Source organism: Phaethon aethereus (assembly GCF_964289735.1).
Source record: "Phaethon aethereus genome assembly, contig: HAP1_SCAFFOLD_169, whole genome shotgun sequence".
Classification (NCBI taxonomy): Eukaryota; Metazoa; Chordata; class Aves; order Phaethontiformes; family Phaethontidae; genus Phaethon; species Phaethon aethereus.
In genome coordinates this window covers 28,786-167,840 of record NW_028114203.1, presented here as the reverse complement: position 1 = coordinate 167,840, position 139,055 = coordinate 28,786, and positions in this window count along the sequence as shown.

The following is a 139,055-nucleotide window of genomic DNA, read 5'->3' as shown; positions in this document are numbered from 1 at the left end:
AGGTAAAACACGCTGCTTTGGTATTTGGTTGTTTTTTTCTTCCCTCAATTGTCTCAGGTGCAACGTGAGCTTTTTACGAAGTGCCAGTACCTCAGGGTCTACAGCTACGTGACACAGCTCCTTGCTGCGTCTTTGGGATTCAGACACCAGCAGCCAGTGCTGGGCTTGCCAGCTGACATGAACAGAAAAGTGAGACTTTGCCTCTTTCTGTAGGGAGCGGGTCAAAGAGCTCAAAAAATTGCTATGAGCCTTGTGACTCTGCTGGGGTGTTGCTCAGCCTTGCACAAACTGAGCTGCCACAAGTGCAGAAGGAGAGCTGCCAACGCTGGAGTGGTATGTTCCTCCTGACAGACACGCTCTCCCACGGGCAGCTGCGGGCTTCCTGCCCAGTGCCATCTCTGCACACCTCAGAAATATTGCCCATACTCGGAGCAGTGTTCAGAGCTTTGAAAGATGGGCAGCAGAGTCTGCTACACACCTGGGCTCCTCGTTCTTCTTGCCTGCCTGGATGTCCTCAGTTGCCCATCCCGCAGAACTCTGCTCCCAGCTTGCTCCTCTCGCTGTCCAGTAGCCCGTTGCTCCCCTCTTCACAGGTTGCTCTTCTCGAGCCTGGCAAACTTTCCATTCAATGTATTGTTACACAGGTAAAGCCATGATAAACGTGAACCAATTCTGCTCTTAAGCAAACCTAGCTCGTTTTACCTTCTCTCCCCAGAGGAGCTCTCCAGGTGTTCACTTTCTGGAGGGACTGGAGGCACCTGCAATGGAAATGTGCAAGTTAACAAGTGGCAAGGACCTTCCTGCCCAATTGTCCCTCTGCTGGGGACAGCGCCTCTGCGCAGGAGCCAGCACCACAGGCATCCCCCGGCCAGGCTGGCTTACCTGGAGGGGCTGGGGCAGCGTGCCGTCCTGGCTGCGGAGAGCTGCCACGGGCCGGCCGAAGAGACCCGCCCTGCCGGCACAGCCCGACTGCCCGGGCGCCTCCGCAGCGGCCAAGGTCCCTCGCCGCGCAAAGGGCCAGGGCAGCCCCCTCGTCCTGCTGCAGGTCCCGCCTGCTGCCAGGGAAAACAGAGCAGAGAGCCATGGAGGGCAAGCGTCAGGTGAATGCTGCCCGAGCCTCCGTGCGTTGTGCCCCCGCCAACAGCGAGGGAGAGGCGTGGCTGGGGAACGAGGCGCCCCGGGGGCTCAGCTCTCTGCGGCCGTGCCCTGCGGGAAGGGCAGCAGCAGCCCCCGAGCAGCGCGGGTGCCGCCTGCCAGCGCAGGAGAGAGGGGCAGTCCTGCCCCCGTCTCCTCCAAACTCACCGGCCGAGTGGCCACGTCCACCTTGGCTGCCGGAGGGGACGGGAGGTGGCCGCTGCTGGGCACCAGCCTGCAAGAAATGCGCTGCGCTCAGCGAGCAGCCCCGCAGCACGAAGGGCCCCTGGCGAGCTGCATTGGCCGCGGGCCATGAGTGAGATGTGGGGACGGCTGAGATGGCAGCCCGGGGGCTCCTCACCTCTGCCAGGCCCTCGACCAGCCTCTGCAGGCTGCTGGCGTTGAGTGTTTTTGCCTGGGCAAGGGGAGAAGAGCAGCAGGTGAGAAGCCATGGGGCTGGTGCGGGGTTGGAGCAGCCCCTGGGGCAGAGCGGGGCCAGGAGGGACACTCACGGCATTGCGGCCGCGCAGCTCCTTCAGCAGGAGCTTGATGGAGGGCAGCTGGGTGACGCGGGGTCCCTCCACGCCTTCTGCTGGCCTGTGCACAGGGCAGGGGCAGAGAAAGAGCTGTGTGAGACCCAAGCTGCCTCTTCCCTCGCCTGCCAGCCCGGGGAGCCCTTCCAAGCTGCCCCGAAGCAGCTGGGCACCGCCCGGCCGTCGAGCGGAGAGCAGCGGCAGGGGGGAGGACGGGGCTGGGCGAAGCAGCTCCGCCAGCTCTGCCCGCTCCAGAGACGCCCGCGGCCGTGGGGGCAGCTGTCCCCAGCTCAGGAGCAGTATTTCCGCATCGTACGGCTACGGCTAGAGCATCCCCCCATGCTGTGAGCACAGGCCCCCCAAGCTGCGCTGCCAGGCAGGGCTTACCCACGGAGCGCGCTGAGCCAGAGCTCCTTCAGTGAGCGGGAGCTGCAGGAAAGAGAGGAGAAAGAGCCTGAGCGCCCGCTGCTCCCCAGCCCGCGGGCAGAGGCGGGCGCCGGCACAGCCCTGCCCCGTGGGGACGGCTGCAGAGGCAGGAGGAAGCCGCGTGGGGCCGGACAGAAGCGCTGCCCGGCCCTGCCGGGGGACGTGGCACCAAGACTCACCAGAAGGTGATGACGCAGAAGCCATAGGGCCAGGCGAGGACAAGGGACTTGGTGGCCTTGTCTTCCTCCTCCTGGGCGGCATCCCCGGCTGCCCCCTTGTCGCCGCTCAGCACCCACAGCCGGCGCAGGGCCAGGCAGAGCTGCGGGCGCGGGGCGCTGCCACGTCTGCAGAGGGGAGCGGCAGGGAGTGACCTGGAGGTGGCCGAGCCCGGCGGCTGCCCTCTGGCCTCCGCCTGCCCCGCGCACGGCCACAGGTGCACCTAGCAGCAGGGTGCCGGGGCCTGGGGCTGCTCCTTGGGCGTCCCTGCCCCGGTGCCGGGGCCAGGCCTTAGGAGGAAAGGCAGCCGGGGTCTGCGCCTCTTACTTGGCCTTGGCGATGATCAAGGTGTCGCTGAAGAGGAGGAGGTGCCTCTTCCCCGTCCCGCGGCCCTGGGTCACCCGCACACGCTGGTGGAGCAGCGGCTCGGCTGATGCCGGGCCGGGCGCGCACTGCTGCTCGGGGCCAGGGTAGACCCTGCAGAGCAGGTGGCAAGGGGCGTGAGAAAGGCGGCTGCTGCGGGGCCCGGCTGCGCCGGCGTGTCCCCGAGCCGCGGGGGGAGCCCACCTGGAGCCGTAGCAGCAGTTCAGCTGGCCCATCGTGCCGGGGCCAGGGGAGTCCTCGCGCCGGACACGCTGCTGGGGCTCCGGAGAGCTCCCAGCCGGCTGGAGCGAGGCTGCTGAGGGGGTCCCGGTGCCAGGCAGTGCCGCTGGGTGAGAGCTGGTCTCTCCCTGGAGCTGCCGGGTGCTGGCAGAGCCGTGCCTGCAGGCACTGTGGCCGTTGCCGGGCCAGCGCCGCGACATCACAGCTGCCATTCCGAGCCCAGCGGCCGCCCTGGGGGGCGGGGCTGGGGGAGGGGCCCTGGGGGGCTCTCCCCAGTCTGCCCCTGTCTCTCTCGGCCTGGGGAGCCCGGGCCTGGGCACAGCACTGCGGGCATGGCCTCAGCAGCGCTGCGCAGTGGGCAAGGCTCCCCTCCCTCCAGCTGCTGGCAAGGCTTTGCCCAGCGCAGCCCAGGGCACTGCCGCCCACCGCCTTTGGCCAAGGGCACGGTGCTGGCTGCTGCTCAGCTTGGTGTCCAGCAGGACCCATGGGCCTTTTCTGCCACGCCGCTTTCCAGCAGCTTTGCTGAGCTGCTCTTGCTCACGAGTACGTGCGCATGTGTGCCGGGACGCTTGGTGCGCGTACCGATGCCGCCCGCAGTCCGTCCCACCCTCTTCCCGCAGGTCCCCCCGTGCCACTGTCGTGCGGTTGAGACGGGCACGTTGCCTCCAGCCAAAGCAGCGGTCCCAGCGGAAAGGCGCTCTCTTGTGCTGGGACTGGGAGGAAGAGGATGCACCTGGCCACAGAGCCCAGGGGCAGAGCTTCCTTAACTCCAACTTGTTAAAGGCAACCTTCTTCTTCTTCTTCTTCTTCTTCTTCTTCTTCTTCTTCTTCTTCTTCTTCTTCTTCTTCTTCTTCTTCTTCTTCTTCTTCACATCATGTCCCGCTGGAAGGTGGCCTTGGTACTCTCCTGGAACACTGGAGAGGAGTTTGGCTTTGCCAAGTGCAATAGAAGCAGCAGCAGCCTAGCTGCCTTCTCGAGTGAGCAGCTGTCTGCAGAAGCCCAGCATCTCCCGGGCGGCGAGGGGGGAAGTGGCATGAAGCAGAGCAGAGCAGCCTGGTGCAGCCCAGGGGCTTGCAGGCACGCCCTGCCCACTTCCCGCCCTTCCTGCCATGCCTTGGATGGTTGGCAGAGAGAAGAAAGCCATCCTTGCACCTGCTGGAGCCAGGCCTGTTGTCTCTTTGGCTCCAAGTCTATAAAGCAGACTAAGGAGAAGCTAATAACCAAAACACAAGCTCTTGTTTAATGTTTGGCGGAAGGGAAGGAAGAGAGGGGCGGAAGAAAGGAAGGAAGGAAGGAAGGAAGGAAGGAAGGAAGGAAGGAAGGACGGAATGGAGTGCAATACTTTCCTTAGACCTCCTCTTTCTCTTAGCATACTTCAAAAGGCTTTTTTTGTTGTCTGACAGAACACTGGCCAGTTTCAACTCTAGCTGAGCTTTGGCCTTCCATCATTTCTCCCTACATATCACAGAATCACAGAATCACAGAATCACTAGGTTGGAAAGGACCTTTAAGATCATCAAGTCCAACCATTAATCCAGAACCACCATGTCCCCTAAACCATGTCCTGAAGTGCCACATCCAAACGTTTTTTGAACACTTCCAGGGATGGCGACTCCACCACCTCCCTGGGCAGCCTGTTCCAATGCCTGACCACCCTCTCAGTGAAGAAATTTTTCCTAATATCCAATCTAAACCTCCCCTGGCGCAACTTGAGGCCATTTCCTCTTGTCCTATCACTAGTTACTTGGGAGAAGAGACCAACACCCTCATCGCCACAACCCCCTTTCAGGTAGTTGTAGAGAGCGATAAGGTCTCCCCTCAGCCTCCTCTTCTCCAGACTAAACAACCCCAGTTCCCTCAGCCGCTCCTCATAAGACTTGTGCTCCAGACCCCTCACCAGCTTCGTTGCTCTTCTCTGGACACGCTCCAGCACCTCAACATCCTTCTTGTAGTGAGGGGCCCAAAACTGAACACAGTATTCAAGGTGCAGCCTCACCAGTGCCGAGTACAGGGGCACAATCACTTCCCTACTCCTGCTGGCCACACTATTCCTGATACAGGCCAGGACGCTGTTGGCCTTCTTGGCCACCTGGGCACACTGCCGGCTCATATTCAGCCGGCTGTCAACCAGCACCCCCAGGTCCCTTTCCGCCGGGCTGCTCTCCAGCCACTCCTCCCCAAGCCTGTAGCATTGCATGGGGTTGTTGTGGCCAAAGTGCAGGACCCGGCACTTGGCCTTATTAAACCTCATACAGTTGGCCTCTGCCCATCGATCCAGCCTGTCCAGATCCCTCTGCAGAGCCCTCCTACCCTCCAGCAGATCAACACTCCCACTCAGCTTGGTGTCATCTGCAAACTTACTGAGGGAGCACTCAATTCCCTCATCCAGATCATCTATAAAGATATTGAACAAGACTGGTCCCAGAACCGAGCCCTGGGGAACACCACTCGTGACCGGCCGCCAGCCGGATTTAACGCCATTCACCACAACTCTCTGGGCTCGGCCATCCAGCCAGTTCCTCACCCAGCGAAGAGTAAACCCGTCTAAGCCTCGAGCCGCCAGTTTCTCCAGGAGAATGCTGTGGGAGACGCTGTCAAAGGCTTTACTAAAGTCCAGGTAGACAACGTCCACAGCCTTTCCCTCATCCACTAGGCGGGTCACCTGGTCATAGAAGGAGATCAGGTTGGTCAAGCAGGACCTGCCTTTCATGAACCCATGCTGGCTGGGCCTGATCCTTTGGCTGTTCTGCAGATGCCCTGTGAGCACTCTCAAAACCAACCGCTCCATAATCTTCCCTGGAACAGAGGTCAGGCTGACAGGCCTGTAGTTCCCAGGATCCTCCTTCCGGCCTTTCTTGTAGACGGGTGTCACATTGGCAAGCCTCCAGTCTTCTGGGACCTCCCCTGTTAACCAGGACTGCTGATAAACGATGGAGAGTGGCTTGGCAAGCTCCTCCGCCAGCTCTCTCAGTACTCTCGGGTGGATCCCATCAGGCCCCATAGACTTGTGGGTGTCCAGGTGGCTTAGCATGTCCTTGACTGCTTCCTCCTGGATTATGAGGAGTACATTGTGCTCTCCATCCCCGTCTTCCAGCTCAGGGGGCTGAATATCCTGTGGATACCTGGAGTGGCTATTAAAGACTGAGGCGAAGAAGGCATTAAGTACCTCAGCCTTGTCCTCGTCCTTGGAGACAATGTTCCCCGCCATATCCAGTAGGGGATGGAGATTCTCCTTGCCTCTCTTTTTGTTGTTAATATATTTGTAAAAACATTTTTTATTATCCTTTACGACTGTGGCCAGACTGAGCTCTAGCTGGGCTTTTGCCTTTCTAATTTTGTCCCTGCTTGACCTAACGAGATCTTTGTACTCTTCATGAGTTGCCTTCCCCTTCTTCCAGAGGTGATAAACTCTCCTCTTTTCCCTGAGTCCCAGCAAAATCTCCCTGTTCAGCCAGGCCGGTCGCCTTCCCCGCCAGCTCTTCTTACAGCACATGGGGACCGCCTGCTCCTGCGCCTTTAAGATTTCCTTCTTGAAGACTGCCCAGCCTTCCTGGACCCCTTTGTCCTTCAGGACTGTCTCCCAAGGGACTCTCTCAGCCAGTGACCTGAACAGGCCAAAGTCTGCCCTCCGGAAGTCCATGATAGCAGTTTTGCTGAGTCGTCTCCTTACTTCACTCACAACTGAGAATTCTATCATGTCATGGTCGCTAAGCCCAAGACGGCCTCCGACCACCACATCTCTCACCAGTCCTTCTCTGTTTGTAAACAGCAGGTCCAGCAAGGCACCTCCCCTGGTGGGCTCACTCACCAGCTGCATCAGGAAGTTATCCTCCACACACTCCAGGAACCTCCTAGACTGTTTCCTCTCTGCCGTGTTATACTTCCAGCAGATGTCCGGTAGGTTGAAGTCCCCCACAAGAACAAGGGCCAGCGAATGCGAGACCTCCGCCAGTCGCTTATAGAATGTCTCATCCGTCTCTTCATCCTGGTTGGGTGGCCTGTAACAGACTCCCAGCAGGATGTCTGCCTCATTGGCCTTCCCCCTCATCCTTACCCACAAGCACTCTACTTGGTCTTCACAATCTTCGATTTCTATGCAATCAAAACACTCCCTAACATACAGAGCCACCCCACCGCCTCTCCTTCCCATTCTATCCCTTCAGAAGAGCTTATAGCCATCCATTGCAGCACTCCAGTCATGAGAAGCATCCCACCATGTTTCTGTGATGGCAACTACGTCATAGCTGTCGCGCTGCACAATGGCTTCCAGCTCCTCCTGTTTGGTGCCCATGCTGCGTGCATTGGTGTAGATGCACCTGAGCCGGGCTATAGATTTCAACTCTGGCACGTTGAACCTACCCCTAGGTTCAACTCTAGTGAGCCCGGTTTTAGCCCCTCCCCCCTCCAATTCTAGTTTAAAGCCCTCTCAATGAGGCCTGCCAGCTCATGAGCAAGAATCCTTTTTCCCCTCGGCGTCAGTTGCACTCCATCATTTGCGAGGAGACCTGGTGCCGTGTAAACCGCCCCGTGGTCAAAAAACCCAAAATTCTGACGACGGCACCAGCCCCTGTTTGTGAAGCACAAACATATATGTGAAGCACAGCTCCGTAGTCTTCCTGTGAAGGCTGGCCTTGCTTCTAGGGATCATTGATACAATTTCTTTTTCCGCCTGAGTTCCAACAGGAGTTCCCTCTTCAGCCAAGTGGGTGTTCTACCCCACTTGCTTGACTTTCAACACAAAGGCATGGCCTGCTCCTGGGCTTTTAAAAGGTGGCTCTTTAGAACGGACCAGCTCTCACGGGCCCCGCCGTCCTCCAAAGCAGATGCCCACCTTACACACGGTGCAGCTCCTCCCCCTAGCCTGCCCTGCCTGTCCTTCCTGAAGAGCCTGTTCAGTCCGCCTGAACAATGATGCTTTCTTACCATTCGGCACCCGTGACAGTAAAGCTTGTGTACATAAGTTCCGGATTCACAAGAGAACAGGGTCACTTGAAGTGTGATATCAAACTGGTTTTGGCATCTAAGGAAGCGACTGCTTCAGAAATTATGTTTTTCTTCAGGGCAAGTGAGGACCAGCAAGACAATTCCTGCCTAGCATCTTCCTTGGAGGAGAGATAGTGCAACGTGTCATTTTAATTTTTGGAGTGCGAGAGTGAGAAAAAGCAGAGTGCCTGTTTGCAAGACTAGGAAAGAGCAGAGCCCCAGTCTTGCTGTTCATCTCCAATGACTGCCAGGGCAAGTGAGGACCAGCAAGACAATTCCTGCCTAGCACCTTCCTTGGAGGAGAGAGCGTGCAACGTTTCATTTTAGCATTTTGGCGCTCACGAGGGAGACAAACTGCATTGGCTGTTTGCAAAGCTAGGAAAGAGCAGAGCCCCAGTCTTGCTGTTTATCTGCAATGACTGCCAGGGCAAGTGAGGACCAGCAAGACAATTCCTGCCTAACACCTTCCTTGGAGGAGAGAGCGTGCAACGTTTCATTTTAGCATTTTGGCGCTCACGGGGGAGACAAACTGCATTGGCTGTTTGCAAGGCTAGGAAAGAGCAGAGCCCCAGTCTTGCTGTTTATCTGCAATGACTGCCAGGGCAAGTGAGGACCAGCAAGACAATTCCTGCCTAGCACCTTCCTTGGAGGAGAGAGCGTGCAAAGTTTCATTTTAGCATTTTGGCGCTCACGAGGGAGACAAACTGCATTGGCTGTTTGCAAGGCTAGGAAAGAGCAGAGCCCCAGTCTTGCTGTTTATCTGCAATGACTGCCAGGGCAAGTGAGGACCAGCAAGACAATTCCTGCCTAACACCTTCCTTGGAGGAGAGAGAGTGCAACGTTTCATTTTGATTTTTGGAGCGCAAGAGTGAGAAAAAGCAGAGTGCCTGTTTGCAAGGCTAGGAAAGAGCAGAGCCCCAGTCTTGCTGTTCATCTGCAATGACTGCCAGGGCAAGTGAGGACCAGCAAGACAATTCCTGCCTAGCACCTTCCTTGGAGGTGAGAGCGTGCAATGTTCATTTTAGCATTTTGGCGCTCACGAGGGAGACAAACTGCATTGGCTGTTTGCAAGGCTAGGAAAAAGCAGAGCCCCAGTCTTGCTGTTTATCTGCAATGACTGCCAGGGCAAGTGAGGACCAGCAAGACAATTCCTGCCTAGCACCTTCCTTGGAGGAGAGAGAGTGCAACGTTTCATTTTAGCTTTTTGGCGCTCACGAGGGAGACAAACTGCATTGGCTGTTTGAAAGGCTAGGAAAGAGTAGAGCCCCAGTCTTGCTGTTTATCTGCAATGACTGCCAGGGCAAGTGAGGACCAGCAAGACAATTCCTGCCTAGCACCTTCCTTGGAGGAGAGAGCGTGCAACGTTTCATTTTAGCATTTTGGCGCTCACGAGCGAGACAAACTGCATTGGCTGTTTGCAAGGCTAGGAAAGAGCAGAGCCCCAGTCTTGCTGTTCATCTGTATTGACTGCCAGGGCAAGTGAGGACCTGCAAGAGAATTCCTGCCTAACACTTTCCTTGGAGGAGAGAGAGTGCAACGTTTCATTTTGATTTTTGGAGCGCGAGAGTGAGAAAAAGCAGAGTGCCTGTTTGAAAGACTAGGAAAGAGCAGAGCCCCAGTCTTGCTGTTTATCTGCAATGACTGCCAGGGCAAGTGAGGACCAGCAAGACAATTCCTGCCTAGCACCTTCCTTGGAGGAGAGAGCGTGCAAAGTTTCATTTTAGCATTTTGGCGCTCACGAGGGAGACAAACTGCATTGGCTGTTTGCAAGGCTAGGAAAGAGCAGAGCCCCAGTCTTGCTGTTTATCTGCAATGACTGCCAGGGCAAGTGAGGACCAGCAAGACAATTCCTGCCTAGCACCTTCCTTGGAGGAGAGAGTGTGCAATGTTTAATTTTAGCTTTTTGTCGCTCACGAGAGAGACAAACTGCATTGGCTGTTTGAAAGGCTAGGAAAGAGCAGAGCCCGAGTCTTGCTGTTTATCTGCAATGACTGCCAGGGCAAGTGAGGACCAGCAAGACAATTCCTGCCTAGCATCTTCCTTGGAGGAGAGAGAGTGCAACGTTTCATTTTAGCTTTTTGGCGCTCACGAGGGAGACAAACTGCATTGGCTGTTTGAAAGGCTAGGAAAGAGCAGAGCCCCAGTCTTGCTGTTTATCTGCAATGACTGCCAGGGCAAGTGAGGACCAGCAAGACAATTCCTGCCTAGCACCTTCCTTGGAGGAGAGAGCGTGCAACGTTTCATTTTAGCATTTTGGCGCTCACGTGGGAGACAAACTGCATTGCCTGTTTGCAAGGCTAGGAAAGAGCAGAGCCCCAGTCTTGCTGTTCGTCTGTAATGACTGCCAGGGCAAGTGAGGACCAGCAAGACAATTCCTGCCTAACACTTTCCTTGGAGGAGAGAGCGTGCAAAGTTTCATTTTGATTTTTGGAGCGCAAGAGTGAGAAAAAGCAGAGTGCCTGTTTGCAAGGCTAGGAAAGAGCAGAGCCCCAGTCTTGCTGTTCATCTGCAATGACTGCCAGGGCAAGTGAGGACCAGCAAGACAATTCCTGCCTAGCACCTTCCTTGGAGGAGAGAGCGTGCAAAGTTTCATTTTAGCATTTTGGCGCTCACGAGGGAGACAAACTGCATTGGCTGTTTGCAAGGCTAGGAAAGAGCAGAGCCCCAGTCTTGCTGTTTATCTGCAATGACTGCCAGGGCAAGTGAGGACCAGCAAGACAATTCCTGCCTAACACCTTCCTTGGAGGAGAGAGAGTGCAACGTTTCATTTTGATTTTTGGAGCGCAAGAGTGAGAAAAAGCAGAGTGCCTGTTTGCAAGGCTAGGAAAGAGCAGAGCCCCAGTCTTGCTGTTCATCTGCAATGACTGCCAGGGCAAGTGAGGAGCAGCAAGACAATTCCTGCCTAGCGCCTTCCTTGGAGGAGAGAGCGTGCAACGTTTCATTTTAGCATTTTGGTGCTCACGAGGGAGACAAACTGCATTGGCTGTTTGCAAGGCTAGGAAAGAGCAGAGCCCCAGTCTTGCTGTTTATCTGCAATGACTGCCAGGGCAAGTGAGGACCAGCAAGACAATTTCTGCCTAACACCTTCCTTGGAGGAGAGAGAGTGCAACGTTTCATTTTGATTTTTGGAGTGCGAGAGTGAGAAAAAGCAGAGTGCCTGTTTGCAAGGCTAGGAAAGAGCAGAGCCCCAGTCTTGCTGTTCATCTGCAATGACTGCCAGGGCAAGTGAGGACCAGCAAGACAATTCCTGCCTAGCACCTTCCTTGGAGGAGAGAGCGTGCAACGTTTCATTTTAGCATTTTGGCGCTCACGGGGGAGACAAACTGCATTGGCTGTTTGCAAGGCTAGGAAAGAGCAGAGCCCCAGTCTTGCTGTTTATCTGCAATGACTGCCACGGCAAGTGAGGAGCAGCAAGACAATTCCTGCCTAGCACCTTCCTTGGAGGAGAGAGCGTGCAAAGTTTCATTTTAGCATTTTGGTGCTCACGAGGGAGACAAACTGCATTGGCTGTTTGCAAGGCTAGGAAAGAGCAGAGCCCCAGTCTTGCTGTTTATCTGCAATGACTGCCAGGGCAAGTGAGGACCAGCAAGACAATTTCTGCCTAACACCTTCCTTGGAGGAGAGAGAGTGCAACGTTTCATTTTGATTTTTGGAGTGCGACAGTGAGAAAAAGCAGAGTGCCTGTTTGCAAGGCTAGGAAAGAGCAGAGCCCCAGTCTTGCTGTTTATCTGCAATGACTGCCAGGGCAAGTGAGGACCAGCAAGACAATTCCTGCCTAGCACCTTCCTTGGAGGAGAGAGCGTGCAAAGTTTCATTTTAGCATTTTGGCGCTCACGAGGGAGACAAACTGCATTGGCTGTTTGCAAGGCTAGGAAAGAGCAGAGCCCCAGTCTTGCTGTTCATCTGCAATGACTGCCAGGGCAAGTGAGGACCAGCAAGACAATTCCTGCCTAACACCTTCCTTGGAGGAGAGAGAGTGCAACGTTTCATTTTAGCATTTTGGCGCTCACGAGGGAGACAAACTGCATTGGCTGTTTGCAAGGCTAGGAAAGAGCAGAGCCCCAGTCTTGCTCTTTATCTGCAATGACTGCCAGGGCAAGTGAGGACCAGCAAGACAATTCCTGCCTAACACCTTCCTTGGAGGAGAGACAGTGCAACGTTTCATTTTAGCATTTTGGCGCTCACGAGGGAGACAAACTGCATTGGCTGTTTGCAAGGCTAGGAAAGAGCAGAGCCCCAGTCTTGCTGTTTATCTGCAATGACTGCCAGGGCAAGTGAGGACCAGCAAGACAATTTCTGCCTAACACCTTCCTTGGAGGAGAGAGAGTGCAACGTTTCATTTTGATTTTTGGAGCGCGAGAGTGAGAAAAAGCAGAGTGCCTGTTTGCAAGGCTAGGAAAGAGCAGAGCCCCAGTCTTGCTGTTTATCTGCAATGACTGCCAGGGCAAGTGAGGACCAGCAAGACAATTCCTGCCTAGCACCTTCCTTGGAGGAGAGAGCGTGCAAAGTTTCATTTTAGCAGTTTGGCGCTCACGAGGGAGACAAACTGCATTGGATGTTTGCAAGGCTAGGAAAGAGCAGAGCCCCAGTCTTGCTGTTTATCTGCAATGACTGCCAGGGCAAGTGAGGACCAGCAAGACAATTCCTGCCTAACACCTTCCTTGGAGGAGAGAGAGTGCAACGTTTCATTTTGATTTTTGGAGCGCAAGAGTGAGAAAAAGCAGAGTGCCTGTTTGCAAGGCTAGGAAAGAGCAGAGCCCCAGTCTTGCTGTTCATCTGCAATGACTGCCAGGGCAAGTGAGGACCAGCAAGACAATTCCTGCCTAGCACCTTCCTTCGAGGAGAGAGCGTGCAACGTTTCATTTTAGCATTTTGGCGCCCACGGGGGAGACAAACTGCATTGGCTGTTTGCAAGGCTAGGAAAGAGCAGAGCCCCAGTCTTGCTGTTCATCTGCAATGACTGCCAGGGCAAGTGAGGACCAGCAAGACAATTCCTGCCTAGCACCTTCCTTGGAGGAGAGAGCGTGCAATGTTCATTTTAGCATTTTGGCGCTCAGGAGGGAGACAAACTGCATTGGCTGTTTGCAAGGCTAGGAAAAAGCAGAGCCCCAGTCTTGCTGTTTATCTGCAATGACTGCCAGGGCAAGTGAGGACCAGCAAGACAATTCCTGCCTAGCACCTTCCTTGGAGGAGAGAGAGTGCAACGTTTCATTTTAGCTTTTTGGCGCTCACGAGGGAGACAAACTGCATTGGCTGTTTGAAAGGCTAGGAAAGAGTAGAGCCCCAGTCTTGCTGTTTATCTGCAATGACTGCCAGGGCAAGTGAGGACCAGCAAGACAATTCCTGCCTAGCACCTTCCTTGGAGGAGAGAGCGTGCAAAGTTTCATTTTAGCATTTTGGCGCTCACGAGGGAGACAAACTGCATTGGCTGTTTGCAAGGCTAGGAAAGAGCAGAGCCCCAGTCTTGCTGTTCATCTGCAATGACTGCCAGGGCAAGTGAGGACCAGCAAGAGAATTCCTGCCTAACACTTTCCTTGGAGGAGAGAGTGTGCAACGTTTAATTTTGATTTTTGGAGCGCGAGAGTGAGAAAAAGCAGAGTGCCTGTTTGAAAGACTAGGAAAGAGCAGAGCCCCAGTCTTGCTGTTCATCTGCAATGACTGCCAGGGCAAGTGAGGACCAGCAAGACAATTCCTGCCTAGCACCTTCCTTGGAGGAGAGAGCGTGCAAAGTTTCATTTTGATTTTTGGAGCGCAAGAGTGAGAAAAAGCAGAGTGCCTGTTTGCAAGGCTAGGAAAGAGCAGAGCCCGAGTCTTGCTGTTCATCTGCAATGACTGCCAGGGCAAGTGAGGACCAGCAAGACAATTCCTGCCTAGCACCTTCCTTGGAGGAGAGAGCGTGCAACGTTTCATTTTAGCATTTTGGCGCTCACGGGGGAGACAAACTGCATTGGCTGTTTGCAAGGCTAGGAAAGAGCAGAGCCCCAGTCTTGCTGTTTATCTGCAATGACTGCCACGGCAAGTGAGGAGCAGCAAGACAATTCCTGCCTAGCACCTTCCTTGGAGGAGAGAGCGTGTAAAGTTTCATTTTAGCATTTTGGTGCTCACGAGGGAGACAAACTGCATTGGCTGTTTCCAAGGCTAGGAAAGAGCAGAGCCCCAGTCTTGCTGTTTATCTGCAATGACTGCCAGGGCAAGTGAGGACCAGCAAGACAATTTCTGCCTAACACCTTCCTTGGAGGAGAGAGAGTGCAACGTTTCATTTTGATTTTTGGAGTGCGAGAGTGAGAAAAAGCAGAGTGCCTGTTTGCAAGGCTAGGAAAGAGCAGAGCCCCAGTCTTGCTGTTTATCTGCAATGACTGCCAGGGCAAGTGAGGACCAGCAAGACAATTCCTGCCTAGCACCTTCCTTGGAGGAGAGAGCGTGCAAAGTTTCATTTTAGCATTTTGGCGCTCACGAGGGAGACAAACTGCTTTGGCTGTTTGAAAGGCTAGGAAAGAGCAGAGCCCCAGTCTTGCTGTTTATCTGCAATGACTGCCAGGGCAAGTGAGGACCAGCAAGACAATTCCTGCCTAACACCTTCCTTGGAGGAGGGAGAGTGCAACGTTTCATTTTGATTTTTGGAGCGCAAGAGTGAGAAAAAGCAGAGTGCCTGTTTGCAAGGCTAGGAAAGAGCAGAGCCCCAGTCTTGCTGTTCATCTGCAATGACTGCCAGGGCAAGTGAGGACCAGCAAGACAATTCCTGCCTAGCACCTTCCTTGGAGGAGAGAGCGTGCAAAGTTTCATTTTAGCGTTTTGGCGCTCACGAGGGAGACAAACTGCATTGGCTGTTTGCAAGGCTAGGAAAGAGCAGAGCCCCAGTCTTGCTGTTTATCTGCAATGACTGCCAGGGCAAGTGAGGACCAGCAAGACAATTTCTGCCTAACACCTTCCTTGGAGGAGAGAGAGTGCAACGTTTCATTTTGATTTTTGGAGCGCAAGAGTGAGAAAAAGCAGAGTGCCTGTTTGCAAGGCTAGGAAAGAGCAGAGCCCCAGTCTTCCTGTTCATCGGCAATGACTGCCAGGGCAAGTGAGGACCAGCAAGACAATTCCTGCCTAGCACCTTCCTTCGAGGAGAGAGCGTGCAACGTTTCATTTTAGCATTTTGGCGCCCACGGGGGAGACAAACTGCATTGGCTGTTTGCAAGGCTAGGAAAGAGCAGAGCCCCAGTCTTGCTGTTTATCTGCAATGACTGCCAGGGCAAGTGAGGACCAGCAAGACAATTCCTGCCTAGCACCTTCCTTGGAGGAGAGAGTGTGCAATGTTTAATTTTAGCTTTTTGTCGCTCACGAGAGAGACAAACTGCATTGGCTGTTTGAAAGGCTAGGAAAGAGCAGAGCCCCAGTCTTGCTGTTTATCTGCAATGACTGCCAGGGCAAGTGAGGACCAGCAAGACAATTCCTGCCTAACACTTTCCTTGGAGGAGAGAGAGTGCAACGTTTCATTTTGATTTTTGGAGCGCAAGAGTGAGAAAAAGCAGAGTGCCTGTTTGCAAGGCTAGGAAAGAGCAGAGCCCCAGTCTTGCTGTTCATCTGCAAAGACTGCCAGGGCAAGTGAGGACCAGCAAGACAATTCCTGCCTAGCACCTTCCTTCGAGGAGAGAGCGTGCAACGTTTCATTTTAGCATTTTGGCGCCCACGGGGGAGACAAACTGCATTGGCTGTTTGCAAGGCTAGGAAAGAGCAGAGCCCCAGTCTTGCTGTTTATCTGCAATGACTGCCAGGGCAAGTGAGGACCAGCAAGACAATTCCTGCCTAGCACCTTCCTTGGAGGAGAGAGTGTGCAATGTTTAATTTTAGCTTTTTGTCGCTCACGAGAGAGACAAACTGCATTGGCTGTTTGCAAGGCTAGGAAAGAGCAGAGCCCCAGTCTTGCTGTTTATCTGCAATGACTGCCAGGGCAAGTGAGGACCAGCAAGACAATTCCTGCCTAGCATCTTCCTTGGAGGAGAGAGAGTGCAACGTTTCATTTTAGCTTTTTGGCTCTCACGAGGGAGACAAACTGCATTGGCTGTTTGAAAGGCTAGGAAATAGCAGAGCCCCAGTCTTGCTGTTTATCTGCAATGACTGCCAGGGCAAGTGAGGACCAGCAAGACAATTCCTGCCTAGCACCTTCCTTGGAGGAGAGAGCGTGCAACGTTTCATTTTAGCATTTTGGCGCTCACGTGGGAGACAAACTGCATTGGCTGTTTGCAAGGCTAGGAAAGAGCAGAGCCCCAGTCTTGCTGTTCGTCTGTAATGAGTGCCAGGGCAAGTGAGGACCAGCAAGACAATTCCTGCCTAAACACCTTCCTTGGAGGAGAGAGAGTGCAACGTTTCATTTTGATTTTTGGAGCGCAAGAGTGAGAAAAAGCAGAGTGCCTGTTTGCAAGACTAGGAAATAGCAGAGCCCCAGTCTTGCTGTTCATCTGCAATGACTGCCAGGGCAAGTGAGGACCAGCAAGACAATTCCTGCCTAGCACCTTCCTTGGAGGAGAGAGCGTGCAAAGTTTCATTTTAGCGTTTTGGTGCTCACGAGGGAGACAAACTGCATTGGCTGTTTTCAAGGCTAGGAAAGAGCAGAGCCCCAGTCTTGCTGTTTATCTGCAATGACTGCCAGGGCAAGTGAGGACCAGCAAGACAATTCCTGCCTAGCACCTTCCTTGGAGGAGAGAGCGTGCAAAGTTTCATTTTGATTTTTGGAGCGCAAGAGTGAGAAAAAGCAGAGTGCCTGCTTGCAAGGCTAGGAAAGAGCAGAGCCCCAGTCTTGCTGTTCATCTGCAATGACTGCCAGGGTAAGTGAGGACCAGGAAGACAATTCCTGGCTAACACTTTCCTTGGAGGAGAGAGAGTGCAACGTTTCATTTTGATTTTTAGAGCGCGAGAGTGAGAAAAAGCAGAGTGCCTGTTTGCAAGACTAGGAAAGAGCAGAGCCCCAGTCTTCCTGTTCATCGGCAATGACTGCCAGGGCAAGTGAGGACCAGCAAGACAATTCCTGCCTAGCACCTTCCTTGGAGGAGAGAGCGTGCAACGTTTCATTTTAGCGTTTTGGCGCTCACGAGGGAGACAAACTGCATTGGCTGTTTGCAAGGCTAGGAAAGAGCAGAGCCCCAGTCTTGCTGTTTATCTGCAATGACTGCCACGGCAAGTGAGGACCAGCAAGACAATTGCTGCCTAGCACCTTCCTTGGAGGAGAGAGCGTGCAAAGTTTCATTTTAGCATTTTGGCGCTCACGAGGGAGACAAACTGCATTGGCTGTTTGCAAGGCTAGGAAAGAGCAGAGCCCCAGTCTTGCTGTTCGTCTGTATTGACTGCCAGGGCAAGTGAGGACAAGCAAGAGAATTCCTGCCTAACACTTTCCTTGGAGGAGAGAGAGTGCAACGTTTAATTTTGATTTTTGGAGCGCGAGAGTGAGAAAAAGCAGAGTGCCTGTTTGAAAGACTAGGAAAGAGCAGAGCCCGAGTCTTGCTGTTCATCTGCAATGACTGCCAGGGCAAGTGAGGACCAGCAAGACAATTCCTGCCTAGCACCTTCCTTGGAGGAGAGAGCGTGCAAAGTTTCATTTTGATTTTTGGAGCGCGAGAGTGAGAAAAAGCAGAGTGCCTGTTTGCAAGGCTAGGAAAGAGCAGAGCCCCAGTCTTGCTGTTCATCTGCAAAGACTGCCAGGGCAAGTGAGGACCAGCAAGACAATTCCTGCCTAGCACCTTCCTTCGAGGAGAGAGCGTGCAACGTTTCATTTTAGCATTTTGGCGCCCACGGGGGAGACAAACTGCATTGGCTGTTTGCAAGGCTAGGAAAGAGCAGAGCCCCAGTCTTGCTGTTTATCTGCAATGACTGCCAGGGCAAGTGAGGACCAGCAAGACAATTCCTGCCTAGCACCTTCCTTGGAGGAGAGAGTGTGCAATGTTTAATTTTAGCTTTTTGTCGCTCACGAGAGAGACAAACTGCATTGGCTGTTTGCAAGGCTAGGAAAGAGCAGAGCCCCAGTCTTGCTGTTTATCTGCAATGACTGCCAGGGCAAGTGAGGACCAGCAAGACAATTCCTGCCTAGCATCTTCCTTGGAGGAGAGAGAGTGCAACGTTTCATTTTAGCTTTTTGGCTCTCACGAGGGAGACAAACTGCATTGGCTGTTTGAAAGGCTAGGAAATAGCAGAGCCCCAGTCTTGCTGTTTATCTGCAATGACTGCCAGGGCAAGTGAGGACCAGCAAGACAATTCCTGCCTAGCACCTTCCTTGGAGGAGAGAGCGTGCAACGTTTCATTTTAGCATTTTGGCGCTCACGTGGGAGACAAACTGCATTGGCTGTTTGCAAGGCTAGGAAAGAGCAGAGCCCCAGTCTTGCTGTTCGTCTGTAATGAGTGCCAGGGCAAGTGAGGACCAGCAAGACAATTCCTGCCTAAACACCTTCCTTGGAGGAGAGAGAGTGCAACGTTTCATTTTGATTTTTGGAGCGCAAGAGTGAGAAAAAGCAGAGTGCCTGTTTGCAAGACTAGGAAAGAGCAGAGCCCCAGTCTTGCTGTTCATCTGCAATGACTGCCAGGGCAAGTGAGGACCAGCAAGACAATTCCTGCCTAGCACCTTCCTTGGAGGAGAGAGCGTGCAAAGTTTCATTTTAGCGTTTTGGTGCTCACGAGGGAGACAAACTGCATTGGCTGTTTTCAAGGCTAGGAAAGAGCAGAGCCCCAGTCTTGCTGTTTATCTGCAATGACTGCCAGGGCAAGTGAGGACCAGCAAGACAATTCCTGCCTAGCACCTTCCTTGGAGGAGAGAGCGTGCAAAGTTTCATTTTGATTTTTGGAGCGCAAGAGTGAGAAAAAGCAGAGTGCCTGCTTGCAAGGCTAGGAAAGAGCAGAGCCCCAGTCTTGCTGTTCATCTGCAATGACTGCCAGGGTAAGTGAGGACCAGGAAGACAATTCCTGGCTAACACTTTCCTTGGAGGAGAGAGAGTGCAACGTTTCATTTTGATTTTTAGAGCGCGAGAGTGAGAAAAAGCAGAGTGCCTGTTTGCAAGACTAGGAAAGAGCAGAGCCCCAGTCTTCCTGTTCATCGGCAATGACTGCCAGGGCAAGTGAGGACCAGCAAGACAATTCCTGCCTAGCACCTTCCTTGGAGGAGAGAGCGTGCAACGTTTCATTTTAGCGTTTTGGCGCTCACGAGGGAGACAAACTGCATTGGCTGTTTGCAAGGCTAGGAAAGAGCAGAGCCCCAGTCTTGCTGTTTATCTGCAATGACTGCCACGGCAAGTGAGGACCAGCAAGACAATTGCTGCCTAGCACCTTCCTTGGAGGAGAGAGCGTGCAAAGTTTCATTTTAGCATTTTGGCGCTCACGAGGGAGACAAACTGCATTGGCTGTTTGCAAGGCTAGGAAAGAGCAGAGCCCCAGTCTTGCTGTTCGTCTGTATTGACTGCCAGGGCAAGTGAGGACAAGCAAGAGAATTCCTGCCTAACACTTTCCTTGGAGGAGAGAGAGTGCAACGTTTAATTTTGATTTTTGGAGCGCGAGAGTGAGAAAAAGCAGAGTGCCTGTTTGAAAGACTAGGAAAGAGCAGAGCCCGAGTCTTGCTGTTCATCTGCAATGACTGCCAGGGCAAGTGAGGACCAGCAAGACAATTCCTGCCTAGCACCTTCCTTGGAGGAGAGAGCGTGCAAAGTTTCATTTTGATTTTTGGAGCGCGAGAGTGAGAAAAAGCAGAGTGCCTGTTTGCAAGGCTAGGAAAGAGCAGAGCCCCAGTCTTGCTGTTCATCTGCAATGACTGCCAGGGCAAGTGAGGACCAGCAAGACAATTCCTGCCTAGCACCTTCCTTGGAGGAGAGAGCGTGCAACGTTTCATTTTAGCATTTTGGCGCTCACGGGGGAGACAAACTGCATTGGCTGTTTGCAAGGCTAGGAAAGAGCAGAGCCCCAGTCTTGCTGTTTATCTGCAATGACTGCCACGGCAAGTGAGGAGCAGCAAGACAATTCCTGCCTAGCACCTTCCTTGGAGGAGAGAGCGTGCAAAGTTTCATTTTAGCATTTTGGTGCTCACGAGGGAGACAAACTGCATTGGCTGTTTGCAAGGCTAGGAAAGAGCAGAGCCCCAGTCTTGCTATTTATCTGCAATGACTGCCAGGGCAAGTGAGGACCAGCAAGACAATTCCTGCCTAGCACCTTCCTTGGAGGAGAGAGCGTGCAAACTTTCATTTTGATTTTTGGAGCGTAAGAGTGAGAAAAAGCAGAGTTCCTGTGTGCAAGGCTAGGAAAGAGCAGAGCCCCAGTCTTGCTGTTTATCTGCAATGACTGCCACGGCAAGTGAGGAGCAGCAAGACAATTCCTGCCTAGCACCTTCCTTGGAGGAGAGAGCGTGTAAAGTTTCATTTTAGCATTTTGGTGCTCACGAGGGAGACAAACTGCATTGGCTGTTTCCAAGGCTAGGAAAGAGCAGAGCCCCAGTCTTGCTGTTTATCTGCAATGACTGCCACGACAAGTGAGGACCAGCAAGACAATTCCTGCCTAACACCTTCCTTGGAGGAGAGAGAGTGCAACGTTTCATTTTGATTTTTGGAGCGCAAGAGTGAGAAAAAGCAGAGTGCCTGTTTGCAAGGCTAGGAAAGAGCAGAGCCCCAGTCTTCCTGTTCATCGGCAATGACTGCCAGGGCAAGTGAGGACCAGCAAGACAATTCCTGCCTAGCACCTTCCTTCGAGGAGAGAGCGTGCAACGTTTCATTTTAGCATTTTGGCGCCCACGGGGGAGACAAACTGCATTGGCTGTTTGCAAGGCTAGGAAAGAGCAGAGCCCCAGTCTTGCTGTTTATCTGCAATGACTGCCAGGGCAAGTGAGGACCAGCAAGACAATTCCTGCCTAGCACCTTCCTTGGAGGAGAGAGTGTGCAATGTTTAATTTTAGCTTTTTGTCGCTCACGAGAGAGACAAACTGCATTGGCTGTTTGAAAGGCTAGGAAAGAGCAGAGCCCCAGTCTTGCTGTTTATCTGCAATGACTGCCAGGGCAAGTGAGGACCAGCAAGACAATTCCTGCCTAACACTTTCCTTGGAGGAGAGAGAGTGCAACGTTTCATTTTGATTTTTGGAGCGCAAGAGTGAGAAAAAGCAGAGTGCCTGTTTGCAAGGCTAGGAAAGAGCAGAGCCCCAGTCTTGCTGTTCATCTGCAAAGACTGCCAGGGCAAGTGAGGACCAGCAAGACAATTCCTGCCTAGCACCTTCCTTGGAGGAGAGAGCGTGCAACGTTTCATTTTAGCATTTTGGCGCCCACGGGGGAGACAAACTGCATTGGCTGTTTGCAAGGCTAGGAAAGAGCAGAGCCCCAGTCTTGCTGTTTATCTGCAAAGACTGCCAGGGCAAGTGAGGACCAGCAAGACAATTCCTGCCTAGCACCTTCCTTGGAGGAGAGAGTGTGCAATGTTTAATTTTAGCTTTTTGTCGCTCACGAGAGAGACAAACTGCATTGGCTGTTTGAAAGGCTAGGAAAGAGCAGAGCCCCAGTCTTGCTGTTTATCTGCAATGACTGCCAGGGCAAGTGAGGACCAGCAAGACAATTCCTGCCTAGCATCTTCCTTGGAGGAGAGAGCGTGCAAAGTTTCATTTTAGCATTTTGGTGCTCACGAGGGAGACAAACTGCATTGGCTGTTTGCAAGGCTAGGAAAGAGCAGAGCCCCAGTCTTGCTATTTATCTGCAATGACTGCCAGGGCAAGTGAGGACCAGCAAGACAATTCCTGCCTAGCACCTTCCTTGGAGGAGAGAGCGTGCAAACTTTCATTTTGATTTTTGGAGCGTAAGAGTGAGAAAAAGCAGAGTTCCTGTGTGCAAGGCTAGGAAAGAGCAGAGCCCCAGTCTTGCTGTTTATCTGCAATGACTGCCACGGCAAGTGAGGAGCAGCAAGACAATTCCTGCCTAGCACCTTCCTTGGAGGAGAGAGCGTGTAAAGTTTCATTTTAGCATTTTGGTGCTCACGAGGGAGACAAACTGCATTGGCTGTTTCCAAGGCTAGGAAAGAGCAGAGCCCCAGTCTTGCTGTTTATCTGCAATGACTGCCACGACAAGTGAGGACCAGCAAGACAATTCCTGCCTAACACCTTCCTTGGAGGAGAGAGAGTGCAACGTTTCATTTTGATTTTTGGAGCGCAAGAGTGAGAAAAAGCAGAGTGCCTGTTTGCAAGGCTAGGAAAGAGCAGAGCCCCAGTCTTCCTGTTCATCGGCAATGACTGCCAGGGCAAGTGAGGACCAGCAAGACAATTCCTGCCTAGCACCTTCCTTCGAGGAGAGAGCGTGCAACGTTTCATTTTAGCATTTTGGCGCCCACGGGGGAGACAAACTGCATTGGCTGTTTGCAAGGCTAGGAAAGAGCAGAGCCCCAGTCTTGCTGTTTATCTGCAATGACTGCCAGGGCAAGTGAGGACCAGCAAGACAATTCCTGCCTAGCACCTTCCTTGGAGGAGAGAGTGTGCAATGTTTAATTTTAGCTTTTTGTCGCTCACGAGAGAGACAAACTGCATTGGCTGTTTGAAAGGCTAGGAAAGAGCAGAGCCCCAGTCTTGCTGTTTATCTGCAATGACTGCCAGGGCAAGTGAGGACCAGCAAGACAATTCCTGCCTAACACTTTCCTTGGAGGAGAGAGAGTGCAACGTTTCATTTTGATTTTTGGAGCGCAAGAGTGAGAAAAAGCAGAGTGCCTGTTTGCAAGGCTAGGAAAGAGCAGAGCCCCAGTCTTGCTGTTCATCTGCAAAGACTGCCAGGGCAAGTGAGGACCAGCAAGACAATTCCTGCCTAGCACCTTCCTTGGAGGAGAGAGCGTGCAACGTTTCATTTTAGCATTTTGGCGCCCACGGGGGAGACAAACTGCATTGGCTGTTTGCAAGGCTAGGAAAGAGCAGAGCCCCAGTCTTGCTGTTTATCTGCAAAGACTGCCAGGGCAAGTGAGGACCAGCAAGACAATTCCTGCCTAGCACCTTCCTTGGAGGAGAGAGTGTGCAATGTTTAATTTTAGCTTTTTGTCGCTCACGAGAGAGACAAACTGCATTGGCTGTTTGAAAGGCTAGGAAAGAGCAGAGCCCCAGTCTTGCTGTTTATCTGCAATGACTGCCAGGGCAAGTGAGGACCAGCAAGACAATTCCTGCCTAGCATCTTCCTTGGAGGAGAGAGAGTGCAACGTTTCATTTTAGCTTTTTGGCTCTCACGAGGGAGACAAACTGCATTGGCTGTTTGAAAGGCTAGGAAATAGCAGAGCCCCAGTCTTGCTGTTTATCTGCAATGACTGCCAGGGCAAGTGAGGACCAGCAAGACAATTCCTGCCTAGCACCTTCCTTGGAGGAGAGAGCGTGCAACGTTTCATTTTAGCATTTTGGCGCTCACGTGGGAGACAAACTGCATTGGCTGTTTGAAAGGCTAGGAAAGAGTAGAGCCCCAGTCTTGCTGTTTATCTGCAATGACTGCCAGGGCAAGTGAGGACCAGCAAGACAATTCCTGCCTAGCACCTTCCTTGGAGGAGAGAGCGTGCAACGTTTCATTTTAGCATTTTGGTGCTCACGAGCGAGACAAACTGCATTGGCTGTTTGCAAGGCTAGGAAAGAGCAGAGCCCCAGTCTTGCTGTTCATCTGTATTGACTGCCAGGGCAAGTGAGGACCAGCAAGAGAATTCCTGCCTAACACTTTCCTTGGAGGAGAGAGAGTGCAACGTTTAATTTTGATTTTTGGAGCGCGAGAGTGAGAAAAAGCAGAGTGCCTGTTTGAAAGACTAGGAAAGAGCAGAGCCCCAGTCTTGCTGTTCATCTGCAATGACTGCCAGGGCAAGTGAGGACCAGCAAGACAATTCCTGCCTAGCACCTTCCTTGGAGGAGAGAGCGTGCAAAGTTTCATTTTGATTTTTGGAGCGCAAGAGTGAGAAAAAGCAGAGTGCCTGTTTGCAAGGCTAGGAAAGAGCAGAGCCCCAGTCTTGCTGTTCATCTGCAATGACTGCCACGGCAAGTGAGGACCAGCAAGACAATTCCTGCCTAGCACCTTCCTTGGAGGAGAGAGCGTGCAACGTTTCATTTTAGCATTTTGGCGCTCACGGGGGAGACAAACTGCATTGGCTGTTTGCAAGGCTAGGAAAGAGCAGAGCCCCAGTCTTGCTGTTTATCTGCAATGACTGCCACGGCAAGTGAGGAGCAGCAAGACAATTCCTGCCTAGCACCTTCCTTGGAGGAGAGAGCGTGTAAAGTTTCATTTTAGCATTTTGGTGCTCACGAGGGAGACAAACTGCATTGGCTGTTTCCAAGGCTAGGAAAGAGCAGAGCCCCAGTCTTGCTGTTTATCTGCAATGACTGCCACGGCAAGTGAGGACCAGCAAGACAATTCCTGCCTAACACCTTCCTTGGAGGAGAGAGAGTGCAACGTTTCATTTTGATTTTTGGAGCGCAAGAGTGAGAAAAAGCAGAGTGCCTGCTTGCAAGGCTAGGAAAGAGCAGAGCCCCAGTCTTCCTGTTCATCGGCAATGACTGCCAGGGCAAGTGAGGACCAGCAAGACAATTCCTGCCTAGCACCTTCCTTCGAGGAGAGAGCGTGCAACGTTTCATTTTAGCATTTTGGCGCCCACGGGGGAGACAAACTGCATTGGCTGTTTGCAAGGCTAGGAAAGAGCAGAGCCCCAGTCTTGCTGTTTATCTGCAATGACTGCCAGGGCAAGTGAGGACCAGCAAGACAATTCCTGCCTAGCACCTTCCTTGGAGGAGAGAGTGTGCAATGTTTAATTTTAGCTTTTTGTCGCTCACGAGAGAGACAAACTGCATTGGCTGTTTGAAAGGCTAGGAAAGAGCAGAGCCCCAGTCTTGCTGTTTATCTGCAATGACTGCCAGGGCAAGTGAGGACCAGCAAGACAATTCCTGCCTAACACTTTCCTTGGAGGAGAGAGAGTGCAACGTTTCATTTTGATTTTTGGAGCGCAAGAGTGAGAAAAAGCAGAGTGCCTGTTTGCAAGGCTAGGAAAGAGCAGAGCCCCAGTCTTGCTGTTCATCTGCAAAGACTGCCAGGGCAAGTGAGGACCAGCAAGACAATTCCTGCCTAGCACCTTCCTTCGAGGAGAGAGCGTGCAACGTTTCATTTTAGCATTTTGGCGCCCACGGGGGAGACAAACTGCATTGGCTGTTTGCAAGGCTAGGAAAGAGCAGAGCCCCAGTCTTGCTGTTTATCTGCAAAGACTGCCAGGGCAAGTGAGGACCAGCAAGACAATTCCTGCCTAGCACCTTCCTTGGAGGAGAGAGTGTGCAATGTTTAATTTTAGCTTTTTGTCGCTCACGAGAGAGACAAACTGCATTGGCTGTTTGAAAGGCTAGGAAAGAGCAGAGCCCCAGTCTTGCTGTTTATCTGCAATGACTGCCAGGGCAAGTGAGGACCAGCAAGACAATTCCTGCCTAGCACCTTCCTTGGAGGAGAGAGCGTGCAACGTTTCATTTTAGCATTTTGGCGCTCACGTGGGAGACAAACTGCATTGGCTGTTTGAAAGGCTAGGAAAGAGTAGAGCCCCAGTCTTGCTGTTTATCTGCAATGACTGCCAGGGCAAGTGAGGACCAGCAAGACAATTCCTGCCTAGCACCTTCCTTGGAGGAGAGAGCGTGCAACGTTTCATTTTAGCATTTTGGTGCTCACGAGCGAGACAAACTGCATTGGCTGTTTGCAAGGCTAGGAAAGAGCAGAGCCCCAGTCTTGCTGTTCATCTGTATTGACTGCCAGGGCAAGTGAGGACCAGCAAGAGAATTCCTGCCTAACACTTTCCTTGGAGGAGAGAGAGTGCAACGTTTAATTTTGATTTTTGGAGCGCGAGAGTGAGAAAAAGCAGAGTGCCTCTTTGAAAGACTAGGAAAGAGCAGAGCCCCAGTCTTGCTGTTCATCTGCAATGACTGCCAGGGCAAGTGAGGACCAGCAAGACAATTCCTGCCTAGCACCTTCCTTGGAGGAGAGAGCGTGCAAAGTTTCATTTTGATTTTTGGAGCGCAAGAGTGAGAAAAAGCAGAGTGCCTGTTTGCAAGGCTAGGAAAGAGCAGAGCCCCAGTCTTGCTGTTCATCTGCAATGACTGCCACGGCAAGTGAGGACCAGCAAGACAATTCCTGCCTAGCACCTTCCTTGGAGGAGAGAGCGTGCAACGTTTCATTTTAGCATTTTGGCGCTCACGGGGGAGACAAACTGCATTGGCTGTTTGCAAGGCTAGGAAAGAGCAGAGCCCCAGTCTTGCTGTTTATCTGCAATGACTGCCACGGCAAGTGAGGAGCAGCAAGACAATTCCTGCCTAGCACCTTCCTTGGAGGAGAGAGCGTGTAAAGTTTCATTTTAGCATTTTGGTGCTCACGAGGGAGACAAACTGCATTGGCTGTTTCCAAGGCTAGGAAAGAGCAGAGCCCCAGTCTTGCTGTTTATCTGCAATGACTGCCACGGCAAGTGAGGACCAGCAAGACAATTCCTGCCTAACACCTTCCTTGGAGGAGAGAGAGTGCAACGTTTCATTTTGATTTTTGGAGCGCAAGAGTGAGAAAAAGCAGAGTGCCTGCTTGCAAGGCTAGGAAAGAGCAGAGCCCCAGTCTTCCTGTTCATCGGCAATGACTGCCAGGGCAAGTGAGGACCAGCAAGACAATTCCTGCCTAGCACCTTCCTTCGAGGAGAGAGCGTGCAACGTTTCATTTTAGCATTTTGGCGCCCACGGGGGAGACAAACTGCATTGGCTGTTTGCAAGGCTAGGAAAGAGCAGAGCCCCAGTCTTGCTGTTTATCTGCAATGACTGCCAGGGCAAGTGAGGACCAGCAAGACAATTCCTGCCTAGCACCTTCCTTGGAGGAGAGAGTGTGCAATGTTTAATTTTAGCTTTTTGTCGCTCACGAGAGAGACAAACTGCATTGGCTGTTTGAAAGGCTAGGAAAGAGCAGAGCCCCAGTCTTGCTGTTTATCTGCAATGACTGCCAGGGCAAGTGAGGACCAGCAAGACAATTCCTGCCTAACACTTTCCTTGGAGGAGAGAGAGTGCAACGTTTCATTTTGATTTTTGGAGCGCAAGAGTGAGAAAAAGCAGAGTGCCTGTTTGCAAGGCTAGGAAAGAGCAGAGCCCCAGTCTTGCTGTTCATCTGCAAAGACTGCCAGGGCAAGTGAGGACCAGCAAGACAATTCCTGCCTAGCACCTTCCTTCGAGGAGAGAGCGTGCAACGTTTCATTTTAGCATTTTGGCGCCCACGGGGGAGACAAACTGCATTGGCTGTTTGCAAGGCTAGGAAAGAGCAGAGCCCCAGTCTTGCTGTTTATCTGCAAAGACTGCCAGGGCAAGTGAGGACCAGCAAGACAATTCCTGCCTAGCACCTTCCTTGGAGGAGAGAGTGTGCAATGTTTAATTTTAGCTTTTTGTCGCTCACGAGAGAGACAAACTGCATTGGCTGTTTGAAAGGCTAGGAAAGAGCAGAGCCCCAGTCTTGCTGTTTATCTGCAATGACTGCCACGGCAAGTGAGGAGCAGCAAGACAATTCCTGCCTAGCACCTTCCTTGGAGGAGAGAGCGTGTAAAGTTTCATTTTAGCATTTTGGTGCTCACGAGGGAGACAAACTGCATTGGCTGTTTCCAAGGCTAGGAAAGAGCAGAGCCCCAGTCTTGCTGTTTATCTGCAATGACTGCCACGGCAAGTGAGGACCAGCAAGACAATTCCTGCCTAACACCTTCCTTGGAGGAGAGAGAGTGCAACGTTTCATTTTGATTTTTGGAGCGCAAGAGTGAGAAAAAGCAGAGTGCCTGCTTGCAAGGCTAGGAAAGAGCAGAGCCCCAGTCTTCCTGTTCATCGGCAATGACTGCCAGGGCAAGTGAGGACCAGCAAGACAATTCCTGCCTAGCACCTTCCTTCGAGGAGAGAGCGTGCAACGTTTCATTTTAGCATTTTGGCGCCCACGGGGGAGACAAACTGCATTGGCTGTTTGCAAGGCTAGGAAAGAGCAGAGCCCCAGTCTTGCTGTTTATCTGCAATGACTGCCAGGGCAAGTGAGGACCAGCAAGACAATTCCTGCCTAGCACCTTCCTTGGAGGAGAGAGTGTGCAATGTTTAATTTTAGCTTTTTGTCGCTCACGAGAGAGACAAACTGCATTGGCTGTTTGAAAGGCTAGGAAAGAGCAGAGCCCCAGTCTTGCTGTTTATCTGCAATGACTGCCAGGGCAAGTGAGGACCAGCAAGACAATTCCTGCCTAACACTTTCCTTGGAGGAGAGAGAGTGCAACGTTTCATTTTGATTTTTGGAGCGCAAGAGTGAGAAAAAGCAGAGTGCCTGTTTGCAAGGCTAGGAAAGAGCAGAGCCCCAGTCTTGCTGTTCATCTGCAAAGACTGCCAGGGCAAGTGAGGACCAGCAAGACAATTCCTGCCTAGCACCTTCCTTCGAGGAGAGAGCGTGCAACGTTTCATTTTAGCATTTTGGCGCCCACGGGGGAGACAAACTGCATTGGCTGTTTGCAAGGCTAGGAAAGAGCAGAGCCCCAGTCTTGCTGTTTATCTGCAAAGACTGCCAGGGCAAGTGAGGACCAGCAAGACAATTCCTGCCTAGCACCTTCCTTGGAGGAGAGAGTGTGCAATGTTTAATTTTAGCTTTTTGTCGCTCACGAGAGAGACAAACTGCATTGGCTGTTTGAAAGGCTAGGAAAGAGCAGAGCCCCAGTCTTGCTGTTTATCTGCAATGACTGCCAGGGCAAGTGAGGACCAGCAAGACAATTCCTGCCTAGCATCTTCCTTGGAGGAGAGAGAGTGCAACGTTTCATTTTAGCTTTTTGGCTCTCACGAGGGAGACAAACTGCATTGGCTGTTTGAAAGGCTAGGAAATAGCAGAGCCCCAGTCTTGCTGTTTATCTGCAATGACTGCCAGGGCAAGTGAGGACCAGCAAGACAATTCCTGCCTAGCACCTTCCTTGGAGGAGAGAGCGTGCAACGTTTCATTTTAGCATTTTGGCGCTCACGTGGGAGACAAACTGCATTGGCTGTTTGCAAGGCTAGGAAAGAGCAGAGCCCCAGTCTTGCTGTTCGTCTGTAATGACTGCCAGGGCAAGTGAGGACCAGCAAGACAATTCCTGCCTAACACCTTCCTTGGAGGAGAGAGAGTGCAACGTTTCATTTTGATTTTTGGAGCGCAAGAGTGAGAAAAAGCAGAGTGCCTGTTTGCAAGACTAGGAAAGAGCAGAGCCCCAGTCTTGCTGTTCATCTGCAATGACTGCCAGGGCAAGTGAGGACCAGCAAGACAATTCCTGCCTAGCACCTTCCTTGGAGGAGAGAGCGTGCAAAGTTTCATTTTAGCGTTTTGGTGCTCACGAGGGAGACAAACTGCATTGGCTGTTTGCAAGGCTAGGAAAGAGCAGAGCCCCAGTCTTGCTGTTTATCTGCAATGACTGCCAGGGCAAGTGAGGACCAGCAAGACAATTCCTGCCTAGCACCTTCCTTGGAGGAGAGAGAGTGCAACGTTTCATTTTAGCTTTTTGGCGCTCACGAGGGAGACAAACTGCATTGGCTGTTTGAAAGGCTAGGAAAGAGTAGAGCCCCAGTCTTGCTGTTTATCTGCAATGACTGCCAGGGCAAGTGAGGACCAGCAAGAGAATTCCTGCCTAGCACCTTCCTTGGAGGAGAGAGCGTGCAACGTTTCATTTTAGCATTTTGGCGCTCACGTGGGAGACAAACTGCATTGGCTGTTTGCAAGGCTAGGAAAGAGCAGAGCCCCAGTCTTGCTGTTCATCTGCAATGACTGCCAGGGTAAGTGAGGACCAGGAAGACAATTCCTGGCTAACACTTTCCTTGGAGGAGAGAGAGTGCAACGTTTCATTTTGATTTTTAGAGCGCGAGAGTGAGAAAAAGCAGAGTGCCTGTTTGCAAGACTAGGAAAGAGCAGAGCCCCAGTCTTCCTGTTCATCGGCAATGAGTGCCAGGGCAAGTGAGGACCAGCAAGACAATTCCTGCCTAGCACCTTCCTTGGAGGAGAGAGCGTGCAAAGTTTCATTTTAGCGTTTTGGCGCTCACGAGGGAGACAAACTGCATTGGCTGTTTGCAAGGCTAGGAAAGAGCAGAGCCCCAGTCTTGCTGTTTATCTGCAATGACTGCCACGGCAAGTGAGGACCAGCAAGACAATTCCTGCCTAGCACCTTCCTTGGAGGAGAGAGCGTGCAAAGTTTCATTTTAGCATTTTGGCGCTCACGAGGGAGACAAACTGCATTGGCTGTTTGCAAGGCTAGGAAAGAGCAGAGCCCCAGTCTTGCTGTTCGTCTGTATTGACTGCCAGGGCAAGTGAGGACAAGCAAGAGAATTCCTGCCTAACACTTTCCTTGGAGGAGAGAGAGTGCAACGTTTAATTTTGATTTTTGGAGCGCGAGAGTGAGAAAAAGCAGAGTGCCTGTTTGAAAGACTAGGAAAGAGCAGAGCCCCAGTCTTGCTGTTCATCTGCAATGACTGCCAGGGCAAGTGAGGACCAGCAAGACAATTCCTGCCTAGCACCTTCCTTGGAGGAGAGAGCGTGCAAAGTTTCATTTTGATTTTTGGAGCGCAAGAGTGAGAAAAAGCAGAGTGCCTGTTTGCAAGGCTAGGAAAGAGCAGAGCCCCAGTCTTGCTGTTCATCTGCAATGACTGCCAGGGCAAGTGAGGACCAGCAAGACAATTCCTGCCTAGCACCTTCCTTGGAGGAGAGAGCGTGCAACGTTTCATTTTAGCATTTTGGCGCTCATGGGGAGACAAACTGCATTGGCTGTTTGCAAGGCTAGGAAAGAGCAGAGCCTCAGTCTTGCTGTTTATCTGCAATGACTGCCACGGCAAGTGAGGAGCAGCAAGACAATTCCTGCCTAGCACCTTCCTTGGAGGAGAGAGCGTGCAAAGTTTCATTTTAGCATTTTGGTGCTCACGAGGGAGACAAACTGCATTGGCTGTTTGCAAGGCTAGGAAAGAGCAGAGCCCCAGTCTTGCTGTTTATCTGCAATGACTGCCAGGGCAAGTGAGGACCAGCAAGACAATTTCTGCCTAACACCTTCCTTGGAGGAGAGAGAGTGCAACGTTTCATTTTGATTTTTGGAGTGCGAGAGTGAGAAAAAGCAGAGTGCCTGTTTGCAAGGCTACGAAAGAGCAGAGCCCCAGTCTTGCTGTTTATCTGCAATGACTGCCAGGGCAAGTGAGGACCAGCAAGACAATTCCTGCCTAGCACCTTCCTTGGAGGAGAGAGTGTGCAATGTTTAATTTTTGCTTTTTGTCGCTCACGAGAGAGACAAACTGCATTGGCTGTTTGAAAGGCTAGGAAAGAGCAGAGCCCCAGTCTTGCTGTTTATCTGCAATGACTGCCAGGGCAAGTGAGGACCAGCAAGACAATTTCTGCCTAACACCTTCCTTGGAGGAGAGAGAGTGCAACGTTTCATTTTGATTTTTGGAGTGCGAGAGTGAGAAAAAGCAGAGTGCCTGTTTGCAAGGCGAGGAAAGAGCAGAGCCCCAGTCTTGCTGTTTATCTGCAATGACTGCCAGGGCAAGTGAGGACCAGCAAGACAATTCCTGCCTAGCACCTTCCTTGGAGGAGAGAGCGTGCAACGTTTCATTTTAGCATTTTGGCGCTCACGAGGGAGACAAACTGCATTGGCTGTTTGCAAGGCTAGGAAAGAGCAGAGCCCCAGTCTTGCTGTTTATCTGCAATGACTGCCAGGGCAAGTGAGGACCAGCAAGACAATTCCTGCCTAACACCTTCCTTGGAGGAGAGAGAGTGCAACATTTCATTTTGATTTTTGGAGCGCAAGAGTGAGAAAAAGCAGAGTGCCTGTTTGCAAGGCTAGGAAAGAGCAGAGCCCCAGTCTTGCTGTTCATCTGCAATGACTGCCAGGGCAAGTGAGGACCAGCAAGACAATTCCTGCCTAGCACCTTCCTTGGAGGAGAGAGCGTGCAACGTTTCATTTTAGCATTTTGGCACTCACGGGGGAGACAAACTGCATTGGCTGTTTGCAAGGCTAGGAAAGAGCAGAGCCCCAGTCTTGCTGTTTATCTGCAATGACTGCCACGGCAAGTGAGGAGCAGCAAGACAATTCCTGCCTAGCACCTTCCTTGGAGGAGAGAGCGTGCAAAGTTTCATTTTAGCATTTTGGTGCTCACGAGGGAGACAAACTGCATTGGCTGTTTGCAAGGCTAGGAAAGAGCAGAGCCCCAGTCTTGCTGTTTATCTGCAATGACTGCCAGGGCAAGTGAGGACCAGCAAGACAATTCCTGCCTAACACCTTCCTTGGAGGAGAGTGCAACGTTTCATTTTGATTTTTGGAGTGCGAGAGTGAGAAAAAGCAGAGTGCCTGTTTGCAAGTCTAGGAAAGAGCAGAGCCCCAGTCTTGCTGTTCATCTGCAATGACTGCCAGGGCAAGTGAGGACCAGCAAGACAATTCCTGCCTAGCACCTTCCTTGGAGGAGAGAGCGTGCAACGTTTCATTTTAGCATTTTGGCGCTCACGAGGGAGACAAACTGCTTTGGCTGTTTGCAAGGCTAGGAAAGAGCAGAGCCCCAGTCTTGCTGTTTATCTGCAATGACTGCCAGGGCAAGTGAGGACCAGCAAGACAATTCCTGCCTAACACCTTCCTTGGAGGAGAGAGAGTGCAACGTTTCATTTTAGCATTTTGGCGCTCACGAGGGAGACAAACTGCATTGGCTGTTTGCAAGGCTAGGAAAGAGCAGAGCCCCAGTCTTGCTGTTTATCTGCAATGACTGCCAGGGCAAGTGAGGACCAGCAAGACAATTCCTGCCTAACACCTTCCTTGGAGGAGAGAGCGTGCAACGTTTCATTTTAGCATTTTGGCGCTCACGAGGGAGACAAACTGCATTGGCTGTTTGCAAGGCTAGGAAAGAGCAGAGCCCCAGTCTTGCTGTTTATCTGCAATGACTGCCAGGGCAAGTGAGGACCAGCAAGACAATTCCTGCCTAACACCTTCCTTGGAGGAGAGAGAGTGCAACATTTCATTTTGATTTTTGGAGCGCAAGAGTGAGAAAAAGCAGAGTGCCTGTTTGCAAGGCTAGGAAAGAGCAGAGCCCCAGTCTTGCTGTTCATCTGCAATGACTGCCAGGGCAAGTGAGGACCAGCAAGACAATTCCTGCCTAGCACCTTCCTTGGAGGAGAGAGCGTGCAACGTTTCATTTTAGCATTTTGGCACTCACGGGGGAGACAAACTGCATTGGCTGTTTGCAAGGCTAGGAAAGAGCAGAGCCCCAGTCTTGCTGTTTATCTGCAATGACTGCCACGGCAAGTGAGGAGCAGCAAGACAATTCCTGCCTAGCACCTTCCTTGGAGGAGAGAGCGTGCAAAGTTTCATTTTAGCATTTTGGTGCTCACGAGGGAGACAAACTGCATTGGCTGTTTGCAAGGCTAGGAAAGAGCAGAGCCCCAGTCTTGCTGTTTATCTGCAATGACTGCCAGGGCAAGTGAGGACCAGCAAGACAATTCCTGCCTAACACCTTCCTTGGAGGAGAGAGAGTGCAACGTTTCATTTTGATTTTTGGAGTGCGAGAGTGAGAAAAAGCAGAGTGCCTGTTTGCAAGGCTAGGAAAGAGCAGAGCCCCAGTCTTGCTGTTCATCTGCAATGACTGCCAGGGCAAGTGAGGACCAGCAAGACAATTCCTGCCTAGCACCTTCCTTGGAGGAGAGAGCGTGCAACGTTTCATTTTAGCATTTTGGCGCTCACGAGGGAGACAAACTGCTTTGGCTGTTTGCAAGGCTAGGAAAGAGCAGAGCCCCAGTCTTGCTGTTTATCTGCAATGACTGCCAGGGCAAGTGAGGACCAGCAAGACAATTCCTGCCTAACACCTTCCTTGGAGGAGAGAGAGTGCAACGTTTCATTTTAGCATTTTGGCGCTCACGAGGGAGACAAACTGCATTGGCTGTTTGCAAGGCTAGGAAAGAGCAGAGCCCCAGTCTTGCTGTTTATCTGCAATGACTGCCAGGGCAAGTGAGGACCAGCAAGACAATTCCTGCCTAACACCTTCCTTGGAGGAGAGAGCGTGCAACGTTTCATTTTAGCATTTTGGCGCTCACGAGGGAGACAAACTGCATTGGCTGTTTGCAAGGCTAGGAAAGAGCAGAGCCCCAGTCTTGCTGTTTATCTGCAATGACTGCCAGGGCAAGTGAGGACCAGCAAGACAATTCCTGCCTAACACCTTCCTTGGAGGAGAGAGAGTGCAACATTTCATTTTGATTTTTGGAGCGCAAGAGTGAGAAAAAGCAGAGTGCCTGTTTGCAAGGCTAGGAAAGAGCAGAGCCCCAGTCTTGCTGTTCATCTGCAATGACTGCCAGGGCAAGTGAGGACCAGCAAGACAATTCCTGCCTAGCACCTTCCTTGGAGGAGAGAGCGTGCAACGTTTCATTTTAGCATTTTGGCACTCACGGGGGAGACAAACTGCATTGGCTGTTTGCAAGGCTAGGAAAGAGCAGAGCCCCAGTCTTGCTGTTTATCTGCAATGACTGCCAGGGCAAGTGAGGACCAGCAAGACAATTCCTGCCTAGCACCTTCCTTGGAGGAGAGAGCGTGCAAAGTTTCATTTTAGCATTTTGGTGCTCACGAGGGAGACAAACTGCATTGGCTGTTTGCAAGGCTAGGAAAGAGCAGAGCCCCAGTCTTGCTGTTTATCTGCAATGACTGCCAGGGCAAGTGAGGACCAGCAAGACAATTCCTGCCTAACACCTTCCTTGGAGGAGAGAGAGTGCAACGTTTCATTTTGATTTTTGGAGTGCGAGAGTGAGAAAAAGCAGAGTGCCTGTTTGCAAGGCTAGGAAAGAGCAGAGCCCCAGTCTTGCTGTTCATCTGCAATGACTGCCAGGGCAAGTGAGGACCAGCAAGACAATTCCTGCCTAGCACCTTCCTTGGAGGAGAGAGCGTGCAACGTTTCATTTTAGCATTTTGGCGCTCACGAGGGAGACAAACTGCATTGGCTGTTTGCAAGGCTAGGAAAGAGCAGAGCCCCAGTCTTGCTGTTTATCTGCAATGACTGCCAGGGCAAGTGAGGACCAGCAAGACAATTCCTGCCTAACACCTTCCTTGGAGGAGAGAGAGTGCAACATTTCATTTTGATTTTTGGAGCGCAAGAGTGAGAAAAAGCAGAGTGCCTGTTTGCAAGGCTAGGAAAGAGCAGAGCCCCAGTCTTGCTGTTCATCTGCAATGACTGCCAGGGCAAGTGAGGACCAGCAAGACAATTCCTGCCTAGCACCTTCCTTGGAGGAGAGAGCGTGCAACGTTTCATTTTAGCATTTTGGCACTCACGGGGGAGACAAACTGCATTGGCTGTTTGCAAGGCTAGGAAAGAGCAGAGCCCCAGTCTTGCTGTTTATCTGCAATGACTGCCACGGCAAGTGAGGAGCAGCAAGACAATTCCTGCCTAGCACCTTCCTTGGAGGAGAGAGCGTGCAAAGTTTCATTTTAGCATTTTGGTGCTCACGAGGGAGACAAACTGCATTGGCTGTTTGCAAGGCTAGGAAAGAGCAGAGCCCCAGTCTTGCTGTTTATCTGCAATGACTGCCAGGGCAAGTGAGGACCAGCAAGACAATTCCTGCCTAACACCTTCCTTGGAGGAGAGAGAGTGCAACGTTTCATTTTGATATTTGGAGTGCGAGAGTGAGAAAAAGCAGAGTGCCTGTTTGCAAGGCTAGGAAAGAGCAGAGCCCCAGTCTTGCTGTTCATCTGCAATGACTGCCAGGGCAAGTGAGGACCAGCAAGACAATTCCTGCCTAGCACCTTCCTTGGAGGAGAGAGCGTGCAACGTTTCATTTTAGCATTTTGGCGCTCACGAGGGAGACAAACTGCATTGGCTGTTTGCAAGGCTAGGAAAGAGCAGAGCCCCAGTCTTGCTGTTTATCTGCAATGACTGCCAGGGCAAGTGAGGACCAGCAAGACAATTCCTGCCTAACACCTTCCTTGGAGGAGAGAGAGTGCAACGTTTCATTTTAGCATTTTGGCGCTCACGAGGGAGACAAACTGCATTGGCTGTTTGCAAGGCTAGGAAAGAGCAGAGCCCCAGTCTTGCTGTTTATCTGCAATGACTGCCAGGGCAAGTGAGGACCAGCAAGACAATTCCTGCCTAACACCTTCCTTGGAGGAGAGAGCGTGCAACGTTTCATTTTAGCATTTTGGCGCTCACGGGGGAGACAAACTGCATTGGCTGTTTGCAAGGCTAGGAAAGAGCAGAGCTCCAGTCTTGCTGTTTATCTGCAATGACTGCCAGGGCAAGTGAGGACCAGCAAGACAATTCCTGCCTAACACCTTCCTTGGAGGAGAGAGAGTGCAACATTTCATTTTGATTTTTGGAGCGCAAGAGTGAGAAAAAGCAGAGTGCCTGTTTGCAAGGCTAGGAAAGAGCAGAGCTCCAGTCTTGCTGTTTATCTGCAATGACTGCCAGGGCAAGTGAGGACCAGCAAGACAATTCCTGCCTAGCACCTTCCTTGGAGGAGAGAGCGTGCAAAGTTTCATTTTAGCATTTTGGAGCTCACGAGGGAGACAAACTGCATTGGCTGTTTCCAAGGCTAGGAAAGAGCAGAGCTCCAGTCTTGTTGTTGATCTGCAATGACTGCCAGGGCAAGTGAGGACCAGCAAGACAATTCCTGCCTAGCACCTTCCTTGGAGGAGAGAGTGTGCAATGTTTAATTTTAGCTATTTGTCGCTCACGTGGGAGACAAACTGCATTGGCTGTTTGCAAGGCTAGGAAAGAGCAGAGCCCCAGTCTTGCTGTTTATCTGCAATGACTGCCAGGGCAAGTGAGGACCAGCAAGACAATTCCTGCCTAGCACCTTCCTTGGAGGAGAGAGCGTGCAAAGTTTCATTTTAGCATTTTGGCGCTCACGAGGGAGACAAACTGCATTGGCTGTTTGCAAGGCTAGGAAAGAGCAGAGCCCCAGTCTTGCTGTTTATCTGCAATGACTGCCAGGGCAAGTGAGGACCAGCAAGACAATTCCTGCCTAACACCTTCCTTGGAGGAGAGAGAGTGCAACATTTCATTTTGATTTTTGGAGCGCAAGAGTGAGAAAAAGCAGAGTGCCTGTTTGCAAGGCTAGGAAAGAGCAGAGCCCCAGTCTTGCTGTTCATCTGCAATGACTGCCAGGGCAAGTGAGGACCAGCAAGACAATTCCTGCCTAGCACCTTCCTTGGAGGAGAGAGCGTGCAACGTTTCATTTTAGCATTTTGGCACTCACGGGGGAGACAAACTGCATTGGCTGTTTGCAAGGCTAGGAAAGAGCAGAGCCCCAGTCTTGCAGTTTATCTGCAATGACTGCCACGGCAAGTGAGGAGCAGCAAGACAATTCCTGCCTAGCACCTTCCTTGGAGGAGAGAGCGTGCAAAGTTTCATTGTAGCATTTTGGTGCTCACGAGGGAGACAAACTGCATTGGCTGTTTGCAAGGCTAGGAAAGAGCAGAGCCCCAGTCTTGCTGTTTATCTGCAATGACTGCCAGGGCAAGTGAGGACCAGCAAGACAATTTCTGCCTAACACCTTCCTTGGAGGAGAGAGAGTGCAACGTTTCATTTTGATTTTTGGAGTGCGAGAGTGAGAAAAAGCAGAGTGCCTGTTTGCAAGGCTAGGAAAGAGCAGAGCCCCAGTCTTGCTGTTCATCTGCAATGACTGCCAGGGCAAGTGAGGACCAGCAAGAAAATTCCTGCCTAGCACCTTCCTTGGAGGAGAGAGCGTGCAACGTTTCATTTTAGCATTTTAGCGCTCACGAGGGAGACAAACTGCATTGGCTGTTTGCAAGGCTAGGAAAGAGCAGAGCCCCAGTCTTGCTGTTTATCTGCAATGACTGCCAGGGCAAGTGAGGACCAGCAAGACAATTCCTGCCTAACACCTTCCTTGGAGGAGAGAGAGTGCAACGTTTCATTTTAGCTTTTTGGCGCTCACGAGGGAGACAAACTGCATTGGCTGTTTGAAAGGCTAGGAAAGAGCGGAGCCCCAGTCTTGCTGCTCGTCTGTAATGACTGCCAGGGCAAGTGAGGACCAGCAAGGCAATTCCTGCCTAGCATCTTCCTTGGAGGAGAGATAGTGCAACGTGTCATTTTGATTTTTGGAGTGCGAGAGTGAGAAAAAGCAGAGTGCCTGTTTGCAAGACTAGGAAAGAGCAGAGCCCCAGTCTTCCTGTTCATCGGCAATGACTGCCAGGGCAAGTGAGGACCAGCAAGACAATTCCTGCCTAGCACCTTCCTTGGAGGAGAGAGCGTGCAACGTTTCATTTTAGCGTTTTGGCGCTCACGAGGGAGACAAACTGCATTGGCTGTTTGCAAGGCTAGGAAAGAGCAGAGCCCCAGTCTTGCTGTTTATCTGCAATGACTGCCAGGGCAAGTGAGGACCAGCAAGACAATTCCTGCCTAGCACCTTCCTTGGAGGAGAGAGCGTGCAAAGTTTCATTTTGATTTTTGGAGCGCAAGAGTGAGAAAAAGCAGAGTGCCTGTTTGCAAGGCTAGGAAAGAGCAGAGCCCCAGTCTTCCTGTTTATCTGCAATGACTGCCAGGGCAAGTGAGGACCAGCAAGACAATTCCTGCCTAACACCTTCCTTGGAGGAGAGAGCGTGCAACGTTTCATTTTAGCATTTTGGCGCTCACGGGGGAGACAAACTGCATTGGCTGTTTGCAAGGCTAGGAAAGAGCAGAGCCCCAGTCTTGCTGTTTATCTGCAATGACTGCCAGGGCAAGTGAGGACCAGCAAGACAATTCCTGCCTAGCACCTTCCTTGGAGGAGAGAGCGTGCAAAGTTTCATTTTAGCATTTTGGCGCTCACGAGGGAGACAAACTGCATTGGCTGTTTGCAAGGCTAGGAAAGAGCAGAGCCCCAGTCTTGCTGTTTATCTGCAATGACTGCCAGGGCAAGTGAGGACCAGCAAGACAATTTCTGCCTAACACCTTCCTTGGAGGAGAGAGAGTGCAACGTTTCATTTTGATTTTTGGAGTGCGAGAGTGAGAAAAAGCAGAGTGCCTGTTTGCAAGGCTAGGAAAGAGCAGAGTCCCAGTCTTGCTGTTCATCTGCAATGACTGCCAGGGCAAGTGAGGACCAGCAAGACAATTCCTGCCTAGCACCTTCCTTGGAGGAGAGAGCGTGCAAAGTTTCATTTTAGCATTTTGGCGCTCACGAGGGAGACAAACTGCATTGGCTGTTTGCAAGGCTAGGAAAGAGCAGAGCCCCAGTCTTGCTGTTTATCTGCAATGACTGCCAGGGCAAGTGAGGACCAGCAAGACAATTCCTGCCTAACACCTTCCTTGGAGGAGAGAGCGTGCAAAGTTTCATTTTAGCATTTTGGCGCTCACGAGGGAGACAAACTGCATTGGCTGTTTGCAAGGCTAGGAAAGAGCAGAGCCCCAGTCTTGCTGTTTATCTGCAATGACTGCCAGGGCAAGTGAGGACCAGCAAGACAATTTCTGCCTAACACCTTCCTTGGAGGAGAGAGAGTGCAACATTTCATTTTGATTTTTGGAGCGCAAGAGTGAGAAAAAGCAGAGTGCCTGTTTGCAAGGCTAGGAAAGAGCAGAGCCCCAGTCTTGCTCTTCATCTGCAATGACTGCCAGGGCAAGTGAGGACCAGCAAGACAATTCCTGCCTAGCACCTTCCTTGGAGGAGAGAGCGTGCAACGTTTCATTTTAGCATTTTGGCACTCACGGGGGAGACAAACTGCATTGGCTGTTTGCAAGGCTAGGAAAGAGCAGAGCCCCAGTCTTGCTGTTTATCTGCAATGACTGCCACGGCAAGTGAGGAGCAGCAAGACAATTCCTGCCTAGCACCTTCCTTGGAGGAGAGAGCGTGCAAAGTTTCATTGTAGCATTTTGGTGCTCACGAGGGAGACAAACTGCATTGGCTGTTTGCAAGGCTAGGAAAGAGCAGAGCCCCAGTCTTGCTGTTTATCTGCAATGACTGCCAGGGCAAGTGAGGACCAGCAAGACAATTTCTGCCTAACACCTTCCTTGGAGGAGAGAGAGTGCAACGTTTCATTTTGATTTTTGGAGTGCGAGAGTGAGAAAAAGCAGAGTGCCTGTTTGCAAGGCTAGGAAAGAGCAGAGCCCCAGTCTTGCTGTTCATCTGCAATGACTGCCAGGGCAAGTGAGGACCAGCAAGACAATTCCTGCCTAGCACCTTCCTTGGAGGAGAGAGCGTGCAACGTTTCATTTTAGCATTTTAGCGCTCACGAGGGAGACAAACTGCATTGGCTGTTTGCAAGGCTAGGAAAGAGCAGAGCCCCAGTCTTGCTGTTTATCTGCAATGACTGCCAGGGCAAGTGAGGACCAGCAAGACAATTCCTGCCTAATACCTTCCTTGGAGGAGAGAGCGTGCAACGTTTCATTTTAGCATTTTGGCGCTCACGGGGGAGACAAACTGCATTGGCTGTTTGCAAGGCTAGGAAAGAGCAGAGCCCCAGTCTTGCTGTTTATCTGCAATGACTGCCAGGGCAAGTGAGGATCTGCAAGACAATTCCTGCCGAGCACCTTCCTGGAAGGAGAGAGAGTGCAACGTTTCATTTTAGCTTTTTGGCGCTCACGAGGGAGACAAACTGCATTGGCTGTTTGAAAGGCTAGGAAAGAGCGGAGCCCCAGTCTTGCTGCTCGTCTGTAATGACTGCCAGGGCAAGTGAGGACCAGCAAGGCAATTCCTGCCTAGCATCTTCCTTGGAGGAGAGATAGTGCAACGTGTCATTTTGATTTTTGGAGTGCGAGAGTGAGAAAAAGCAGAGTGCCTGTTTGCAAGACTAGGAAAGAGCAGAGCCCCAGTCTTCCTGTTCATCGGCAATGACTGCCAGGGCAAGTGAGGACCAGCAAGACAATTCCTGCCTAGCACCTTCCTTGGAGGAGAGAGCGTGCAACGTTTCATTTTAGCGTTTTGGCGCTCACGAGGGAGACAAACTGCATTGGCTGTTTGCAAGGCTAGGAAAGAGCAGAGCCCCAGTCTTGCTGTTTATCTGCAATGACTGCCAGGGCAAGTGAGGACCAGCAAGACAATTCCTGCCTAGCACCTTCCTTGGAGGAGAGAGCGTGCAAAGTTTCATTTTGATTTTTGGAGCGCAAGAGTGAGAAAAAGCAGAGTGCCTGTTTGCAAGGCTAGGAAAGAGCAGAGCCCCAGTCTTCCTGTTTATCTGCAATGACTGCCAGGGCAAGTGAGGACCAGCAAGACAATTCCTGCCTAACACCTTCCTTGGAGGAGAGAGCGTGCAACGTTTCATTTTAGCATTTTGGCGCTCACGGGGGAGACAAACTGCATTGGCTGTTTGCAAGGCTAGGAAAGAGCAGAGCCCCAGTCTTGCTGTTTATCTGCAATGACTGCCAGGGCAAGTGAGGACCAGCAAGACAATTCCTGCCTAGCACCTTCCTTGGAGGAGAGAGCGTGCAAAGTTTCATTTTAGCATTTTGGCGCTCACGAGGGAGACAAACTGCATTGGCTGTTTGCAAGGCTAGGAAAGAGCAGAGCCCCAGTCTTGCTGTTTATCTGCAATGACTGCCAGGGCAAGTGAGGACCAGCAAGACAATTTCTGCCTAACACCTTCCTTGGAGGAGAGAGAGTGCAACGTTTCATTTTGATTTTTGGAGTGCGAGAGTGAGAAAAAGCAGAGTGCCTGTTTGCAAGGCTAGGAAAGAGCAGAGTCCCAGTCTTGCTGTTCATCTGCAATGACTGCCAGGGCAAGTGAGGACCAGCAAGACAATTCCTGCCTAGCACCTTCCTTGGAGGAGAGAGCGTGCAACGTTTAATTTTAGCATTTTGGCGCTCACGAGGGAGACAAACTGCATTGGCTGTTTGCAAGGCTAGGAAAGAGCAGAGCCCCAGTCTTGCTGTTTATCTGCAATGACTGCCAGGGTAAGTTAGGACCAGCAAGACAATTCCTGCCTAGCACCTTCCTTGGAGGAGAGAGCGTGCAAAGTTTCATTTTAGCATTTTGGAGCTCACGTGGGAGACAAACTGCATTGGCTGTTTGCAAGGCTAGGAAAGAGCAGAGCCCCAGTCTTGTTGTTTAGCTGCAATGACTGACAGGGCAAGTGAGGACCAGCAAGACAATTCCTGCCTAGCACCTTCCTTGGAGGAGAGAGAGTGCAATGTTTAATTTTAGCTATTTGTCGCTCACGTGGGAGACAAACTGCATTGGCTGTTTGCAAGGCTAGGAAAGAGCAGAGCCCCAGTCTTGCTGTTTATCTGCAATGACTGCCAGGGCAAGTGAGGACCAGCAAGACAATTCCTGCCTAGCACCTTCCTTGGAGGAGAGAGCGTGCAAAGTTTCATTTTAGCATTTTGGCGCTCACGAGGGAGACAAACTGCATTGGCTGTTTGCAAGGCTAGGAAAGAGCAGAGCCCCAGTCTTGCTGTTTATCTGCAATGACTGCCAGGGCAAGTGAGGACCAGCAAGACAATTCCTGCCTAGCACCTTCCTTGGAGGAGAGAGAGTGCAACGTTTCATTTTGATTTTTAGAGCGCGAGAGTGAGAAAAAGCAGAGTGCCTGTTTGCAAGACTAGGAAAGAGCAGAGCCCCAGTCTTCCTGTTCATCGGCAATGACTGCCAGGGCAAGTGAGGACCAGCAAGACAATTCCTGCCTAGCACCTTCCTTGGAGGAGAGAGCGTGCAACGTTTCATTTTAGCGTTTTGGCGCTCACGAGGGAGACAAACTGCATTGGCTGTTTGCAAGGCTAGGAAAGAGCAGAGCCCCAGTCTTGCTGTTTATCTGCAATGACTGCCAGGGCGTGTGAGGACCAGCAAGACAATTCCTGCCTAGCACCTTCCTTGGAGGAGAGAGCGTGCAAAGTTTCATTTTAGCATTTTGGCGCTCACGAGGGAGACAAACTGCATTGGCTGTTTGCAAGGCTAGGAAAGAGCAGAGCCCCAGTCTTGCTGTTTATCTGCAATGACTGCCAGGGCAAGTGAGGACCAGCAAGACAATTCCTGCCTAGCACCTTCCTTGGAGGAGAGAGTGCAACGTTTCATTTTAGCATTTTGGCGCTCACGAGCGAGACAAACTGCTTTGGCTGTTTGCAATGCTAGGAAAGAGCAGAGCCCGAGTCTTGCTGTTTATCTGCAATGACTGCCAGGGCAAGTGAGGACCAGCAAGACAATTCCTGCCTAGCACCTTCCTTGGAGGAGAGAGAGTGCAACGTTTCATTTTGCTTTTTGGAGTGCGAGAGTGAGAAAAAGCAGAGTGCCTGTTTGCAAGGCTAGGAAAGAGCAGAGCCCCAGTCTTGCTGTTTATCTGCAATGACTGCCAGGGCAAGTGAGGACCAGCAAGACAATTCCTGCCTAGCACCTTCCTTGGAGGAGGGAGAGTGCAACGTTTCATTTTAGCATTTTGGCGCTCACGAGCGAGGCAAACTGCTTTGGCTGTTTGCAAGGCTAGGAAAGAGCAGAGTCCGAGTCTTGCTATTTATCTGCAATGACTGCCAGGGCAAGTGAGGACCAGGAAGACAATTCCTGCCTAGCACCTTCCTTGGAGGAGAGAGAGTGCAACGTTTCATTTTAGCATTTTGGCGCTCACGAGGGAGACAAGTTGCTTTGGCTGTTTGCAAGGCTAGGAAAGAGCAGAGCCCCAGTCTTGCTGTTTATCTGCAATGACTGCCAGGGTAAGTGAGGACCAGCAAGACAATTCCTGCCTAGCACCTTCCTTGGAGGAGAGAGAGTGCAACATTTCATTTTAGCATTTTGGCGCTCACGAGCGACACAAACTGCTTTGGCTGTTTGCAAGGCTAGGAAAGAGCAGAGCCCCAGTCTTGCTGTTTATCTGCAATGACTGCCAGGGCAAGTGAGGAGCAGCAAGACAATTCCTGCCTAGCACCTTCCTTGGAGGAGAGAGAGTGCAACGTTTCATTTTGCTTTTTGGAGTGCGAGAGTTAGAAAAAGCAGAGTGCCTGTGTGCAAGGCTAGGAAAGAGCAGAGCCCGAGTCTTGCTGTTTATCTGCAATGACTGCCAGGGCAAGTGAGGACCAGCAAGACAATTCCTGCCTAGCACCTTCCTTGGAGGAGAGAGAGTGCAACGTTTCATTTTAGCATTTTGGCGCTCACGAGCGAGACAAACTGCTTTGGCTGTTTGCAAGGCTAGGAAAGAGGAGAGCCCGAGTCTTACTGTTTATCTGCAATGACTGCCAGGGCAAGTGAGGACCAGCAAGACAATTCCTGCGTAGCGCCTTCCTTGGAGGAGAGAGAGTGCAACGTTTCATTTTAGCATTTTGGCGCTCACGAGGGAGACAAACTGCTTTGGCTGTTTGCAAGGCTAGGAAAGAGCAGAGCCCCAGTCTTATGTTTATCTGCAATGACTGCCAGGGCAAGTGAGGACCAGCAAGACAATTCCTGCCTAGCACCTTCCTTGGAGGAGAGAGAGTGCAACGTTTCATTTTGCTTTTTGGAGTGCGAGAGTGAGAAAAAGCAGAGTGCCTGTTTGCAAGGCTAGGAAAGAGCAGAGCCCGAGTCTTGCTGTTTATCTGCAATGACTGCCAGGGCAAGTGAGGACCAGCAAGACAATTCCTGCCTAGCACCTTCCTTGGAGGAGAGAGAGTGCAACGTTTCATTTTAGCATTTTGGCGCTCACGAGCGAGACAAACTGCTTTGGCTGTTTGCAAGGCTAGGAAAGAGCAGAGCCCGAGTCTTGCTGTTTATCTGCAATGACTGCCAGGGCAAGTGAGGACCAGCAAGACAATTCCTGCCTAGCACCTTCCTTGGAGGAGAGAGAGTGCAACGTTTCATTTTAGCATTTTGGCGCTCACGAGCGATACAAACTGCTTTGGCTGTTTGCAAGGCTAGGAAAGAGCAGAGCCCGAGTCTTGCTATTTATCTGCAATGACTGCCAGGGCAAGTGAGGACCAGGAAGACAATTCCTGCCTAGCACCTTCCTTGGAGGAGAGAGAGTGCAACGTTTCATTTTAGCATTTTGGCGCTCACGAGCGAGACAAACTGCTTTGGCTGTTTGCAAGGCTAGGAAAGAGCAGAGCCCCAGTCTTGCTGTTTATCTGCAATGACTGCCAGGGCAAGTGAGGACCAGCAAGACAATTCCTGCCTAGCACCTTCCTTGGAGGAGAGAGAGTGCAACGTTTCATTTTAGCATTTTGGCGCTCACGAGCGAGACAAACTGCTTTGGCTGTTTGCAAGGCTAGGAAAGAGCAGAGCCCCAGTCTTGCTGTTTATCTGCAATGACTGCCAGGGCAAGTGAGGACCAGCAAGACAATTCCTGCCTAGCACCTTCCTTGGAGGAGAGAGAGTGCAACGTTTCATTTTAGCATTTTGGCGCTCACGGGCGAGACAAACTGCTTTGGCTGTTTGCAAGGCTAGGAAAGAGGAGAGCCCGAGTCTTACTGTTTATCTGCAATGACTGCCAGGGCAAGTGAGGACCAGGAAGACAATTCCTGCGTAGCGCCTTCCTTGGAGGAGAGAGAGTGCAACGTTTCATTTTAGCATTTTGGCGCTCACGAGGGAGACAAACTGCTTTGGCTGTTTGCAAGGCTAGGAAAGAGCAGAGCCCCAGTCTTATGTTTATCTGCAATGACTGCCAGGGCAAGTGAGGACCAGCAAGACAATTCCTGCCTAGCACCTTCCTTGGAGGAGAGAGAGTGCAACGTTTCATTTTGCTTTTTGGAGTGCGAGAGTGAGAAAAAGCAGAGTCCCTGTTTGCAAGGCTAGGAAAGAGCAGAGCCCCAGTCTTGCTGTTTATCTGCAATGACTGCCAGGGCAAGTGAGGACCAGCAAGACAATTCCTGCCTAGCACCTTCCTTGGAGGAGAGAGAGTGCAACGTTTCATTTTAGCATTTTGGCGCTCACGAGCGATACAAACTGCTTTGGCTGTTTGCAAGGCTAGGAAAGAGCAGAGCCCGAGTCTTGCTCTTTATCTGCAATGACTGGCAGGGCAAGTGAGGACCAGCAAGACAATTCCTGCCTTGCACCTTCCTTGGAGGAGAGAGAGTGCAATGTTTCATTTTAGCATTTTGGCGCTCACGAGCGAGACAAACTGCTTTGGCTGTTTGCAAGGCTAGGAAAGAGCAGAGCCCCAGTCTTGCTGTTTATCTGCAATGACTGCCAGGGCAAGTGAGGACCAGCAAGACAATTCCTGCCTAGCACCTTCCTTGGAGGAGAGAGAGTGCAACGTTTCATTTTAGCATTTTGGCGCTCACGAGGGAGACAAGTTGCTTTGGCTGTTTGCAAGGCTAGGAAAGAGCAGAGCCCCAGTCTTGCTGTTTATCTGCAATGACTGCCAGGGCAAGTGAGGACCAGCAAGACAATTCCTGCCTAGCACCTTCCTTGGAGGAGAGAGAGTGCAACATTTCATTTTAGCATTTTGGCGCTCACGAGCGACACAAACTGCTTTGGCTGTTTGCAAGGCTAGGAAAGAGCAGAGCCCCAGTCTTGCTGTTTATCTGCAATGACTGCCAGGGCAAGTGAGGACCAGCAAGACAATTCCTGCCTAGCACATTCCTTGGAGGAGAGAGAGTGCAACGTTTCATTTTGCTTTTTGGAGTGCGAGAGTTAGAAAAAGCAGAGTGCCTGTGTGCAAGGCTAGGAAAGAGCAGAGCCCGAGTCTTGCTGTTTATCTGCAATGACTGCCAGGGCAAGTGAGGACCAGCAAGACAATTCCTGCCTAGCACCTTCCTTGGAGGAGAGAGAGTGCAACGTTTCATTTTGCTTTTTGGAGTGCGAGAGTGAGAAAAAGCAGAGTGCCTGTTTGCAAGGCTAGGAAAGAGCAGAGCCCGAGTCTTGCTGTTTATCTGCAATGACTGCCAGGGCAAGTGAGGACCAGCAAGACAATTCCTGCCTAGCACCTTCCTTGGAGGAGAGAGAGTGCAACGTTTCATTTTAGCATTTTGGCGCTCACGAGCGAGAGAAACTGCTTTGGCTGTTTGCAAGGCTAGGAAAGAGCAGAGCCCCAGTCTTGCTGTTTATCTGCAATGACTGCCAGGGCAAGTGAGGACCAGCAAGACAATTCCTGCCTAGCACCTTCCTTGGAGGAGAGAGAGTGCAACGTTTCATTTTAGCATTTTGGCGCTCACGAGCGATACAAACTGCTTTGGCTGTTTGCAAGGCTAGGAAAGAGGAGAGCCCGAGTCTTGCTCTTTATCTGCAATGACTGGCAGGGCAAGTGAGGACCAGCAAGACAATTCCTGCCTAGCACCTTCCTTGGAGGAGAGAGAGTGCAATGTTTCATTTTAGCATTTTGGCGCTCACGAGCGAGACAAACTGCTTTGGCTGTTTGCAAGGCTAGGAAAGAGCAGAGCCCCAGTCTTGCTGTTTATCTGCAATGACTGCCAGGGCAAGTGAGGACCAGCAAGACAATTCCTGCCTAGCACCTTCTTTGGAGGAGAGAGAGTGCAACGTTTCATTTTGCTTTTTGGAGTGCGAGAGTTAGAAAAAGCAGAGTGCCTGTTTGCAAGGCTAGGAAAGAGCAGAGCCCGAGTCTTGCTGTTTATCTGCAATGACTGCCAGGGCAAGTGAGGACCAGCAAGACAATTCCTGCCTAGCACCTTCCTTGGAGGAGAGAGAGTGCAACGTTTCATTTTAGCATTTTGGTGCTCACGCGGGAGACAAACTGCTTTGGCTGTTTGCAAGGCTAGGAAAGAGCAGAGCCCGAGTCTTACTGTTTATCTGCAATGACTGCCAGGGCAAGTGAGGACCAGGAAGACAATTCCTGCGTAGCGCCTTCCTTGGAGGAGAGAGAGTGCAACGTTTCATTTTAGCATTTTGGCGCTCACGAGGGAGACAAACTGCTTTGGCTGTTTGCAAGGCTAGGAAAGAGCAGAGCCCCAGTCTTATCTTTATCTGCAATGACTGCCAGGGCAAGTGAGGACCAGCAAGACAATTCCTGCCTAGCACCTTCCTTGGAGGAGAGAGAGTGCAACGTTTCACTTTGCTTTTTGGAGTGCGAGAGTGAGAAAAAGCAGAGTGCCTGTTTGCAAGGCTAGGAAAGAGCAGAGCCCCAGTCTTGCTGTTTATCTGCAATGACTGCCAGGGCAAGTGAGGACCAGCAAGACAATTCCTGCCTAGCACCTTCCTTGGAGGAGAGAGAGTGCAACGTTTCATTTTAGCATTTTGGCGCTCACGAGCGAGACAAACTGCTTTGGCTGTTTGCAAGGCTAGGAAAGAGCAGAGTCCGAGTCTTGCTATTTATCTGCAATGACTGCCAGGGCAAGTGAGGACCAGAAAGACAATTCCTGCCTAGCACCTTCCTTGGAGGAGAGAGAGTGCAACGTTTCATTTTAGCATTTTGGCGCTCACGAGGGAGACAAGTTGCTTTGGCTGTTTGCAAGGCTAGGAAAGAGCAGAGCCCCAGTCTTGCTGTTTACCTGCAATGACTGCCAGGGCAAGTGAGGACCAGCAAGACAATTCCTGCCTAGCACCTTCCTTGGAGGAGAGAGAGTGCAACATTTCATTTTAGCATTTTGGCGCTCACGAGCGACACAAACTGCTTTGGCTGTTTGCAAGGCTAGGAAAGAGCAGAGCCCCAGTCTTGCTGTTTATCTGCAATGACTGCCAGGGCAAGTGAGGACCAGCAAGACAATTCCTGCCTAGCACCTTCCTTGGAGGAGAGAGAGTGCAACGTTTCATTTTGCTTTTTGGAGTGCGAGAGTTAGAAAAAGCAGAGTGCCTGTGTGCAAGGCTAGGAAAGAGCAGAGCCCGAGTCTTGCTGTTTATCTGCAATGACTGCCAGGGCAAGTGAGGACCAGCAAGACAATTCCTGCCTAGCACCTTCCTTGGAGGAGAGAGAGTGCAACGTTTCATTTTGCTTTTTGGAGTGCGAGAGTGAGAAAAAGCAGAGTGCCTGTTTGCAAGGCTAGGAAAGAGCAGAGCCCGAGTCTTGCTGTTTATCTGCAATGACTGCCAGGGCAAGTGAGGACCAGCAAGACAATTCCTGCCTAGCACCTTCCTTGGAGGAGAGAGAGTGCAACGTTTCATTTTAGCATTTTGGCGCTCACGAGCGAGACAAACTGCTTTGGCTGTTTGCAACGCTAGGAAAGAGGAGAGCCCGAGTCTTGCTGTTTATCTGCAATGACTGCCAGGGCAAGTGAGGACCAGGAAGACAATTCCTGCCTAGCACCTTCCTTGGAGGAGAGAGAGTGCAACGTTTCATTTTAGCATTTTGGCGCTCACGAGGGAGACAAACTGCTTTGGCTGTTTGCAAGGCTAGGAAAGAGCAGAGCCCCAGTCTTATGTTTATCTGCAATGACTGCCAGGGCAAGTGAGGACCAGCAAGACAATTCCTGCCTAGCACCTTCCTTGGAGGAGAGAGAGTGCAACGTTTCATTTTGCTTTTTGGAGTGCGAGAGTGAGAAAAAGCAGAGTGCCTGTTTGCAAGGCTAGGAAAGAGCAGAGCCCCAGTCTTGCTGTTTATCTGCAATGACTGCCAGGGCAAGTGAGGACCAGCAAGACAATTCCTGCCTAGCACCTTCCTTGGAGGAGAGAGAGTGCAACGTTTCATTTTAGCATTTTGGCGCTCACGAGCGAGACAAACTGCTTTGGCTGTTTGCAAGGCTAGGAAAGAGCAGAGCCCCAGTCTTGCTATTTATCTGCAATGACTGCCAGGGCAAGTGAGGACCATCAAGACAATTCCTGCCTAGCACCTTCCTTGGAGGAGAGAGAGTGCAACGTTTCATTTTAGCATTTTGGCGCTCACGAGCGAGACAAACTGCTTTGGCTGTTTGCAAGGCTAGGAAAGAGCAGAGCCCCAGTCTTGCTGTTTATCTGCAATGACTGCCAGGGCAAGTGAGGACCAGCAAGACAATTCCTGCCTAGCACCTTCCTTGGAGGAGAGTGTGTGCAACGTTTCATTTTAGCATTTTGGCGCTCACGAGCGAGACAAACTGCTTTGGCTGTTTGCAAGGCTAGGAAAGAGCAGAACCCCAGTCTTGCTCTTTATCTGCAATGACTGCCAGGGCAAGTGAGGACCAGCAAGACAATTCCTGCCTAGCACCTTCCTTGGAGGAGAGAGAGTGCAACGTTTCATTTTGCTTTTTGGAGTGCGAGAGTTAGAAAAAGCAGAGTGCCTGTGTGCAAGGCTAGGAAAGAGCAGAGCCCGAGTCTTGCTGTTTATCTGCAATGACTGCCAGGGCAAGTGAGGACCAGCAAGACAATTCCTGCCTAGCACCTTCCTTGGAGGAGAGAGAGTGCAACGTTTCATTTTGCTTTTTGGAGTGCGAGAGTGAGAAAAAGCAGAGTGCCTGTTTGCAAGGCTAGGAAAGAGCAGAGCCCGAGTCTTGTTGTTTATCTGCAATGACTGCCAGGGCAAGTGAGGACCAGCAAGACAATTCCTGCCTAGCACCTTCCTTGGAGGAGAGAGAGTGCAACGTTTCATTTTAGCATTTTGGCGCTCACGAGCGAGACAAACTGCTTTGGCTGTTTGCAAGGCTAGGAAAGAGCAGAGCCCCAGTCTTGCTGTTTATCTGCAATGACTGCCAGGGCAAGTGAGGACCAGCAAGACAATTCCTGCCTAGCACCTTCCTTGGAGGAGAGAGAGTGCAACGTTTCATTTTAGCATTTTGGCGCTCACGAGCGAGACAAACTGCTTTGGCTGTTTGCAACGCTAGGAAAGAGGAGAGCCCGAGTCTTGCTGTTTATCTGCAATGACTGCCAGGGCAAGTGAGGACCAGGAAGACAATTCCTGCCTAGCACCTTCCTTGGAGGAGAGAGAGTGCAACGTTTCATTTTAGCATTTTGGCGCTCACGAGGGAGACAAACTGCTTTGGCTGTTTGCAAGGCTAGGAAAGAGCAGAGCCCCAGTCTTATGTTTATCTGCAATGACTGCCAGGGCAAGTGAGGACCAGCAAGACAATTCCTGCCTAGCACCTTCCTTGGAGGAGAGAGAGTGCAACGTTTCATTTTGCTTTTTGGAGTGCGAGAGTGAGAAAAAGCAGAGTGCCTGTTTGCAAGGCTAGGAAAGAGCAGAGCCCCAGTCTTGCTGTTTATCTGCAATGACTGCCAGGGCAAGTGAGGACCAGCAAGACAATTCCTGCCTAGCACCTTCCTTGGAGGAGAGAGAGTGCAACGTTTCATTTTAGCATTTTGGCGCTCACGAGCGAGACAAACTGCTTTGGCTGTTTGCAAGGCTAGGAAAGAGCAGAGCCCCAGTCTTGCTATTTATCTGCAATGACTGCCAGGGCAAGTGAGGACCATCAAGACAATTCCTGCCTAGCACCTTCCTTGGAGGAGAGAGAGTGCAACGTTTCATTTTAGCATTTTGGCGCTCACGAGCGAGACAAACTGCTTTGGCTGTTTGCAAGGCTAGGAAAGAGCAGAGCCCCAGTCTTGCTGTTTATCTGCAATGACTGCCAGGGCAAGTGAGGACCAGCAAGACAATTCCTGCCTAGCACCTTCCTTGGAGGAGAGTGTGTGCAACGTTTCATTTTAGCATTTTGGCGCTCACGAGCGAGACAAACTGCTTTGGCTGTTTGCAAGGCTAGGAAAGAGCAGAACCCCAGTCTTGCTCTTTATCTGCAATGACTGCCAGGGCAAGTGAGGACCAGCAAGACAATTCCTGCCTAGCACCTTCCTTGGAGGAGAAAGAGTGCAACGTTTGATTTTAGCATTTTGGCGCTCACGAGGGAGACAAATTGCTTTGGCTGTTTGCAAGGCTAGGAAAGAGCAGAGCCCCAGTCTTGCTGTTTATCTGCAATGACTGCCAGGGCAAGTGAGGACCAGCAAGACAATTCCTGCCTAGCACCTTCCTTGGAGGAGAGAGAGTGCAACATTTCATTTTAGCATTTTGGCGCTCACGAACGAGACAAACTGCTTTGGCTGTTTGCAAGGCTAGGAAAGAGCAGAGCCCCAGTCTTGCTGTTTATCTGCAATGACTGCCAGGGCAAGTGAGGACCAGCAAGACAATTCCTGCCTAGCACCTTCCTTGGAGGAGAGAGAGTGCAACGTTTCATTTTGCTTTTTGGAGTGCGAGAGTGAGAAAAAGCAGAGTGCCTGTTTGCAAGGCTAGGAAAGAGCAGAGTCCGAGTCTTGCTATTTATCTGCAATGACTGCCAGGGCAAGTGAGGACCAGCAAGACAATTCCTGCCTAGCACCTTCCTTGGAGGAGAGAGAGTGCAACGTTTCATTTTGCTTTTTGGAGTGCGACAGTTAGAAAAAGCAGAGTGCCTGTGTGCAAGGCTAGGAAAGAGCAGAGCCCGAGTCTTGCTGTTTATCTGCAATGACTGCCAGGGCAAGTGAGGACCAGCAAGACAATTCCTGCCTAGCACCTTCCTTGGAGGAGAGAGAGTGCAATGTTTCATTTTAGCATTTTGGCGCTCACGAGGGAGACAAACTGCTTTGGCTGTTTGCAAGGCTAGGAAAGACCAGAGCCCCAGTCTTGCTGTTTATCTGCAATGACTGCCAGGGCAAGTGAGGACCAGCAAGACAATTCCTGCCTAGCACCTTCCTTGGAGGAGAGAGAGTGCAACGTTTCATTCTGCTTTTTGGAGTGCGAGAGTGAGAAAAACAGAGTGCCTGTTTGCAAGGCTAGGAAAGAGCAGAGCCCCAGTCTTGCCGTTTATCTGCAATGACTGCCAGGGCAAGTGAGGACCAGCAAGACAATTCCTGCCTAGCACCTTCCTTGGAGGAGAGAGAGTGGAACGTTTCATTTTGCTTTTTGGAGTGCGAGAGTGAGAAATAGCAGAGTGCCTGTTTGCAAGGCTAGGAAAGAGCAGAGCCCGAGTCTTGCTGTTTATCTGCAATGACTGCCAGGGCAAGTGAGGACCAGCAAGACAATTCCTGCCTAGCACCTTCCTTGGAGGAGAGAGAGTGCAACGTTTCATTCTAGCATTTTGGCACTCACGAGCGAGACAAACTGCTTTGGCTGTTTGCAAGGCTAGGAAAGAGCAGAGCCCGAGTCTTGCTGTTTATCTGCAATGACTGCCAGGGCAAGTGAGGACCAGCAAGACAATTCCTGCCTAGCACCTTCCTTGGAGGAGAGAGAGTGCAACGTTTCATTTTAGCATTTTGGCGCTCACGAGCGAGACAAACTGCTTTGGCTGTTTGCAAGGCTAGGAAAGAGCAGAGCCCGAGTCTTGCTGTTTATCTGCAATGACTGCCAGGGCAAGTGAGGACCAGCAAGACAATTCCTGCCTAGCACCTTCCTTGGAGGAGAGAGAGTGCAATGTTTCATTTTAGCATTTTGGCGCTCACGAGCGAGACAAACTGCTTTGGCTGTTTGCAAGGCTAGGAAAGAGCAGAGCCCCAGTCTTGCTGTTTATCTGCAATGACTGCCAGGGCAAGTGAGGACCAGCAAGACAATTCCTGCCTAGCACCTTCCTTGGAGGAGAGAGAGTGCAACGTTTCACTTTGCTTTTTAGAGTGCGAGAGTGAGAAAAAGCAGAGTGCCTGTTTGCAAGGCTAGGAAAGAGCAGAGCCCCAGTCTTGCTATTTATCTGCAATGACTGCCAGGGCAAGTGAGGACCAGGAAGACAATTCCTGCCTAGCACCTTCCTTGGAGGAGAGAGAGTGCAACGTTTCATTTTAGCATTTTGGCGCTCACGAGGGAGACAAGTTGCTTTGGCTGTTTGCAAGGCTAGGAAAGAGCAGAGCCCCAGTCTTGCTGTTTATCTGCAATGACTGCCAGGGCAAGTGAGGACCAGCAAGACAATTCCTGCCTAGCACCTTCCTTGGAGGAGAGAGAGTGCAACATTTCATTTTAGCATTTTGGCGCTCACGAGCGACACAAACTGCTTTGGCTGTTTGCAAGGCTAGGAAAGAGCAGAGCCCGAGTCTTGCTGTTTATCTGCAATGACTGCCAGGGCAAGTGAGGACCAGCAAGACAATTCCTGCCTAGCACCTTCCTTGGAGGAGAGAGAGTGCAACGTTTCATTTTGCTTTTTGGAGTGCGAGAGTGAGAAAAAGCAGAGTGCCTGTTTGCAAGGCTAGGAAAGAGCAGAGCCCCAGTCTTGCTGTTTATCTGCAATGACTGCCAGGGCAAGTGAGGACCAGCAAGACAATTCCTGCCTAGCACCTTCCTTGGAGGAGAGAGAGTGCAACTTTTCATTTTGCTTTTTGGAGTGCGAGAGTTAGAAAAAGCAGAGTGCCTGTGTGCAAGGCTAGGAAAGAGCAGAGCCCGAGTCTTACTGTTTATCTGCAATGACTGCCAGGGCAAGTGAGGACCAGCAAGACAATTCCTGCCTAGCACCTTCCTTGGAGGAGAGAGAGTGCAACGTTTCATTTTGCTTTTTGGAGTGCGAGAGTGAGAAAAAGCAGAGTGCCTGTTTGCAAGGCTAGGAAAGAGCAGAGCCCGAGTCTTGCTGTTTATCTGCAATGACTGCCAGGGCAAGTGAGGACCAGCAAGACAATTCCTGCCTAGCACCTTCCTTGGAGGAGAGAGAGTGCAACGTTTCATTTTGCTTTTTGGAGTGCGAGAGTTAGAAAAAGCAGAGTGCCTGTGTGCAAGGCTAGGAAAGAGCAGAGCCCGAGTCTTACTGTTTATCTGCAATGACTGCCAGGGCAAGTGAGGACCAGCAAGACAATTCCTGCCTAGCACCTTCCTTGGAGGAGAGAGAGTGCAACGTTTCATTTTGCTTTTTGGAGTGCGAGAGTTAGAAAAAGCAGAGTCCCTGTTTGCAAGGCTAGGAAAGAGCAGAGCCCCAGTCTTGCTGTTTATCTGCAATGACTGCCAGGGCAAGTGAGGACCAGCAAGACAATTCCTGCCTAGCACCTTCCTTGGAGGAGAGAGAGTGCAACGTTTCATTTTAGCATTTTGGCGCTCACGAGCGAGAGAAACTGCTTTGGCTGTTTGCAAGGCTAGGAAAGAGCAGAGCCCCAGTCTTGCTGTTTATCTGCAATGACTGCCAGGGCAAGTGAGGACCAGCAAGACAATTCCTGCCTAGCACCTTCCTTGGAGGAGAGAGAGTGCAACGTTTCATTTTAGCATTTTGGCGCTCACGAGCGAGACAAACTGCTTTGGCTGTTTGCAAGGCTAGGAAAGAGGAGAGCCCGAGTCTTACTGTTTATCTGCAATGACTGCCAGGGCAAGTGAGGACCAGGAAGACAATTCCTGCGTAGTGCCTTCCTTGGAGGAGAGAGAGTGCAACGTTTCATTTTAGCATTTTGGCGCTCACGAGGGAGACAAACTGCTTTGGCTGTTTGCAAGGCTAGGAAAGAGCAGAGCCCCAGTCTTATGTTTATCTGCAATGACTGCCAGGGCAAGTGAGGACCAGCAAGACAATTCCTGCCTAGCACCTTCCTTGGAGGAGAGAGAGTGCAACGTTTCATTTTGCTTTTTTGAGTGCGAGAGTGAGAAAAAGCAGAGTCCCTGTTTGCAAGGCTAGGAAAGAGCAGAGCCCCAGTCTTGCTGTTTATCTGCAATGACTGCCAGGGCAAGTGAGGACCAGCAAGACAATTCCTGCCTAGCACCTTCCTTGGAGGAGAGAGAGTGCAACGTTTCATTTTAGCATTTTGGCACTCACGAGCGAGACAAACTGCTTTGGCTGTTTGCAAGGCTAGGAAAGAGCAGAGCCCGAGTCTTGCTGTTTATCTGCAATGACTGCCAGGGCAAGTGAGGACCAGCAAGACAATTCCTGCCTAGCACCTTCCTTGGAGGAGAGAGAGTGCAACGTTTCATTTTAGCATTTTGGCGCTCACGAGCGATACAAACTGCTTTGGCTGTTTGCAAGGCTAGGAAAGAGCAGAGCCCGAGTCTTGCTCTTTATCTGCAATGACTGGCAGGGCAAGTGAGGACCAGCAAGACAATTCCTGCCTAGCACCTTCCTTGGAGGAGAGAGAGTGCAATGTTTCATTTTAGCATTTTGGCGCTCACGAGCGAGACAAACTGCTTTGGCTGTTTGCAAGGCTAGGAAAGAGCAGAGCCCCAGTCTTGCTGTTTATCTGCAATGACTGCCAGGGCAAGTGAGGACCAGCAAGACAATTCCTGCCTAGCACCTTCTTTGGAGGAGAGAGAGTGCAACGTTTCATTTTGCTTTTTGGAGTGCGAGAGTTAGAAAAAGCAGAGTGCCTGTTTGCAAGGCTAGGAAAGAGCAGAGCCCGAGTCTTGCTGTTTATCTGCAATGACTGCCAGGGCAAGTGAGGACCAGCAAGACAATTCCTGCCTAGCACCTTCCTTGGAGGAGAGAGAGTGCAACGTTTCATTTTAGCATTTTGGTGCTCACGCGGGAGACAAACTGCTTTGGCTGTTTGCAAGGCTAGGAAAGAGCAGAGCCCGAGTCTTACTGTTTATCTGCAATGACTGCCAGGGCAAGTGAGGACCAGGAAGACAATTCCTGCGTAGCGCCTTCCTTGGAGGAGAGAGAGTGCAACGTTTCATTTTAGCATTTTGGCGCTCACGAGCGAGACAAACTGCTTTGGCTGTTTGCAAGGCTAGGAAAGAGCAGAGCCCCAGTCTTATGTTTATCTGCAATGACTGCCAGGGCAAGTGAGGACCAGCAAGACAATTCCTGCCTAGCACCTTCCTTGGAGGAGAGAGAGTGCAACGTTTCACTTTGCTTTTTGGAGTGCGAGAGTGAGAAAAAGCAGAGTGCCTGTTTGCAAGGCTAGGAAAGAGCAGAGCCCCAGTCTTGCTGTTTATCTGCAATGACTGCCAGGGCAAGTGAGGACCAGCAAGACAATTCCTGCCTAGCACCTTCCTTGGAGGAGAGAGAGTGCAACGTTTCATTTTAGCATTTTGGCGCTCACGAGCGAGACAAACTGCTTTGGCTGTTTGCAAGGCTAGGAAAGAGCAGAGTCCGAGTCTTGCTATTTATCTGCAATGACTGCCAGGGCAAGTGAGGACCAGCAAGACAATTCCTGCCTAGCACCTTCCTTGGAGGAGAGAGAGTGCAACGTTTCATTTTAGCATTTTGGCGCTCACGAGGGAGACAAGTTGCTTTGGCTGTTTGCAAGGCTAGGAAAGAGCAGAGCCCCAGTCTTGCTGTTTATCTGCAATGACTGCCAGGGCAAGTGAGGACCAGCAAGACAATTCCTGCCTAGCACCTTCCTTGGAGGAGAGAGAGTGCAACGTTTCATTTTAGCATTTTGGCGCTCACGAGCGAGACAAACTGCTTTGGCTGTTTGCAAGGCTAGGAAAGAGCAGAGCCCCAGTCTTGCTGTTTATCTGCAATGACTGCCAGGGCAAGTGAGGACCAGCAAGACAATTCCTGCCTAGCACCTTCCTTGGAGGAGAGAGAGTGCAACGTTTCATTTTGCTTTTTGGAGTGCGAGAGTTAGAAAAAGCAGAGTGCCTGTGTGCAAGGCTAGGAAAGAGCAGAGCCCGAGTCTTGCTGTTTATCTGCAATGACTGCCAGGGCAAGTGAGGACCAGCAAGACAATTCCTGCCTAGCACCTTCCTTGGAGGAGAGAGAGTGCAACGTTTCATTTTGCTTTTTGGAGTGCGAGAGTGAGAAAAAGCAGAGTGCCTGTTTGCAAGGCTAGGAAAGAGCAGAGCCCGAGTCTTGCTGTTTATCTGCAATGACTGCCAGGGCAAGTGAGGACCAGCAAGACAATTCCTGCCTAGCACCTTCCTTGGAGGAGAGAGAGTGCAACGTTTCATTTTAGCATTTTGGCGCTCACGAGCGAGAGAAACTGCTTTGGCTGTTTGCAAGGCTAGGAAAGAGCAGAGCCCCAGTCTTGCTGTTTATCTGCAATGACTGCCAGGGCAAGTGAGGACCAGCAAGACAATTCCTGCCTAGCACCTTCCTTGGAGGAGAGAGAGTGCAACTTTTCATTTTGCTTTTTGGAGTGCGAGAGTTAGAAAAAGCAGAGTGCCTGTGTGCAAGGCTAGGAAAGAGCAGAGCCCGAGTCTTACTGTTTATCTGCAATGACTGCCAGGGCAAGTGAGGACCAGCAAGACAATTCCTGCCTAGCACCTTCCTTGGAGGAGAGAGAGTGCAACGTTTCATTTTGCTTTTTGGAGTGCGAGAGTGAGAAAAAGCAGAGTGCCTGTTTGCAAGGCTAGGAAAGAGCAGAGCCCGAGTCTTGCTGTTTATCTGCAATGACTGCCAGGGCAAGTGAGGACCAGCAAGACAATTCCTGCCTAGCACCTTCCTTGGAGGAGAGAGAGTGCAACGTTTCATTTTGCTTTTTGGAGTGCGAGAGTTAGAAAAAGCAGAGTGCCTGTGTGCAAGGCTAGGAAAGAGCAGAGCCCGAGTCTTACTGTTTATCTGCAATGACTGCCAGGGCAAGTGAGGACCAGCAAGACAATTCCTGCCTAGCACCTTCCTTGGAGGAGAGAGAGTGCAACGTTTCATTTTGCTTTTTGGAGTGCGAGAGTGAGAAAAAGCAGAGTCCCTGTTTGCAAGGCTAGGAAAGAGCAGAGCCCCAGTCTTGCTGTTTATCTGCAATGACTGCCAGGGCAAGTGAGGACCAGCAAGACAATTCCTGCCTAGCACCTTCCTTGGAGGAGAGAGAGTGCAACGTTTCATTTTAGCATTTTGGCACTCACGAGTGAGACAAACTGCTTTGGCTGTTTGCAAGGCTAGGAAAGAGCAGAGCCCGAGTCTTGCTGTTTATCTGCAATGACTACCAGGGCAAGTGAGGACCAGCAAGACAATTCCTGCCTAGCACCTTCCTTGGAGGAGAGAGAGTGCAACGTTTCATTTTAGCATTTTGGCGCTCACGAGCGAGACAAACTGCTTTGGCTGTTTGCAAGGCTAGGAAAGAGCAGAGCCCCAGTCTTGCTGTTTATCTGCAATGACTGCCAGGGCAAGTGAGGACCAGCAAGACAATTCCTGCCTAGCACCTTCCTTGGAGGAGAGAGAGTGCAACGTTTCATTTTAGCATTTTGGCGCTCACGAGCGAGACAAACTGCTTTGGCTGTTTGCAAGGCTAGGAAAGAGCAGAGCCCCAGTCTTGCTGTTTATCTGCAATGACTGCCAGGGCAAGTGAGGACCAGCAAGACAATTCCTGCCTAGCACCTTCCTTGGAGGAGAGAGAGTGCAACGTTTCATTTTAGCATTTTGGCGCTCACGAGCGAGACAAACTGCTTTGGCTGTTTGCAAGGCTAGGAAAGAGGAGAGCCCGAGTCTTAGTGTTTATCTGCAATGACTGCCAGGGCAAGTGAGGACCAGGAAGACAATTCCTGCGTAGCGCCTTCCTTGGAGGAGAGAGAGTGCAACGTTTCATTTTAGCATTTTGGCGCTCACGAGGGAGACAAACTGCTTTGGCTGTTTGCAAGGCTAGGAAAGAGCAGAGCCCCAGTCTTATGTTTATCTGCAATGACTGCCAGGGCAAGTGAGGACCAGCAAGACAATTCCTGCCTAGCACCTTCCTTGGAGGAGAGAGAGTGCAACGTTTCATTTTGCTTTTTGGAGTGCGAGAGTGAGAAAAAGCAGAGTCCCTGTTTGCAAGGCTAGGAAAGAGCAGAGCCCCAGTCTTGCTGTTTATCTGCAATGACTGCCAGGGCAAGTGAGGACCAGCAAGACAATTCCTGCCTAGCACCTTCCTTGGAGGAGAGAGAGTGCAACGTTTCATTTTAGCATTTTGGCACTCACGAGCGAGACAAACTGCTTTGGCTGTTTGCAAGGCTAGGAAAGAGCAGAGCCCGAGTCTTGCTGTTTATCTGCAATGACTGCCAGGGCAAGTGAGGACCAGCAAGACAATTCCTGCCTAGCACCTTCCTTGGAGGAGAGAGAGTGCAACGTTTCATTTTAGCATTTTGGCGCTCACGAGCGATACAAACTGCTTTGGCTGTTTGCAAGGCTAGGAAAGAGCAGAGCCCGAGTCTTGCTCTTTATCTGCAATGACTGGCAGGGCAAGTGAGGACCAGCAAGACAATTCCTGCCTAGCACCTTCCTTGGAGGAGAGAGAGTGCAATGTTTCATTTTAGCATTTTGGCGCTCACGAGCGAGACAAACTTCTTTGGCTGTTTGCAAGGCTAGGAAAGAGCAGAGCCCCAGTCTTGCTGTTTATCTGCAATGACTGCCAGGGCAAGTGAGGACCAGCAAGACAATTCCTGCCTAGCACCTTCTTTGGAGGAGAGAGAGTGCAACGTTTCATTTTGCTTTTTGGAGTGCGAGAGTTAGAAAAAGCAGAGTGCCTGTTTGCAAGGCTAGGAAAGAGCAGAGCCCGAGTCTTGCTGTTTATCTGCAATGACTGCCAGGGCAAGTGAGGACCAGCAAGACAATTCCTGCCTAGCACCTTCCTTGGAGGAGAGAGAGTGCAACGTTTCATTTTAGCATTTTGGTGCTCACGCGGGAGACAAACTGCTTTGGCTGTTTGCAAGGCTAGGAAAGAGCAGAGCCCGAGTCTTACTGTTTATCTGCAATGACTGCCAGGGCAAGTGAGGACCAGGAAGACAATTCCTGCGTAGCGCCTTCCTTGGAGGAGAGAGAGTGCAACGTTTCATTTTAGCATTTTGGCGCTCACGAGCGAGACAAACTGCTTTGGCTGTTTGCAAGGCTAGGAAAGAGCAGAGCCCCAGTCTTATGTTTATCTGCAATGACTGCCAGGGCAAGTGAGGACCAGCAAGACAATTCCTGCCTAGCACCTTCCTTGGAGGAGAGAGAGTGCAACGTTTCACTTTGCTTTTTGGAGTGCGAGAGTGAGAAAAAGCAGAGTGCCTGTTTGCAAGGCTAGGAAAGAGCAGAGCCCCAGTCTTGCTGTTTATCTGCAATGACTGCCAGGGCAAGTGAGGACCAGCAAGACAATTCCTGCCTAGCACCTTCCTTGGAGGAGAGAGAGTGCAACGTTTCATTTTAGCATTTTGGCGCTCACGAGCGAGACAAACTGCTTTGGCTGTTTGCAAGGCTAGGAAAGAGCAGAGTCCGAGTCTTGCTATTTATCTGCAATGACTGCCAGGGCAAGTGAGGACCAGAAAGACAATTCCTGCCTAGCACCTTCCTTGGAGGAGAGAGAGTGCAACGTTTCATTTTAGCATTTTGGCGCTCACGAGGGAGACAAGTTGCTTTGGCTGTTTGCAAGGCTAGGAAAGAGCAGAGCCCCAGTCTTGCTGTTTATCTGCAATGACTGCCAGGGCAAGTGAGGACCAGCAAGACAATTCCTGCCTAGCACCTTCCTTGGAGGAGAGAGAGTGCAACATTTCATTTTAGCATTTTGGCGCTCACGAGCGACACAAACTGCTTTGGCTGTTTGCAAGGCTAGGAAAGAGCAGAGCCCCAGTCTTGCTGTTTATCTGCAATGACTGCCAGGGCAAGTGAGGACCAGCAAGACAATTCCTGCCTAGCACCTTCCTTGGAGGAGAGAGAGTGCAACGTTTCATTTTGCTTTTTGGAGTGCGAGAGTTAGAAAAAGCAGAGTGCCTGTGTGCAAGGCTAGGAAAGAGCAGAGCCCGAGTCTTGCTGTTTATCTGCAATGACTGCCAGGGCAAGTGAGGACCAGCAAGACAATTCCTGCCTAGCACCTTCCTTGGAGGAGAGAGAGTGCAACGTTTCATTTTGCTTTTTGGAGTGCGAGAGTGAGAAAAAGCAGAGTGCCTGTTTGCAAGGCTAGGAAAGAGCAGAGCCCGAGTCTTGCTGTTTATCTGCAATGACTGCCAGGGCAAGTGAGGACCAGCAAGACAATTCCTGCCTAGCACCTTCCTTGGAGGAGAGAGAGTGCAACGTTTCATTTTTGCATTTTGGCGCTCACGAGCGAGAGAAACTGCTTTGGCTGTTTGCAAGGCTAGGAAAGAGCAGAGCCCCAGTCTTGCTGTTTATCTGCAATGACTGCCAGGGCAAGTGAGGACCAGCAAGACAATTCCTGCCTAGCACCTTCCTTGGAGGAGAGAGAGTGCAACGTTTCATTTTAGCATTTTGGCGCTCACGAGCGAGACAAACTGCTTTGGCTGTTTGCAAGGCTAGGAAAGAGGAGAGCCCGAGTCTTGCTGTTTATCTGCAATGACTGCCAGGGCAAGTGAGGACCAGCAAGACAATTCCTGCCTAGCACCTTCCTTGGAGGAGAGAGAGTGCAACGTTTCATTTTGCTTTTTGGAGTGCGAGAGTTAGAAAAAGCAGAGTGCCTGTGTGCAAGGCTAGGAAAGAGCAGAGCCCGAGTCTTGCTGTTTATCTGCAATGACTGCCAGGGCAAGTGAGGACCAGCAAGACAATTCCTGCCTAGCACCTTCCTTGGAGGAGAGAGAGTGCAACGTTTCATTTTGCTTTTTGGAGTGCGAGAGTGAGAAAAAGCAGAGTGCCTGTTTGCAAGGCTAGGAAAGAGCAGAGCCCGAGTCTTGCTGTTTATCTGCAATGACTGCCAGGGCAAGTGAGGACCAGCAAGACAATTCCTGCCTAGCACCTTCCTTGGAGGAGAGAGAGTGCAACGTTTCATTTTAGCATTTTGGCGCTCACGAGCGAGAGAAACTGCTTTGGCTGTTTGCAAGGCTAGGAAAGAGCAGAGCCCCAGTCTTGCTGTTTATCTGCAATGACTGCCAGGGCAAGTGAGGACCAGCAAGACAATTCCTGCCTAGCACCTTCCTTGGAGGAGAGAGAGTGCAACGTTTCATTTTAGCATTTTGGCGCTCACGAGCGAGAGAAACTGCTTTGGCTGTTTGCAAGGCTAGGAAAGAGCAGAGCCCGAGTCTTGCTGTTTATCTGCAATGACTGCCAGGGCAAGTGAGGACCAGCAAGACAATTCCTGCCTAGCACCTTCCTTGGAGGAGAGAGAGTGCAACGTTTCATTTTAGCATTTTGGCGCTCACGAGGGAGACAAACTGCTTTGGCTGTTTGCAAGGCTAGGAAAGAGCAGAGCCCCAGTCTTATGTTTATCTGCAATGACTGCCAGGGCAAGTGAGGACCAGCAAGACAATTCCTGCCTAGCACCTTCCTTGGAGGAGAGAGAGTGCAACGTTTCATTTTGCTTTTTGGAGTGCGAGAGTGAGAAAAAGCAGAGTGCCTGTTTGCAAGGCTAGGAAAGAGCAGAGCCCGAGTCTTGCTGTTTATCTGCAATGACTGCCAGGGCAAGTGAGGACCAGCAAGACAATTCCTGCCTAGCACCTTCCTTGGAGGAGAGAGAGTGCAACGTTTCATTTTAGCATTTTGGCGCTCACGAGCGAGACAAACTGCTTTGGCTGTTTGCAAGGCTAGGAAAGAGCAGAGCCCCAGTCTTGCTATTTATCTGCAATGACTGCCAGGGCAAGTGAGGACCAGCAAGACAATTCCTGCCTAGCACCTTCCTTGGAGGAGAGAGAGTGCAACGTTTCATTTTAGCATTTTGGCGCTCACGAGCGAGAGAAACTGCTTTGGCTGTTTGCAAGGCTAGGAAAGAGCAGAGCCCCAGTCTTGCTGTTTATCTGCAATGACTGCCAGGGCAAGTGAGGACCAGCAAGACAATTCCTGCCTAGCACCTTCCTTGGAGGAGAGTGTGTGCAACGTTTCATTTTAGCATTTTGGCGCTCACGAGCGAGACAAACTGCTTTGGCTGTTTGCAAGGCTAGGAAAGAGCAGAGCCCCAGTCTTGCTGTTTATCTGCAATGACTGCCAGGGCAAGTGAGGACCAGCAAGACAATTCCTGCCTAGCACCTTCCTTGGAGGAGAGAGAGTGCAACATTTCATTTTAGCATTTTGGCGCTCACGAACGAGACAAACTTCTTTGGCTGTTTGCAAGGCTAGGAAAGAGCAGAGCCCCAGTCTTGCTGTTTATCTGCAATGACTGCCAGGGCAAGTGAGGACCAGCAAGACAATTCCTGCCTAGCACCTTCCTTGGAGGAGAGAGAGTGCAACGTTTCATTTTGCTTTTTGGAGTGCGAGAGTGAGAAAAAGCAGAGTGCCTGTTTGCAAGGCTAGGAAAGAGCAGAGTCCGAGTCTTGCTATTTATCTGCAATGACTGCCAGGGCAAGTGAGGACCAGCAAGACAATTCCTGCCTAGCACCTTCCTTGGAGGAGAGAGAGTGCAACGTTTCATTTTGCTTTTTGGAGTGCGACAGTTAGAAAAAGCAGAGTGCCTGTGTGCAAGGCTAGGAAAGAGCAGAGCCCGAGTCTTGCTGTTTATCTGCAATGACTGCCAGGGCAAGTGAGGACCAGCAAGACAATTCCTGCCTAGCACCTTCCTTGGAGGAGAGAGAGTGCAATGTTTCATTTTAGCATTTTGGCGCTCACGAGGGAGACAAACTGCTTTGGCTGTTTGCAAGGCTAGGAAAGACCAGAGCCCCAGTCTTGCTGTTTATCTGCAATGACTGCCAGGGCAAGTGAGGACCAGCAAGACAATTCCTGCCTAGCACCTTCCTTGGAGGAGAGAGAGTGCAACGTTTCATTTTGCTTTTTGGAGTGCGAGAGTGAGAAAAACAGAGTGCCTGTTTGCAAGGCTAGGAAAGAGCAGAGCCCCAGTCTTGCCGTTTATCTGCAATGACTGCCAGGGCAAGTGAGGACCAGCAAGACAATTCCTGCCTAGCACCTTCCTTGGAGGAGAGAGAGTGCAACGTTTCATTTTGCTTTTTGGAGTGCGAGAGTGAGAAATAGCAGAGTGCCTGTTTGCAAGGCTAGGAAAGAGCAGAGCCCGAGTCTTGCTGTTTATCTGCAATGACTGCCAGGGCAAGTGAGGACCAGCAAGACAATTCCTGCCTAGCACCTTCGTTGGAGGAGAGAGAGTGCAACGTTTCATTTTAGCATTTTGGCACTCACGAGCGAGACAAACTGCTTTGGCTGTTTGCAAGGCTAGGAAAGAGCAGAGCCCGAGTCTTGCTGTTTATCTGCAATGACTGCCAGGGCAAGTGAGGACCAGCAAGACAATTCCTGCCTAGCACCTTCCTTGGAGGAGAGAGAGTGCAACGTTTCATTTTAGCATTTTGGCGCTCACGAGCGAGACAAACTGCTTTGGCTGTTTGCAAGGCTAGGAAAGAGCAGAGCCCCAGTCTTGCTGTTTATCTGCAATGACTGCCAGGGCAAGTGAGGACCAGCAAGACAGTTCCTGCCTAGCACCTTCCTTGGAGGAGAGAGAGTGCAACGTTTCATTTTAGCATTTTGGCGCTCACGAGCGAGACAAACTGATTTGGCTGTTTGCAAGGCTAGGAAAGAGCAGAGCGCGACTCTTGCTGTTTATCTGCAATGACTGCCAGGGCAAGTGAGGACCAGCAAGACAATTCCTGCCTAGCACCTTCCTTGGAGGAGAGAGAGTGCAACGTTTCATTTTGCTTTTTGGAGTGCGAGAGTTAGAAAAAGCAGAGTGCCTGTTTGCAAGGCTAGGAAAGAGCAGAGCCCCAGTCTTGCTATTTATCTGCAATGACTGCCAGGGCAAGTGAGGACCAGGAAGACATTTCCTGCCTAGCACCTTCCTTGGAGGAGAGAGAGTGCAACGTTTCATTTTAGCATTTTGGCGCTCACGAGGGAGACAAGTTGCTTTGGCTGTTTGCAAGGCTAGGAAAGAGCAGAGCCCCAGTCTTGCTGTTTATCTGCAATGACTGCCAGGGCAAGTGAGGACCAGCAAGACAATTCCTGCCTAGCACCTTCCTTGGAGGAGAGAGAGTGCAACATTTCATTTTAGAATTTTGGCGCTCACGAGCGACACAAACTGCTTTGGCTGTTTGCAAGGCTAGGAAAGAGGAGAGCCCCAGTCTTGCTGTTTATCTGCAATGACTGCCAGGGCAAGTGAGGACCAGCAAGACAATTCCTGCCTAGCACCTTCCTTGGAGGAGAGAGAGTGCAACGTTTCATTTTGCTTTTTGGAGTGCGAGAGTGAGAAAAAGCAGAGTGCCTGTTTGCAAGGCTAGGAAAGAGCAGAGCCCCAGTCTTGCTGTTTATCTGCAATGACTGCCAGGGCAAGTGAGGACCAGCAAGACAATTCCTGCCTAGCACCTTCCTTGGAGGAGAGAGAGTGCAACGTTTCATTTTGCTTTTTGGAGTGCGAGAGTTAGAAAAAGCAGAGTGCCTGTGTGCAAGGCTAGGAAAGAGCAGAGCCCGAGTCTTACTGTTTATCTGCAATGACTGCCAGGGCAAGTGAGGACCAGCAAGACAATTCCTGCCTAGCACCTTCCTTGGAGGAGAGAGAGTGCAACGTTTCATTTTGCTTTTTGGAGTGCGAGAGTGAGAAAAAGCAGAGTGCCTGTTTGCAAGGCTAGGAAAGAGCAGAGCCCGAGTCTTGCTGTTTATCTGCAATGACTGCCAGGGCAAGTGAGGACCAGCAAGACAATTCCTGCCTAGCACCTTCCTTGGAGGAGAGAGAGTGCAACGTTTCATTTTGCTTTTTGGAGTGCGAGAGTTAGAAAAAGCAGAGTGCCTGTGTGCAAGGCTAGGAAAGAGCAGAGCCCGAGTCTTACTGTTTATCTGCAATGACTGCCAGGGCAAGTGAGGACCAGCAAGACAATTCCTGCCTAGCACCTTCCTTGGAGGAGAGAGAGTGCAACGTTTCATTTTGCTTTTTGGAGTGCGAGAGTGAGAAAAAGCAGAGTCCCTGTTTGCAAGGCTAGGAAAGAGCAGAGCCCCAGTCTTGCTGTTTATCTGCAATGACTGCCAGGGCAAGTGAGGACCAGCAAGATAATTCCTGCCTAGCACTTCCTTGGAGGAGAGAGAGTGCAACGTTTCATTTTAGCATTTTGGCACTCACGAGTGAGACAAACTGCTTTGGCTGTTTGCAAGGCTAGGAAAGAGCAGAGCCCGAGTCTTGCTGTTTATCTGCAATGACTGCCAGGGCAAGTGAGGACCAGCAAGACAATTCCTGCCTAGCACCTTCCTTGGAGGAGAGAGAGTGCAACGTTTCATTTTAGCATTTTGGCGCTCACGAGCGAGACAAACTGCTTTGGCTGTTTGCAAGGCTAGGAAAGAGCAGAGCCCCAGTCTTGCTGTTTATCTGCAATGACTGCCAGGGCAAGTGAGGACCAGCAAGACAATTCCTGCCTAGCACCTTCCTTGGAGGAGAGAGAGTGCAACGTTTCATTTTAGCATTTTGGCGCTCACGAGCGAGACAAACTGCTTTGGCTGTTTGCAAGGCTAGGAAAGAGCAGAGCCCCAGTCTTGCTGTTTATCTGCAATGACTGCCAGGGCAAGTGAGGACCAGCAAGACAATTCCTGCCTAGCACCTTCCTTGGAGGAGAGAGAGTGCAACGTTTCATTTTAGCATTTTGGCGCTCACGAGCGAGACAAACTGCTTTGGCTGTTTGCAAGGCTAGGAAAGAGCAGAGCCCCAGTCTTGCTGTTTATCTGCAATGACTGCCAGGGCAAGTGAGGACCAGCAAGACAATTCCTGCCTAGCACCTTCCTTGGAGGAGAGAGAGTGCAACGTTTCATTTTGCTTTTTGGAGTGCGAGAGTTAGAAAAAGCAGAGTGCCTGTTTGCAAGGCTAGGAAAGAGCAGAGCCCGAGTCTTGCTGTTTATCTGCAATGACTGCCAGGGCAAGTGAGGACCAGCAAGACAATTCCTGCCTAGCACCTTCCTTGGAGGAGAGAGAGTGCAACGTTTCATTTTAGCATTTTGGTGCTCACGCGGGAGACAAACTGCTTTGGCTGTTTGCAAGGCTAGGAAAGAGCAGAGCCCGAGTCTTACTGTTTATCTGCAATGACTGCCAGGGCAAGTGAGGACCAGGAAGACAATTCCTGCGTAGCGCCTTCCTTGGAGGAGAGAGAGTGCAACGTTTCATTTTAGCATTTTGGCGCTCACGAGGGAGACAAACTGCTTTGGCTGTTTGCAAGGCTAGGAAAGAGCAGAGCCCCAGTCTTGCTGTTTATCTGCAATGACTGCCAGGGCAAGTGAGGACCAGCAAGACAATTCCTGCCTAGCACCTTCCTTGGAGGAGAGAGAGTGGAACGTTTCATTTTGCTTTTTGGAGTGCGAGAGTGAGAAAAAGCAGAGTGCCTGTTTGCAAGGCTAGGAAAGAGCAGAGCCCCAGTCTTGCTGTTTATCTGCAATGACTACCAGGGCAAGTGAGGACCAGCAAGACAATTCCTGCCTAGCACCTTCCTTGGAGGAGAGAGAGTGCAACGTTTCATTTTAGCATTTTGGCGCTCACGAGCGAGACAAACTGCTTTGGCTGTTTGCAAGGCTAGGAAAGAGCAGAGTCCGAGTCTTGCTATTTATCTGCAATGACTGCCAGGGCAAGTGAGGACCAGGAAGACAATTCCTGCCTAGCACCTTCCTTGGAGGAGAGAGAGTGCAACGTTTCATTTTAGCATTTTGGCGCTCACGAGGGAGACAAGTTGCTTTGGCTGTTTGCAAGGCTAGGAAAGAGCAGAGCCCGAGTCTTGCTGTTTATCTGCAATGACTGCCAGGGCAAGTGAGGACCAGCAAGACAATTCCTGCCTAGCACCTTCCTTGGAGGAGAGAGAGTGCAACATTTCATTTTAGCATTTTGGCGCTCACGAGCGACACAAACTGCTTTGGCTGTTTGCAAGGCTAGGAAAGAGCAGAGCCCCAGTCTTGCTGTTTATCTGCAATGACTGCCAGGGCAAGTGAGGACCAGCAAGACAATTCCTGCCTAGCACCTTCCTTGGAGGAGAGAGAGTGCAACGTTTCATTTTGCTTTTTGGAGTGCGAGAGTTAGAAAAAGCAGAGTGCCTGTGTGCAAGGCTAGGAAAGAGCAGAGACCGAGTCTTGCTGTTTATCTGCAATGACTGCCAGGGCAAGTGAGGACCAGCAAGACAATTCCTGCCTAGCACCTTCCTTGGAGGAGAGAGAGTGCAACGTTTCATTTTGCTTTTTGGAGTGCGAGAGTGAGAAAAAGCAGAGTGCCTGTTTGCAAGGCTAGGAAAGAGCAGAGCCCGAGTCTTGCTGTTTATCTGCAATGACTGCCAGGGCAAGTGAGGACCAGCAAGACAATTCCTGCCTAGCACCTTCCTTGGAGGAGAGAGAGTGCAACGTTTCATTTTAGCATTTTGGCGCTCACGAGCGAGAGAAACTGCTTTGGCTGTTTGCAAGGCTAGGAAAGAGCAGAGCCCCAGTCTTGCTGTTTATCTGCAATGACTGCCAGGGCAAGTGAGGACCAGCAAGACAATTCCTGCCTAGCACCTTCCTTGGAGGAGAGAGAGTGCAACGTTTCATTTTAGCATTTTGGCGCTCACGAGCGAGAGAAACTGCTTTGGCTGTTTGCAAGGCTAGGAAAGAGCAGAGCCCCAGTCTTGCTGTTTATCTGCAATGACTGCCAGGGCAAGTGAGGACCAGCAAGACAATTCCTGCCTAGCACCTTCCTTGGAGGAGAGAGAGTGCAACGTTTCATTTTAGCATTTTGGCGCTCACGAGCGAGACAAACTGCTTTGGCTGTTTGCAAGGCTAGGAAAGAGCAGAGCCCCAGTCTTGCTATTTATCTGCAATGACTGCCAGGGCAAGTGAGGACCAGCAAGACAATTCCTGCCTAGCACCTTCCTTGGAGGAGAGTGAGTGCAACGTTTCATTTTAGCATTTTGGCGCTCACGAGCGAGAGAAACTGCTTTGGCTGTTTGCAAGGCTAGGAAAGAGCAGAGCCCCAGTCTTGCTGTTTATCTGCAATGACTGCCAGGGCAAGTGAGGACCAGCAAGACAATTCCTGCCTAGCACCTTCCTTGGAGGAGAGTGTGTGCAACGTTTCATTTTAGCATTTTGGCGCTCACGAGCGAGACAAACTTCTTTGGCTGTTTGCAAGGCTAGGAAAGAGCAGAACCCCAGTCTTGCTCTTTATCTGCAATGACTGCCAGGGCAAGTGAGGACCAGCAAGACAATTCCTGCCTAGCACCTTCCTTGGAGGAGAAAGAGTGCAACGTTTGATTTTAGCATTTTGGCGCTCACGAGGGAGACAAATTGCTTTGGCTGTTTGCAAGGCTAGGAAAGAGCAGAGCCCCAGTCTTGCTGTTTATCTGCAATGACTGCCAGGGCAAGTGAGGACCAGCAAGACAATTCCTGCCTAGCACCTTCCTTGGAGGAGAGAGAGTGCAACATTTCATTTTAGCATTTTGGCGCTCACGAACGAGACAAACTGCTTTGGCTGTTTGCAAGGCTAGGAAAGAGCATAGCCCGAGTCTTGCTGTTTATCTGCAATGACTGCCAGGGCAAGTGAGGACCAGCAAGACAATTCCTGCCTAGCACCTTCCTTGGAGGAGAGAGAGTGCAACGTTTCATTTTGCTTTTTGGAGTGCGACAGTTAGAAAAAGCAGAGTGCCTGTGTGCAAGGCTAGGAAAGAGCAGAGCCCGAGTCTTGCTGTTTATCTGCAATGACTGCCAGGGCAAGTGAGGACCAGCAAGACAATTCCTGCCTAGCACCGTCCTTGGAGGAGAGAGAGTGCAACGTTTCATTTTAGCATTTTGGCGCTCACGAGCGAGACAAACTGCTTTGGCTGTTTGCAAGGCTAGGAAAGAGCAGAGTCCGAGTCTTGCTGTTTATCTGCAATGACTGCCAGGGCAAGTGAGGACCAGGAAGACAATTCCTGCCTAGCAGCTTCCTTGGAGGAGAGAGAGTGCAACGTTTCATTTTAGCATTTTGGCGCTCACGAGGGAGACAAGTTGCTTTGGCTGTTTGCAAGGCTAGGAAAGAGCAGAGCCCCAGTCTTGCTGTTTATCTGCAATGACTGCCAGGGCAAGTGAGGACCAGCAAGACAATTCCTGCCTAGCACCTTCCTTGGAGGAGAGAGAGTGCAACATTTCATTTTAGCATTTTGGCGCTCACGAGCGACACAAACTGCTTTGGCTGTTTGCAAGGCTAGGAAAGAGGAGAGCCCCAGTCTTGCTGTTTATCTGCAATGACTGCCAGGGCAAGTGAGGACCAGCAAGACAATTCCTGCCTAGCACCTTCATTGGAGGAGAGAGAGTGCAACGTTTCATTTTGCTTTTTGGAGTGCGAGAGTTAGAAAAAGCAGAGTGCCTGTGTGCAAGGCTAGGAAAGAGCAGAGCCCGAGTCTTGCTGTTTATCTGCAATGACTGCCAGGGCAAGTGAGGACCAGCAAGACAATTCCTGCCTAGCACCTTCCTTGGAGGAGAGAGAGTGCAACGTTTCATTTTGCTTTTTGGAGTGCGAGAGTCAGAAAAAGCAGAGTGCCTGTTTGCAAGGCTAGGAAAGAGCAGAGTCTGAGTCTTGCTGTTTATCTGCAATGACTGCCAGGGCAAGTGAGGACCAGCAAGACAATTCCTGCCTAGCACCTTCCTTGGAGGAGAGAGAGTGCAACGTTTCATTTTAGCATTTTGGCGCTCACGAGCGAGAGAAACTGCTTTGGCTGTTTGCAAGGCTAGGAAAGAGCAGAGCCCCAGTCTTGCTGTTTATCTGCAATGACTGCCAGGGCAAGTGAGGACCAGCAAGACAATTCCTGCCTAGCACCTTCCTTGGAGGAGAGAGAGTGCAACGTTTCATTTTAGCATTTTGGCGCTCACGAGCGAGACAAACTGCTTTGGCTGTTTGCAAGGCTAGGAAAGAGGAGAGCCCGAGTCTTGCTGTTTATCTGCAATGACTGCCAGGGCAAGTGAGGACCAGGAAGACAATTCCTGCCTAGCACCTTCCTTGGAGGAGGGAGAGTGCAACGTTTCATTTTAGCATTTTGGCGCTCACGAGGGAGACAAACTGCTTTGGCTGTTTGCAAGGCTAGGAAAGAGCAGAGCCCCAGTCTTATGTTTATCTGCAATGACTGCCAGGGCAAGTGAGGACCAGCAAGACAATTCCTGCCTAGCACCTTCCTTGGAGGAGAGAGAGTGCAACGTTTCATTTTGCTTTTTGGAGTGCGAGAGTGAGAAAAAGCAGAGTGCCTGTTTGCAAGGCTAGGAAAGAGCAGAGCCCCAGTCTTGCTGTTTATCTGCAATGACTGCCAGGGCAAGTGAGGACCAGCAAGACAATTCCTGCCTAGCACCTTCCTTGGAGGAGAGAGAGTGCAACGTTTCATTTTAGCATTTTGGCGCTCACGAGCGAGACAAACTGCTTTGGCTGTTTGCAAGGCTAGGAAAGAGCAGAGCCCCAGTCTTGCTATTTATCTGCAATGACTGCCAGGGCAAGTGAGGACCAGCAAGACAATTCCTGCCTAGCACCTTCCTTGGAGGAGAGAGAGTGCAACGTTTCATTTTAGCATTTTGGCGCTCACGAGCGAGAGAAACTGCTTTGGCTGTTTGCAAGGCTAGGAAAGAGCAGAGCCCCAGTCTTGCTGTTTATCTGCAATGACTGCCAGGGCAAGTGAGGACCAGCAAGACAATTCCTGCCTAGCACCTTCCTTGGAGGAGAGAGAGTGCAACGTTTCATTTTAGCATTTTGGCGCTCACGAGCGAGAGAAACTGCTTTGGCTGTTTGCAAGGCTAGGAAAGAGCAGAGCCCGAGTCTTGCTGTTTATCTGCAATGACTGCCAGGGCAAGTGAGGACCAGGAAGACAATTCCTGCCTAGCACCTTCCTTGGAGGAGAGAGAGTGCAACGTTTCATTTTAGCATTTTGGCGCTCACGAGGGAGACAAACTGCTTTGGCTGTTTGCAAGGCTAGGAAAGAGCAGAGCCCCAGTCTTATGTTTATCTGCAATGACTGCCAGGGCAAGTGAGGACCAGCAAGACAATTCCTGCCTAGCACCTTCCTTGGAGGAGAGAGAGTGCAACGTTTCATTTTGCTTTTTGGAGTGCGAGAGTGAGAAAAAGCAGAGTGCCTGTTTGCAAGGCTAGGAAAGAGCAGAGCCCCAGTCTTGCTGTTTATCTGCAATGACTGCCAGGGCAAGTGAGGACCAGCAAGACAATTCCTGCCTAGCACCTTCCTTGGAGGAGAGAGAGTGCAACGTTTCATTTTAGCATTTTGGCGCTCACGAGCGAGACAAACTGCTTTGGCTGTTTGCAAGGCTAGGAAAGAGCAGAGCCCCAGTCTTGCTATTTATCTGCAATGACTGCCAGGGCAAGTGAGGACCAGCAAGACAATTCCTGCCTAGCACCTTCCTTGGAGGAGAGAGAGTGCAACGTTTCATTTTAGCATTTTGGCGCTCACGAGCGAGAGAAACTGCTTTGGCTGTTTGCAAGGCTAGGAAAGAGCAGAGCCCCAGTCTTGCTGTTTATCTGCAATGACTGCCAGGGCAAGTGAGGACCAGCAAGACAATTCCTGCCTAGCACCTTCCTTGGAGGAGAGTGTGTGCAACGTTTCATTTTAGCATTTTGGCGCTCACGAGCGAGACAAACTGCTTTGGCTGTTTGCAAGGCTAGGAAAGAGCAGAGCCCCAGTCTTGCTGTTTATCTGCAATGACTGCCAGGGCAAGTGAGGACCAGCAAGACAATTCCTGCCTAGCACCTTCCTTGGAGGAGAGAGAGTGCAACATTTCATTTTAGCATTTTGGCGCTCACGAACGAGACAAACTTCTTTGGCTGTTTGCAAGGCTAGGAAAGAGCAGAGCCCCAGTCTTGCTGTTTATCTGCAATGACTGCCAGGGCAAGTGAGGACCAGCAAGACAATTCCTGCCTAGCACCTTCCTTGGAGGAGAGAGAGTGCAACGTTTCATTTTGCTTTTTGGAGTGCGAGAGTGAGAAAAAGCAGAGTGCCTGTTTGCAAGGCTAGGAAAGAGCAGAGTCCGAGTCTTGCTATTTATCTGCAATGACTGCCAGGGCAAGTGAGGACCAGCAAGACAATTCCTGCCTAGCACCTTCCTTGGAGGAGAGAGAGTGCAACGTTTCATTTTGCTTTTTGGAGTGCGACAGTTAGAAAAAGCAGAGTGCCTGTGTGCAAGGCTAGGAAAGAGCAGAGCCCGAGTCTTGCTGTTTATCTGCAATGACTGCCAGGGCAAGTGAGGACCAGCAAGACAATTCCTGCCTAGCACCTTCCTTGGAGGAGAGAGAGTGCAATGTTTCATTTTAGCATTTTGGCGCTCACGAGGGAGACAAACTGCTTTGGCTGTTTGCAAGGCTAGGAAAGACCAGAGCCCCAGTCTTGCTGTTTATCTGCAATGATTGCCAGGGCAAGTGAGGACCAGCAAGACAATTCCTGCCTAGCACCTTCCTTGGAGGAGAGAGAGTGCAACGTTTCATTTTGCTTTTTGGAGTGCGAGAGTGAGAAAAACAGAGTGCCTGTTTGCAAGGCTAGGAAAGAGCAGAGCCCCAGTCTTGCCGTTTATCTGCAATGACTGCCAGGGCAAGTGAGGACCAGCAAGACAATTCCTGCCTAGCACCTTCCTTGGAGGAGAGAGAGTGCAACGTTTCATTTTGCCTTTTGGATTGCGAGAGTGAGAAATAGCAGAGTGCCTGTTTGCAAGGCTAGGAAAGAGCAGAGCCCGAGTCTTGCTGTTTATCTGCAATGACTGCCAGGGCAAGTGAGGACCAGCAAGACAATTCCTGCCTAGCACCTTCGTTGGAGGAGAGAGAGTGCAACGTTTCATTTTAGCATTTTGGCACTCACGAGCGAGACAAACTGCTTTGGCTGTTTGCAAGGCTAGGAAAGAGCAGAGCCCGAGTCTTGCTGTTTATCTGCAATGACTGCCAGGGCAAGTGAGGACCAGCAAGACAATTCCTGCCTAGCACCTTCCTTGGAGGAGAGAGAGTGCAACGTTTCATTTTAGCATTTTGGCGCTCACGAGCGAGACAAACTGCTTTGGCTGTTTGCAAGGCTAGGAAAGAGCAGAGCCCCAGTCTTGCTGTTTATCTGCAATGACTGCCAGGGCAAGTGAGGACCAGCAAGACAGTTCCTGCCTAGCACCTTCCTTGGAGGAGAGAGAGTGCAACGTTTCATTTTAGCATTTTGGCGCTCACGAGCGAGACAAACTGATTTGGCTGTTTGCAAGGCTAGGAAAGAGCAGAGCGCGACTCTTGCTGTTTATCTGCAATGACTGCCAGGGCAAGTGAGGACCAGCAAGACAATTCCTGCCTAGCACCTTCCTTGGAGGAGAGAGAGTGCAACGTTTCACTTTGCTTTTTAGAGTGCGAGAGTGAGAAAAAGCAGAGTGCCTGTTTGCAAGGCTAGGAAAGAGCAGAGCCCCAGTCTTGCTATTTATCTGCAATGACTGCCAGGGCAAGTGAGGACCAGGAAGACAATTCCTGCCTAGCACCTTCCTTGGAGGAGAGAGAGTGCAACGTTTCATTTTAGCATTTTGGCGCTCACGAGGGAGACAAGTTGCTTTGGCTGTTTGCAAGGCTAGGAAAGAGCAGAGCCCCAGTCTTGCTGTTTATCTGCAATGACTGCCAGGGCAAGTGAGGACCAGCAAGACAATTCCTGCCTAGCACCTTCCTTGGAGGAGAGAGAGTGCAACATTTCATTTTAGAATTTTGGCGCTCACGAGCGACACAAACTTCTTTGGCTGTTTGCAAGGCTAGGAAAGAGCAGAGCCCCAGTCTTGCTGTTTATCTGCAATGACTGCCAGGGCAAGTGAGGACCAGCAAGACAATTCCTGCCTAGCACCTTCCTTGGAGGAGAGAGAGTGCAACGTTTCATTTTGCTTTTTGGAGTGCGAGAGTGAGAAAAAGCAGAGTGCCTGTTTGCAAGGCTAGGAAAGAGCAGAGCCCGAGTCTTGCTGTTTATCTGCAATGACTGCCAGGGCAAGTGAGGACCAGCAAGACAATTCCTGCCTAGCACCTTCCTTGGAGGAGAGAGAGTGCAACGTTTCATTTTGCTTTTTGGAGTGCGACAGTTAGAAAAAGCAGAGTGCCTGTGTGCAAGGCTAGGAAAGAGCAGAGCCCGAGTCTTGCTGTTTATCTGCAATGACTGCCAGGGCAAGTGAGGACCAGCAAGACAATTCCTGCCTAGCACCTTCCTTGGAGGAGAGAGAGTGCAATGTTTCATTTTAGCATTTTGGCGCTCACGAGGGAGACAAACTGCTTTGGCTGTTTGCAAGGCTAGGAAAGACCAGAGCCCCAGTCTTGCTGTTTATCTGCAATGATTGCCAGGGCAAGTGAGGACCAGCAAGACAATTCCTGCCTAGCACCTTCCTTGGAGGAGAGAGAGTGCAACGTTTCATTTTGCTTTTTGGAGTGCGAGAGTGAGAAAAACAGAGTGCCTGTTTGCAAGGCTAGGAAAGAGCAGAGCCCCAGTCTTGCCGTTTATCTGCAATGACTGCCAGGGCAAGTGAGGACCAGCAAGACAATTCCTGCCTAGCACCTTCCTTGGAGGAGAGAGAGTGCAACGTTTCATTTTGCCTTTTGGATTGCGAGAGTGAGAAATAGCAGAGTGCCTGTTTGCAAGGCTAGGAAAGAGCAGAGCCCGAGTCTTGCTGTTTATCTGCAATGACTGCCAGGGCAAGTGAGGACCAGCAAGACAATTCCTGCCTAGCACCTTCGTTGGAGGAGAGAGAGTGCAACGTTTCATTTTAGCATTTTGGCACTCACGAGCGAGACAAACTGCTTTGGCTGTTTGCAAGGCTAGGAAAGAGCAGAGCCCGAGTCTTGCTGTTTATCTGCAATGACTGCCAGGGCAAGTGAGGACCAGCAAGACAATTCCTGCCTAGCACCTTCCTTGGAGGAGAGAGAGTGCAACGTTTCATTTTAGCATTTTGGCGCTCACGAGCGAGACAAACTGCTTTGGCTGTTTGCAAGGCTAGGAAAGAGCAGAGCCCCAGTCTTGCTGTTTATCTGCAATGACTGCCAGGGCAAGTGAGGACCAGCAAGACAGTTCCTGCCTAGCACCTTCCTTGGAGGAGAGAGAGTGCAACGTTTCATTTTAGCATTTTGGCGCTCACGAGCGAGACAAACTGATTTGGCTGTTTGCAAGGCTAGGAAAGAGCAGAGCGCGACTCTTGCTGTTTATCTGCAATGACTGCCAGGGCAAGTGAGGACCAGCAAGACAATTCCTGCCTAGCACCTTCCTTGGAGGAGAGAGAGTGCAACGTTTCACTTTGCTTTTTAGAGTGCGAGAGTGAGAAAAAGCAGAGTGCCTGTTTGCAAGGCTAGGAAAGAGCAGAGCCCCAGTCTTGCTATTTATCTGCAATGACTGCCAGGGCAAGTGAGGACCAGGAAGACAATTCCTGCCTAGCACCTTCCTTGGAGGAGAGAGAGTGCAACGTTTCATTTTAGCATTTTGGCGCTCACGAGGGAGACAAGTTGCTTTGGCTGTTTGCAAGGCTAGGAAAGAGCAGAGCCCCAGTCTTGCTGTTTATCTGCAATGACTGCCAGGGCAAGTGAGGACCAGCAAGACAATTCCTGCCTAGCACCTTCCTTGGAGGAGAGAGAGTGCAACATTTCATTTTAGAATTTTGGCGCTCACGAGCGACACAAACTTCTTTGGCTGTTTGCAAGGCTAGGAAAGAGCAGAGCCCCAGTCTTGCTGTTTATCTGCAATGACTGCCAGGGCAAGTGAGGACCAGCAAGACAATTCCTGCCTAGCACCTTCCTTGGAGGAGAGAGAGTGCAACGTTTCATTTTGCTTTTTGGAGTGCGAGAGTGAGAAAAAGCAGAGTGCCTGTTTGCAAGGCTAGGAAAGAGCAGAGCCCGAGTCTTGCTGTTTATCTGCAATGACTGCCAGGGCAAGTGAGGACCAGCAAGACAATTCCTGCCTAGCACCTTCCTTGGAGGAGAGAGAGTGCAACGTTTCATTTTGCTTTTTGGAGTGCGAGAGTTAGAAAAAGCAGAGTGCCTGTGTGCAAGGCTAGGAAAGAGCAGAGCCCGAGTCTTACTGTTTATCTGCAATGACTGCCAGGGCAAGTGAGGACCAGCAAGACAATTCCTGCCTAGCACCTTCCTTGGAGGAGAGAGAGTGCAACGTTTCATTTTGCTTTTTGGAGTGCGAGAGTGAGAAAAAGCAGAGTCCCTGTTTGCAAGGCTAGGAAAGAGCAGAGCCCCAGTCTTGCTGTTTATCTGCAATGACTGCCAGGGCAAGTGAGGACCAGCAAGATAATTCCTGCCTAGCACTTCCTTGGAGGAGAGAGAGTGCAACGTTTCATTTTAGCATTTTGGCGCTCACGAGCGAGACAAACTGCTTTGGCTGTTTGCAAGGCTAGGAAAGAGCAGAGTCCGAGTCTTGCTCTTTATCTGCAATGACTGCCAGGGCAAGTGAGGACCAGGAAGACAATTCCTGCCTAGCACCTTCCTTGGAGGAGAGAGAGTGCAACGTTTCATTTTAGCATTTTGGCGCTCACGAGCGAGACAAACTGCTTTGGCTGTTTGCAAGGCTAGGAAAGAGCAGAGCCCCAGTCTTGCTGTTTATCTGCAATGACTGCCAGGGCAAGTGAGGACCAGCAAGACAATTCCTGCCTAGCACCTTCCTTGGAGGAGAGAGAGTGCAACGTTTCATTTTAGCATTTTGGCGCTCACGAGCGAGACAAACTGCTTTGGCTGTTTGCAAGGCTAGGAAAGAGCAGAGCCCCAGTATTGCTGTTTATCTGCAATGACTGCCAGGGCAAGTGAGGACCAGCAAGACAATTCCTGCGTAGCGCCTTCCTTGGAGGAGAGAGAGTGCAACGTTTCATTTTGCTTTTTGGAGTGCGAGAGTTAGAAAAAGCAGAGTGCCTGTTTGCAAGGCTGGGAAAGAGCAGAGCCCGAGTCTTGCTGTTTATCTGCAATGACTGCCAGGGCAAGTGAGGACCAGCAAGACAATTCCTGCCTAGCACCTTCCTTGGAGGAGAGAGAGTGCAACGTTTCATTTTAGCATTTTGGTGCTCACGCGGGAGACAAACTGCTTTGGCTGTTTGCAAGGCTAGGAAAGAGCAGAGCCCGAGTCTTACTGTTTATCTGCAATGACTGCCAGGGCAAGTGAGGACCAGGAAGACAATTCCTGCGTAGCGCCTTCCTTGGAGGAGAGAGAGTGCAACGTTTCATTTTAGCATTTTGGCGCTCACGAGGGAGACAAACTGCTTTGGCTGTTTGCAAGGCTAGGAAAGAGCAGAGCCCCAGTCTTATGTTTATCTGCAATGACTGCCAGGGCAAGTGAGGACCAGCAAGACAATTCCTGCCTAGCACCTTCCTTGGAGGAGAGAGAGTGGAACGTTTCATTTTGCTTTTTGGAGTGCGAGAGTGAGAAAAAGCAGAGTGCCTGTTTGCAAGGCTAGGAAAGAGCAGAGCCCCAGTCTTGCTGTTTATCTGCAATGACTACCAGGGCAAGTGAGGACCAGCAAGACAATTCCTGCCTAGCACCTTCCTTGGAGGAGAGAGAGTGCAACGTTTCATTTTAGCATTTTGGCGCTCACGAGCGAGACAAACTGCTTTGGCTGTTTGCAAGGCTAGGAAAGAGCAGAGTCCGAGTCTTGCTATTTATCTGCAATGACTGCCAGGGCAAGTGAGGACCAGGAAGACAATTCCTGCCTAGCACCTTCCTTGGAGGAGAGAGAGTGCAACGTTTCATTTTAGCATTTTGGCGCTCACGAGGGAGACAAGTTGCTTTGGCTGTTTGCAAGGCTAGGAAAGAGCAGAGCCCCAGTCTTGCTGTTTATCTGCAATGACTGCCAGGGCAAGTGAGGACCAGCAAGACAATTCCTGCCTAGCACCTTCCTTGGAGGAGAGAGAGTGCAACATTTCATTTTAGCATTTTGGCGCTCACGAGCGACACAAACTGCTTTGGCTGTTTGCAAGGCTAGGAAAGAGCAGAGCCCCAGTCTTGCTGTTTATCTGCAATGACTGCCAGGGCAAGTGAGGACCAGCAAGACAATTCCTGCCTAGCACCTTCCTTGGAGGAGAGAGAGTGCAACGTTTCATTTTGCTTTTTGGAGTGCGAGAGTTAGAAAAAGCAGAGTGCCTGTGTGCAAGGCTAGGAAAGAGCAGAGCCCGAGTCTTGCTGTTTATCTGCAATGACTGCCAGGGCAAGTGAGGACCAGCAAGACAATTCCTGCCTAGCACCTTCCTTGGAGGAGAGAGAGAGCAACGTTTCATTTTGCTTTTTGGAGTGCGAGAGTGAGAAAAAGCAGAGTGCCTGTTTGCAAGGCTAGGAAAGAGCAGAGCCCGAGTCTTGCTGTTTATCTGCAATGACTGCCAGGGCAAGTGAGGACCAGCAAGACAATTCCTGCCTAGCACCTTCCTTGGAGGAGAGAGAGTGCAACGTTTCATTTTAGCATTTTGGCACTCACGAGCGAGACAAACTGCTTTGGCTGTTTGCAAGGCTAGGAAAGAGGAGAGCCCGAGTCTTACTGTTTATCTGCAATGACTGCCAGGGCAAGTGAGGACCAGGAAGACAATTCCTGCGTAGCGCCTTCCTTGGAGGAGAGAGAGTGCAACGTTTCATTTTAGCATTTTGGCGCTCACGAGGGAGACAAACTGCTTTGGCTGTTTGCAAGGCTAGGAAAGAGCAGAGCCCCAGTCTTGCTGTTTATCTGCAATGACTGCCAGGGCAAGTGAGGACCAGCAAGACAATTCCTGCCTAGCACCTTCCTTGGAGGAGAGAGAGTGCAACGTTTCATTTTGCTTTTTGGAGTGCGAGAGTGAGAAAAAGCAGAGTCCCTGTTTGCAAGGCTAGGAAAGAGCAGAGCCCCAGTCTTGCTGTTTATCTGCAATGACTGCCAGGGCAAGTGAGGACCAGCAAGACAATTCCTGCCTAGCACCTTCCTTGGAGGAGAGAGAGTGCAACGTTTCATTTTAGCATTTTGGCACTCACGAGCGAGACAAACTGCTTTGGCTGTTTGCAAGGCTAGGAAAGAGCAGAGCCCGAGTCTTCCTGTTTATCTGCAATGACTGCCAGGGCAAGTGAGGACCAGCAAGACAATTCCTGCCTAGCACCTTCCTTGGAGGAGAGAGAGTGCAACGTTTCATTTTAGCATTTTGGCGCTCACGAGCGAGAGAAACTGCTTTGGCTGTTTGCAAGGCTAGGAAAGAGCAGAGCCCCAGTCTTGCTGTTTATCTGCAATGACTGCCAGGGCAAGTGAGGACCAGCAAGACAATTCCTGCCTAGCACCTTCCTTGGAGGAGAGAGAGTGCAACGTTTCATTTTAGCATTTTGGCGCTCACGAGCGAGACAAACTGCTTTGGCTGTTTGCAAGGCTAGGAAAGAGCAGAGCCCCAGTCTTGCTGTTTATCTGCAATGACTGCCAGGGCAAGTGAGGACCAGCAAGACAATTCCTGCCTAGCACCTTCCTTGGAGGAGAGAGAGTGCAACGTTTCATTTTAGCATTTTGGCGCTCACGAGGGAGACAAAATGCTTTGGCTGTTTGCAAGGCTAGGAAAGAGCAGAGCCCGAGTCTTGCTCTTTATCTGCAATGACTGGCAGGGCAAGTGAGGACCAGCAAGACAATTCCTGCCTAGCACCTTCCTTGGAGGAGAGAGAGTGCAATGTTTCATTTTAGCATTTTGGCGCTCACGAGGGAGACAAGTTGCTTTGGCTGTTTGCAAGGCTAGGAAAGAGCAGAGCCCCAGTCTTGCTGTTTATCTGCAATGACTGCCAGGGCAAGTGAGGACCAGCAAGACAATTCCTGCCTAGCACCTTCCTTGGAGGAGAGAGAGTGCAACGTTTCATTTTGCTTTTTGGAGTGCGAGAGTGAGAAAAAGCAGAGTGCCTGTTTGCAAGGCTAGGAAAGAGCAGAGCCCCAGTCTTGCTGTTTATCTGCAATGACTGCCAGGGCAAGTGAGGACCAGCAAGACAATTCCTGCCTAGAACCTTCCTTGGAGGAGAGAGAGTGCAACGTTTCATTTTGCTTTTTGGAGTGTGAGAGTTAGAAAAAGCAGAGTGCCTGTGTGCAAGGCTAGGAAAGAGCAGAGCCCGAGTCTTGCTGTTTATCTGCAATGACTGCCAGGGCAAGTGAGGACCAGCAAGACAATTCCTGCCTAGCACCTTCCTTGGAGGAGAGAGAGAGCAACGTTTCATTTTGCTTTTTGGAGTGCGAGAGTGAGAAAAAGCAGAGTGCCTGTTTGCAAGGCTAGGAAAGAGCAGAGCCCGAGTCTTGCTGTTTATCTGCAATGACTGCCAGGGCAAGTGAGGACCAGCAAGACAATTCCTGCCTAGCACCTTCCTTGGAGGAGAGAGAGTGCAACGTTTCATTTTAGCATTTTGGCACTCACGAGGGAGACAAGTTGCTTTGGCTGTTTGCAAGGCTAGGAAAGAGCAGAGCCCCAGTCTTGCTGTTTATCTGCAATGACTGCCAGGGCAAGTGAGGACCAGCAAGACAATTCCTGCCTAGCACCTTCCTTGGAGGAGAGAGAGTGCAACGTTTCATTTTGCTTTTTGGAGTGCGAGAGTGAGAAAAAGCAGAGTGCCTGTTTGCAAGGCTAGGAAAGAGCAGAGCCCCAGTCTTGCTGTTTATCTGCAATGACTGCCAGGGCAAGTGAGGACCAGCAAGACAATTCCTGCCTAGAACCTTCCTTGGAGGAGAGAGAGTGCAACGTTTCATTTTGCTTTTTGGAGTGTGAGAGTTAGAAAAAGCAGAGTGCCTGTGTGCAAGGCTAGGAAAGAGCAGAGCCCGAGTCTTGCTGTTTATCTGCAATGACTGCCAGGGCAAGTGAGGACCAGCAAGACAATTCCTGCCTAGCACCTTCCTTGGAGGAGAGAGAGAGCAACGTTTCATTTTGCTTTTTGGAGTGCGAGAGTGAGAAAAAGCAGAGTGCCTGTTTGCAAGGCTAGGAAAGAGCAGAGCCCGAGTCTTGCTGTTTATCTGCAATGACTGCCAGGGCAAGTGAGGACCAGCAAGACAATTCCTGCCTAGCACCTTCCTTGGAGGAGAGAGAGTGCAACGTTTCATTTTAGCATTTTGGCACTCACGAGCGAGACAAACTGCTTTGGCTGTTTGCAAGGCTAGGAAAGAGGAGAGCCCGAGTCTTACTGTTTATCTGCAATGACTGCCAGGGCAAGTGAGGACCAGGAAGACAATTCCTGCGTAGCGCCTTCCTTGGAGGAGAGAGAGTGCAACGTTTCATTTTAGCATTTTGGCGCTCACGAGGGAGACAAACTGCTTTGGCTGTTTGCAAGGCTAGGAAAGAGCAGAGCCCCAGTCTTGCTGTTTATCTGCAATGACTGCCAGGGCAAGTGAGGACCAGCAAGACAATTCCTGCCTAGCACCTTCCTTGGAGGAGAGAGAGTGCAACGTTTCATTTTGCTTTTTGGAGTGCGAGAGTGAGAAAAAGCAGAGTCCCTGTTTGCAAGGCTAGGAAAGAGCAGAGCCCCAGTCTTGCTGTTTATCTGCAATGACTGCCAGGGCAAGTGAGGACCAGCAAGACAATTCCTGCCTAGCACCTTCCTTGGAGGAGAGAGAGTGCAACGTTTCATTTTAGCATTTTGGCACTCACGAGCGAGACAAACTGCTTTGGCTGTTTGCAAGGCTAGGAAAGAGCAGAGCCCGAGTCTTCCTGTTTATCTGCAATGACTGCCAGGGCAAGTGAGGACCAGCAAGACAATTCCTGCCTAGCACCTTCCTTGGAGGAGAGAGAGTGCAACGTTTCATTTTAGCATTTTGGCGCTCACGAGCGAGAGAAACTGCTTTGGCTGTTTGCAAGGCTAGGAAAGAGCAGAGCCCCAGTCTTGCTGTTTATCTGCAATGACTGCCAGGGCAAGTGAGGACCAGCAAGACAATTCCTGCCTAGCACCTTCCTTGGAGGAGAGAGAGTGCAACGTTTCATTTTAGCATTTTGGCGCTCACGAGCGAGACAAACTGCTTTGGCTGTTTGCAAGGCTAGGAAAGAGCAGAGCCCCAGTCTTGCTGTTTATCTGCAATGACTGCCAGGGCAAGTGAGGACCAGCAAGACAATTCCTGCCTAGCACCTTCCTTGGAGGAGAGAGAGTGCAACGTTTCATTTTAGCATTTTGGCGCTCACGAGGGAGACAAAATGCTTTGGCTGTTTGCAAGGCTAGGAAAGAGCAGAGCCCGAGTCTTGCTGTTTATCTGCAATGACTGCCAGGGCAAGTGAGGACCAGCAAGACAATTCCTGCCTAGCACCTTCCTTGGAGGAGAGAGAGTGCAACGTTTCATTTTAGCATTTTGGCGCTCACGAGCGAGACAAACTGCTTTGGCTGTTTGCAAGGCTAGGAAAGAGCAGAGTCCGAGTCTTGCTATTTATCTGCAATGACTGCCAGGGCAAGTGAGGACCAGGAAGACAATTCCTGCCTAGCACCTTCCTTGGAGGAGAGAGAGTGCAACGTTTCATTTTAGCATTTTGGCGCTCACGAGGGAGACAAGTTGCTTTGGCTGTTTGCAAGGCTAGGAAAGAGCAGAGCCCGAGTCTTGCTGTTTATCTGCAATGACTGCCAGGGCAAGTGAGGACCAGCAAGACAATTCCTGCCTAGCACCTTCCTTGGAGGAGAGAGAGTGCAACATTTCATTTTAGCATTTTGGCGCTCACGAGCGACACAAACTGCTTTGGCTGTTTGCAAGGCTAGGAAAGAGCAGAGCCCCAGTCTTGCTGTTTATCTGCAATGACTGCCAGGGCAAGTGAGGACCAGCAAGACAATTCCTGCCTAGCACCTTCCTTGGAGGAGAGAGAGTGCAACGTTTCATTTTGCTTTTTGGAGTGCGGCAGTGAGAAAAAGCAGAGTCCCTGTTTGCAAGGCTAGGAAAGAGCAGAGCCCCAGTCTTGCTGTTTATCTGCAATGACTGCCAGGGCAAGTGAGGACCAGCAAGACAATTCCTGCCTAGCACCTTCCTTGGAGGAGAGAGAGTGCAACGTTTCATTTTAGCATTTTGGCACTCACGAGCGAGACAAACTGCTTTGGCTGTTTGCAAGGCTAGGAAAGAGCAGAGCCCGAGTCTTCCTGTTTATCTGCAATGACTGCCAGGGCAAGTGAGGACCAGCAAGACAATTCCTGCCTAGCACCTTCCTTGGAGCAGAGAGAGTGCAACGTTTCATTTTATCATTTTGGCGCTCACGAGCGAGAGAAACTGCTTTGGCTGTTTGCAAGGCTAGGAAAGAGCAGAGCCCCAGTCTTGCTGTTTATCTGCAATGACTGCCAGGGCAAGTGAGGACCAGCAAGACAATTCCTGCCTAGCACCTTCCTTGGAGGAGAGAGAGTGCAACGTTTCATTCTAGCATTTTGGCGCTCACGAGCGAGACAAACTGCTTTGGCTGTTTGCAAGGCTAGGAAAGAGCAGAGCCCCAGTCTTGCTGTTTATCTGCAATGACTGCCAGGGCAAGTGAGGACCAGCAAGACAATTCCTGCCTAGCACCTTCCTTGGAGGAGAGAGAGTGCAACGTTTCATTTTAGCATTTTGGCGCTCACGAGGGAGACAAAATGCTTTGGCTGTTTGCAAGGCTAGGAAAGAGCAGAGCCCGAGTCTTGCTGTTTATCTGCAATGACTGCCAGGGCAAGTGAGGACCAGCAAGACAATTCCTGCCTAGCACCTTCCTTGGAGGAGAGAGAGTGCAACGTTTCATTTTAGCATTTTGGCGCTCACGAGCGAGACAAACTGCTTTGGCTGTTTGCAAGGCTAGGAAAGAGCAGAGTCCGAGTCTTGCTATTTATCTGCAATGACTGCCAGGGCAAGTGAGGACCAGGAAGACAATTCCTGCCTAGCACCTTCCTTGGAGGAGAGAGAGTGCAACGTTTCATTTTAGCATTTTGGCGCTCACGAGGGAGACAAGTTGCTTTGGCTGTTTGCAAGGCTAGGAAAGAGCAGAGCCCGAGTCTTGCTGTTTATCTGCAATGACTGCCAGGGCAAGTGAGGACCAGCAAGACAATTCCTGCCTAGCACCTTCCTTGGAGGAGAGAGAGTGCAACATTTCATTTTAGCATTTTGGCGCTCACGAGCGACACAAACTGCTTTGGCTGTTTGCAAGGCTAGGAAAGAGCAGAGCCCCAGTCTTGCTGTTTATCTGCAATGACTGCCAGGGCAAGTGAGGACCAGCAAGACAATTCCTGCCTAGCACCTTCCTTGGAGGAGAGAGAGTGCAACGTTTCATTTTGCTTTTTGGAGTGCGAGAGTTAGAAAAAGCAGAGTGCCTGTGTGCAAGGCTAGGAAAGAGCAGAGCCCGAGTCTTGCTGTTTATCTGCAATGACTGCCAGGGCAAGTGAGGACCAGCAAGACAATTCCTGCCTAGCACCTTGCTTGGAGGAGAGAGAGTGCAACGTTTCATTTTGCTTTTTGGAGTGCGAGAGTGAGAAAAAGCAGAGTGCCTGTGTGCAAGGCTAGGAAAGAGCAGAGCCCCAGTCTTGCTGTTTATCTGCAATGACTGCCAGGGCAAGTGAGGACCAGCAAGACAATTCCTGCCTAGCACCTTCCTTGGAGGAGAGAGAGTGCAACGTTTCATTTTAGCATTTTGGCACTCACGAGCGAGACAAACTGCTTTGGCTGTTTGCAAGGCTAGGAAAGAGCAGAGCCCGAGTCTTCCTGTTTATCTGCAATGACTGCCAGGGCAAGTGAGGACCAGCAAGACAATTCCTGCCTAGCACCTTCCTTGGAGGAGAGAGAGTGCAACGTTTCATTTTAGCATTTTGGCGCTCACGAGCGAGAGAAACTGCTTTGGCTGTTTGCAAGGCTAGGAAAGAGCAGAGCCCCAGTCTTGCTGTTTATCTGCAATGACTGCCAGGGCAAGTGAGGACCAGCAAGACAATTCCTGCCTAGCACCTTCCTTGGAGGAGAGAGAGTGCAACGTTTCATTTTAGCATTTTGGCGCTCACGAGCGAGACAAACTGCTTTGGCTGTTTGCAAGGCTAGGAAAGAGCAGAGCCCCAGTCTTGCTGTTTATCTGCAATGACTGCCAGGGCAAGTGAGGACCAGCAAGACAATTCCTGCCTAGCACCTTCCTTGGAGGAGAGAGAGTGCAACGTTTCATTTTAGCATTTTGGCGCTCACGAGGGAGACAAAATGCTTTGGCTGTTTGCAAGGCTAGGAAAGAGCAGAGCCCGAGTCTTGCTGTTTATCTGCAATGACTGCCAGGGCAAGTGAGGACCAGCAAGACAATTCCTGCCTAGCACCTTCCTTGGAGGAGAGAGAGTGCAACGTTTCATTTTAGCATTTTGGCGCTCACGAGCGAGACAAACTGCTTTGGCTGTTTGCAAGGCTAGGAAAGAGCAGAGTCCGAGTCTTGCTATTTATCTGCAATGACTGCCAGGGCAAGTGAGGACCAGGAAGACAATTCCTGCCTAGCACCTTCCTTGGAGGAGAGAGAGTGCAACGTTTCATTTTAGCATTTTGGCGCTCACGAGGGAGACAAGTTGCTTTGGCTGTTTGCAAGGCTAGGAAAGAGCAGAGCCCCAGTCTTGCTGTTTATCTGCAATGACTGCCAGGGCAAGTGAGGACCAGCAAGACAATTCCTGCCTAGCACCTTCCTTGGAGGAGAGAGAGTGCAACATTTCATTTTAGCATTTTGGCGCTCACGAGCGACACAAACTGCTTTGGCTGTTTGCAAGGCTAGGAAAGAGCAGAGCCCCAGTCTTGCTGTTTATCTGCAATGACTGCCAGGGCAAGTGAGGACCAGCAAGACAATTCCTGCCTAGCACCTTCCTTGGAGGAGAGAGAGTGCAACGTTTCATTTTGCTTTTTGGAGTGCGAGAGTTAGAAAAAGCAGAGTGCCTGTGTGCAAGGCTAGGAAAGAGCAGAGCCCGAGTCTTGCTGTTTATCTGCAATGACTGCCAGGGCAAGTGAGGACCAGCAAGACAATTCCTGCCTAGCACCTTCCTTGGAGGAGAGAGAGTGCAACGTTTCATTTTGCTTTTTGGAGTGCGAGAGTGAGAAAAAGCAGAGTGCCTGTTTGCAAGGCTAGGAAAGAGCAGAGCCCGAGTCTTGCTGTTTATCTGCAATGACTGCCAGGGCAAGTGAGGACCAGCAAGACAATTCCTGCCTAGCACCTTCCTTGGAGGAGAGAGAGTGCAACGTTTCATTTTAGCATTTTGGCGCTCACGAGCGAGAGAAACTGCTTTGGCTGTTTGCAAGGCTAGGAAAGAGCAGAGCCCCAGTCTTGCTGTTTATCTGCAATGACTGCCAGGGCAAGTGAGGACCAGCAAGACAATTCCTGCCTAGCACCTTCCTTGGAGGAGAGAGAGTGCAACGTTTCATTTTAGCATTTTGGCGCTCACGAGCGAGACAAACTGCTTTGGCTGTTTGCAAGGCTAGGAAAGAGGAGAGCCCGAGTCTTGCTGTTTATCTGCAATGACTGCCAGGGCAAGTGAGGACCAGGAAGACAATTCCTGCCTAGCACCTTCCTTGGAGGAGAGAGAGTGCAACGTTTCATTTTAGCATTTTGGCGCTCACGAGGGAGACAAACTGCTTTGGCTGTTTGCAAGGCTAGGAAAGAGCAGAGCCCGAGTCTTGCTGTTTATCTGCAATGACTGCCAGGGCAAGTGAGGACCAGCAAGACAATTCCTGCCTAGCACCTTCCTTGGAGGAGAGAGAGTGCAACGTTTCATTTTAGCATTTTGGCGCTCACGAGCGAGACAAACTGCTTTGGCTGTTTGCAAGGCTAGGAAAGAGCAGAGCCCCAGTCTTGCTACTTATCTGCAATGACTGCAAGGGCAAGTGAGGACCAGCAAGACAATTCCTGCCTAGCACCTTCCTTGGAGGAGAGAGAGTGCAACGTTTCATTTTAGCATTTTGGCGCTCACGAGCGAGAGAAACTGCTTTGGCTGTTTGCAAGGCTAGGAAAGAGCAGAGCCCCAGTCTTGCTGTTTATCTGCAATGACTGCCAGGGCAAGTGAGGACCAGCAAGACAATTCCTGCCTAGCACCTTCCTTGGAGGAGAGTGTGTGCAACGTTTCATTTTAGCATTTTGGCGCTCACGAGCGAGACAAACTGCTTTGGCTGTTTGCAAGGCTAGGAAAGAGCAGAACCCCAGTCTTGCTCTTTATCTGCAATGACTGCCAGGGCAAGTGAGGACCAGCAAGACAATTCCTGCCTAGCACCTTCCTTGGAGGAGAAAGAGTGCAACGTTTGATTTTAGCATTTTGGCGCTCACGAGGGAGACAAATTGCTTTGGCTGTTTGCAAGGCTAGGAAAGAGCAGAGCCCCAGTCTTGCTGTTTATCTGCAATGACTGCGAGGGCAAGTGAGGACCAGCAAGACAATTCCTGCCTAGCACCTTCCTTGGAGGAGAGAGAGTGCAACATTTCATTTTAGCATTTTGGCGCTCACGAACGAGACAAACTGCTTTGGCTGTTTGCAAGGCTAGGAAAGAGCAGAGCCCGAGTCTTGCTGTTTATCTGCAATGACTGCCAGGGCAAGTGAGGACCAGCAAGACAATTCCTGCCTAGCACCTTCCTTGGAGGAGAGAGAGTGCAACGTTTCATTTTGCTTTTTGGAGTGCGAGAGTGAGAAAAAGCAGAGTGCCTGTTTGCAAGGCTAGGAAAGAGCAGAGCCCGAGTCTTGCTGTTTATCTGCAATGACTGCCAGGGCAAGTGAGGACCAGCAAGACAATTCCTGCCTAGCACCTTCCTTGGAGGAGAGAGAGTGCAACGTTTCATTTTGCTTTTTGCAGTGCGACAGTTAGAAAAAGCAGAGTGCCTGTGTGCAAGGCTAGGAAAGAGCAGAGCCCGAGTCTTGCTGTTTATCTGCAATGACTGCCAGGGCAAGTGAGGACCAGCAAGACAATTCCTGCCTAGCACCTTCCTTGGAGGAGAGAGAGTGCAACGTTTCATTTTAGCATTTTGGCGCTCACGAGCGAGACAAACTGCTTTGGCTGTTTGCAAGGCTAGGAAAGAGCAGAGCCCCAGTCTTGCTGTTTATCTGCAATGACTGCCAGGGCAAGTGAGGACCAGCAAGACAATTCCTGCCTAGCACCTTCCTTGGAGGAGAGAGAGTGCAACGTTTCATTTTGCTTTTTGGAGTGCGAGAGTTAGAAAAAGCAGAGTGCCTGTGTGCAAGGCTAGGAAAGAGCAGAGCCCGAGTCTTGCTGTTTATCTGCAATGACTGCCAGGGCAAGTGAGGACCAGCAAGACAATTCCTGCCTAGCACCTTGCTTGGAGGAGAGAGAGTGCAACGTTTCATTTTGCTTTTTGGAGTGCGAGAGTGAGAAAAAGCAGAGTGCCTGTGTGCAAGGCTAGGAAAGAGCAGAGCCCCAGTCTTGCTGTTTATCTGCAATGACTGCCAGGGCAAGTGAGGACCAGCAAGACAATTCCTGCCTAGCACCTTCCTTGGAGGAGAGAGAGTGCAACGTTTCATTTTAGCATTTTGGCACTCACGAGCGAGACAAACTGCTTTGGCTGTTTGCAAGGCTAGGAAAGAGCAGAGCCCGAGTCTTCCTGTTTATCTGCAATGACTGCCAGGGCAAGTGAGGACCAGCAAGACAATTCCTGCCTAGCACCTTCCTTGGAGGAGAGAGAGTGCAACGTTTCATTTTAGCATTTTGGCGCTCACGAGCGAGAGAAACTGCTTTGGCTGTTTGCAAGGCTAGGAAAGAGCAGAGCCCCAGTCTTGCTGTTTATCTGCAATGACTGCCAGGGCAAGTGAGGACCAGCAAGACAATTCCTGCCTAGCACCTTCCTTGGAGGAGAGAGAGTGCAACGTTTCATTTTAGCATTTTGGCGCTCACGAGCGAGACAAACTGCTTTGGCTGTTTGCAAGGCTAGGAAAGAGCAGAGCCCCAGTCTTGCTGTTTATCTGCAATGACTGCCAGGGCAAGTGAGGACCAGCAAGACAATTCCTGCCTAGCACCTTCCTTGGAGGAGAGAGAGTGCAACGTTTCATTTTAGCATTTTGGCGCTCACGAGGGAGACAAAATGCTTTGGCTGTTTGCAAGGCTAGGAAAGAGCAGAGCCCGAGTCTTGCTGTTTATCTGCAATGACTGCCAGGGCAAGTGAGGACCAGCAAGACAATTCCTGCCTAGCACCTTCCTTGGAGGAGAGAGAGTGCAACGTTTCATTTTAGCATTTTGGCGCTCACGAGCGAGACAAACTGCTTTGGCTGTTTGCAAGGCTAGGAAAGAGCAGAGTCCGAGTCTTGCTCTTTATCTGCAATGACTGCCAGGGCAAGTGAGGACCAGGAAGACAATTCCTGCCTAGCACCTTCCTTGGAGGAGAGAGAGTGCAACGTTTCATTTTAGCATTTTGGCGCTCACGAGGGAGACAAGTTGCTTTGGCTGTTTGCAAGGCTAGGAAAGAGCAGAGCCCGAGTCTTGCTGTTTATCTGCAATGACTGCCAGGGCAAGTGAGGACCAGCAAGACAATTCCTGCCTAGCACCTTCCTTGGAGGAGAGAGAGTGCAACATTTCATTTTAGCATTTTGGCGCTCACGAGCGACACAAACTGCTTTGGCTGTTTGCAAGGCTAGGAAAGAGCAGAGCCCCAGTCTTGCTGTTTATCTGCAATGACTGCCAGGGCAAGTGAGGACCAGCAAGACAATTCCTGCCTAGCACCTTCCTTGGAGGAGAGAGAGTGCAACGTTTCATTTTGCTTTTTGGAGTGCGAGAGTTAGAAAAAGCAGAGTGCCTGTGTGCAAGGCTAGGAAAGAGCAGAGCCCGAGTCTTGCTGTTTATCTGCAATGACTGCCAGGGCAAGTGAGGACCAGCAAGACAATTCCTGCCTAGCACCTTCCTTGGAGGAGAGAGAGTGCAACGTTTCATTTTGCTTTTTGGAGTGCGAGAGTGAGAAAAAGCAGAGTGCCTGTTTGCAAGGCTAGGAAAGAGCAGAGCCCGAGTCTTGCTGTTTATCTGCAATGACTGCCAGGGCAAGTGAGGACCAGCAAGACAATTCCTGCCTAGCACCTTCCTTGGAGGAGAGAGAGTGCAACGTTTCATTTTAGCATTTTGGCGCTCACGAGCGAGAGAAACTGCTTTGGCTGTTTGCAAGGCTAGGAAAGAGCAGAGCCCCAGTCTTGCTGTTTATCTGCAATGACTGCCAGGGCAAGTGAGGACCAGCAAGACAATTCCTGCCTAGCACCTTCCTTGGAGGAGAGAGAGTGCAACGTTTCATTTTAGCATTTTGGCGCTCACGAGCGAGACAAACTGCTTTGGCTGTTTGCAAGGCTAGGAAAGAGGAGAGCCCGAGTCTTGCTGTTTATCTGCAATGACTGCCAGGGCAAGTGAGGACCAGCAAGACAATTCCTGCCTAGCACCTTCCTTGGAGGAGAGAGAGTGCAACGTTTCATTTTAGCATTTTGGCGCTCACGAGGGAGACAAACTGCTTTGGCTGTTTGCAAGGCTAGGAAAGAGCAGAGCCCGAGTCTTGCTGTTTATCTGCAATGACTGCCAGGGCAAGTGAGGACCAGCAAGACAATTCCTGCCTAGCACCTTCCTTGGAGGAGAGAGAGTGCAACGTTTCATTTTAGCATTTTGGCGCTCACGAGCGAGACAAACTGCTTTGGCTGTTTGCAAGGCTAGGAAAGAGCAGAGCCCCAGTCTTGCTGTTTATCTGCAATGACTGCCAGGGCAAGTGAGGACCAGCAAGACAATTCCTGCCTAGCACCTTCCTTGGAGGAGAGAGAGTGCAACGTTTCATTTTAGCATTTTGGCGCTCACGAGCGAGAGAAACTGCTTTGGCTGTTTGCAAGGCTAGGAAAGAGCAGAGCCCCAGTCTTGCTGTTTATCTGCAATGACTGCCAGGGCAAGTGAGGACCAGCAAGACAATTCCTGCCTAGCACCTTCCTTGGAGGAGAGTGTGTGCAACGTTTCATTTTAGCATTTTGGCGCTCACGAGCGAGACAAACTGCTTTGGCTGTTTGCAAGGCTAGGAAAGAGCAGAACCCCAGTCTTGCTCTTTATCTGCAATGACTGCCAGGGCAAGTGAGGACCAGCAAGACAATTCCTGCCTAGCACCTTCCTTGGAGGAGAAAGAGTGCAACGTTTGATTTTAGCATTTTGGCGCTCACGAGGGAGACAAATTGCTTTGGCTGTTTGCAAGGCTAGGAAAGAGCAGAGCCCCAGTCTTGCTGTTTATCTGCAATGACTGCGAGGGCAAGTGAGGACCAGCAAGACAATTCCTGCCTAGCACCTTCCTTGGAGGAGAGAGAGTGCAACATTTCATTTTAGCATTTTGGCGCTCACGAACGAGACAAACTGCTTTGGCTGTTTGCAAGGCTAGGAAAGAGCAGAGCCCGAGTCTTGCTGTTTATCTGCAATGACTGCCAGGGCAAGTGAGGACCAGCAAGACAATTCCTGCCTAGCACCTTCCTTGGAGGAGAGAGAGTGCAACGTTTCATTTTGCTTTTTGGAGTGCGAGAGTGAGAAAAAGCAGAGTGCCTGTTTGCAAGGCTAGGAAAGAGCAGAGCCCGAGTCTTGCTGTTTATCTGCAATGACTGCCAGGGCAAGTGAGGACCAGCAAGACAATTCCTGCCTAGCACCTTCCTTGGAGGAGAGAGAGTGCAACGTTTCATTTTGCTTTTTGCAGTGCGACAGTTAGAAAAAGCAGAGTGCCTGTGTGCAAGGCTAGGAAAGAGCAGAGCCCGAGTCTTGCTGTTTATCTGCAATGACTGCCAGGGCAAGTGAGGACCAGCAAGACAATTCCTGCCTAGCACCTTCCTTGGAGGAGAGAGAGTGCAACGTTTCATTTTAGCATTTTGGCGCTCACGAGCGAGACAAACTGCTTTGGCTGTTTGCAAGGCTAGGAAAGAGCAGAGCCCCAGTCTTGCTGTTTATCTGCAATGACTGCCAGGGCAAGTGAGGACCAGCAAGACAATTCCTGCCTAGCACCTTCCTTGGAGGAGAGAGAGTGCAACATTTCATTTTAGCATTTTGGCGCTCACGAGCGAGACAAACTGCTTTGGCTGTTTGCAAGGCTAGGAAAGAGCAGAGCCCGAGTCTTGCTCTTTATCTGCAATGACTGCCAGGGCAAGTGAGGACCAGCAAGACAATTCCTGCCTAGCACCTTCCTTGGAGGAGAAAGAGTGCAACGTTTGATTTTAGCATTTTGGCGCTCACGAGGGAGACAAATTGCTTTGGCTGTTTGCAAGGCTAGGAAAGAGCAGAGCCCCAGTCTTGCTGTTTATCTGCACTGACTGCGAGGGCAAGTGAGGACCAGCAAGACAATTCCTGCCTAGCACCTTCCTTGGAGGAGAGAGAGTGCAACATTTCATTTTAGCATTTTGGCGCTCACGAACGAGACAAACTGCTTTGGCTGTTTGCAAGGCTAGGAAAGAGCAGAGCCCCAGTCTTGCCGTTTATCTGCAATGACTGCCAGGGCAAGTGAGGACCAGCAAGACAATTCCTGCCTAGCACCTTCCTTGGAGGAGAGAGAGTGCAACGTTTCATTTTGCTTTGTGGAGTGCGAGAGTGAGAAAAAGCAGAGTGCCTGTTTACAAGGCTAGGAAAGAGCAGAGCCCCAGTCTTGCTGTTTATCTGCAATGACTGCCAGGGCAAGTGAGGACCAGCAAGACAATTCCTGCCTAGCACCTTCCTTGGAGGAGAGAGAGTGCAACGTTTCATTTTGCTTTTTGGAGTGCGACAGTTAGAAAAAGCAGAGTGCCTGTGTGCAAGGCTAGGAAAGAGCAGAGCCCGAGTCTTGCTGTTTATCTGCAATGACTGCCAGGGCAAGTGAGGACCAGCAAGACAATTCCTGCCTAGCACCTTCCTTGGAGGAGAGAGAGTGCAACGTTTCATTTTAGCATTTTGGCGCTCACGAGCGAGACAAACTGCTTTGGCTGTTTGCAAGGCTAGGAAAGAGCAGAGCCCCAGTCTTGCTGTTTATCTGCAATGACTGCCAGGGCAAGTGAGGACCAGCAAGACAATTCCTGCCTAGCACCTTCCTTGGAGGAGAGAGAGTGCAACATTTCATTTTAGCATTTTGGCGCTCACGAGCGACACAAACTGCTTTGGCTGTTTGCAAGGCTAGGAAAGAGCAGAGCCCGAGTCTTGCTGTTTATCTGCAATGACTGCCAGGGCAAGTGAGGACCAGCAAGACAATTCCTGCCTAGCACCTTCCTTGGAGGAGAGAGAGTGCAACGTTTCATTTTGCTTTTTGGAGTGCGACAGTTAGAAAAAGAAGAGTGCCTGTGTGCAAGGCTAGGAAAGAGCAGAGCCCGAGTCTTGCTGTTTATCTGCAATGACTGCCAGGGCAAGTGAGGACCAGCAAGACAATTCCTGCCTAGCACCTTCCTTGGAGGAGAGAGAGTGCAACGTTTCATTTTAGCATTTTGGCGCTCACGAGCGAGACAAACTGCTTTGGCTGTTTGCAAGGCTAGGAAAGAGCAGAGCCCCAGTCTTGCTGTTTATCTGCAATGACTGCCAGGGCAAGTGAGGACCAGCAAGACAATTCCTGCCTAGCACCTTCCTTGGAGGAGAGAGAGTGCAACATTTCATTTTAGCATTTTGGCGCTCACGAGCGACACAAACTGCTTTGGCTGTTTGCAAGGCTAGGAAAGAGCAGAGCCCCAGTCTTGCTGTTTATCTGCAATGACTGCCAGGGCAAGTGAGGACCAGCAAGACAATTCCTGCCTAGCACCTTCCTTGGAGGAGAGAGAGTGCAACGTTTCATTTTGCTTTTTGGAGTGCGAGAGTGAGAAAAAGCAGAGGCCCTGTTTGCAAGGCTAGGAAAGAGCAGAGCCCCAGTCTTGCTGTTTATCTGCAATGACTGCCAGGGCAAGTGAGGACCAGCAAGACAATTCCTGCCTAGCACCTTCCTTGGAGGAGAGAGAGTGCAACGTTTCATTTTAGCATTTTGGCACTCACGAGCGAGACAAACTGCTTTGGCTGTTTGCAAGGCTAGGAAAGAGCAGAGCCCGAGTCTTCCTGTTTATCTGCAATGACTGCCAGGGCAAGTGAGGACCAGCAAGACAATTCCTGCCTAGCACCTTCCTTGGAGGAGAGAGAGTGCAACGTTTCATTTTAGCATTTTGGTGCTCACGAGCGATACAAACTGCTTTGGCTGTTTGCAAGGCTAGGAAAGAGCAGAGCCCGAGTCTTGCTATTTATCTGCAATGACTGCCAGGGCAAGTGAGGACCAGGAAGACAATTCCTGCCTAGCACCTTCCTTGGAGGAGAGAGAGTGCAACGTTTCATTTTAGCATTTTGGCGCTCACGAGCGAGACAAACTGCTTTGGCTGTTTGCAAGGCTAGGAAAGAGCAGAGCCCGAGTCTTGCTCTTTATCTGCAATGACTGCCAGGGCAAGTGAGGACCAGCAAGACAATTCCTGCCTAGCACCTTCCTTGGAGGAGAGAGAGTGCAACGTTTCAATTTAGCATTTTGGCGCTCACGAGGGAGACAAATTGCTTTGGCTGTTTGCAAGGCTAGGAAAGAGCAGAGCCCCAGTCTTGCTGTTTATCTGCACTGACTGCGAGGGCAAGTGAGGACCAGCAAGACAATTCCTGCCTAGCACCTTCCTTGGAGGAGAGAGAGTGCAACATTTCATTTTAGCATTTTGGCGCTCACGAACGAGACAAACTGCTTTGGCTGTTTGCAAGGCTAGGAAAGAGCAGAGCCCCAGTCTTGCCGTTTATCTGCAATGACTGCCAGGGCAAGTGAGGACCAGCAAGACAATTCCTGCCTAGCACCTTCCTTGGAGGAGAGAGAGTGCAACGTTTCATTTTGCTTTGTGGAGTGCGAGAGTGAGAAAAAGCAGAGTGCCTGTTTACAAGGCTAGGAAAGAGCAGAGCCCCAGTCTTGCTGTTTATCTGCAATGACTGCCAGGGCAAGTGAGGACCAGCAAGACAATTCCTGCCTAGCACCTTCCTTGGAGGAGAGAGAGTGCAACGTTTCATTTTGCTTTTTGGAGTGCGACAGTTAGAAAAAGCAGAGTGCCTGTGTGCAAGGCTAGGAAAGAGCAGAGCCCGAGTCTTGCTGTTTATCTGCAATGACTGCCAGGGCAAGTGAGGACCAGCAAGACAATTCCTGCCTAGCACCTTCCTTGGAGGAGAGAGAGTGCAACGTTTCATTTTAGCATTTTGGCGCTCACGAGCGAGACAAACTGCTTTGGCTGTTTGCAAGGCTAGGAAAGAGCAGAGCCCCAGTCTTGCTGTTTATCTGCAATGACTGCCAGGGCAAGTGAGGACCAGCAAGACAATTCCTGCCTAGCACCTTCCTTGGAGGAGAGAGAGTGCAACATTTCATTTTAGCATTTTGGCGCTCACGAGCGACACAAACTGCTTTGGCTGTTTGCAAGGCTAGGAAAGAGCAGAGCCCGAGTCTTGCTGTTTATCTGCAATGACTGCCAGGACAAGTGAGGACCAGCAAGACAATTCCTGCCTAGCACCTTCCTTGGAGGAGAGAGAGTGCAACGTTTCATTTTGCTTTTTGGAGTGCGACAGTTAGAAAAAGAAGAGTGCCTGTGTGCAAGGCTAGGAAAGAGCAGAGCCCGAGTCTTGCTGTTTATCTGCAATGACTGCCAGGGCAAGTGAGGACCAGCAAGACAATTCCTGCCTAGCACCTTCCTTGGAGGAGAGAGAGTGCAACGTTTCATTTTAGCATTTTGGCGCTCACGAGCGAGACAAACTGCTTTGGCTGTTTGCAAGGCTAGGAAAGAGCAGAGCCCCAGTCTTGCTGTTTATCTGCAATGACTGCCAGGGCAAGTGAGGACCAGCAAGACAATTCCTGCCTAGCACCTTCCTTGGAGGAGAGAGAGTGCAACATTTCATTTTAGCATTTTGGCGCTCACGAGCGACACAAACTGCTTTGGCTGTTTGCAAGGCTAGGAAAGAGCAGAGCCCCAGTCTTGCTGTTTATCTGCAATGACTGCCAGGGCAAGTGAGGACCAGCAAGACAATTCCTGCCTAGCACCTTCCTTGGAGGAGAGAGAGTGCAGCGTTTCATTTTGCTTTTTGGAGTGCGAGAGTGAGAAAAAGCAGAGGCCCTGTTTGCAAGGCTAGGAAAGAGCAGAGCCCCAGTCTTGCTGTTTATCTGCAATGACTGCCAGGGCAAGTGAGGACCAGCAAGACAATTCCTGCCTAGCACCTTCCTTGGAGGAGAGAGAGTGCAACGTTTCATTTTAGCATTTTGGCACTCACGAGCGAGACAAACTGCTTTGGCTGTTTGCAAGGCTAGGAAAGAGCAGAGCCCGAGTCTTCCTGTTTATCTGCAATGACTGCCAGGGCAAGTGAGGACCAGGAAGACAATTCCTGCCTAGCACCTTCCTTGGAGGAGAGAGAGTGCAACGTTTCATTTTAGCATTTTGGCGCTCACGAGCGAGACAAACTGCTTTGGCTGTTTGCAAGGCTAGGAAAGAGCAGAGCCCGAGTCTTGCTCTTTATCTGCAATGACTGCCAGGGCAAGTGAGGACCAGCAAGACAATTCCTGCCTAGCACCTTCCTTGGAGGAGAGAGAGTGCAACGTTTCAATTTAGCATTTTGGCGCTCACGAGCGAGACAAACTGCTTTGGCTGTTTGCAAGGCTAGGAAAGAGCAGAGCCCCAGTCTTGCTGTTTATCTGCAATGACTGCCAGGGCAAGTGAGGACCAGCAAGACAATTCCTGCCTAGCACCTTCCTTGGAGGAGAGAGAGTGCAACGTTTCATTTTAGCATTTTGGCGCTCACGAGCGAGACAAACTGCTTTGGCTGTTTGCAAGGCTAGGAAAGAGGAGAGCCCGAGTCTTACTGTTTATCTGCAATGACTGCCAGGGCAAGTGAGGACCAGGAAGACAATTCCTGCGTAGCGCCTTCCTTGGAGGAGAGAGAGTGCAACGTTTCGTTTTAGCATTTTGGCGCTCACGAGGGAGACAAACTGCTTTGGCTGTTTGCAAGGCTAGGAAAGAGCAGAGCCCCAGTTTTATGTTTATCTGCAATGACTGCCAGGGCAAGTGAGGACCAGCAAGACAATTCCTGCCTAGCACCTTCCTTGGAGGAGTGAGAGTGCAACGTTTCATTTTGCTTTTTGGAGTGCGAGAGTGAGAAAAAGCAGAGTCCCTGTTTGCAAGGCTAGGAAAGAGCAGAGCCCCAGTCTTGCTGTTTATCTGCAATGACTGCCAGGGCAAGTGAGGACCAGCAAGACAATTCCTGCCTAGCACCTTCCTTGGAGGAGAGAGAGTGCAACGTTTCATTTTAGCATTTTGGCGCTCACGAGCGAGACAAACTGCTTTGGCTGTTTGCAAGGCTAGGAAAGAGCAGAGTCCGAGTCTTGCTATTTATCTGCAATGACTGCCAGGGCAAGTGAGGACCAGGAAGACAATTCCTGCCTAGCACCTTCCTTGGAGGAGAGAGAGTGCAACGTTTCATTTTAGCATTTTGGCGCTCACGAGGGAGACAAGTTGCTTTGGCTGTTTGCAAGGCTAGGAAAGAGCAGAGCCCCAGTCTTGCTGTTTATCTGCAATGACTGCCAGGGCAAGTGAGGACCAGCAAGACAATTCCTGCCTAGCACCTTCCTTGGAGGAGAGAGAGTGCAACATTTCATTTTAGCATTTTGGCGCTCACGAGCGACACAAACTGCTTTGGCTGTTTGCAAGGCTAGGAAAGAGCAGAGCCCCAGTCTTGCTGTTTATCTGCAATGACTGCCAGGGCAAGTGAGGACCAGCAAGACAATTCCTGCCTAGCACCTTCCTTGGAGGAGAGAGAGTGCAACGTTTCATTTTGCTTTTTGGAGTGCGAGAGTTAGAAAAAGCAGAGTGCCTGTGTGCAAGGCTAGGAAAGAGCAGAGCCCGAGTCTTGCTGTTTATCTGCAATGACTGCCAGGGCAAGTGAGGACCAGCAAGACAATTCCTGCCTAGCACCTTCCTTGGAGGAGAGAGAGTGCAACGTTTCATTTTGCTTTTTGGAGTGCGAGAGTGAGAAAAAGCAGAGTGCCTGTTTGCAAGGCTAGGAAAGAGCAGAGCCCGAGTCTTGCTGTTTATCTGCAATGACTGCCAGGGCAAGTGAGGACCAGCAAGACAATTCCTGCCTAGCACCTTCCTTGGAGGAGAGAGAGTGCAACGTTTCATTTTAGCATTTTGGCGCTCACGAGCGAGAGAAACTGCTTTGGCTGTTTGCAAGGCTAGGAAAGAGCAGAGCCCCAGTCTTGCTGTTTATCTGCAATGACTGCCAGGGCAAGTGAGGACCAGCAAGACAATTCCTGCCTAGCACCTTCCTTGGAGGAGAGAGAGTGCAACGTTTCATTTTAGCATTTTGGCGCTCACGAGCGAGACAAACTGCTTTGGCTGTTTGCAAGGCTAGGAAAGAGGAGAGCCCGAGTCTTGCTGTTTATCTGCAATGACTGCCAGGGCAAGTGAGGACCAGGAAGACAATTCCTGCCTAGCACCTTCCTTGGAGGAGAGAGAGTGCAACGTTTCATTTTAGCATTTTGGCGCTCACGAGGGAGACAAACTGCTTTGGCTGTTTGCAAGGCTAGGAAAGAGCAGAGCCCGAGTCTTGCTGTTTATCTGCAATGACTGCCAGGGCAAGTGAGGACCAGCAAGACAATTCCTGCCTAGCACCTTCCTTGGAGGAGAGAGAGTGCAACGTTTCATTTTAGCATTTTGGCGCTCACGAGCGAGACAAACTGCTTTGGCTGTTTGCAAGGCTAGGAAAGAGCAGAGCCCCAGTCTTGCTACTTATCTGCAATGACTGCAAGGGCAAGTGAGGACCAGCAAGACAATTCCTGCCTAGCACCTTCCTTGGAGGAGAGAGAGTGCAACGTTTCATTTTAGCATTTTGGCGCTCACGAGCGAGAGAAACTGCTTTGGCTGTTTGCAAGGCTAGGAAAGAGCAGAGCCCCAGTCTTGCTGTTTATCTGCAATGACTGCCAGGGCAAGTGAGGACCAGCAAGACAATTCCTGCCTAGCACCTTCCTTGGAGGAGAGTGTGTGCAACGTTTCATTTTAGCATTTTGGCGCTCACGAGCGAGACAAACTGCTTTGGCTGTTTGCAAGGCTAGGAAAGAGCAGAACCCCAGTCTTGCTCTTTATCTGCAATGACTGCCAGGGCAAGTGAGGACCAGCAAGACAATTCCTGCCTAGCACCTTCCTTGGAGGAGAAAGAGTGCAACGTTTGATTTTAGCATTTTGGCGCTCACGAGGGAGACAAATTGCTTTGGCTGTTTGCAAGGCTAGGAAAGAGCAGAGCCCCAGTCTTGCTGTTTATCTGCAATGACTGCGAGGGCAAGTGAGGACCAGCAAGACAATTCCTGCCTAGCACCTTCCTTGGAGGAGAGAGAGTGCAACATTTCATTTTAGCATTTTGGCGCTCACGAACGAGACAAACTGCTTTGGCTGTTTGCAAGGCTAGGAAAGAGCAGAGCCCGAGTCTTGCTGTTTATCTGCAATGACTGCCAGGGCAAGTGAGGACCAGCAAGACAATTCCTGCCTAGCACCTTCCTTGGAGGAGAGAGAGTGCAACGTTTCATTTTGCTTTTTGGAGTGCGAGAGTGAGAAAAAGCAGAGTGCCTGTTTGCAAGGCTAGGAAAGAGCAGAGCCCGAGTCTTGCTGTTTATCTGCAATGACTGCCAGGGCAAGTGAGGACCAGCAAGACAATTCCTGCCTAGCACCTTCCTTGGAGGAGAGAGAGTGCAACGTTTCATTTTGCTTTTTGCAGTGCGACAGTTAGAAAAAGCAGAGTGCCTGTGTGCAAGGCTAGGAAAGAGCAGAGCCCGAGTCTTGCTGTTTATCTGCAATGACTGCCAGGGCAAGTGAGGACCAGCAAGACAATTCCTGCCTAGCACCTTCCTTGGAGGAGAGAGAGTGCAACGTTTCATCTTAGCATTTTGGCGCTCACGAGCGAGACAAACTGCTTTGGCTGTTTGCAAGGCTAGGAAAGAGCAGAGCCCCAGTCTTGCTGTTTATCTGCAATGACTGCCAGGGCAAGTGAGGACCAGCAAGACAATTCCTGCCTAGCACCTTCCTTGGAGGAGAGAGAGTGCAACGTTTCATTTTGCTTTTTGGAGTGCGAGAGTTAGAAAAAGCAGAGTGCCTGTGTGCAAGGCTAGGAAAGAGCAGAGCCCGAGTCTTGCTGTTTATCTGCAATGACTGCCAGGGCAAGTGAGGACCAGCAAGACAATTCCTGCCTAGCACCTTGCTTGGAGGAGAGAGAGTGCAACGTTTCATTTTGCTTTTTGGAGTGCGAGAGTGAGAAAAAGCAGAGTGCCTGTGTGCAAGGCTAGGAAAGAGCAGAGCCCCAGTCTTGCTGTTTATCTGCAATGACTGCCAGGGCAAGTGAGGACCAGCAAGACAATTCCTGCCTAGCACCTTCCTTGGAGGAGAGAGAGTGCAACGTTTCATTTTAGCATTTTGGCACTCACGAGCGAGACAAACTGCTTTGGCTGTTTGCAAGGCTAGGAAAGAGCAGAGCCCGAGTCTTCCTGTTTATCTGCAATGACTGCCAGGGCAAGTGAGGACCAGCAAGACAATTCCTGCCTAGCACCTTCCTTGGAGGAGAGAGAGTGCAACGTTTCATTTTAGCATTTTGGCGCTCACGAGCGAGAGAAACTGCTTTGGCTGTTTGCAAGGCTAGGAAAGAGCAGAGCCCCAGTCTTGCTGTTTATCTGCAATGACTGCCAGGGCAAGTGAGGACCAGCAAGACAATTCCTGCCTAGCACCTTCCTTGGAGGAGAGAGAGTGCAACGTTTCATTTTAGCATTTTGGCGCTCACGAGCGAGACAAACTGCTTTGGCTGTTTGCAAGGCTAGGAAAGAGCAGAGCCCCAGTCTTGCTGTTTATCTGCAATGACTGCCAGGGCAAGTGAGGACCAGCAAGACAATTCCTGCCTAGCACCTTCCTTGGAGGAGAGAGAGTGCAACGTTTCATTTTAGCATTTTGGCGCTCACGAGGGAGACAAAATGCTTTGGCTGTTTGCAAGGCTAGGAAAGAGCAGAGCCCGAGTCTTGCTGTTTATCTGCAATGACTGCCAGGGCAAGTGAGGACCAGCAAGACAATTCCTGCCTAGCACCTTCCTTGGAGGAGAGAGAGTGCAACGTTTCATTTTAGCATTTTGGCGCTCACGAGCGAGACAAACTGCTTTGGCTGTTTGCAAGGCTAGGAAAGAGCAGAGTCCGAGTCTTGCTCTTTATCTGCAATGACTGCCAGGGCAAGTGAGGACCAGGAAGACAATTCCTGCCTAGCACCTTCCTTGGAGGAGAGAGAGTGCAACGTTTCATTTTAGCATTTTGGCGCTCACGAGGGAGACAAGTTGCTTTGGCTGTTTGCAAGGCTAGGAAAGAGCAGAGCCCGAGTCTTGCTGTTTATCTGCAATGACTGCCAGGGCAAGTGAGGACCAGCAAGACAATTCCTGCCTAGCACCTTCCTTGGAGGAGAGAGAGTGCAACATTTCATTTTAGCATTTTGGCGCTCACGAGCGACACAAACTGCTTTGGCTGTTTGCAAGGCTAGGAAAGAGCAGAGCCCCAGTCTTGCTGTTTATCTGCAATGACTGCCAGGGCAAGTGAGGACCAGCAAGACAATTCCTGCCTAGCACCTTCCTTGGAGGAGAGAGAGTGCAACGTTTCATTTTGCTTTTTGGAGTGCGAGAGTTAGAAAAAGCAGAGTGCCTGTGTGCAAGGCTAGGAAAGAGCAGAGCCCGAGTCTTGCTGTTTATCTGCAATGACTGCCAGGGCAAGTGAGGACCAGCAAGACAATTCCTGCCTAGCACCTTCCTTGGAGGAGAGAGAGTGCAACGTTTCATTTTGCTTTTTGGAGTGCGAGAGTGAGAAAAAGCAGAGTGCCTGTTTGCAAGGCTAGGAAAGAGCAGAGCCCGAGTCTTGCTGTTTATCTGCAATGACTGCCAGGGCAAGTGAGGACCAGCAAGACAATTCCTGCCTAGCACCTTCCTTGGAGGAGAGAGAGTGCAACGTTTCATTTTAGCATTTTGGCGCTCACGAGCGAGAGAAACTGCTTTGGCTGTTTGCAAGGCTAGGAAAGAGCAGAGCCCCAGTCTTGCTGTTTATCTGCAATGACTGCCAGGGCAAGTGAGGACCAGCAAGACAATTCCTGCCTAGCACCTTCCTTGGAGGAGAGAGAGTGCAACGTTTCATTTTAGCATTTTGGCGCTCACGAGCGAGACAAACTGCTTTGGCTGTTTGCAAGGCTAGGAAAGAGGAGAGCCCGAGTCTTGCTGTTTATCTGCAATGACTGCCAGGGCAAGTGAGGACCAGGAAGACAATTCCTGCCTAGCACCTTCCTTGGAGGAGAGAGAGTGCAACGTTTCATTTTAGCATTTTGGCGCTCACGAGGGAGACAAACTGCTTTGGCTGTTTGCAAGGCTAGGAAAGAGCAGAGCCCGAGTCTTGCTGTTTATCTGCAATGACTGCCAGGGCAAGTGAGGACCAGCAAGACAATTCCTGCCTAGCACCTTCCTTGGAGGAGAGAGAGTGCAACGTTTCATTTTAGCATTTTGGCGCTCACGAGCGAGACAAACTGCTTTGGCTGTTTGCAAGGCTAGGAAAGAGCAGAGCCCCAGTCTTGCTACTTATCTGCAATGACTGCAAGGGCAAGTGAGGACCAGCAAGACAATTCCTGCCTAGCACCTTCCTTGGAGGAGAGAGAGTGCAACGTTTCATTTTAGCATTTTGGCGCTCACGAGCGAGAGAAACTGCTTTGGCTGTTTGCAAGGCTAGGAAAGAGCAGAGCCCCAGTCTTGCTGTTTATCTGCAATGACTGCCAGGGCAAGTGAGGACCAGCAAGACAATTCCTGCCTAGCACCTTCCTTGGAGGAGAGTGTGTGCAACGTTTCATTTTAGCATTTTGGCGCTCACGAGCGAGACAAACTGCTTTGGCTGTTTGCAAGGCTAGGAAAGAGCAGAACCCCAGTCTTGCTCTTTATCTGCAATGACTGCCAGGGCAAGTGAGGACCAGCAAGACAATTCCTGCCTAGCACCTTCCTTGGAGGAGAAAGAGTGCAACGTTTGATTTTAGCATTTTGGCGCTCACGAGGGAGACAAATTGCTTTGGCTGTTTGCAAGGCTAGGAAAGAGCAGAGCCCCAGTCTTGCTGTTTATCTGCAATGACTGCGAGGGCAAGTGAGGACCAGCAAGACAATTCCTGCCTAGCACCTTCCTTGGAGGAGAGAGAGTGCAACATTTCATTTTAGCATTTTGGCGCTCACGAACGAGACAAACTGCTTTGGCTGTTTGCAAGGCTAGGAAAGAGCAGAGCCCGAGTCTTGCTGTTTATCTGCAATGACTGCCAGGGCAAGTGAGGACCAGCAAGACAATTCCTGCCTAGCACCTTCCTTGGAGGAGAGAGAGTGCAACGTTTCATTTTGCTTTTTGGAGTGCGAGAGTGAGAAAAAGCAGAGTGCCTGTTTGCAAGGCTAGGAAAGAGCAGAGCCCGAGTCTTGCTGTTTATCTGCAATGACTGCCAGGGCAAGTGAGGACCAGCAAGACAATTCCTGCCTAGCACCTTCCTTGGAGGAGAGAGAGTGCAACGTTTCATTTTGCTTTTTGCAGTGCGACAGTTAGAAAAAGCAGAGTGCCTGTGTGCAAGGCTAGGAAAGAGCAGAGCCCGAGTCTTGCTGTTTATCTGCAATGACTGCCAGGGCAAGTGAGGACCAGCAAGACAATTCCTGCCTAGCACCTTCCTTGGAGGAGAGAGAGTGCAACGTTTCATTTTAGCATTTTGGCGCTCACGAGCGAGACAAACTGCTTTGGCTGTTTGCAAGGGTAGGAAAGAGCAGAGCCCCAGTCTTGCTGTTTATCTGCAATGACTGCCAGGGCAAGTGAGGACCAGCAAGACAATTCCTGCCTAGCACCTTCCTTGGAGGAGAGAGAGTGCAACATTTCATTTTAGCATTTTGGCGCTCACGAGCGAGACAAACTGCTTTGGCTGTTTGCAAGGCTAGGAAAGAGCAGAGCCCGAGTCTTGCTCTTTATCTGCAATGACTGCCAGGGCAAGTGAGGACCAGCAAGACAATTCCTGCCTAGCACCTTCCTTGGAGGAGAAAGAGTGCAACGTTTGATTTTAGCATTTTGGCGCTCACGAGGGAGACAAATTGCTTTGGCTGTTTGCAAGGCTAGGAAAGAGCAGAGCCCCAGTCTTGCTGTTTATCTGCACTGACTGCGAGGGCAAGTGAGGACCAGCAAGACAATTCCTGCCTAGCACCTTCCTTGGAGGAGAGAGAGTGCAACATTTCATTTTAGCATTTTGGCGCTCACGAACGAGACAAACTGCTTTGGCTGTTTGCAAGGCTAGGAAAGAGCAGAGCCCCAGTCTTGCCGTTTATCTGCAATGACTGCCAGGGCAAGTGAGGACCAGCAAGACAATTCCTGCCTAGCACCTTCCTTGGAGGAGAGAGAGTGCAACGTTTCATTTTGCTTTGTGGAGTGCGAGAGTGAGAAAAAGCAGAGTGCCTGTTTACAAGGCTAGGAAAGAGCAGAGCCCCAGTCTTGCTGTTTATCTGCAATGACTGCCAGGGCAAGTGAGGACCAGCAAGACAATTCCTGCCTAGCACCTTCCTTGGAGGAGAGAGAGTGCAACGTTTCATTTTGCTTTTTGGAGTGCGACAGTTAGAAAAAGCAGAGTGCCTGTGTGCAAGGCTAGGAAAGAGCAGAGCCCGAGTCTTGCTGTTTATCTGCAATGACTGCCAGGGCAAGTGAGGACCAGCAAGACAATTCCTGCCTAGCACCTTCCTTGGAGGAGAGAGAGTGCAACGTTTCATTTTAGCATTTTGGCGCTCACGAGCGAGACAAACTGCTTTGGCTGTTTGCAAGGCTAGGAAAGAGCAGAGCCCCAGTCTTGCTGTTTATCTGCAATGACTGCCAGGGCAAGTGAGGACCAGCAAGACAATTCCTGCCTAGCACCTTCCTTGGAGGAGAGAGAGTGCAACATTTCATTTTAGCATTTTGGCGCTCACGAGCGACACAAACTGCTTTGGCTGTTTGCAAGGCTAGGAAAGAGCAGAGCCCGAGTCTTGCTGTTTATCTGCAATGACTGCCAGGACAAGTGAGGACCAGCAAGACAATTCCTGCCTAGCACCTTCCTTGGAGGAGAGAGAGTGCAACGTTTCATTTTGCTTTTTGGAGTGCGACAGTTAGAAAAAGCAGAGTGCCTGTGTGCAAGGCTAGGAAAGAGCAGAGCCCGAGTCTTGCTGTTTATCTGCAATGACTGCCAGGGCAAGTGAGGACCAGCAAGACAATTCCTGCCTAGCACCTTCCTTGGAGGAGAGAGAGTGCAACGTTTCATTTTAGCATTTTGGCGCTCACGAGCGAGACAAACTGCTTTGGCTGTTTGCAAGGCTAGGAAAGAGCAGAGCCCCAGTCTTGCTGTTTATCTGCAATGACTGCCAGGGCAAGTGAGGACCAGCAAGACAATTCCTGCCTAGCACCTTCCTTGGAGGAGAGAGAGTGCAACGTTTCATTTTAGCATTTTGGCGCTCACGAGCGACACAAACTGCTTTGGCTGTTTGCAAGGCTAGGAAAGAGCAGAGCCCCAGTCTTGCTGTTTATCTGCAATGACTGCCAGGGCAAGTGAGGACCAGCAAGACAATTCCTGCCTAGCACCTTCCTTGGAGGAGAGAGAGTGCAACGTTTCATTTTGCTTTTTGGAGTGCGAGAGTGAGAAAAAGCAGAGGCCCTGTTTGCAAGGCTAGGAAAGAGCAGAGCCCCAGTCTTGCTGTTTATCTGCAATGACTGCCAGGGCAAGTGAGGACCAGCAAGACAATTCCTGCCTAGCACCTTCCTTGGAGGAGAGAGAGTGCAACGTTTCATTTTAGCATTTTGGCACTCACGAGCGAGACAAACTGCTTTGGCTGTTTGCAAGGCTAGGAAAGAGCAGAGCCCGAGTCTTCCTGTTTATCTGCAATGACTGCCAGGGCAAGTGAGGACCAGCAAGACAATTCCTGCCTAGCACCTTCCTTGGAGGAGAGAGAGTGCAACGTTTCATTTTAGCATTTTGGTGCTCACGAGCGATACAAACTGCTTTGGCTGTTTGCAAGGCTAGGAAAGAGCAGAGCCCGAGTCTTGCTATTTATCTGCAATGACTGCCAGGGCAAGTGAGGACCAGGAAGACAATTCCTGCCTAGCACCTTCCTTGGAGGAGAGAGAGTGCAACGTTTCATTTTAGCATTTTGGCGCTCACGAGCGAGACAAACTGCTTTGGCTGTTTGCAAGGCTAGGAAAGAGCAGAGCCCGAGTCTTGCTCTTTATCTGCAATGACTGCCAGGGCAAGTGAGGACCAGCAAGACAATTCCTGCCTAGCACCTTCCTTGGAGGAGAGAGAGTGCAACGTTTCAATTTAGCATTTTGGCGCTCACGAGCGAGACAAACTGCTTTGGCTGTTTGCAAGGCTAGGAAAGAGCAGAGCCCCAGTCTTGCTGTTTATCTGCAATGACTGCCAGGGCAAGTGAGGACCAGCAAGACAATTCCTGCCTAGCACCTTCCTTGGAGGAGAGAGAGTGCAACGTTTCATTTTAGCATTTTGGCGCTCACGAGCGAGACAAACTGCTTTGGCTGTTTGCAAGGCTAGGAAAGAGGAGAGCCCGAGTCTTACTGTTTATCTGCAATGACTGCCAGGGCAAGTGAGGACCAGGAAGACAATTCCTGCGTAGCGCCTTCCTTGGAGGAGAGAGAGTGCAACGTTTCGTTTTAGCATTTTGGCGCTCACGAGGGAGACAAACTGCTTTGGCTGTTTGCAAGGCTAGGAAAGAGCAGAGCCCCAGTTTTATGTTTATCTGCAATGACTGCCAGGGCAAGTGAGGACCAGCAAGACAATTCCTGCCTAGCACCTTCCTTGGAGGAGTGAGAGTGCAACGTTTCATTTTGCTTTTTGGAGTGCGAGAGTGAGAAAAAGCAGAGTCCCTGTTTGCAAGGCTAGGAAAGAGCAGAGCCCCAGTCTTGCTGTTTATCTGCAATGACTGCCAGGGCAAGTGAGGACCAGCAAGACAATTCCTGCCTAGCACCTTCCTTGGAGGAGAGAGAGTGCAACGTTTCATTTTAGCATTTTGGCGCTCACGAGCGAGACAAACTGCTTTGGCTGTTTGCAAGGCTAGGAAAGAGCAGAGTCCGAGTCTTGCTATTTATCTGCAATGACTGCCAGGGCAAGTGAGGACCAGGAAGACAATTCCTGCCTAGCACCTTCCTTGGAGGAGAGAGAGTGCAACGTTTCATTTTAGCATTTTGGCGCTCACGAGGGAGACAAGTTGCTTTGGCTGTTTGCAAGGCTAGGAAAGAGCAGAGCCCCAGTCTTGCTGTTTATCTGCAATGACTGCCAGGGCAAGTGAGGACCAGCAAGACAATTCCTGCCTAGCACCTTCCTTGGAGGAGAGAGAGTGCAACATTTCATTTTAGCATTTTGGCGCTCACGAGCGACACAAACTGCTTTGGCTGTTTGCAAGGCTAGGAAAGAGCAGAGCCCCAGTCTTGCTGTTTATCTGCAATGACTGCCAGGGCAAGTGAGGACCAGCAAGACAATTCCTGCCTAGCACCTTCCTTGGAGGAGAGAGAGTGCAACGTTTCATTTTGCTTTTTGGAGTGCGAGAGTTAGAAAAAGCAGAGTGCCTGTGTGCAAGGCTAGGAAAGAGCAGAGCCCGAGTCTTGCTGTTTATCTGCAATGACTGCCAGGGCAAGTGAGGACCAGCAAGACAATTCCTGCCTAGCACCTTCCTTGGAGGAGAGAGAGTGCAACGTTTCATTTTGCTTTTTGGAGTGCGAGAGTGAGAAAAAGCAGAGTGCCTGTTTGCAAGGCTAGGAAAGAGCAGAGCCCGAGTCTTGCTGTTTATCTGCAATGACTGCCAGGGCAAGTGAGGACCAGCAAGACAATTCCTGCCTAGCACCTTCCTTGGAGAAGAGAGAGTGCAACGTTTCATTTTAGCATTTTGGCGCTCACGAGCGAGAGAAACTGCTTTGGCTGTTTGCAAGGCTAGGAAAGAGCAGAGCCCCAGTCTTGCTGTTTATCTGCAATGACTGCCAGGGCAAGTGAGGACCAGCAAGACAATTCCTGCCTAGCACCTTCCTTGGAGGAGAGAGAGTGCAACGTTTCATTTTAGCATTTTGGCGCTCACGAGCGAGACAAACTGCTTTGGCTGTTTGCAAGGCTAGGAAAGAGGAGAGCCCGAGTCTTGCTGTTTATCTGCAATGACTGCGAGGGCAAGTGAGGACCAGGAAGACAATTCCTGCCTAGCACCTTCCTTGGAGGAGAGAGAGTGCAACGTTTCATTTTAGCATTTTGGCGCTCACGAGGGAGACAAACTGCTTTGGCTGTTTGCAAGGCTAGGAAAGAGCAGAGCCCGAGTCTTGCTGTTTATCTGCAATGACTGCCAGGGCAAGTGAGGACCAGCAAGACAATTCCTGCCTAGCACCTTCCTTGGAGGAGAGAGAGTGCAACGTTTCATTTTAGCATTTTGGCGCTCACGAGCGAGACAAACTGCTTTGGCTGTTTGCAAGGCTAGGAAAGAGCAGAGCCCCAGTCTTGCTACTTATCTGCAATGACTGCAAGGGCAAGTGAGGACCAGCAAGACAATTCCTGCCTAGCACCTTCCTTGGAGGAGAGAGTGCAACGTTTCATTTTAGCATTTTGGCGCTCACGAGCGAGAGAAACTGCTTTGGCTGTTTGCAAGGCTAGGAAAGAGCAGAGCCCCAGTCTTGCTGTTTATCTGCAATGACTGCCAGGGCAAGTGAGGACCAGCAAGACAATTCCTGCCTAGCACCTTCCTTGGAGGAGAGTGTGTGCAACGTTTCATTTTAGCATTTTGGCGCTCACGAGCGAGACAAACTGCTTTGGCTGTTTGCAAGGCTAGGAAAGAGCAGAACCCCAGTCTTGCTGTTTATCTGCAATGACTGCCAGGGCAAGTGAGGACCAGCAAGACAATTCCTGCCTAGCACCTTCCTTGGAGGAGAAAGAGTGCAACGTTTGATTTTAGCATTTTGGCGCTCACGAGGGAGACAAATTGCTTTGGCTGTTTGCAAGGCTAGGAAAGAGCAGAGCCCCAGTCTTGCTGTTTATCTGCAATGACTGCGAGGGCAAGTGAGGACCAGCAAGACAATTCCTGCCTAGCACCTTCCTTGGAGGAGAGAGAGTGCAACATTTCATTTTAGCATTTTGGCGCTCACGAACGAGACAAACTGCTTTGGCTGTTTGCAAGGCTAGGAAAGAGCAGAGCCCGAGTCTTGCTGTTTATCTGCAATGACTGCCAGGGCAAGTGAGGACCAGCAAGACAATTCCTGCCTAGCACCTTCCTTGGAGGAGAGAGAGTGCAACGTTTCATTTTGCTTTTTGGAGTGCGAGAGTGAGAAAAAGCAGAGTGCCTGTTTGCAAGGCTAGGAAAGAGCAGAGCCAGAGTCTTGCTGTTTATCTGCAATGACTGCCAGGGCAAGTGAGGACCAGCAAGACAATTCCTGCCTAGCACCTTCCTTGGAGGAGAGAGAGTGCAACGTTTCATTTTGCTTTTTGCAGTGCGACAGTTAGAAAAAGCAGAGTGCCTGTGTGCAAGGCTAGGAAAGAGCAGAGCCCGAGTCTTGCTGTTTATCTGCAATGACTGCCAGGGCAAGTGAGGACCAGCAAGACAATTCCTGCCTAGCACCTTCCTTGGAGGAGAGAGAGTGCAACGTTTCATTTTAGCATTTTGGCGCTCACGAGCGAGACAAACTGCTTTGGCTGTTTGCAAGGCTAGGAAAGAGCAGAGCCCCAGTCTTGCTGTTTATCTGCAATGACTGCCAGGGCAAGTGAGGACCAGCAAGACAATTCCTGCCTAGCACCTTCCTTGGAGGAGAGAGAGTGCAACGTTTCATTTTGCTTTTTGGAGTGCGAGAGTTAGAAAAAGCAGAGTGCCTGTGTGCAAGGCTAGGAAAGAGCAGAGCCCGAGTCTTGCTGTTTATCTGCAATGACTGCCAGGGCAAGTGAGGACCAGCAAGACAATTCCTGCCTAGCACCTTGCTTGGAGGAGAGAGAGTGCAACGTTTCATTTTGCTTTTTGGAGTGCGAGAGTGAGAAAAAGCAGAGTGCCTCTGTGCAAGGCTAGGAAAGAGCAGAGCCCCAGTCTTGCTGTTTATCTGCAATGACTGCCAGGGCAAGTGAGGACCAGCAAGACAATTCCTGCCTAGCACCTTCCTTGGAGGAGAGAGAGTGCAACGTTTCATTTTAGCATTTTGGCACTCACGAGCGAGACAAACTGCTTTGGCTGTTTGCAAGGCTAGGAAAGAGCAGAGCCCGAGTCTTCCTGTTTATCTGCAATGACTGCCAGGGTAAGTGAGGACCAGCAAGACAATTCCTGCCTAGCACCTTCCTTGGAGGAGAGAGAGTGCAACGTTTCATTTTAGCATTTTGGCGCTCACGAGCGAGAGAAACTGCTTTGGCTGTTTGCAAGGCTAGGAAAGAGCAGAGCCCCAGTCTTGCTGTTTATCTGCAATGACTGCCAGGGCAAGTGAGGACCAGCAAGACAATTCCTGCCTAGCACCTTCCTTGGAGGAGAGAGAGTGCAACGTTTCATTTTAGCATTTTGGCGCTCACGAGCGAGACAAACTGCTTTGGCTGTTTGCAAGGCTAGGAAAGAGCAGAGCCCCAGTCTTGCTGTTTATCTGCAATGACTGCCAGGGTAAGTGAGGACCAGCAAGACAATTCCTGCCTAGCACCTTCCTTGGAGGAGAGAGAGTGCAACGTTTCATTTTAGCATTTTGGCGCTCACGAGGGAGACAAAATGCTTTGGCTGTTTGCAAGGCTAGGAAAGAGCAGAGCCCGAGTCTTGCTGTTTATCTGCAATGACTGCCAGGGCAAGTGAGGACCAGCAAGACAATTCCTGCCTAGCACCTTCCTTGGAGGAGAGAGAGTGCAACGTTTCATTTTAGCATTTTGGCGCTCACGAGCGAGACAAACTGCTTTGGCTGTTTGCAAGGCTAGGAAAGAGCAGAGTCCGAGTCTTGCTCTTTATCTGCAATGACTGCCAGGGCAAGTGAGGACCAGGAAGACAATTCCTGCCTAGCACCTTCCTTGGAGGAGAGAGAGTGCAACGTTTCATTTTAGCATTTTGGCGCTCACGAGGGAGACAAGTTGCTTTGGCTGTTTGCAAGGCTAGGAAAGAGCAGAGCCCGAGTCTTGCTGTTTATCTGCAATGACTGCCAGGGCAAGTGAGGACCAGCAAGACAATTCCTGCCTAGCACCTTCCTTGGAGGAGAGAGAGTGCAACATTTCATTTTAGCATTTTGGCGCTCACGAGCGACACAAACTGCTTTGGCTGTTTGCAAGGCTAGGAAAGAGCAGAGCCCCAGTCTTGCTGTTTATCTGCAATGACTGCCAGGGCAAGTGAGGACCAGCAAGACAATTCCTGCCTAGCACCTTCCTTGGAGGAGAGAGAGTGCAACGTTTCATTTTGCTTTTTGGAGTGCGAGAGTTAGAAAAAGCAGAGTGCCTGTGTGCAAGGCTAGGAAAGAGCAGAGCCCGAGTCTTGCTGTTTATCTGCAATGACTGCCAGGGCAAGTGAGGACCAGCAAGACAATTCCTGCCTAGCACCTTCCTTGGAGGAGAGAGAGTGCAACGTTTCATTTTGCTTTTTGGAGTGCGAGAGTGAGAAAAAGCAGAGTGCCTGTTTGCAAGGCTAGGAAAGAGCAGAGCCCGAGTCTTGCTGTTTATCTGCAATGACTGCCAGGGCAAGTGAGGACCAGCAAGACAATTCCTGCCTAGCACCTTCCTTGGAGGAGAGAGAGTGCAACGTTTCATTTTAGCATTTTGGCGCTCACGAGCGAGACAAACTGCTTTGGCTGTTTGCAAGGCTAGGAAAGAGCAGAGCCCCAGTCTTGCTGTTTATCTGCAATGACTGCCAGGGCAAGTGAGGACCAGCAAGACAATTCCTGCCTAGCACCTTCCTTGGAGGAGAGAGAGTGCAACGTTTCATTTTAGCATTTTGGCGCTCACGAGCGAGACAAACTGCTTTGGCTGTTTGCAAGGCTAGGAAAGAGGAGAGCCCGAGTCTTGCTGTTTATCTGCAATGACTGCCAGGGCAAGTGAGGACCAGGAAGACAATTCCTGCCTAGCACCTTCCTTGGAGGAGAGAGAGTGCAACGTTTCATTTTAGCATTTTGGCGCTCACGAGGGAGACAAACTGCTTTGGCTGTTTGCAAGGCTAGGAAAGAGCAGAGCCCGAGTCTTGCTGTTTATCTGCAATGACTGCCAGGGCAAGTGAGGACCAGCAAGACAATTCCTGCCTAGCACCTTCCTTGGAGGAGAGAGAGTGCAACGTTTCATTTTAGCATTTTGGCGCTCACGAGCGAGACAAACTGCTTTGGCTGTTTGCAAGGCTAGGAAAGAGCAGAGCCCCAGTCTTGCTACTTATCTGCAATGACTGCAAGGGCAAGTGAGGACCAGCAAGACAATTCCTGCCTAGCACCTTCCTTGGAGGAGAGAGAGTGCAACGTTTCATTTTAGCATTTTGGCGCTCACGAGCGAGAGAAACTGCTTTGGCTGTTTGCAAGGCTAGGAAAGAGCAGAGCCCCAGTCTTGCTGTTTATCTGCAATGACTGCCAGGGCAAGTGAGGACCAGCAAGACAATTCCTGCCTAGCACCTTCCTTGGAGGAGAGAGAGTGCAACGTTTCATTTTAGCATTTTGGCGCTCACGAGCGAGACAAACTGCTTTGGCTGTTTGCAAGGCTAGGAAAGAGCAGAACCCCAGTCTTGCTCTTTATCTGCAATGACTGCCAGGGCAAGTGAGGACCAGCAAGACAATTCCTGCCTAGCACCTTCCTTGGAGGAGAAAGAGTGCAACGTTTGATTTTAGCATTTTGGCGCTCACGAGGGAGACAAATTGCTTTGGCTGTTTGCAAGGCTAGGAAAGAGCAGAGCCCCAGTCTTGCTGTTTATCTGCAATGACTGCGAGGGCAAGTGAGGACCAGCAAGACAATTCCTGCCTAGCACCTTCCTTGGAGGAGAGAGAGTGCAACATTTCATTTTAGCATTTTGGCGCTCACGAACGAGACAAACTGCTTTGGCTGTTTGCAAGGCTAGGAAAGAGCAGAGCCCGAGTCTTGCTGTTTATCTGCAATGACTGCCAGGGCAAGTGAGGACCAGCAAGACAATTCCTGCCTAGCACCTTCCTTGGAGGAGAGAGAGTGCAACGTTTCATTTTGCTTTTTGGAGTGCGAGAGTGAGAAAAAGCAGAGTGCCTGTTTGCAAGGCTAGGAAAGAGCAGAGCCCGAGTCTTGCTGTTTATCTGCAATGACTGCCAGGGCAAGTGAGGACCAGCAAGACAATTCCTGCCTAGCACCTTCCTTGGAGGAGAGAGAGTGCAACGTTTCATTTTGCTTTTTGCAGTGCGACAGTTAGAAAAAGCAGAGTGCCTGTGTGCAAGGCTAGGAAAGAGCAGAGCCCGAGTCTTGCTGTTTATCTGCAATGACTGCCAGGGCAAGTGAGGACCAGCAAGACAATTCCTGCCTAGCACCTTCCTTGGAGGAGAGAGAGTGCAACGTTTCATTTTAGCATTTTGGCGCTCACGAGCGAGACAAACTGCTTTGGCTGTTTGCAAGGCTAGGAAAGAGCAGAGCCCCAGTCTTGCTGTTTATCTGCAATGACTGTCAGGGCAAGTGAGGACCAGCAAGACAATTCCTGCCTAGCACCTTCCTTGGAGGAGAGAGAGTGCAACATTTCATTTTAGCATTTTGGCGCTCACGAGCGAGACAAACTGCTTTGGCTGTTTGCAAGGCTAGGAAAGAGCAGAGCCCGAGTCTTGCTCTTTATCTGCAATGACTGCCAGGGCAAGTGAGGACCAGCAAGACAATTCCTGCCTAGCACCTTCCTTGGAGGAGAAAGAGTGCAACGTTTGATTTTAGCATTTTGGCGCTCACGAGGGAGACAAATTGCTTTGGCTGTTTGCAAGGCTAGGAAAGAGCAGAGCCCCAGTCTTGCTGTTTATCTGCACTGACTGCGAGGGCAAGTGAGGACCAGCAAGACAATTCCTGCCTAGCACCTTCCTTGGAGGAGAGAGAGTGCAACATTTCATTTTAGCATTTTGGCGCTCACGAACGAGACAAACTGCTTTGGCTGTTTGCAAGGCTAGGAAAGAGCAGAGCCCCAGTCTTGCCGTTTATCTGCAATGACTGCCAGGGCAAGTGAGGACCAGCAAGACAATTCCTGCCTAGCACCTTCCTTGGAGGAGAGAGAGTGCAACGTTTCATTTTGCTTTGTGGAGTGCGAGAGTGAGAAAAAGCAGAGTGCCTGTTTACAAGGCTAGGAAAGAGCAGAGCCCCAGTCTTGCTGTTTATCTGCAATGACTGCCAGGGCAAGTGAGGACCAGCAAGACAATTCCTGCCTAGCACCTTCCTTGGAGGAGAGAGAGTGCAACATTTCATTTTAGCATTTTGGCGCTCACGAGCGACACAAACTGCTTTGGCTGTTTGCAAGGCTAGGAAAGAGCAGAGCCCGAGTCTTGCTGTTTATCTGCAATGACTGCCAGGACAAGTGAGGACCAGCAAGACAATTCCTGCCTAGCACCTTCCTTGGAGGAGAGAGAGTGCAACGTTTCATTTTGCTTTTTGGAGTGCGACAGTTAGAAAAAGCAGAGTGCCTGTGTGCAAGGCTAGGAAAGAGCAGAGCCCGAGTCTTGCTGTTTATCTGCAATGACTGCCAGGGCAAGTGAGGACCAGCAAGACAATTCCTGCCTAGCACCTTCCTTGGAGGAGAGAGAGTGCAACGTTTCATTTTAGCATTTTGGCGCTCACGAGCGAGACAAACTGCTTTGGCTGTTTGCAAGGCTAGGAAAGAGCAGAGCCCCAGTCTTGCTGTTTATCTGCAATGACTGCCAGGGCAAGTGAGGACCAGCAAGACAATTCCTGCCTAGCACCTTCCTTGGAGGAGAGAGAGTGCAACATTTCATTTTAGCATTTTGGCGCTCACGAGCGACACAAACTGCTTTGGCTGTTTGCAAGGCTAGGAAAGAGCAGAGCCCCAGTCTTGCTGTTTATCTGCAATGACTGCCAGGGCAAGTGAGGACCAGCAAGACAATTCCTGCCTAGCACCTTCCTTGGAGGAGAGAGAGTGCAACGTTTCATTTTGCTTTTTGGAGTGCGAGAGTGAGAAAAAGCAGAGGCCCTGTTTGCAAGGCTAGGAAAGAGCAGAGCCCCAGTCTTGCTGTTTATCTGCAATGACTGCCAGGGCAAGTGAGGACCAGCAAGACAATTCCTGCCTAGCACCTTCCTTGGAGGAGAGAGAGTGCAACGTTTCATTTTAGCATTTTGGCACTCACGAGCGAGACAAACTGCTTTGGCTGTTTGCAAGGCTAGGAAAGAGCAGAGCCCGAGTCTTCCTGTTTATCTGCAATGACTGCCAGGGCAAGTGAGGACCAGCAAGACAATTCCTGCCTAGCACCTTCCTTGGAGGAGAGAGAGTGCAACGTTTCATTTTAGCATTTTGGTGCTCACGAGCGATACAAACTGCTTTGGCTGTTTGCAAGGCTAGGAAAGAGCAGAGCCCGAGTCTTGCTATTTATCTGCAATGACTGCCAGGGCAAGTGAGGACCAGGAAGACAATTCCTGCCTAGCACCTTCCTTGGAGGAGAGAGAGTGCAACGTTTCATTTTAGCATTTTGGCGCTCACGAGCGAGACAAACTGCTTTGGCTGTTTGCAAGGCTAGGAAAGAGCAGAGCCCGAGTCTTGCTCTTTATCTGCAATGACTGCCAGGGCAAGTGAGGACCAGCAAGACAATTCCTGCCTAGCACCTTCCTTGGAGGAGAGAGAGTGCAACGTTTCAATTTAGCATTTTGGCGCTCACGAGCGAGACAAACTGCTTTGGCTGTTTGCAAGGCTAGGAAAGAGCAGAGCCCCAGTCTTGCTGTTTATCTGCAATGACTGCCAGGGCAAGTGAGGACCAGCAAGACAATTCCTGCCTAGCACCTTCCTTGGAGGAGAGAGAGTGCAACGTTTCATTTTAGCATTTTGGCGCTCACGAGCGAGACAAACTGCTTTGGCTGTTTGCAAGGCTAGGAAAGAGGAGAGCCCGAGTCTTACTGTTTATCTGCAATGACTGCCAGGGCAAGTGAGGACCAGGAAGACAATTCCTGCGTAGCGCCTTCCTTGGAGGAGAGAGAGTGCAACGTTTCGTTTTAGCATTTTGGCGCTCACGAGGGAGACAAACTGCTTTGGCTGTTTGCAAGGCTAGGAAAGAGCAGAGCCCCAGTTTTATGTTTATCTGCAATGACTGCCAGGGCAAGTGAGGACCAGCAAGACAATTCCTGCCTAGCACCTTCCTTGGAGGAGTGAGAGTGCAACGTTTCATTTTGCTTTTTGGAGTGCGAGAGTGAGAAAAAGCAGAGTCCCTGTTTGCAAGGCTAGGAAAGAGCAGAGCCCCAGTCTTGCTGTTTATCTGCAATGACTGCCAGGGCAAGTGAGGACCAGCAAGACAATTCCTGCCTAGCACCTTCCTTGGAGGAGAGAGAGTGCAACGTTTCATTTTAGCATTTTGGCACTCACGAGCGAGACAAACTGCTTTGGCTGTTTGCAAGGCTAGGAAATAGCAGAGCCCGAGTCTTCCTGTTTATCTGCAATGACTGCCAGGGCAAGTGAGGACCAGCAAGACAATTCCTGCCTAGCACCTTCCTTGGAGGAGAGAGAGTGCAACGTTTCATTTTAGCATTTTGGCGCTCACGAGCGATACAAACTGCTTTGGCTGTTTGCAAGGCTAGGAAAGAGCAGAGCCCGAGTCTTGCTCTTTATCTGCAATGACTGGCAGGGCAAGTGAGGACCAGCAAGACAATTCCTGCCTAGCACCTTCCTTGGAGGAGAGAGAGTGCAATGTTTCATTTTAGCATTTTGGCGCTCACGAGGGAGACAAGTTGCTTTGGCTGTTTGCAAGGCTAGGAAAGAGCAGAGCCCCAGTCTTGCTGTTTATCTGCAATGACTGCCAGGGCAAGTGAGGACCAGCAAGACAATTCCTGCCTAGCACCTTCCTTGGAGGAGAGAGAGTGCAACGTTTCATTTTGCTTTTTGGAGTGCGAGAGTGAGAAAAAGCAGAGTGCCTGTTTGCAAGGCTAGGAAAGAGCAGAGCCCCAGTCTTGCTGTTTATCTGCAATGACTGCCAGGGCAAGTGAGGACCAGCAAGACAATTCCTGCCTAGAACCTTCCTTGGAGGAGAGAGAGTGCAACGTTTCATTTTGCTTTTTGGAGTGTGAGAGTTAGAAAAAGCAGAGTGCCTGTGTGCAAGGCTAGGAAAGAGCAGAGCCCGAGTCTTGCTGTTTATCTGCAATGACTGCCAGGGCAAGTGAGGACCAGCAAGACAATTCCTGCCTAGCACCTTCCTTGGAGGAGAGAGAGAGCAACGTTTCATTTTGCTTTTTGGAGTGCGAGAGTGAGAAAAAGCAGAGTGCCTGTTTGCAACGCTAGGAAAGAGCAGAGCCCGAGTCTTGCTGTTTATCTGCAATGACTGCCAGGGCAAGTGAGGACCAGCAAGACAATTCCTGCCTAGCACCTTCCTTGGAGGAGAGAGAGTGCAACGTTTCATTTTGCTTTTTGGAGTGCGAGAGTTAGAAAAAGCAGAGTGCCTGTGTGCAAGGCTAGGAAAGAGCAGAGCCCGAGTCTTACTGTTTATCTGCAATGACTGCCAGGGCAAGTGAGGACCAGGAAGACAATTCCTGCGTAGCGCCTTCCTTGGAGGAGAGAGAGTGCAACGTTTCATTTTAGCATTTTGGCGCTCACGAGGGAGACAAACTGCTTTGGCTGTTTGCAAGGCTAGGAAAGAGCAGAGCCCCAGTCTTATGTTTATCTGCAATGACTGCCAGGGCAAGTGAGGACCAGCAAGACAATTCCTGCCTAGCACCTTCCTTGGAGGAGAGAGAGTGCAACGTTTCATTTTGCTTTTTGGAGTGCGAGAGTGAGAAAAAGCAGAGTCCCTGTTTGCAAGGCTAGGAAAGAGCAGAGCCCCAGTCTTGCTGTTTATCTGCAATGACTGCCAGGGCAAGTGAGGACCAGCAAGACAATTCCTGCCTAGCACCTTCCTTGGAGGAGAGAGAGTGCAACGTTTCATTTTAGCATTTTGGCACTCACGAGCGAGACAAACTGCTTTGGCTGTTTGCAAGGCTAGGAAAGAGCAGAGCCCGAGTCTTGCTGTTTATCTGCAATGACTGCCAGGGCAAGTGAGGACCAGCAAGACAATTCCTGCCTAGCACCTTCCTTGGAGGAGAGAGAGTGCAACGTTTCATTTTAGCATTTTGGCGCTCACGAGCGAGACAAACTGCTTTGGCTGTTTGCAAGGCTAGAAAAGAGCAGAGCCCCAGTCTTGCTGTTTATCTGCAATGACTGCCAGGGCAAGTGAGGACCAGCAAGACAATTCCTGCCTAGCACCTTCCTTGGAGGAGAGAGAGTGCAACATTTCATTTTAGCATTTTGGCGCTCACGAGCGAGACAAACTGCTTTGGCTGTTTGCAAGGCTAGGAAAGAGCAGAGCCCCAGTCTTGCCGTTTATCTGCAATGACTGCCAGGGCAAGTGAGGACCAGCAAGACAATTCCTGCCTAGCACCTTCCTTGGAGGAGAGAGAGTGCAACGTTTCATTTTGCTTTTTGGAGTGCGAGAGTGAGAAAAAGCAGAGTGCCTGTTTGCAAGGCTAGGAAAGAGCAGAGCCCGAGTCTTGCTGTTTATCTGCAATGACTGCCAGGGCAAGTGAGGACCAGCAAGACAATTCCTGCCTAGCACCTTCCTTGGAGGAGAGAGAGTGCAACATTTCATTTTGCTTTTTGGAGTGCGACAGTTAGAAAAAGCAGAGTGCCTGTGTGCAAGGCTAGGAAAGAGCAGAGCCCGAGTCTTGCTGTTTATCTGCAATGACTGCCAGGGCAAGTGAGGACCAGCAAGACAATTCCTGCCTAGCACCTTCCTTGGAGGAGAGAGAGTGCAACGTTTCATTTTAGCATTTTGGCGCTCACGAGCGAGACAAACTGCTTTGGCTGTTTGCAAGGCTAGGAAAGAGCAGAGCCCGAGTCTTGCTGTTTATCTGCAATGACTGCCAGGGCAAGTGAGGACCAGCAAGACAATTCCTGCCTAGCACCTTCCTTGGAGGAGAGAGAGTGCAACATTTCATTTTAGCATTTTGGCGCTCACGAGCGACACAAACTGCTTTGGCTGTTTGCAAGGCTAGGAAAGAGCAGAGCCCCAGTCTTGCTGTTTATCTGCAATGACTGCCAGGGCAAGTGAGGACCAGCAAGACAATTCCTGCCTAGCACCTTCCTTGGAGGAGAGAGAGTGCAACGTTTCATTTTGCTTTTTGGAGTGCGAGAGTTAGAAAAAGCAGAGTGCCTGTGTGCAAGGCTAGGAAAGAGCAGAGCCCGAGTCTTGCTGTTTATCTGCAATGACTGCCAGGGCAAGTGAGGACCAGCAAGACAATTCCTGCCTAGCACCTTCCTTGGAGGAGAGAGAGTGCAACGTTTCATTTTAGCATTTTGGCACTCACGAGCGAGACAAACTGCTTTGGCTGTTTGCAAGGCTAGGAAAGAGCAGAGCCCGAGTCTTCCTGTTTATCTGCAATGACTGCCAGGGCAAGTGAGGACCAGCAAGACAATTCCTGCCTAGCACCTTCCTTGGAGGAGAGAGAGTGCAACGTTTCATTTTAGCATTTTGGCGCTCACGAGCGAGACAAACTGCTTTGGCTGTTTGCAAGGCTAGGAAAGAGCAGAGCCCGAGTCTTGCTATTTATCTGCAATGACTGCCAGGGCAAGTGAGGACCAGGAAGACAATTCCTGCCTAGCACCTTCCTTGGAGGAGAGAGAGTGCAACGTTTCATTTTAGCATTTTGGCGCTCACGAGCGAGACAAACTGCTTTGGCTGTTTGCAAGGCTAGGAAAGAGCAGAGCCCCAGTCTTGCTGTTTATCTGCAATGACTGCCAGGGCAAGTGAGGACCAGCAAGACAATTCCTGCCTAGCACCTTCCTTGGAGGAGAGAGAGTGCAACGTTTCATTTTAGCATTTTGGCGCTCACGAGCGAGACAAACTGCTTTGGCTGTTTGCAAGGCTAGGAAAGAGCAGAGCCCCAGTCTTGCTGTTTATCTGCAATGACTGCCAGGGCAAGTGAGGACCAGCAAGACAATTCCTGCCTAGCACCTTCCTTGGAGGAGAGAGAGTGCAACGTTTCATTTTAGCATTTTGGCGCTCACGAGCGAGACAAACTGCTTTGGCTGTTTGCAAGGCTAGGAAAGAGGAGAGCCCGAGTCTTACTGTTTATCTGCAATGACTGCCAGGGCAAGTGAGGACCAGGAAGACAATTCCTGCGTAGCGCCTTCCTTGGAGGAGAGAGAGTGCAACGTTTCATTTTAGCATTTTGGCGCTAACGAGCGAGACAAACTGCTTTGGCTGTTTGCAAGGCTAGGAAAGAGCAGAGCCCCAGTTTTATGTTTATCTGCAATGACTGCCAGGGCAAGTGAGGACCAGCAAGACAATTCCTGCCTAGCACCTTCCTTGGAGGAGAGAGAGTGCAACGTTTCATTTTGCTTTTTGGAGTGCGAGAGTGAGAAAAAGCAGAGTCCCTGTTTGCAAGGCTAGGAAAGAGCAGAGCCCCAGTCTTGCTGTTTATCTGCAATGACTGCCAGGGCAAGTGAGGACCAGCTGACAATTCCTGCCTAGCACCTTCCTTGGAGGAGAGAGAGTGCAACGTTTCGTTTTAGCATTTTGGCACTCACGAGCGAGACAAACTGCTTTGGCTGTTTGCAAGGCTAGGAAAGAGCAGAGCCCGAGTCTTGCTGTTTATCTGCAATGACTGCCAGGGCAAGTGAGGACCAGCAAGACAATTCCTGCCTAGCACCTTCCTTGGAGGAGAGAGAGTGCAACGTTTCATTTTAGCATTTTGGCGCTCACGAGCGATACAAACTGCTTTGGCTGTTTGCAAGGCTAGGAAAGAGCAGAGCCCGAGTCTTGCTCTTTATCTGCAATGACTGGCAGGGCAAGTGAGGACCAGCAAGACAATTCCTGCCTAGCACCTTCCTTGGAGGAGAGAGAGTGCAATGTTTCATTTTAGCATTTTGGCGCTCACGAGCGAGACAAACTGCTTTGGCTGTTTGCAAGGCTAGGAAAGAGCAGAGCCCCAGTCTTATGTTTATCTGCAATGACTGCCAGGGCAAGTGAGGACCAGCAAGACAATTCCTGCCTAGCACCTTCTTTGGAGGAGAGAGAGTGCAACGTTTCATTTTGCTTTTTGGAGTGCGAGAGTTAGAAAAAGCAGAGTGCCTGTTTGCAAGGCTAGGAAAGAGCAGAGCCCGAGTCTTGCTGTTTATCTGCAATGACTGCCAGGGCAAGTGAGGACCAGCAAGACAATTCCTGCCTAGCACCTTCCTTGGAGGAGAGTGTGTGCAACGTTTCATTTTAGCATTTTGGCGCTCACGAGCGAGACAAACTGCTTTGGCTGTTTGCAAGGCTAGGAAAGAGCAGAACCCCAGTCTTGCTCTTTATCTGCAATGACTACCAGGGCAAGTGAGGACCAGCAAGACAATTCCTGCCTAGCACCTTCCTTGGAGGAGAAAGAGTGCAACGTTTGATTTTAGCATTTTGGCGCTCACGAGCGAGACAAACTGCTTTGGCTGTTTGCAAGGCTAGGAAAGAGCAGAGCCCCAGTCTTGCTGTTTATCTGCAATGACTGCCAGGGCAAGTGAGGACCAGCAAGACAATTCCTGCCTAGCACCTTCCTTGGAGGAGAGAGAGTGCAACATTTCATTTTAGCATTTTGGCGCTCACGAGCGAGACAAACTGCTTTGGCTGTTTGCAAGGCTAGGAAAGAGCAGAGCCCGAGTCTTGCTCTTTATCTGCAATGACTGCCAGGGCAAGTGAGGACCAGCAAGACAATTCCTGCCTAGCACCTTCCTTGGAGGAGAAAGAGTGCAACGTTTGATTTTAGCATTTTGGCGCTCACGAGGGAGACAAATTGCTTTGGCTGTTTGCAAGGCTAGGAAAGAGCAGAGCCCCAGTCTTGCTGTTTATCTGCACTGACTGCGAGGGCAAGTGAGGACCAGCAAGACAATTCCTGCCTAGCACCTTCCTTGGAGGAGAGAGAGTGCAACATTTCATTTTAGCATTTTGGCGCTCACGAACGAGACAAATTGCTTTGGCTGTTTGCAAGGCTAGGAAAGAGCAGAGCCCCAGTCTTGCTGTTTATCTGCAATGACTGCCAGGGCAAGTGAGGACCAGCAAGACAATTCCTGCCTAGCACCTTCCTTGGAGGAGAGAGAGTGCAACGTTTCATTTTAGCATTTTGGCGCTCACGAGCGAGACAAACTGCTTTGGCTGTTTGCAAGGCTAGGAAAGAGGAGAGCCCGAGTCTTACTGTTTATCTGCAATGACTGCCAGGGCAAGTGAGGACCAGGAAGACAATTCCTGCCTAGCACCTTCCTTGGAGGAGAGAGAGTGCAACGTTTCATTTTAGCATTTTGGCGCTAACGAGCGAGACAAACTGCTTTGGCTGTTTGCAAGGCTAGGAAAGAGCAGAGCCCCAGTCTTGCTGTTTATCTGCAATGACTGCCAGGGCAAGTGAGGACCAGCAAGACAATTCCTGCCTAGCACCTTCCTTGGAGGAGAGAGAGTGCAACGTTTCATTTTGCTTTTTGGAGTGCGAGAGTGAGAAAAAGCAGAGTGCCTGTTTGCAAGGCTAGGAAAGAGCAGAGCCCCAGTCTTGCTGTTTATCTGCAATGACTGCCAGGGCAAGTGAGGACCAGCAAGACAATTCCTGCCTAGCACCTTCCTTGGAGGAGAGAGAGTGCAACGTTTCGTTTTAGCATTTTGGCACTCACGAGCGAGACAAACTGCTTTGGCTGTTTGCAAGGCTAGGAAAGAGCAGAGCCCGAGTCTTGCTGTTTATCTGCAATGACTGCCAGGGCAAGTGAGGACCAGCAAGACAATTCCTGCCTAGCACCTTCCTTGGAGGAGAGAGAGTGCAACGTTTCATTTTAGCATTTTGGCGCTCACGAGCGATACAAACTGCTTTGGCTGTTTGCAAGGCTAGGAAAGAGCAGAGCCCGAGTCTTGCTGTTTATCTGCAATGACTGCCAGGGCAAGTGAGGACCAGCAAGACAATTCCTGCCTAGCACCTTCCTTGGAGGAGAGAGAGTGCAATGTTTCATTTTAGCATTTTGGCGCTCACGAGCGAGACAAACTGCTTTGGCTGTTTGCAAGGCTAGGAAAGAGCAGAGCCCCAGTCTTATGTTTATCTGCAATGACTGCCAGGGCAAGTGAGGACCAGCAAGACAATTCCTGCCTAGCACCTTCTTTGGAGGAGAGAGAGTGCAACGTTTCAATTTGCTTTTTGGAGTGCGAGAGTTAGAAAAAGCAGAGTGCCTGTTTGCAAGGCTAGGAAAGAGCAGAGCCCGAGTCTTGCTGTTTATCTGCAATGACTGCCAGGGCAAGTGAGGACCAGCAAGACAATTCCTGCCTAGCACCTTCCTTGGAGGAGAGAGAGTGCAACGTTTCATTTTAGCATTTTGGTGCTCACGCGGGAGACAAACTGCTTTGGCTGTTTGCAAGGCTAGGAAAGAGCAGAGCCCGAGTCTTACTGTTTATCTGCAATGACTGCCAGGGCAAGTGAGGACCAGGAAGACAATTCCTGCGTAGCGCCTTCCTTGGAGGAGAGAGAGTGCAACGTTTCATTTTAGCATTTTGGCGCTCACGAGCGAGACAAACTGCTTTGGCTGTTTGCAAGGCTAGGAAAGAGCAGAGCCCCAGTCTTATGTTTATCTGCAATGACTGCCAGGGCAAGTGAGGACCAGCAAGACAATTCCTGCCTAGCACCTTCCTTGGAGGAGAGAGAGTGCAACGTTTCATTTTGCTTTTTGGAGTGCGAGAGTGAGAAAAAGCAGAGTGCCTGTTTGCAAGGCTAGGAAAGAGCAGAGCCCCAGTCTTGCTGTTTATCTGCAATGACTGCCAGGGCAAGTGAGGACCAGCAAGACAATTCCTGCCTAGCACCTTCCTTGGAGGAGAGAGAGTGCAACGTTTCATTTTAGCATTTTGGCACTCACGAGCGAGACAAACTGCTTTGGCTGTTTGCAAGGCTAGGAAAGAGCAGAGCCCGAGTCTTGCTGTTTATCTGCAATGACTGCCAGGGCAAGTGAGGACCAGCAAGACAATTCCTGCCTAGCACCTTCCTTGGAGGAGAGAGAGTGCAACGTTTCATTTTAGCATTTTGGCGCTCACGAGCGATACAAACTGCTTTGGCTGTTTGCAAGGCTAGGAAAGAGCAGAGCCCGAGTCTTGCTGTTTATCTGCAATGACTGCCAGGGCAAGTGAGGACCAGCAAGACAATTCCTGCCTAGCACCTTCCTTGGAGGAGAGAGAGTGCAATGTTTCATTTTAGCATTTTGGCGCTCACGAGCGAGACAAACTGCTTTGGCTGTTTGCAAGGCTAGGAAAGAGCAGAGCCCCAGTCTTATGTTTATCTGCAATGACTGCCAGGGCAAGTGAGGACCAGCAAGACAATTCCTGCCTAGCACCTTCTTTGGAGGAGAGAGAGTGCAACGTTTCAATTTGCTTTTTGGAGTGCGAGAGTTAGAAAAAGCAGAGTGCCTGTTTGCAAGGCTAGGAAAGAGCAGAGCCCGAGTCTTGCTGTTTATCTGCAATGACTGCCAGGGCAAGTGAGGACCAGCAAGACAATTCCTGCCTAGCACCTTCCTTGGAGGAGAGAGAGTGCAACGTTTCATTTTAGCATTTTGGTGCTCACGCGGGAGACAAACTGCTTTGGCTGTTTGCAAGGCTAGGAAAGAGCAGAGCCCGAGTCTTACTGTTTATCTGCAATGACTGCCAGGGCAAGTGAGGACCAGGAAGACAATTCCTGCGTAGCGCCTTCCTTGGAGGAGAGAGAGTGCAACGTTTCATTTTAGCATTTTGGCGCTCACGAGCGAGACAAACTGCTTTGGCTGTTTGCAAGGCTAGGAAAGAGCAGAGCCCCAGTCTTATGTTTATCTGCAATGACTGCCAGGGCAAGTGAGGACCAGCAAGACAATTCCTGCCTAGCACCTTCCTTGGAGGAGAGAGAGTGCAACGTTTCATTTTGCTTTTTGGAGTGCGAGAGTGAGAAAAAGCAGAGTGCCTGTTTGCAAGGCTAGGAAAGAGCAGAGCCCCAGTCTTGCTGTTTATCTGCAATGACTGCCAGGGCAAGTGAGGACCAGCAAGACAATTCCTGCCTAGCACCTTCCTTGGAGGAGAGAGAGTGCAACGTTTCATTTTAGCATTTTGGCACTCACGAGCGAGACAAACTGCTTTGGCTGTTTGCAAGGCTAGGAAAGAGCAGAGCCCGAGTCTTACTGTTTATCTGCAATGACTGGCAGGGCAAGTGAGGACCAGCAAGACAATTCCTGCCTAGCACCTTCCTTGGAGGAGAGAGAGAGCAACGTTTCATTTTAGCATTTTGGCGCTCACGAGGGAGACAAGTTGCTTTGGCTGTTTGCAAGGCCAGGAAAGAGCAGAGCCCCAGTCTTGCTGTTTATCTGCAATGACTGCCAGGGCAAGTGAGGACCAGCAAGACAATTCCTGCCTAGAACCTTCCTTGGAGGAGAGAGAGTGCAACGTTTCATTTTGCTTTTTGGAGTGCGAGAGTTAGAAAAAGCAGAGTGCCTGTGTGCAAGGCTAGGAAAGAGCAGAGCCCGAGTCTTGCTGTTTATCTGCAATGACTGCCAGGGCAAGTGAGGACCAGCAAGACAATTCCTGCCTAGCACCTTCCTTGGAGGAGAGAGAGTGCAACGTTTCATTTTGCTTTTTGGAGTGCGAGATTGAGAAAAAGCAGAGTGCCTGTTTGCAAGGCTAGGAAAGAGCAGAGCCCGAGTCTTGCTGTTTATCTGCAATGACTGCCAGGGCAAGTGAGGACCAGCAAGACAATTCCTGCCTAGCACCTTCCTTGGAGGAGAGAGAGTGCAATGTTTCATTTTAGCATTTTGGCGCTCACGAGCGAGACAAACTGCTTTGGCTGTTTGCAAGGCTAGGAAAGAGCAGAGCCCGAGTCTTGCTGTTTATCTGCAATGACTGCCAGGGCAAGTGAGGACCAGCAAGACAATTCCTGCCTAGCACCTTCCTTGGAGGAGAGAGAGTGCAATGTTTCATTTTAGCATTTTGGCGCTCACGAGCGAGACAAACTGCTTTGGCTGTTTGCAAGGCTAGGAAAGAGCAGAGCCCCAGTCTTGCTGTTTATCTGCAATGACTGCCAGGGCAAGTGAGGACCAGCAAGACAATTCCTGCCTAGCACCTTCCTTGGAGGAGAGAGAGTGCAACGTTTCATTTTAGCATTTTGGCGCTCACGAGGGAGACAAACTGCTTTGCCTGTTTGCAAGGCTAGGTAAGAGCAGAGCCCGAGTCTTGCTGTTTATCTGCAATGACTGCCAGGGCAAGTGAGGACCAGCAAGACAATTCCTGCCTAGCACCTTCCTTGGAGGAGAGAGAGTGCAACGTTTCATTTTGCTTTTTGGAGAGCGAGAGTGAGAAAAAGCAGAGTGCCTGTTTGCAAGGCTAGGAAAGAGCAGAGCCCGAGTCTTGCTGTTTATCTGCAATGACTGCCAGGGCAAGTGAGGACCAGCAAGACAATTCCTGCCTAGCACCTTCCTTGGAGGAGAGAGAGTGCAACGTTTCATTTTAGCATTTTGGCGCTCACGAGCGAGACAAACTGCTTTGGCTGTTTGCAAGGCTAGGAAAGAGCAGAGCCCGAGTCTTGCTGTTTATCTGCAATGACTGCCAGGGCAAGTGAGGACCAGCAAGACAATTCCTGCCTAGCACCTTCCTTGGAGGAGAGAGAGTGCAACGTTTCATTTTAGCATTTTGGCGCTCACGAGCGAGACAAACTGCTTTGGCTGTTTGCAAGGCTAGGAAAGAGCAGAGCCCGAGTCTTGCTGTTTATCTGCAATGACTGCCAGGGCAAGTGAGGACCAGCAAGACAATTCCTGCCTAGCACCTTCCTTGGAGGAGAGAGAGTGCAACGTTTCATTTTGCTTTTTGGAGTGCGAGAGTGAGAAAAAGCAGAGTTCCTGTTTCAAAGGCTAGGAAAGAGCAGAGCCCGAGTCTTGCTGTTTATCTGCAATGACTGCCAGGGCAAGTGAGGACCTGCAAGACAATTCCTGCCTAGCACCTTCCTTGGAGGAGAGAGAGTGCAACGTTTCATTTTAGCATTTTGGCGCTCACGAGCGAGACAAACTGCTTTGGCTGTTTGCAAGGCTAGGAAAGAGCAGAGCCCGAGTCTTGCTGTTTATCTGCATGACTGCCAGGGCAAGTGAGGACCAGCAAGACAATTCCTGCCTAGCACCTTCCTTGGAGGAGAGAGAGTGCAACGTTTCATTTTAGCATTTTGGCGCTCACGAGCGAGACAAACTGCTTTGGCTGTTTGCAAGGCTAGGAAAGAGCAGAGCCCGAGTCTTGCTGTTTATCTGCAATGACTGCCAGGGCAAGTGAGGACCAGCAAGACAATTCCTGCCTAGCACCTTCCTTGGAGGAGAGAGAGTGCAACGTTTCATTTTAGCATTTTGGCGCTCACGAGCGAGACAAACTGCTTTGGCTGTTTGCAAGGCTAGGAAAGAGCAGAGCCCGAGTCTTGCTGTTTATCTGCAATGACTGCCAGGGCAAGTGAGGACCAGCAAGACAATTCCTGCCTAGCACCTTCCTTGGAGGAGAGAGAGTGCAACGTTTCATTTTAGCATTTTGGCGCTCACGAGCGAGACAAACTGCTTTGGCTGTTTGCAAGGCTAGGAAAGAGCAGAGCCCCAGTCTTGCTGTTTATCTGCAATGACTGCCAGGGCAAGTGAGGACCAGCAAGACAATTCCTGCCTAGCACCTTCCTTGGAGGAGAGAGAGTGCAACGTTTCATTTTAGCATTTTGGCGCTCACGAGCGAGACAAACTGCTTTGGCTGTTTGCAAGGGTAGGAAAGAGCAGAGCCCCAGTCTTGCTGTTTATCTGCAATGACTGCCAGGGCAAGTGAGGACCAGCAAGACAATTCCTGCCTAGCACCTTCCTTGGAGGAGAGAGAGTGCAACGTTTCATTTTAGCATTTTGGCGCTCACGAGCGAGACAAACTGCTTTGGCTGTTTGCAAGGCTAGGAAAGAGCAGAGCCCGAGTCTTGCTGTTTATCTGCAATGACTGCCAGGGCAAGTGAGGACCAGCAAGACAATTCCTGCCTAGCACCTTCCTTGGAGGAGAGAGAGTGCAACGTTTCATTTTAGCATTTTGGCGCTCACGAGCGAGACAAACTGCTTTGGCTGTTTGCAAGGCTAGGAAAGAGCAGAGCCCGAGTCTTGCTGTTTATCTGCAATGACTGCCAGGGCAAGTGAGGACCAGCAAGACAATTCCTGCCTAGCACCTTCCATGGAGGGGAGAGAGTGCAACGTTTCATTTTAGCATTTTGGCGCTCACGAGCGAGACAAACTGCTTTGGCTGTTTGCAAGGCTAGGAAAGAGCAGAGCCCGAGTCTTGCTGTTTATCTGCAATGACTGCCAGGGCAAGTGAGGACCTGCAAGACAATTCCTGCCTAGCACCTTCCTTGGAGGAGAGAGAGTGCAACGTTTCATTTTAGCATTTTGGCGCTCACGAGCGAGACAAACTGCTTTGGCTGTTTGCAAGGCTAGGAAAGAGCAGAGCCCGAGTCTTGCTGTTTATCTGCAATGACTGCCAGGGCAAGTGAGGACCAGCAAGACAATTCCTGCCTAGCACCTTCCTTGGAGGAGAGAGAGTGCAACGTTTCATTTTGCTTTTTGGAGTGCGAGAGTGAGAAAAAGCAGAGTGCCTGTTTGCAAGGCTAGGAAAGAGCAGAGCCCGAGTCTTGCTGTTTATCTGCAATGACTGCCAGGGCAAGTGAGGACCAGCAAGACAATTCCTGCCTAGCACCTTCCTTGGAGGAGAGAGAGTGCAACGTTTCATTTTAGCATTTTGGCGCTCACGAGCGAGACAAACTTCTTTGGCTTTTTGCAAGGGTAGGAAAGAGCAGAGCCCCAGTCTTGCTGTTTATCTGCAATGACTGCCAGGGCAAGTGAGGACCAGCAAGACAATTCCTGCCTAGCACCTTCCTTGGAGGAGAGAGAGTGCAACGTTTCATTTTAGCATTTTGGCGCTCACGAGCGAGACAAACTGCTTTGGCTGTTTGCAAGGCTAGGAAAGAGCAGAGCCCGAGTCTTGCTGTTTATCTGCAATGACTGCCAGGGCAAGTGAGGACCAGCAAGACAATTCCTGCCTAGCACCTTCCTTGGAGGAGAGAGAGTGCAACGTTTCATTTTAGCATTTTGGCGCTCACGAGCGAGACAAACTGCTTTGGCTGTTTGCAAGGCTAGGAAAGAGCAGAGCCCGAGTCTTGCTGTTTATCTGCAATGACTGCCAGGGCAAGTGAGGACCAGCAAGACAATTCCTGCCTAGCACCTTCCTTGGAGGAGAGAGAGTGCAACGTTTCATTTTGCTTTTTGGAGTGCGAGAGTGAGAAAAAGCAGAGTTCCTGTTTCAAAGGCTAGGAAAGAGCAGAGCCCGAGTCTTGCTGTTTATCTGCAATGACTGCCAGGGCAAGTGAGGACCTGCAAGACAATTCCTGCCTAGCACCTTCCTTGGAGGAGAGAGAGTGCAACGTTTCATTTTAGCATTTTGGCGCTCACGAGCGAGACAAACTGCTTTGGCTGTTTGCAAGGCTAGGAAAGAGCAGAGCCCGAGTCTTGCTGTTTATCTGCAATGACTGCCAGGGCAAGTGAGGACCAGCAAGACAATTCCTGCCTAGCACCTTCCTTGGAGGAGAGAGAGTGCAACGTTTCATTTTAGCATTTTGGCGCTCACGAGGGAGACAAAGTGCTTTGGCTGTTTGCAAGGCTAGGAAAGAGCAGAGCCCGAGTCTTGCTGTTTATCTGCAATGACTGCCAGGGCAAGTGAGGACCAGCAAGACAATTCCTGCCTAGCACCTTCCTTGGAGGAGAGAGAGTGCAACGTTTCATTTTAGCATTTTGGCGCTCACGAGCGAGACAAACTGCTTTGGCTGTTTGCAAGGCTAGGAAAGAGCAGAGCCCGAGTCTTGCTGTTTATCTGCAATGACTGCCAGGGCAAGTGAGGACCAGCAAGACAATTCCTGCCTAGCACCTTCCTTGGAGGAGAGAGAGTGCAACGTTTCATTTTGCTTTTTGGAGTGCGAGAGTGAGAAAAAGCAGAGTTCCTGTTTCAAAGGCTAGGAAAGAGCAGAGCCCGAGTCTTGCTGTTTATCTGCAATGACTGCCAGGGCAAGTGAGGACCTGCAAGACAATTCCTGCCTAGCACCTTCCTTGGAGGAGAGAGAGTGCAACGTTTCATTTTAGCATTTTGGCGCTCACGAGCGAGACAAACTGCTTTGGCTGTTTGCAAGGCTAGGAAAGAGCAGAGCCCGAGTCTTGCTGTTTATCTGCATGACTGCCAGGGCAAGTGAGGACCAGCAAGACAATTCCTGCCTAGCACCTTCCTTGGAGGAGAGAGAGTGCAACGTTTCATTTTAGCATTTTGGCGCTCACGAGCGAGACAAACTGCTTTGGCTGTTTGCAAGGCTAGGAAAGAGCAGAGCCCCAGTCTTGCTGTTTATCTGCAATGACTGCCAGGGCAAGTGAGGACCAGCAAGACAATTCCTGCCTAGCACCTTCCTTGGAGGAGAGAGAGTGCAACGTTTCATTTTAGCATTTTGGCGCTCACGAGCGAGACAAACTGCTTTGGCTGTTTGCAAGGGTAGGAAAGAGCAGAGCCCCAGTCTTGCTGTTTATCTGCAATGACTGCCAGGGCAAGTGAGGACCAGCAAGACAATTCCTGCCTAGCACCTTCCTTGGAGGAGAGAGAGTGCAACGTTTCATTTTAGCATTTTGGCGCTCACGAGCGAGACAAACTGCTTTGGCTGTTTGCAAGGCTAGGAAAGAGCAGAGCCCGAGTCTTGCTGTTTATCTGCAATGACTGCCAGGGCAAGTGAGGACCAGCAAGACAATTCCTGCCTAGCACCTTCCTTGGAGGAGAGAGAGTGCAACGTTTCATTTTAGCATTTTGGCGCTCACGAGCGAGACAAACTGCTTTGGCTGTTTGCAAGGCTAGGAAAGAGCAGAGCCCGAGTCTTGCTGTTCATCTGCAATGACTGCCAGGGCAAGTGAGGACCAGCAAGACAATTCCTGCCTAGCACCTTCCTTGGAGGAGAGAGAGTGCAACGTTTCATTTTAGCATTTTCGCGCTCACGAGCGAGACAAACTGCTTTGGCTGTTTGCAAGGCTAGGAAAGAGCAGAGCCCGAGTCTTGCTGTTTATCTGCAATGACTGCCAGGGCAAGTGAGGACCTGCAAGACAATTCCTGCCTAGCACCTTCCTTGGAGGAGAGAGAGTGCAACGTTTCATTTTGCTTTTTGGAGTGCGAGAGTGAGAAAAAGCAGAGTGCCTGTTTGCAAGGCTAGGAAAGAGCAGAGCCCGAGTCTTGCTGTTTATCTGCAATGACTGCCAGGGCAAGTGAGGACCAGCAAGACAATTCCTGCCTAGCACCTTCCTTGGAGGAGAGAGAGTGCAACGTTTCATTTTAGCATTTTGGCGCTCACGAGCGAGACAAACTTCTTTGGCTTTTTGCAAGGCTAGGAAAGAGCAGAGCCCGAGTCTTGCTGTTTATCTGCAATGACTGCCAGGGCAAGTGAGGACCAGCAAGACAATTCCTGCCTAGCACCTTCCTTGGAGGAGAGAGAGTGCAACGTTTCATTTTAGCATTTTGGCGCTCACGAGCGAGACAAACTGCTTTGGCTGTTTGCAAGGCTAGGAAAGAGCAGAGCCCGAGTCTTGCTGTTTATCTGCAATGACTGCCAGGGCAAGTGAGGACCAGCAAGACAATTCCTGCCTAGCACCTTCCTTGGAGGAGAGAGAGTGCAACGTTTCATTTTAGCATTTTGGCGCTCACGAGCGAGACAAACTGCTTTGGCTGTTTGCAAGGCTAGGAAAGAGCAGAGCCCCAGTCTTGCTGTTTATCTGCAATGACTGCCAGGGCAAGTGAGGACCAGCAAGACAATTCCTGCCTAGCACCTTCCTTGGAGGAGAGAGAGTGCAACGTTTCATTTTAGCATTTTGGCGCTCACGAGCGAGACAAACTGCTTTGGCTGTTTGCAAGGGTAGGAAAGAGCAGAGCCCCAGTCTTGCTGTTTATCTGCAATGACTGCCAGGGCAAGTGAGGACCAGCAAGACAATTCCTGCCTAGCACCTTCCTTGGAGGAGAGAGAGTGCAACGTTTCATTTTAGCATTTTGGCGCTCACGAGCGAGACAAACTGCTTTGGCTGTTTGCAAGGCTAGGAAAGAGCAGAGCCCGAGTCTTGCTGTTTATCTGCAATGACTGCCAGGGCAAGTGAGGACCAGCAAGACAATTCCTGCCTAGCACCTTCCTTGGAGGAGAGAGAGTGCAACGTTTCATTTTAGCATTTTGGCGCTCACGAGCGAGACAAACTGCTTTGGCTGTTTGCAAGGCTAGGAAAGAGCAGAGCCCGAGTCTTGCTGTTTATCTGCAATGACTGCCAGGGCAAGTGAGGACCAGCAAGACAATTCCTGCCTAGCACCTTCCATGGAGGGGAGAGAGTGCAACGTTTCATTTTAGCATTTTGGCGCTCACGAGCGAGACAAACTGCTTTGGCTGTTTGCAAGGCTAGGAAAGAGCAGAGCCCGAGTCTTGCTGTTTATCTGCAATGACTGCCAGGGCAAGTGAGGACCTGCAAGACAATTCCTGCCTAGCACCTTCCTTGGAGGAGAGAGAGTGCAACGTTTCATTTTAGCATTTTGGCGCTCACGAGCGAGACAAACTGCTTTGGCTGTTTGCAAGGCTAGGAAAGAGCAGAGCCCGAGTCTTGCTGTTTATCTGCAATGACTGCCAGGGCAAGTGAGGACCAGCAAGACAATTCCTGCCTAGCACCTTCCTTGGAGGAGAGAGAGTGCAACGTTTCATTTTGCTTTTTGGAGTGCGAGAGTGAGAAAAAGCAGAGTGCCTGTTTGCAAGGCTAGGAAAGAGCAGAGCCCGAGTCTTGCTGTTTATCTGCAATGACTGCCAGGGCAAGTGAGGACCAGCAAGACAATTCCTGCCTAGCACCTTCCTTGGAGGAGAGAGAGTGCAACGTTTCATTTTAGCATTTTGGCGCTCACGAGCGAGACAAACTTCTTTGGCTTTTTGCAAGGGTAGGAAAGAGCAGAGCCCCAGTCTTGCTGTTTATCTGCAATGACTGCCAGGGCAAGTGAGGACCAGCAAGACAATTCCTGCCTAGCACCTTCCTTGGAGGAGAGAGAGTGCAACGTTTCATTTTAGCATTTTGGCGCTCACGAGCGAGACAAACTGCTTTGGCTGTTTGCAAGGCTAGGAAAGAGCAGAGCCCGAGTCTTGCTGTTTATCTGCAATGACTGCCAGGGCAAGTGAGGACCAGCAAGACAATTCCTGCCTAGCACCTTCCTTGGAGGAGAGAGAGTGCAACGTTTCATTTTAGCATTTTGGCGCTCACGAGCGAGACAAACTGCTTTGGCTGTTTGCAAGGCTAGGAAAGAGCAGAGCCCGAGTCTTGCTGTTTATCTGCAATGACTGCCAGGGCAAGTGAGGACCAGCAAGACAATTCCTGCCTAGCACCTTCCTTGGAGGAGAGAGAGTGCAACGTTTCATTTTGCTTTTTGGAGTGCGAGAGTGAGAAAAAGCAGAGTTCCTGTTTCAAAGGCTAGGAAAGAGCAGAGCCCGAGTCTTGCTGTTTATCTGCAATGACTGCCAGGGCAAGTGAGGACCTGCAAGACAATTCCTGCCTAGCACCTTCCTTGGAGGAGAGAGAGTGCAACGTTTCATTTTAGCATTTTGGCGCTCACGAGCGAGACAAACTGCTTTGGCTGTTTGCAAGGCTAGGAAAGAGCAGAGCCCGAGTCTTGCTGTTTATCTGCAATGACTGCCAGGGCAAGTGAGGACCAGCAAGACAATTCCTGCCTAGCACCTTCCTTGGAGGAGAGAGAGTGCAACGTTTCATTTTAGCATTTTGGCGCTCACGAGCGAGACAAACTGCTTTGGCTGTTTGCAAGGCTAGGAAAGAGCAGAGCCCGAGTCTTGCTGTTTATCTGCAATGACTGCCAGGGCAAGTGAGGACCAGCAAGACAATTCCTGCCTAGCACCTTCCTTGGAGGAGAGAGAGTGCAACGTTTCATTTTAGCATTTTGGCGCTCACGAGCGAGACAAACTGCTTTGGCTGTTTGCAAGGCTAGGAAAGAGCAGAGCCCGAGTCTTGCTGTTTATCTGCAATGACTGCCAGGGCAAGTGAGGACCAGCAAGACAATTCCTGCCTAGCACCTTCCTTGGAGGAGAGAGAGTGCAACGTTTCATTTTGCTTTTTGGAGTGCGAGAGTGAGAAAAAGCAGAGTTCCTGTTTCAAAGGCTAGGAAAGAGCAGAGCCCGAGTCTTGCTGTTTATCTGCAATGACTGCCAGGGCAAGTGAGGACCTGCAAGACAATTCCTGCCTAGCACCTTCCTTGGAGGAGAGAGAGTGCAACGTTTCATTTTAGCATTTTGGCGCTCACGAGCGAGACAAACTGCTTTGGCTGTTTGCAAGGCTAGGAAAGAGCAGAGCCCGAGTCTTGCTGTTTATCTGCAATGACTGCCAGGGCAAGTGAGGACCAGCAAGACAATTCCTGCCTAGCACCTTCCTTGGAGGAGAGAGAGTGCAACGTTTCATTTTAGCATTTTGGCGCTCACGAGCGAGACAAACTGCTTTGGCTGTTTGCAAGGCTAGGAAAGAGCAGAGCCCGAGTCTTGCTGTTTATCTGCAATGACTGCCAGGGCAAGTGAGGACCAGCAAGACAATTCCTGCCTAGCACCTTCCTTGGAGGAGAGAGAGTGCAACGTTTCATTTTAGCATTTTGGCGCTCACGAGCGAGACAAACTGCTTTGGCTGTTTGCAAGGCTAGGAAAGAGCAGAGCCCGAGTCTTGCTGTTTATCTGCAATGACTGCCAGGGCAAGTGAGGACCAGCAAGACAATTCCTGCCTAGCACCTTCCTTGGAGGAGAGAGAGTGCAACGTTTCATTTTAGCATTTTGGCGCTAACGAGCGAGACAAACTGCTTTGGCTGTTTGCAAGGCTAGGAAAGAGCAGAGCCCCAGTCTTGCTGTTTATCTGCAATGACTGCCAGGGCAAGTGAGGACCAGCAAGACAATTCCTGCCTAGCACCTTCCTTGGAGGAGAGAGAGTGCAACGTTTCATTTTAGCATTTTGGCGCTCACGAGCGAGACAAACTGCTTTGGCTGTTTGCAAGGGTAGGAAAGAGCAGAGCCCCAGTCTTGCTGTTTATCTGCAATGACTGCCAGGGCAAGTGAGGACCAGCAAGACAATTCCTGCCTAGCACCTTCCTTGGAGGAGAGAGAGTGCAACGTTTCATTTTAGCATTTTGGCGCTCACGAGCGAGACAAACTGCTTTGGCTGTTTGCAAGGCTAGGAAAGAGCAGAGCCCGAGTCTTGCTGTTTATCTGCAATGACTGCCAGGGCAAGTGAGGACCAGCAAGACAATTCCTGCCTAGCACCTTCCTTGGAGGAGAGAGAGTGCAACGTTTCATTTTAGCATTTTGGCGCTCACGAGCGAGACAAACTGCTTTGGCTGTTTGCAAGGCTAGGAAAGAGCAGAGCCCGAGTCTTGCTGTTTATCTGCAATGACTGCCAGGGCAAGTGAGGACCAGCAAGACAATTCCTGCCTAGCACCTTCCTTGGAGGAGAGAGAGTGCAACGTTTCATTTTAGCATTTTGGCGCTCACGAGCGAGACAAACTGCTTTGGCTGTTTGCAAGGCTAGGAAAGAGCAGAGCCCGAGTCTTGCTGTTTATCTGCAATGACTGCCAGGGCAAGTGAGGACCAGCAAGACAATTCCTGCCTAGCACCTTCCTTGGAGGAGAGAGAGTGCAACGTTTCATTTTAGCATTTTGGCGCTCACGAGCGAGACAAACTGCTTTGGCTGTTTGCAAGGCTAGGAAAGAGCAGAGCCCGAGTCTTGCTGTTTATCTGCAATGACTGCCAGGGCAAGTGAGGACCAGCAAGACAATTCCTGCCTAGCACCTTCCTTGGAGGAGAGAGAGTGCAACGTTTCATTTTGCTTTTTGGAGTGCGAGAGTGAGAAAAAGCAGAGTTCCTGTTTCAAAGGCTAGGAAAGAGCAGAGCCCGAGTCTTGCTGTTTATCTGCAATGACTGCCAGGGCAAGTGAGGACCTGCAAGACAATTCCTGCCTAGCACCTTCCTTGGAGGAGAGAGAGTGCAACGTTTCATTTTAGCATTTTGGCGCTCACGAGCGAGACAAACTGCTTTGGCTGTTTGCAAGGCTAGGAAAGAGCAGAGCCCGAGTCTTGCTGTTTATCTGCATGACTGCCAGGGCAAGTGAGGACCAGCAAGACAATTCCTGCCTAGCACCTTCCTTGGAGGAGAGAGAGTGCAACGTTTCATTTTAGCATTTTGGCGCTCACGAGCGAGACAAACTGCTTTGGCTGTTTGCAAGGCTAGGAAAGAGCAGAGCCCCAGTCTTGCTGTTTATCTGCAATGACTGCCAGGGCAAGTGAGGACCAGCAAGACAATTCCTGCCTAGCACCTTCCTTGGAGGAGAGAGAGTGCAACGTTTCATTTTAGCATTTTGGCGCTCACGAGCGAGACAAACTGCTTTGGCTGTTTGCAAGGGTAGGAAAGAGCAGAGCCCCAGTCTTGCTGTTTATCTGCAATGACTGCCAGGGCAAGTGAGGACCAGCAAGACAATTCCTGCCTAGCACCTTCCTTGGAGGAGAGAGAGTGCAACGTTTCATTTTAGCATTTTGGCGCTCACGAGCGAGACAAACTGCTTTGGCTGTTTGCAAGGCTAGGAAAGAGCAGAGCCCGAGTCTTGCTGTTTATCTGCAATGACTGCCAGGGCAAGTGAGGACCAGCAAGACAATTCCTGCCTAGCACCTTCCTTGGAGGAGAGAGAGTGCAACGTTTCATTTTAGCATTTTGGCGCTCACGAGCGAGACAAACTGCTTTGGCTGTTTGCAAGGCTAGGAAAGAGCAGAGCCCGAGTCTTGCTGTTCATCTGCAATGACTGCCAGGGCAAGTGAGGACCAGCAAGACAATTCCTGCCTAGCACCTTCCTTGGAGGAGAGAGAGTGCAACGTTTCATTTTAGCATTTTGGCGCTCACGAGCGAGACAAACTGCTTTGGCTGTTTGCAAGGCTAGGAAAGAGCAGAGCCCGAGTCTTGCTGTTTATCTGCAATGACTGCCAGGGCAAGTGAGGACCTGCAAGACAATTCCTGCCTAGCACCTTCCTTGGAGGAGAGAGAGTGCAACGTTTCATTTTAGCATTTTGGCGCTCACGAGCGAGACAAACTGCTTTGGCTGTTTGCAAGGCTAGGAAAGAGCAGAGCCCGAGTCTTGCTGTTTATCTGCAATGACTGCCAGGGCAAGTGAGGACCAGCAAGACAATTCCTGCCTAGCACCTTCCTTGGAGGAGAGAGAGTGCAACGTTTCATTTTGCTTTTTGGAGTGCGAGAGTGAGAAAAAGCAGAGTGCCTGTTTGCAAGGCTAGGAAAGAGCAGAGCCCGAGTCTTGCTGTTTATCTGCAATGACTGCCAGGGCAAGTGAGGACCAGCAAGACAATTCCTGCCTAGCACCTTCCTTGGAGGAGAGAGAGTGCAACGTTTCATTTTAGCATTTTGGCGCTCACGAGCGAGACAAACTTCTTTGGCTTTTTGCAAGGGTAGGAAAGAGCAGAGCCCGAGTCTTGCTGTTTATCTGCAATGACTGCCAGGGCAAGTGAGGACCAGCAAGACAATTCCTGCCTAGCACCTTCCTTGGAGGAGAGAGAGTGCAACGTTTCATTTTAGCATTTTGGCGCTCACGAGCGAGACAAACTGCTTTGGCTGTTTGCAAGGCTAGGAAAGAGCAGAGCCCGAGTCTTGCTGTTTATCTGCAATGACTGCCAGGGCAAGTGAGGACCAGCAAGACAATTCCTGCCTAGCACCTTCCTTGGAGGAGAGAGAGTGCAACGTTTCATTTTAGCATTTTGGCGCTCACGAGCGAGACAAACTGCTTTGGCTGTTTGCAAGGCTAGGAAAGAGCAGAGCCCGAGTCTTGCTGTTTATCTGCAATGACTGCCAGGGCAAGTGAGGACCAGCAAGACAATTCCTGCCTAGCACCTTCCTTGGAGGAGAGAGAGTGCAACGTTTCATTTTGCTTTTTGGAGTGCGAGAGTGAGAAAAAGCA